Source organism: Oncorhynchus gorbuscha, linkage group LG09 (assembly GCF_021184085.1).
Source record: "Oncorhynchus gorbuscha isolate QuinsamMale2020 ecotype Even-year linkage group LG09, OgorEven_v1.0, whole genome shotgun sequence".
Classification (NCBI taxonomy): domain Eukaryota; kingdom Metazoa; phylum Chordata; class Actinopteri; order Salmoniformes; family Salmonidae; genus Oncorhynchus; species Oncorhynchus gorbuscha.
The window spans coordinates 24,829,896-24,974,074 of NC_060181.1; the positions used below are offsets into that span (position 1 = coordinate 24,829,896).

The 144,179-nt window shown below is 44.0% G+C and overlaps 2 protein-coding genes across 4 annotated transcripts; both read left to right on the forward strand.

Moving 5' to 3' along the window:
• The first annotated feature begins 8,735 nt into the window (after positions 1–8,735).
• On the forward strand, positions 8,736–99,602 carry LOC124043314 (zinc finger protein 40-like). 3 transcript variants are annotated; one of them, XM_046361796.1, is made up of 9 exons: positions 8,736–8,810; positions 12,127–12,255; positions 72,938–72,994; positions 86,130–91,942; positions 92,100–92,227; positions 92,367–92,542; positions 95,243–95,341; positions 96,955–97,499; positions 97,851–99,602. In XM_046361796.1, the coding sequence occupies exons 2-9, from the start codon at positions 12,216–12,218 to the stop codon at positions 99,069–99,071; spliced, it is 8,079 nt and encodes a 2,692-aa protein (XP_046217752.1). In that variant the 5' UTR covers positions 8,736–8,810; positions 12,127–12,215; the 3' UTR covers positions 99,072–99,602. The 3 variants fall into 3 exon arrangements, with proteins under 3 accessions (XP_046217752.1, XP_046217754.1, XP_046217753.1); XM_046361797.1 differs by lacking the exon at positions 8,736–8,810 and adding an exon at positions 8,984–9,225; XM_046361798.1 differs by lacking the exon at positions 72,938–72,994.
• A 10,756-nt stretch (positions 99,603–110,358) lies between these two features.
• edn1 (endothelin 1) lies at positions 110,359–114,050 on the forward strand. Its single transcript, XM_046360840.1, has 5 exons — positions 110,359–110,722; positions 111,024–111,183; positions 111,293–111,442; positions 111,810–111,926; positions 112,877–114,050. The coding sequence occupies exons 1-5, from the start codon at positions 110,662–110,664 to the stop codon at positions 112,995–112,997; spliced, it is 609 nt and encodes a 202-aa protein (XP_046216796.1). The 5' UTR covers positions 110,359–110,661; the 3' UTR covers positions 112,998–114,050.
• The last annotated feature ends 30,129 nt before the right edge of the window (positions 114,051–144,179 follow it).

Below are 144,179 nucleotides of genomic sequence, written 5' to 3' on the forward strand. Positions count from 1 at the left end.
CCTGTGTGGGAGTCTTTATGAGGAAGGTAATGAGAGATACCGGAAAGTGGTTTTGGCAAAGAGTATGCTGCAGCACAGGCGTGCTGAAGAGCACCTTCTCAACCTGGCACCATCTGTGCCAACTCTATGCACCAAGTCTCTATGCCTTCACAGCCTAGTCGTCCTGTGCCTGCTCCCCGCACTCGCCGTGCGAAGTGTGTCATCGTTCCGGTACAATTTGTGCCGGCTCTACGCACCAGGTCTCCAGTGCGCCTCCACAGCCCAGTACGTCCTGTGCTAGCTCCCCACACTCACCGTGCGGAGTGTGTCATCGTTCCGGTACAATTTGTGCAGCCTCTAAGCACCAGGTCTCCAGTGGCCTCCACAGCCCAGTACGTCCTGTGCTTGGTCCTCGCACTTGCCCTGAAGTGTGTGTCACCAGTCCGGTACCACCTGTGCCGGCTCCATGCACTGGGCCTCCAGTGCGCCTTCCCAGTACGGTACGTCCTGTGTCTCCTCCTCGCACTTGCCCTGAAGTGCGTGTTACCAGTCCGGTGTCACCTGTGCCGGCTCCACGCACCAGACTTCCGACGACGGCCCCCAGTCCAGATATTCCGGCGATGGTCCACAGTCTGGAACCTCTGCGACGGTCCACAGTCCAGAACGTCCTGCGACGGTCCACAGTACGGAACCTCCTGCGACGGTCCACAGTACGGAACCTCCTGCGACGGTCCACAGTCCGGAACCTCCTGCGACAGTCCACAGTATGGAACCTCCTGCGACGGTCCACAGTCCAGAACCTCCTGCGATGGTCCACAGTCCGGAACCTCCTGCAACGGTCCACGGTCCAGAACATCCAGCTCCAGGGCAGGAGTCTCCCTCTGCGCCGGTGCCCAGTCCAGGCACCATGTCCAGTCCCGCTCCAAGGCCGGAGCCTTCCTCGGCACCGAGGTCCAGTCCAAGCACGGCGTCCAAACCAGCTCCATGGCCGGGGCCCTCTTCTGTGCCGATGCTTAGTCCGGGCACAGCGTTCTACCCGGCTCCAAAGGCCCCGCACCGGAGCCGCAAGTGACACTAGTCCTCCCCCTAACCTCTCCAGTTGGTTTCAGGTTTTGCAGCCGGAGTCCGCACCTTTGAGGGGGACTATTTTGTCTTGTTCAAAGTTCCACTTCAATAAATATGTGGAACCCAGATCACGCTGTGCTTTGGTTCGAGTATGCTTCCAATGACGATCGTGACAACGGTTCCGTATTTCACTGAAAAAATAAACGTTTTGTTTTTGAAATGATAGTTTCCGGATTTGACCATATTAATGACCAACGGCTCGTATTTCTGTTTATTATATTAGAATTAGGTATATGATTTGATCGAGCAGTCTGACTGAGCGGTGGTAGGCGGCAACAGGCTCGTAAGCATTCATTCAAACTTTACTGCATTTGCCAGCAGCTTTTAGCATTGCTTGCTTCACAGCACTGTTTATGACTTCAAGTCTATCAACTCCTGAGATTAGGCTGGCAATACTAAAGTGCCTATTAGAACATCAAATAGTCAAAGGTATATGAAATACAAAGGGTATAGAGAGAAATAGTAGACGCATCATAATTCCTATAATAACTACAACCTAAAACTTCTTACCTGGGAATATTGAAGAACTGGGAATATTCAACCACCAGCTTTCATATGTTCTCATGTTCTGAGCAAGGAATTTAAACGTTAGCTTTTTTACACGGCACATATTGCTCTTTTACTTTATTCTCCAACACTGTGTTTTTGCATTATTTAAACCAATTTGAGCATGTTTCATTCAGTATTTTTGTAATTGTCATTAGAACAAATATGGAGTGTGGAGTGAGTAGGGCTCTGTGCCAGGTTTCTGCTCGATGGTATATGGTTGTTGTAAGCTGTGTGTAGATCTCTGATCTCTGACTTGCTAGTTCCTGCAAACATGTGATTGACCACATTGTCTGGGATTAACAGTCACATCGGCACCAGTGTCTACTTTGAATTTCACATTTCTGTCCATCACCTGAATGTCAATCATCGATGGGTCACCTCCTGCTGTTATTGTTCCTAGGATAATGCTATCATCCTCTTCTTGAACCTCATTTATAGCTCTTGATGACATACACACATGTTGATAATGTCCTTTTTTCCAACAGGTGCGACACACTACTTCATTAGCTGCACACTGTGCTCTTGGATGTGTAGGGATTTTGCCACAGTTTCAACACTTTGACTGCTTTTTGTCATTAGCATTTTCATGGCTAGCTTTCTCATGCTGGACTTTCTGTTTCTAGTGGCTGCCTTTCTCCATAACTCTATCCACTGAGCATGCCTATTTGTTGTTACTGTGTCACCTCGCAATCAATTTAGCTGCTTTTTCACTTCAGTTTGCCTTACCATCTCAATGACTCTCTCTAGCATGAGATCTTTATGTAGCTTGATAGTTTCTGACAGACGCATGTCTGCTAACCAAAAGACTAGCCTGTCTCTAATTAGTTGTCCACAGTGCTCTGGAAACCCACAACCTTCTGGCCCGCAGCCCTGTGTGCAAATGTATGCTTGATACGAAAATGTGGTTGGGGGTGCCGTATGGATAGTGTGACGCAATTGCAAAGCCTCTGGAGGCATGCTGAGCTCTGTAATTGAGCTCTGTACCGCATCACCTTGCGCCTTTCAACATTTTTAACAATGCGGAGGTCTCTGTATAGCTCCGCATTGACATGATTGGTTGACAGTAGGTGAGGGCGGGAGTTCCTGTATAAACACAAAATGTATTCCTTGACAACTTCCTTCACAATAGCTCTTTGCCTCTCTGCGAAGCTCAAGAAGTATAAATGCTCTGACTTCTGCAGAGGTCATATCACCATAAACGCCGCATGGCCAATGCAGATGTCGGATTGACCGGGCAGAGACTTTAAAAAGGCACTGCATGGTCAATCCGACATCTGAAGTGGCCATACAACATTTACTTTGATGCAGCCTCTGGGCTTTCATACTTCTTGTGCTTAGCGGAGCAGAGCAATTGTTAAGGAAGTTGTCAAGCAAGTGAGTGTGTGTTTATACAGGACGTACTGCCCCCACTTACATTTTAGAGGTGGACGGCGATTCAGTAAGGAGCTTGATTTGGCCTCTGCATGCCTCCGGAGGATCCGCAATTACTTCACATCTTCCAGATGAAGCCTCTGTCTGACCACATATTCAGATCAAGCATAAATTGGCTTTAAGGCTGTGGTCTGTCCAAGAAGTGAGGGTAAACGGAAGACATGTTCTCTGCTATCCACTTTGTTTTAATTATTATTTTGGTTATAGGGAAGGGTCACTTGTTTTTTTTTTCAAGCGTTCAGGGAGGGTTTAGATCAAATATTTTTTTGTTGAAGGGAAGTCCATCCATTTTCATTTCAGAAAAATCAGATATTCTCCATGTAACCCTTATTATAAATAATGTTAATTCCCTTACCTGTCTGAATGGAAGAAAATCAGTTACATAAAATATTTCATATCACACCCTCATGTGCTCTCTTTCTCTGCAATAATAAAACATCTAGCTCTGTGGGTGGGAAGACACTGGTGAATGCAAATGAGGTTATGTCTCTTCGAGAAAATGAGACAGATGTGTGGGAGAGTGCCCTTTAGATCATATCTGTGCTGCATTATCGTCTTCTGTAGGCTTTATGTAACTGAACTTCTAAAAAGCAAACACTTTTTAATATTAGAGAGAGAGATCAGTCCCTTATTTTTTCCCTAATTATAAAAAATATTATGCATTTGCTCAAGGTCAAGGAAACACAACATATATACTGAATAAATGTACCTATGTGAATATATTCACTCAAATAAACTGACCTACACCAACATAAACTTGATATATTTAGCAAAACTTCTTCTTTGTCAAAATGTACTAATATCACATACTGTATTACATAGGCTATGTTCTGTGTGGTACTGTAGGATGCAGTTGAAAAAGGTTAGTCACAATGGGTGAGTGGGCTATTAGTTCAACTCTACAGGTAGCCTGAGATGTGATGGTGGGCAGCTTTCACAAGACCACCTTTCAATGGACCTTTCCATGGAAGATTGACCACAGTCTGTGACTAATGTCACCGGTGTAGTGTCAGAAAGTGTACCAGTGCATTGAATGTAGAAGGAGCATGTGCTTTCTTACTTCTTTCTGTACCCTTTGACAGAAAACACTAATTGGCCACCATTATGGACATGACATTTAATTGTAATTTTAAATGGGATTAATTTGTAAATCTTAACTGCCTTGTTGAGTTTTCTAAGACCAGTCCTTCTGACTTCAGAGTCTGGAATGGCTCTTTGATGTTGTCGACACAATGCGTTGATGATGAAGGGACTGTGGTTTTACTGGTTGGCACTCTGTGTCCTTCTCAAACACCCACAGCCACACAGCCCCTGAGTGCCGCCCCCTTCTATTACAACGGTTGGATTTTCAAATCAGAACAACGAGAGGTCTCAACATTTGAGAGGACCAATCAAACGTGTCACACAATTTCTGAGCGACTATTGCATTAACTAACACCCTCTTGTCCAGAGCAGTGTGGTCACAGCCTATTAAGTGCCACATAAAGTAACAGCGTTGACCATAACAGCTTTGAGATTTAATAGGAAATCAGCCATAAATGGGCAGCAGGTAGCCTAGCGGTTAAGAGCTTTGGGCCAGTAGACTAATAGTCGCTGGTTTAAATCCCCAAACTGAATAGGTGATAGATCTGCTGATGTGAACTTGAGAAAGGTACTTAACCCTAATTGCTACAGGGTTGCCATCAATAATGTCTGATCCCTGACTATGACCCCAGTCTCAGAGGGTGTCTCAGAGGGAGTGTGATATGCAAAAAAATCATTTCCAATCCACACATGTATAATAAACACAAATAAGACAAATGTAAGCACCCACCTAATTATACATCTATTATTATTATACATCTATTTGTGGCAGGGGAAATGGAAGCTTGTTATGTGCAACAGGAAGGGGCATCTGAATTTACGCTTCACAATTGTTTTTGTAATTGTTGAAACATTTCTAGCCTGTCTATCTATGGGTACCAGGGTTGACGTGTTGTGCTCGACCCACTCAGTTTTCCACCAGAAAACACCAGACATTTTCCAAAAAGAGTAGGACCAGCTCACCTGATTTTACATTATAATTTGACAATTAGATGTTCAATGTTTCTTTTGAAAATAATATTAAAAAGGAATAGTTTCACCATTTTAAAACTAGTCCAGTTCATCTAACATAGTTGACCTTAATTATTATTTTTTTTTACGTTAAAATTCATCACAAATCACTTGAAAGAAATAATAATCTGCAGGAATGACTTGGTCAAAAAAACAAAATAACTTGGGCTTTACAATGATGGTGAAAAATGTTGGGGTTAAGTGAAGACATGTCAAAATGCTGCATTTTGGCACTTTAGCAAGTCGTTATTCATAATAAAACCGTATTCATTGAATTCTCCATGTGGTCTATATTAAAGGGCACTTCGTTGAATATTACAGGCATTTGGTGAACAATTTCTACTTAAAATATTGAAGGGACGCAAAAGTCCCTCATTTCGTGGAACAACCCAGCAGATATTCACACAGTTAACATATTATATAAATGAATACATTTCGCAATGACTGAAGATGGAATTAGGTTTAGTACAGAAAACATTTATCACAGTGGCTATTTCCTCCAGCAAAAATAGCTTGGCCTGGCAATACGCTCCTAAAAATAGTACATTCACGTGATGCTATTTTGTTTCCATTCGTTATCTCCGTCCCTCAAATATACATGTTAGTACACATACGGTTGAAGTCGGAAGTTTACATATACTTAGGTTGGAATCATTAAAACTTGTTTTTCAACCACTCCACAAATTTCTTGTTAACAAACTATAGTTTTGGCAAGTTGGTTAGGACATCTACTTTGTGCATGACACAAGTACTTTTTCCAACAATTGTTTACAGACAGATTATTTCACGTATAATTCACTGTATCACAATTCCAGTGGGTCAGAAGTTTACATACACTAAGTTGACTGTGGCTTTAAACAGCTTGGAAAATTACAGAAAATGATGTCATGCCTTGAGAAGCTTCTGATAGGCTAATAGGCTAATTGACATAATTTCAGTCAACTGGTGGTGTACCTGTGGATGTATTTCAAGGCCTATCTTCAAACTCAGTGCCTCTTTGCTTGACATCATGGGAAAATCAAAACAAATCAGCCAAGACCTCAGGAAAAAATGGTAGACCTCCACAAGTCTGGTTCATCCCTGGGAGCAATTTCCAAATGCCTGAAGGTACCACGTTCATATGTAAAAACAATAATACGCAAGTATAAACACCATGTGACCACACAGCCATCATACCGCTCAGGAAGGAGACACGTCCTAGAGATGAATGTACTTTGGTGCGAGAAGTGCAAATCAATCCCAGTACAACAGCAAAGGACCTTGTGAAGATGCTGGAGGAAACAGGTACAAAAGTATCTATATCCACAGTAAGACAAGTCCTATATCGACATAACCTGAAAGGCCGCTCAGCAAGGAAGAAGCAATTGCTCCAAAACCACCATAAAAAATCCAGACTAATGTTTGCAGCTGCACATGGGGACAAAGATCGTACTTTTTGGAGAAATGTCCTCTGGTCTGATGAAACAAAGCCAGAACTGTTTGGCCATAATGACCAACGTTATGTTTGGAGAAAAAAGGGGGAGGCTTGCAAGCCGAAAAACACCATCCCAACCATCAAGCATGGGGGTGGCAGCATCATGTTGTGGGGGTTCTTTAATGCAGGAGGGCCTGATGCACTTCACAAAATAGATGGCAACACGAGGAAGGAAAATTATCTGGATATATTGAAGCATCAGTCGGGGAGTTACAGCTTGGTCGTAAATGGGTCTTCCAAATGGACAATGACCCCAAGCATACTTCCAAAGTTGTGGCAAAATGGCTTAAGGACAACAAAGTTAAGGTATTGGAGTGGCCATCACAAAGCTCTGACCTCAAACCCATTGCACATTTGTCTGCAGAACTGAAAAAGCATGCGTGAGCAAGGAGGCCTACAAACCTGACTCAGGTACAACAGCTCTGCCAGGAGGAACGGGCCAAAATTCACCCAACTTATTGTGGGAAGCTTGTGGAAGGCTACCCGAAACATTTGACCCAAGTTAAACTATTTAAAGGTAATGGTATCAAATACTAATTGAGTGTATGTAAACTTCTGACCCACTGGGAATGTGATGAAAGAAATAAAAGCTGAAATAAATCAATCATTCTCTCTACTATTATTCTGACATTTCACATTCTTAAAATAAAGTGGTGAACCTAACTGACCTAAGACAGGTCATTTTTGCTTGGATTAAATGTCAGGAATTGTGAAAAACATAGTTTAAATGTATTCGGCTAAAGTGTATGTAAACTTTTGACTTCAACTGTAGTTTGCATCCCAAATGGCACCCCATTCCCTACATAGTGCATTACTTTTGATCAGGTTGTTGACCATTGTGTGGGGAATCTGTTCCACATAGAAAAACTGCCACTTCTGCCACACATGTTCATTAGTGAGGTATTTCTGTTCACAATGACAAAAATATACCTTGACCTTTTTCATTAGGTGATGTGTCATAGCTGAACACAGTGGTAGCCATCATGATTTGAGGCGCACAGGCATGGGTTAAAAATAACCCACACGCAGCATCATCTGAATTCACATGTATCTTCTCTTAGCAGACAATGGGGTGCTGTGACTCAATTTATTGCAGTAGCAAGAATTCCAACTACTGTACAGTATGTTGAGTATATCTCCATTAGATAAAACTCCCATAGATACAATTCCCATAGTAGCTTATCTAACTTAAACTGATGTGAACCTGAAATAGCCAAACACATTTAAAAAAAAAATTGAAACATGTAGTATTTAGAAATGTAGGAACCTGGAAACTGGAAAATAATAAGGAAGTAGAAGGCAGACTCTATCCAAAGTCAAGATTTACAGGATACAATTCCATTGGGAATAGTGCTTTCTTAGTTCGCATAAATGCAATTCAGTAACAGTCAAATATGGAGTATTCTGCAGGGTGCATCTTATACAATTTATTATAGAAGACCAGTATGCAATTTCATGTTTCATTTCATTAAAATGAAAACAAGTTAAATTAAATTGGATTTATACTCTATGGATGGGGAAAAAAACAATAATGCAGGCTATGCAAAACATGACTGCAATCACCCTAGTGTAGCTTTGAACTATGCTATATAATCTTCGATTTTCAAACTCATCCTGCCTCAATACCCCAGGCAAGTTCAAAGTCTGTTTGGCTTGAAAATAAATGGTTTAGTAATTGCAATGGGAGATCTGCATGGGAAAGCCCAGTCGGCAGTGGATGGGCGCAACGTGACCTGACAACAAGGAACCTCCGGGAAAACTGTCAGTCCCAAACTATGTGCAAAGGAAAGATCTTTAGGGGGTGCACGACAAACGACGCTTAAAATAAATACTATTTTAGACACAGTTTCAGTTGTAAATATGGTCTAAACTTACTTAATATACGTTTGAAATATATTTTAATAAATATGGTAAAAAATAAGGCCCTGGTGATGTTGTTTTTAGTAATTTATTTGGTCGTCGTTTGATCGTCGCATACCTCCCGGAGATGACATCCTGTGGTTGGGAGGCGGAGACGGGACCCCCGTTGACGTCAGTTGGCCTGTCTGTTTCCTGCAATAGAAAGTGAGAGAGGGAGAAGCGACAAAAACAGACCTTTACCCTTAAGGTGTGTTACACCAGAAATCCCTGACAACTATTAAGACCTCACTTGTAACTTGTAAGTATATATATATATATATATATATATATATATATATATATATAAAATGTATGAATTTAGTTTGGATATTTATATTTCGTAAATGTGGTTGAAACTTTGGGCTGCATGCATGTGGAAGTGTTCTGGGGTAGTACTCTCACTGGGCGATCGTGTATGCTACAACGCCTGACGCCTGTCGGGGACGTTCTTGCTGGTTCGGCTAGTTATTTGTATTCAATGTATTCACCGTTGTGTTTCTTTTAGCTCACGCCTGTGATTTTGGGATCAAACAAGTTAAGCTTTCAGAACCGTCGTTGCTTACCATAGAATCGTTGTTTTTGTGTAACGTTATACGTCTGCAGCATTCGAATGTGGCGTGTGTAATGTTGCTGTCTTGCTTGCTACTGAATGTGCCTGTCTTTTGCGCCAATAGGTAAGCCTGATCTATTGTAATGTATCTAATACATTAGCCATTTTTCTGATAAATAGATATTGCGCAACAGATGAGAAAGTGTTCAAAAATACTGTCGCATATTTGTTGAATTAGGGAAGTGCCGCCGTAGTGTTGCAGAGAGCGAGGGGTTTTCCCTGACTCCTCCCTCAGTTAAAGCGCGTTCATGTGTTGCTTGTGCTACAGACATAAAATACGCTATAACCCAGTCATTGTTTTTTTTACATTCCCTCACAATAAGATGCGACTGTTGTGATGTAACATGTATTCTATAAAGACATTGATGCATGGCTACAATGAAACAATGTTGTTCACCTGTCTATTGGTTGGATAGATAGAGGCATTTGATTATGTCACAGGGGTTTGGCTATTCAGTGTTCATATTTCACAATGAAGGACATCATGTCCAATTGTTTTTTTTTACATGTTACAATGCTGCTGTAAATGTTGTTACAATGTTTCTGTAAAATGCTGCAAGGTGACTGGAAGGAATCCTCCTCGGTGTGTGTTGAATGAGGCGTAAGTCTGTCGTCAGGGATTTAGAGAGAACATTCTTTTCGGACAGCTATAGGACTAGGCCTACTGCAACATTTACTCCACCGCTTATTGTGGCATCCTCATCAAGCTGTCAGTTTCGGGGTGTTTCCTCAAAAAATTCTCAGCTGACACGCGCGCCGCACACGCACGTCTCGCTCTTCTCCAAATCACCAGCATCGTCTGAACTTAAGGTATTCGACCTGTCCTTCGTTCTCCCTGGGAGGCAGGTGGGAGCTTATGAACATGTTTGATTGTATGACTTTCATTGTCGTTCTTTCTGGGCTCTGTGACCTGGTGCATGCGCTGTGTACATTACTGCCGATATATTTTGCGAACTCAATGATGTCATTGCTGTAGCAGCGCACGTGTACCAGTATATGGTAAAACAAAATCCTACGGCTGTAGTAACGGACTGTTGTGTAACATTGGCAAACGGAACAGACTGGATGTTGGAACAAAATGTACAGTGGAAGGGATTGATCTAGGAAGATCATGTAGGGAATTATCTATAAAAATAATACAGTATATACTATCTAAAATGTTTAGTTATTTTCAATACATGTATTGTTATGTATAGATAATGTATAGACTAGAGCAATGTATGTGAAATTCTATAGATCATGTCTATAGAAATGTATCGGGAGGGACTGAGGGAGCTCTGCTGATCATTCATTCTGCTTGTTCTTTTCTTTGCCTTGGGTTTTTGAAAGGTCAAGATTTGATATAATTTAGCTTCTACATACTGCTGATGGTGTCTGCTGATGTTTTTTTTGCAGAGCTCAGATTTGCAGGAAGTCTAAAATTAGTCCCTTTTCATCCACTGTAAAAAGGGTATCATTAGCAGCAATACAATAATATTAAACAGATACTATACAGCTATGAGATCAAGATGCCCTTTCAGTGTTTGCTTATGTCTGATGGTGATGCAATGATCTAATGCATGTTCACTTTTATAAGAAGATCCGTCTGAGTGTAGCCCGCTAACCGCGTAAGCACCCTGGAGCGCTGACAACCGCCAGACACAAGGCCTTATTGTTTGCGTTTTTCGTCATCTGAAACGTGTGTGTCATCAAAGCGAAGGGCAGGGCAGTATATCTGACATCAACTTGTCAATCAGTTGTGTACCAAAAAACAGCCATCTCCTCTTGGTTTAGATCAGATTATAGATAGCCACTCCAGGTTTATATTTATATGGAGAGAGATGCATTCACATCTCAGAGTTGGTCCAGAACTCACCTGATATCGGTAGAGGAGCACCCCGTCAGTGGTGCTGTATTGGATATTATGCCATGCCATCAAACTTAGCAGGAGCCTCCCTATGGGCAACATATGTTGACAAGACGTTGATAACCATCTTTTCAACGTATTGTGCTCACTGGGCTTTGTTTTGTGTACGTTTGGACTGGAACAAGAATGTAAGTCTTGTACGTTTGGACTGGAACAAGAATGTAAGTCTTGTACGTTTGGACTGGAACAAGAATGTAAGTCTTGTACGTTTGGACTGGAACAAGAATGTAAGCCTTGTACGTTTGGACTGGAACAAGAATGTAAGTCTTGTACGTTTGGACTGGAACAAGAATGTAAGTCTTGTACGTTTGGACTGGAACAAGAATGTAAGCCTTGTACGTTTGGACTGGAACAAGAATGTAAGTCTTGTACGTTTGGACTGGAACAAGAATGTAAGCCTTGTACGTTTGGACTGGAACAAGAATGTAATTCTTGTACGTTTGGACTGGAACAAGAATGTAATTCTTGTACGTTTGGACTGGAACAAGAATGTAAGCCTTGTACGTTTGGACTGGAACAAGAATGTAATCCTTGTACGTTTGGACTGGAACAAGAATGTAATCCTTGTACGTTTGGACTGGAACAAGAATGTAAGCCTTGTACGTTTGGACTGGAACAAGAATGTAAGTCTTGTACGTTTGGACTGGAACAAGAATGTAAGCCTTGTACGTTTGGACTGGAACAAGAATGTAAGCCTTGTACGTTTGGACTGGAATTATAATTTATACTGTGTACGTTTGGATTGCAATAAGAATGTAAGTCTTGTACATTTGAACTGGAATGAGAATTTATACTGTGTATGTTTGGACTGGAATAAGAATTTATACCATGTACGTTTTGACTGGAATTAGAATTTAGACAGGGACAACTGTTAAACTGACAGACGCAACAACAGCAGTGTCCTTTCTGATTCTTGCCAAGTGAGAGGACGGGAGACTGCACACAGACAGCCATAGACACACACTCACACACACTTAGTAAGAAGATAAGGGCTGCTTAGTGTTTATTGATCTATGGTGTGTTGAGCTGACACTGACCCTCTCTATGTGTGCTTTGTAGATGAACCCAGAGAGTGTTCGTGGTCCACCTGCAATAGAGAATTGACAACCTTTCAGAAGATGTGTCAGTGAAACAACCAACAAGAAAAGATGCCGCGAACCAAGCAGAACAACCCGAAGAACCTTAAAGGTAAGTTGCCAACCTGAATTGCTGCGTTTTAAACCTGAATTGCTGCGTTTTAAATGTCTGTGTGTGGAGGCCTATGTCATGTCATACTACAGTGTGCTGTGTTGTTACATTTTTGGAGGGCATGTAATGTGTATGTTTTTATTGATTTGATCAAACTCAGGACTCCCTGTAAATTGTTACTAAGTGTACTATCCTGGGTAAACAAATGAAAGGTCTTTAAAAAAACAAAGGTCATCTTAGTTCAGACTTTAATTTAATATTCAAAGGCGAGAGATGGAGGGAGAAATAGATAGAAGGGATCACTGAGCCATCTGTCCTCCCACAGTCCCCTAGTCCCTTAGACTGCTGTCCACACTTGCCCCCTACCCACTTCTCTGTCCACACGTCTATAGAATCTGCTGAGCTGTGGTTGTCCACTTTCCTTTTGTGATTTTTTTCGTTTTGTTACGCAATTGTCTTCACTATTAGTGCTTAGTTTTCCAATCTGTGTGTGCTGTGAAACCTATAGGAAACACCTAGAATCAATTGTGTCGTTCTATGGTGGAAGCTCCCTTTATGTCGTTGGGGTCCATATGTTAGTGTGTAGGCTGTAACGGCTTATGTTTACAAGTGCATGACTGTTAATCAAGAACAGAGCTTTTCTTCGACTTTATCATTTGCCTTTGATAGGCTAATTATCGAACAATTATGCGTTATCGCAGAGGCGAAGTGTCTGTCAGAAACTAAGGCATGTACACTACTAATGGATTTATTTAGATGTTTGTGTGTGTTTCTATTTGTGTTGCATGCAAAGTCCATAAGAATAAAATTAGAAAGAAACATACTTTGCCAATGTCGGCAAGCAGCGACCAGTATTTGAATGTTTATTTATTATAACACCCCCACCCACAAATTTAATGCTTTGAGCTTACTTGGCCAAACAACGTAAATAATTTAGTTTTATAACAGCAGATTGCCCAAAGGAGGAGTGTGGGATAGTACATTTCCCCAGCCACATTAGGCCAGTTACTGTTTTAGAGAGAGTGGAAACGCCCAGTTTTATTAGTAGCAGGGCTAGGCAGAGGTAATGTAAATGTCATGTAATGTGAGTAAATCCATGCCAACTGTCCATATGTGGTCTAAAGGGTGGGGTTGGGGCAACATCATTTTTATGAGCTGTTAGAAAGTTAGGATCAATCAATGTGAATGAGCAAATTCAAAAGGTCACCTAAAGGCAGGACCAAATGTAACGGTTCTCTTTCGGTGAAGTAGAGTCAGACCAAAATGCGGCGTGGCTATTGCAATCCATGTTTAATGAAACAAAGTAAACACGAATCAAATACAAAAACAATAAACGTACCACCAAAAACCAAACCAGCCTAATACTGCAAAGTAACACAGAGACAGTAACAAGGACAATCACCCACAAAACCCAACACCAAACAGGCTACCTAAATATGGTTCCCAATCAGAGACAATGACGAACACCTGCCTCTGATTGAGAACCATATCAGGCCAAACATAGAACTAGACAAACTAGACATGTAACATAGAATGCCCACCCAGCTCACACTCTGACCAACCAAAACATAGAAACATACAAAGCAAACTATGGTCAGGGTGTGACACCTAATTAATTAAGGAATGGAAGGAAGATTGATATTTCCTCCATTGTTTCCTCTGGCAAAGTATGGATTTTGTTTTGTTACACATGCAAATACTGCAGTGAACAAGGATGTCCTGTCCCGTTCTCTCTGATGCATTCCTCTATTCCTCTTACCCCATAGTCCCCTCTCATACAGAGTAGGACCTGAATTTGATCACCCCGTTGCAGGAGAAATTTCCACTTTGAAATTTCCGACTTGATTTTCCCTTACAAAAATAGTTTCAACCCCTACAAAAATACCCATGAATTTTAATCCATATAATAATCCACATTTCCTGATGCTGCAGGATTATTTTCCTGCTGTACAAAACTGGCTCAAATTTAGATCCAACTTCTGTAGTCTCGCTCTCTTTTGCCATCTGAAGTTACTCAGTGTAGTTTCAATAGGAGCTCAAGGAAATGAGATGATAAGATATATTAAAAATAATAGTTATTACTTGGTGCCTGTAAATCCACCATTACAAATAGTATAAGAGTATTTTACAGCTTCTGGTACTTTATATTGAATAGACATGGGGTCGTTTACAGCTTCTGTATTGTGGCTTTTGACCTTTGACCTGTTTCATCACCTCTCCCCCTCTGTGCTCAGGGGTTAATTAGTCAGACAGGAAATGCTATGCTGCTTAGTGCGTGGCGTGGCATGCTATCACAGGCAAACTCACATTCTGCTGAAGTGAGAGTCATACCACTTAGATCCTTGTCACGTTCTTCTTGGGAACCCCACACACCCTCCTCCCATTCCATTTAAAAAAATTGTGTGTGATTATGAAGGCATAAGTTTCAAGTTTTAATGTCACATGCACCAACCAGTACAGTGAAATGCCTTTTTTGCAAGCTCTAACCCCAACGATGCAGTAATCAATATCAATGTAATACTGAAAATAACAAAGTAGAACCAAAACACAAAATATATCAAAATAAGAAGAACACAATAAAATAAGTAAGCGTGCTATATACAGGGTCAGTTCCAGCACCATATTTACAATGTGCAGGCATACTGGATCGATAGACGTAGCTATGTATAAGGGTAAGGTGACTAGGCATCAGAATATATGAAGAATATATATGTGTGTGAGCAAATGATGGAGTGAGTTTTTGTATGTATGTTGGAGTATCAGTGTGCATATTGTGTAGGGCCCTGTGAGTGTGCATAGAGAGACTGTATTTTATTGTTATTTTTGCACTCAGATAATCCGTGTAGCCATTTTCTTAGCTATTTAGCAGTCTTATGCCATGGGGATAGAAGCTGTTCAGGAGCCTGTTGGTATCAGACTTGCACTAGTACAGCTTGCCGTGCGAAAGCAGAGAGAACAGTCTATCGTTTGAGTGGTTTGAGACTCACGATTTTCCAGGCCTTCCTTTCACACAGCCTGATATAAAGGTCCTGGATGGCAGGGAGCTCGGCCCCAGTGATATACTGGGCTGTCCACACCACCCTCTGTAGCACCATGCGATTGGGGGCAGTGTTATTGCCATACCAAGCAGTGATGCAGCCAGTCAAGATGCTCTCAATGGTACAGCTGTAAAACATTTTGAGGATTTGAGGGCCCATGCCAAACCTTTTCAACCTCCTGAGGGGGAAGAGGCACTGTTGTGCCTTCTTCACAATTGTGCGGTGTGTGTGGACCATTTAGTGATTTGGACACAGGAACTTGAAGCTCTCGACCCGCTCCACTGTTGAGGGAGATCTATGGATCTGTTGGGGCGGATATTGACCTGATTAAAGACTTTACTCACATCGGCCTCGGTGAGTGAGATCACCCAATCTTCTGGGTCGGTGACAACCCTCACACCTTGCACAATGTTGTTATTGTCAAAGCATGCATAAAATGCATTGAGTTCATCTGGTAGAGAGGCATTTTTTGGCAGATCGAGGCTGGGTTTTCCTTTGTATCCCGTAATGGACTGTAGCCCCTGCCACACGCGCCAGGTGTCGAAGCCTGTGTAATATCATTCCACATTATTCCTATATTGTCCTTTTGCTCGTTTGATGACTCTGCGGTGGTCATTTCAGAATTTCTTGTACTTTTTCTATTCTCAGCCGTAGCCTCGGTTGTCTGCGATAGCCCTATCTAACCTCAGTGTTAATCTATGGCTTTTGATTGGGGAAGTGTCGCGGAAGCATTTCCTTATGAAGCCGGTGATGGAGGTGGTTAGCTCGTCAATGTTATCGGCAGAATCTCAAAACATATTCCAATCAGCACTAGAAAAGCAGTCCTGTAGCATAATCTCTGATTCTGGAGACCATTTCTCAACGGAGTGAGTCACGGGTCATTTGTGTTTCAGCTTCTGCTTGTAAACAGGAAGCAGGAATACGGAGTCATGATCTGATTTTACGAATGGCAAACGAGGGAGAGCCTGGTATACTTGCTTGTGGGTTAAACAGTGGTCTAGGACATTTTTTCCCCATGTGGCGAGGGAGATTCGGTCAGAATTACAGAAAGAGCCCAGGGCAGATAATCCGGAATTGAGGGAAGTAAGTAGTTCTATCCTAGGGATGTAGTGTACTTGCCTATTAATGTTATGTAATATGTAATGTTTTGTGTGGACCCCAGGAAGAGTCTTTAGCAGTAGCTAATGGGGATCCTAATAAAGTACTAAAATACTCCCCAAACTGACTCTTGCCATCACATGATAATGCTCAGACCTCAAGGCAACGTTACTGTATGTAGCCTGACATATTTTTTTTTTTAAATTGAACCTTTATTTAACTAGGCAAGTCAGTTAAGAACAAATTCTTATTTTCAATGAGGGCCTCGGAACTGTGGGTTAACTGCCTGTTCAGGGGCAGAACGACAGATTTGTACCTTGTCAGCTTGGGGATTTGAACTTGCAACCTTTCGGTTACAATGACGGACTACCAAAAGGCAAAAGGCCTACTGCGGGGAAGGGGTTGGGATGAAAAATAAATGAAGTAGAAACGCACGTCACGAAAGAGAGACAACACTACATAAAGAGAAACCTAAGACAACAACATAGCATGGCAGCAACACATGACAACACAGCATGGTAGCAACACAACATCAAATCAAAATCAAATGTATTTATATAGCCCTTCGTACATCAAATCAAATGTATTTATATAGCCCTTCGTACATCAGCTGATATCTCAAAGTGCTGTACAGAAACCCAGCCTAAAACCCCAAACAGCAAACAATACAGGTGTAAAAGCACGGTGGCTAGGAAAAACTCCCTAGAAAGGCCAAAACCTAGGAAGAAACCTAGAGAGGAACCGGGCTATGTGGGGTGGCCATTCCTCTTCTGGCTTTGCCGGGTAGAGATTATAACAGAACATGACCAAGATGTTCAAATGTTCATAAATGACCAGCATGGTCAAATAATAATAAGGCAGAACAGTTGAAACTGGAGCAGCAGCACAGTCAGGTGGACTGGGGACAGCAAGGAGCCATCATGTCAGGTAGTCCTGGGGCACGGTCCTAGGGCTCAGGTCCTCCGAGAGAGAGAAAGAAAGAGAGAATTAGAGAGAGCATATGTGGGGTGGCCAGTCCTCTTCTGGCTGTGCCGGGTGGAGATTATAACAGAACGTGGCCAAGATGTTCAAATGTTCATAAATGACCAGCATGGTTGAATAATAGTAAGGCAGAACAGTTGAAACTGGAGCAGGAGCATGGCCAGGTGGACTGGGGACAGCAAGGAGTCCTCATGTCAGGTAGTCCTGGGACATGGTCCTAGGGCCCAGGCCAGTTGAAACTGGAGCAGCAGCATGGCCAGGTGGACTGGGGACAGCAAGGAGTCATCATGTCAGGTAGTCCTGGGACATGGTCCTAGGGCCCAGGCCAGTTGAAACTGGAGCAGCAGCATGGCCAGGTGGACTGGGGACAGCAAGGAGTCATCATGTCAGGTAGTCCTGGGGCATGGTCCTAGGGCTCAGGTCCTCCGAGAGAGAGAAAGAAAGAGAGAAGGAGAGAATTAGAGAACACACACTTAGATTCACACAGGACACCGAATAGGACAGGAGAAGTACTCCAGATAAACAAACTGACCCTAGCCCCCCGACACATAAACTACTGCAGCATAAATACTGGAGGCTGAGACAGGAGGGGTCAGGAGACACTGTGGCCCCATCCGAGGACACCCCCGGACAGGGCCAAACAGGAAGGATATAACCCCACCCACTTTGCCAAAGCACAGCCCCCACACCACTAGAGGGAAATCTTCAACCACCAACTTACCATCCTGAGACAAGGCCGAGTATAGCCCACAAAGATCTCCGACACGGTACAACCCAAGGGGGGACCCAGACAGGCCGACCACAACAGTGAATCAACCCACCCAGGTGACGCACCCCCCCCCAGGGACGGCACGAGAGAGCCCCAGCAAGCCAGTGACTCAGCCCCGTAACAGGGTTAGAGGCAGAGAATCCCAGTGGAAAGAGGGGAACCGGCCAGGCAGAGACAGCAAGGGCGGTTCGTTGCTCCAGAGCCTTTCCGTTCACCTTCCCACTCCTGGGCCAGACTACACCCTAATCATATGACCCACTGAAGAGATGAGTCTTCAGTAAAGACTTAAAGGTTGAGACCGAGTTTGCGTCTCTGACATGGGTAGGCAGACCGTTCCATAAAAATGGAGCTCTATAGGAGAAAGCCCTGCCTCCAGCTGTTTGCTTAGAAATTCTAGGGATAATTAGGAGGCCTGCGTCTTGTGACCGTAGCGTACGTGTAGGTATGTACGGCAGGACCAAATCAGAGAGGTAGGTAGGAGCAATCCCATGTAATGCTTTGTAGGTTAGCAGTAAAACCTTGAAATCAGCCCTTGCTTTGACAGGAAGCCAGTGTAGAGAGGCTAGCACTGGAGTAATATGATCAAATTTTTTGGTTCTAGTCAGGATTCTAGCAGCCGTATTTAGCACTAACTGAAGTTTATTTAGTGCTTTATCCGGGTAGCCGGAAAATAGAGCATTGCAGTAGTCTAACCTAGAAGTGACAAAAGCATGGATTACTTTTTCTGCATCATTTTTGGACAGAAAGTTTCTGATTTTTGCAATGTTACGTAGATGGAAAAAAGCTGTCCTCGAAATGGTCTTGATATGTTCTTCAAAAGAGAGATCAGGGTCCAGAGTAACGCCGAGGTCCTTCACAGTTTTATTTGAGACGACTGTACAACCATTAAGATTAATTGTCAGATTCAACAGAAGATCTCTTTGTTTCTTGGGACCTAGAACAAGCATCTCTGACATCAGCTGATATCTCAAAGTGCTGTACAGAAACCCAGCCTAAAACCCCAAACAGCAAGCAATGCAGGTGTAGAAGCACGGTGGCTAGGAAAAACTCCCTAGAAAGGCCAAAACCTAGGAAGAAACCTAGAGAGGAACCAGGCTATGTGGGGTGGCCAGTCCTCTTCTGGCTGTGCTGGGTGGAGACTATAACAGAACATGGCCAAGATGTTCAAATGTTCATAAATGACCAGCATGGTCAAATAATAATAAGGCAGAACAGTTGAAACTGGAGCAGCATCACGGCCAGGTGGACTGGGGACAGCAAGGAGTCATCATGTCAGGTAGTCCTGAGGCATGGTCCTAGGGCTCAGGTCCTCTGAGAGAGAGAAAGAAAGAGAAAATTAGAGAGAGCACACTTAAATTCACACAGGACACATAATAGGACAGGAGAAGTACTCCAGATATAACAAACTGACCCTAGCCCCCCGACACATAAACTACTGCAGCATAAATACTGGAGGCTGAGACATGACAACAACATGGTAGAAATACAACATGGCAGCAGCACAACATGGTAGCAGCACAACGTGGTAGCAGCACAAAACAGGGTACAAACATTATCGGTCACAGACAACAGCACAAAGGGCAAGAAGGTAGAGACAACAATACATCACGCAAAGCACCCACAACTGTCAGTAAGAGTGTCCATGATTGAGTCTTTGAATGAAGAAATTGAGAAAACTGTCCAGTTTGAGTGTTTATTGCCGCTCGTTCCAGTCGCTAGCTGCAGCGAACTGAAAAGACGAGCGACCCAGGGATGTGTGTGCTTTGGGAACCTTTAACAGAATGTGACTGGCAGAACAGGTGTTATATGTGGAGGATGAGGGCTGCAGTAGATATCTCAGATGGGGGGAGTGAGGCCTAAGAGGGTTTTATAAATAAGCGTCAACTAGTGGGTCTTGCGATGGGTATAAAGAGATTACCAATTTACAGAAGAGCATAGAGTGCAGTGATGAGCACCCTTAACTGCCGATCTATAAATTATGTCTCCGCAATCTAGCATGGGTAAGATTGTCATCTGAATCAGGGTTAGTTTGGCAGCTGGGGTGAAAGAGGAGCAATTTACGATATATCTAGACTTGGTTTCCTCTAACTTTACCTTGCATCTTTGATATGTGCTGCGGGAAGGACAGTGTACCGTCTAGCCATACTCCCAAGTACGTGTACGTGGTGACTACCTCAAGCTCTAAAACCTCAGAGGTAGTAATCACACCTGTGGGGAGAGGGGCATTCTTCTTATCAAACCACATTACCTTTGTTTTGGAGGTGTTCAGAACAAGGTTAAGGGCAGAGAAAGCTTATTGGACACCAAGAAAGTTTAGTTTTGGAGCTTTTAACACAAAATCTGAGGAGGGGCCAGCTGAGTATAAGATTGTATCATATAAATATACATGGATGAGAGAGTTTCCCACTGCTTGAGCTATGTTGTTGATGTAAATTGAGAAGAGCGTGGGGCCTAGGATCGAGCCCTTGGGGTACACCCTTGGTGACAGGCAGTGGCTGAGACAGCAGATGTTCTGACTTTATACACTGCACACTGTGAGAAAGGTAGTTAGCAAATCAGGCCAAAGACCCCTCAGAGACACCAATACTCCTTACCTGGCCCACAAGAATGGAATGGTCTACCATATCTAACGCTTTGGCCAAGTCAATAAAATAGCAGCACGGCATTGCTTAGAATCCAGGGCAATGGTGACATCATTGAGGACCTTTAAGTTTGCAGTGACACATCCATAACCTGAGCGGAAACCAGATTGCATACCAGAGAGAATACTATAGACATCAAGAAAGACAGTCAGTTGATTATTGACAAGTTTTTCCAACACTTTTGATAAACAGGGCAAAATAAAAAATAGGCCTATAGCAGTTAGGATCAGTATGATCTCCCCCTTTAAATAAAGGACAAAGCATGGCTGCCTTCCAAGCAATGGGAACCTCCCCAGAGAGGAGAGCCAGGTTAAAAAGGTCAGAGATGGTCTTGGTGATTATAGGGGTAGCAACCTTAAAGAAAACCCAGAGACGTTTAAGGAGCTCCTTTAGCACCTCGGACTCAGTGACCGCCTGCAGGGAGAAACTTTGTAGCGGGGCAGGGGAAAAAGAGAGAGGAGCATTGGAGATAGGGGATTTAGAAGGGGTGGGAGATGAGGAAATGTTGGATGGGCAACGAGACATGGCTGAGTCAAATAGGAATCCTGACTTAATGAAGTGGTGATTTTTAAAGAGCTTTAAAGAGCTCAGCCATCAGTAATAACCACATCGTCAACTTTAAGGGACATGGGCAGCTGTGAGGAGGAGGGGTTATTCTCCAGGTCTTGAACTGTTTTCCAGAACGTCTTGGGGTTAGACCAACAGAGAGAGAACTGCTCCTTAAAGTAACTAACTTTGGCCTTCCGGTGTATGTGTGTACCGAGCCGGTCGCCAAATGCAATTCTTTAGGTGTAGTAACTCACAGTCGAACCAGAGACTGAACCTGTTTTTAATTGTAATTTTCATTATGGGGGCATGTTTGTTAACAATATCACTTGAAATATCAAAAACAAAGGTCCAAGCATCTTCGACAGAGGGGGGGGGGGGGATCAAGCTGATTCTATACCAATATACAGAGGCCAGGTCATGAAGGAAGGCTTGCTCATTGAAGTCTTTTAGCAAGCGTCTATGACAAATCAGGACAGGTCATTTCCTTAAACAGCCATTACGAACACAGGCTGATAAACAGTCATCTTTATGGTCATAACAGAAAACACCAGACTGATACCTATCAGGATTATTTGTGAGGATAACATTGAGGAGAGTGGTCTTTTCTGGGTGTTTGGAGTCATACCTTGAGGGATTGGTAATAATCTGAGAAAGATTTAGGGAGTCCCATTGCTTTAGGACTTGGTCAGGAAGTTTAAGCATGTCCCAGTTTAGGTCACCTAGCAGGAGAAATTCAGACTTAGTGTAATGGGCCAGGAGAGAGCTTTTGGCAGGTAGGGTACAGGCCGGTGCTGATGGAGGACGATAACACCCAGCAACAGTCAACAAAGAGCTATTTGAAAGTTTAATGCTTAAAACCAGAAAATCAAATTGCTTTGATAAGATGGCTAGTAAAGTTATTTTTAGTCTAATACAATTAGTTAAATAAATGTGAGAAAAAAATATCGAACTCCAGGGAAAAAAAACAGTGGCTTTGCCATCTTGGCCATTGTGGAGAGGTTAGAGTCTGTTTGATTGAGTGTGTGGACAGGTGTCTTTTATACAGGTAACGAGTGGAGAACAGGAGGGCTTCTTAAAGAAAAACTAACAGGTCTGTGAGAGCCGGAATTCTTACTGGTTGGTAGGTGATCAAATACTTATGTCATGCAATAAAATGCAAATTAATTACTTACAAATCATACAACGTGATTTTCTGGATTTTTGTTTTAGATTCCGTCTCTCACAGTTGAAGTGTACCTGATAAAAATGACAGGCCTCTACATGCTTTGTAAGTAGGAAACACAGCCGATTTAGCAGGTTATCAAATACTTGTTCTCCCCACTGTACTCAGTGCCTCTTTGCTTGACATCATGGGAAAATCGAAAGAAATCATCCAAGACCTCAGAAAAAAATATAGACCTCCACAAGTCTGGTTCATCCTTGGGAGCAATACCCAAACACCAGCAGGTACCCCGTTCACCTGTACAAACAATAGTACGCAACTATAAACACCATGGGACCACGCAGCCGTCATACCGCTCAGGAAGGAGATGTGTTCTGTCTCCTAGAGATGAACGTACTTTGGTGCGAGAAGTGCAAATCAATACTAGAACAACAGCAAAGGACCTTGTGAAGATGATGGAGGAAACGGGTACAAAAGTATTTATATCCACAGTAAAACGAGTTCTATATAGACAGAAAGGCCGCTCAGCAAGGAAGAAGCCACTGCTCCAAAACCGCCATGAAAAATCCAGACTACGGATTGCAACTGCACATGGGGACAAAGATCGTACTTTTTGGAGAAATCTCCTCTGGTCTGATGAAACAAAAATAGAACTGTTTGGCCATAACGTTATGTTTGCAGGAAAAAGGGGGAGGCTTACAAGCCGAAGATCACCATCCCAACCGTGAAGTACGGGGGTGGCAGCATCATGTTGTGGGGGTAATATGCTGCAGGAGGGACTGGTGCACTTCACAAAATAGATGGCATCATGAGGATGGAAGATTATGTGAACATATTGAATCAACATCTCAAAACGTCAGTCAGGAAGTTAATGCTTGGTCGCAAATGGGTCATCCAAATGGACAATGAACCCAAGCATACTTCCAAGTTGTGGCAAAACATCTTTAGGACAACAAAGTCAAGGTATTGGAGTGGCCATTACAAAGCCCTGACCTCAATTCTATAGAAAATTTGTTGGCAGAACTGAAAAAGCATGTGCGAGCAAGGAGGCCTTATAAACCTGCCTCAATTACACCAGCTCTGTCAGGAGGATTGGGCCAACATTTACCCAACTTATTGTGGGACGCTTGTGGAAGGCTACCTGAAACGTTTGACCCAAGTGAAACAATTTAAAGGCAATGCTACAAAATACTAATTGAGTGTATGTAAACTTCTGACCCACTGGGAATGTGATGAAAGAAATACAAGCTGAAAGAAATACAAGCTGAAATAAATAATTCTCTCTACTATTATTCTGACCTTTCACATTCTTCAAATATAGTGGTGATTCTAACTGACCTAAGACGGGGAATTTCTTCCAAGATTAAATGTCAGGAATTGTGAAATACTGAGTTTAAATGTATTTGGCTACGGTGTATGTAAACTTCCGACTTCAACTGTAAATACTTTGAAAATATAAAAAATCAGTGTTTAAGGCCAAAGTTCCCTCCATTTTATTTTTGGCTTGAAGCTCTGTACTGATACCATGATTACCAACAATCATGTCAGTGAAGGAACCACCCATGTGTGTATTTGTCTGTGTGTCACCATGTATTCTCTTTAGGTTCTCACATTGGTCCTGTCAAGAGATACACAAGATTCTTTGTTTTATTGACTCTCAACCCAGCTGTGTGGGCAGGGTGCAAACAGGTGAAGTTAAAACAGGGTGAAGCTCGTGTGTGTGTGTGTGTGTGTGTGTGTGTGTGTGTGTGTGTGTGTGTGTGTGTGTGTGTGTGTGTGTGTGTGTGTGTGTGATGTCAACATGACAGGAATGCTGTGACGCAGTTTGCGGGTAGCAAAGCAGGAAGTCAGGAACTCCGGACCCCCATCCAGGTCTTCTGTTTATTTCAAACAGCTGGTTTCCAACAGCTTTGGCTTGGCAGGCGCCAGGTCACAACAGTAGTTCCCCTTGGTCTAGCCTGCCACTTCCCCCGTCACTGACTGACAGATTCACACTCTGTGTCCGTCATACACACATTCACCATTGACACACATCTCCTTGGGATCGGCTTTTTTTTCTTGATTAAAAATGCAAAATATTTTCTGAAAATGTAATTATTCTCCTTACCAAGTGTCCATGATCTTGGATTTTTTCTTATGTTGGATTATTTATGTCAGTAGTCTTGTAAACTTTATGCTGTGTAGACTGGTACTGTTCAGTTTATGTTGTGTTTGGTCGGTGTTGACTTGCAGTAGCATAGCACCTCAGCTCACCCCCTAGCTACCCTCACCTCATATTCCTTTTTATTGTGCCCCTGAAAATGCCCAGTCTTGTAAACCACACCAGTTTTTATTATAGCACCGAGCTTGCATTCCTCCTGTCTTATAAAAGGTTTAATCTCACCAAGACTCAGTATGTCTGGACCCCTGCTTTAGCAAACAAAACACTGTCTGCAAAATGGTGAACAATTGCTATGCAGGGGTCCACACTTTTAACAAGGTTTTACATTTGACCCCTTTAGAGGGAAAATACATTCAATCTCTGCAAACTGTATAGGCTATTGCATTAACTGGGTAATAGCTTAGGTTGATATAGTGTGTGCTCTGTGTGTGTATAACGGCTCTGTTAGCCAGTTGAATATTTCACAAATACGGTAGTTTCTGACCATACCAACATCACTCTGACTGTGTCCCAATAAGCACCCTATTCCCTATATATTACTTTACCCTATGGGCCCTGGTTGAAAGTAGTGCACTACATAGTATAGAGAATAGGATGCCATTCGGGATATAATCTGTTAATAATCAACCCATGGATCTGCAATCAATGACTTCATTGCTGCCAGTGGTTACTGGTTAGGTATTTTGGGATCAGAGTCCCTGGTCTAACTCACACAGTAAACTAGAGATATGGGAGACACACTCATTCTCACTTGTTTGTGGTTTCAAGACTACAATAATGTGTTTTTTTACTTCCTACTTGGTGCGTGTATTTACTGTATTTATTTAGGCTATTCACTTGTCTTTTTATGGTTTCAAGACTACAATAATGTGTTTTTTTTAACTTCCTGCTTGGTACGTGTATTTACTGTATTTATTTAGGCTATTCACTTGTCTTTTTATGGTTTCAAGGACACAGCTTTTGTTCTTTCTGTAATGCATTTGCTGTAGTTAAGCCTATTTATTTATTTACAGGATTTTATTTCGTTAAACAAAACTAACACACTCAGAAGGGGGAAGGGTAACACAATATCTTGTCTCGATTCAGTCAAGAGGTTAAAGAGCGACTGCCTTTAAAAAGCAATGAATCCCTTTGAAAACGTCCTATGTGGTATTGATGTGTCAGAAACAGCTATTCTAGTGTCAAAATTTAGTACGAAGTGTAAATACGATAATTTTGGTCATAAAGTCAGTCTTGTCGAAAACGGGTAAATGTCACATCCATGTGTCACAACGGGTTTTGATTTGACTGTTCATTTACCCACTAACACGGGGTGGACAGCTGCGGTGATTGCTCTCTATTCAATAGCAGTCTGTTTACATAAGACAACCCGTCACACATATTTTTACTTGAGAAATGCTGCACCACACACCTTAATTGCAAAATTGCACAACTAATGCGTCTTGAGTTATCTTAGACTAATTCTGGGGATTTCTCAGGAAGTGAAATAGGCTTCTGCGTCTACAGAGTCTCATGGGGGACAAACATCATTAACCAAACGCGGAATCGGTCAGGAAACACCTCCAAGACTGTTTTTCAAGTCTAGTTTTTCTAATGAGCAACAGAAAACACATGTGCCAATCGGTGTGTTCAGTGGCTCTTTAAGAGTGCTCTGTGCTGCTGGTCTGGCTCCTCTCCTCTGTTAGCCCTACCATGCCTCTGCTGACTGCTCCCCTGCCCTGTCCTGAAGCCCAGTGAACCCCTCTGAATTCCCAGCTCAGGGCCACCGGAGGGTCAGGGTCTGAAAAGTCACTATGGGCCCAGGTCAAAAGTAGTGCACTATAAAGGGAATAGGGTGCCATTTGTGACGCGGTCTGGGAGATTCCCTTTCCCTCCAAACTTAGGTCCTCCTCTCAGGAGAGGACCCCCATCCTGTAAGCAGTTAGGTCAGCTTAGTAAGCACTTTACCCAGGGCTGGATTGGACCCTGGATTGGACCCTATATGTTTGACACCAGATTCTTAATATCCTAAGTAAATAGCCCAACAAGAATGCTCTATATTACTGGCCAGGTCTCTCTTGTAAAATAGGTCTCATGACCTCAATGAGACATCCTGGATAAATAAAAGTGAAATCAATCAAACGATATGTTGTATAGCATAGTGTCTGTCTGTCTACTGTACTTTGAGTTTAGCTCAGCTAGAGTCAATGGTGCGTTGAAAGAGCTAACACCCTGACTCCTGGCATGGATTTTTACACGTTGTGTCATGCTTAGGAAGCCAAACCAGTCCCTCTGTACTGTACCTCCTCCTTCAAATGAATGTGTTAGAAACCAGCAAGATTCACACTAAGGGAACTTCTGCCCCAGAGGCAGGAAGGACCCGGGTTTTAGCAACAGTAACTAGTACAACAGACAGGCTGGGACGGGTTCACGGACGTCTGTTTAACTTAGTGTTGACCGCTGAGAACGGGAGAAGCCTTTCACTTTGAGAGGAAAGAGGAAGGGAGGGAGGTGAGAAAGACAGGGAGGGGACAAGGGAGACAAAATATAATTTTTATTGTCATATTTTGTGTGAATGAAATTGAATATGTTGAAAAAACACCGGCTGTTCACTCTGTCATCTGTAATATGGGTTCAATTCTAAGCCACCTCCTTTACAAGAGGGAAAAGGCAGTGTGTTTTACTGCTCACTGTGTTTTCACTTCAACTGGAAGCCACCAAAGAGACCATAGCCAATGTGATAGATTTATATTCAACAATGGAAAAGTAGACCTATGATTTCCAATATGTACTTTAGTTGTAACTCTTGACAACATTAGAATACCTTTTTTCCCCCACCATTTGGTAGGGATTCAAACCATCAGGGGTGTCTCTCCCGTCTCCAAGAGCAGCTTGGGGGGTGTTTTTTCTCTAAAGAGGTGGGAGTTCACTGACAAATCACCTAGCCTAGAGGAGAGGGCAGGGCAGGTCTGCTCTGATGACCTCTCCATTACCGGCAAACATATGTTCTTGAGGAAGCACTTAACCAATGGCCAATTTCCAACAATCTCAGATGGCAGCAGTCCATTCAGGTAATTAGATCTTTTTGGATGTGAATTTCCAATGAAATAGGCCAGAACTCGTTGATAGTTACTTGGATAGGAACCCAACCCACGACTTGACTCTCAGGCCCTCGAGCTACGGTTGAGTTAACTTCGTACTAGTTCATTTTTTAAGCTGTGGGATTGGAACGCTTGTGTTGTTTTCTTGTTCTCAGTTTTATATTTTCTCTCTCTCTCTCTCTCACTGTTTGAGGCCTGCTTTCTTTTATTCCTCCCACCTCCTCTCAAACCATGCGCTCTTTTCAGACAGTTTCGGTTAGATTGTCTGTCAAAAACACTGCCTGTTTATCAGCCACTATATGGTGACTAATACCAGTGCTCACACCACCCACATGTCTGCGCAGAGAAGGCCCTGTGTGTGTGTTGCCTGTGTCCTACTGTGAAGGCAGTGAAACATTTTATTTCTGTTCAGTCCTTCCAGTACTTCTCAGAATGTGCCATACCCTTTAAAATGGAACTCAAGACAGTTTATTAATTGATTGTCAACTGTATAATTTACTTGTCAGAGTTGAGATATCCTGTTTTGATGTTAAATCCATTTGAACTCGATCACCTTTTGACAGCACCTTTTTGGATTTGAACGAAACCTTCCATACATACTAGTGTTATGCAGGTGAATGAGGACCCAAAAGCGACTTGGCGAAAACAGAGTCTTTAATCCAGTAAAGTAAATATTCAATACTCCTAGACAAATCGGAGCGGTAAATAAAGCATAAAGAACAATTCCACTCGTAATGACGAGAACAGACTGGAGACTCGATCATAAACTGCAGGTTGCCTCGGGAAGGCACTTGACCGTAGCAGACTCAGACACCTGCTCACCACGCAGCATCTGAGGGAAACACGACACGACAGGGCGATACAAAGACACAGTACGGTGAACAATATACAAGGATCCGACAGGACAGAAACGGAAAACAAGGGGAGAAATAGGGACTCTAATCAGGGGAAAAGATAGGGAACAGGTGTGGGAAGACTAAATGATTGATTAGGGGAATAGGAACAGCACGATAGAGAGAAGAGAGAGAGAGAGGGAGAGAGAAAAAGGGGAACGAACCTAAAAAGACCAGCAGGGGGAAAACGAACAGAAGGAAAAGCAAAATGACAAGACAATATAAGACAAAACATGACAGTACCCCCCCACTCACCGAGCGCCTCCTGGCGCACTCGAGGAGGAATCCTGGCGGCAACGGAGGAAATCATCAATCAGTGAACGGTCCAGCACGTCCCGAGACGGGACCCAACTCCTCTCCTCAGGACCGTAACCCTCCCAATCCACTAAGTATTGGTGACCCCGTCCCCGAGAACGCATGTCCATGATCCTACGTGCCTTGTAAATAGGTGCGCTCTCGACAAGGACGGGAGGGGGGGAGGGAAGACGAACGGGGGTGCGAAGAAAGGGCTTGACACAGGAGACATGGAAGACAGGATGGACGCGACGAAGATGTCGCGGAAGAAGCAGTCGCACAGCGACAGGATTGACGACCTGGGAGACACGGAACGGACCAATGAACCGCGGAGTCAACTTACGAGAAGCTGTCGTAAGAGGAAGGTTGCGAGTGGAAAGCCACACTCTCTGGCCGCAACAATACCTTGGACTCTTAATCCTACGTTTATTGGCGGCTCTCACAGTCTGTGCCCTGTAACGGCAAAGTGCAGACCTCACCCTCCTCCAGGTGCGCTCACAACGTTGGACAAACGCTTGAGCGGAGGGAACGCTGGACTCGGCAAGCTGGGATGAGAACAGAGGAGGCTGGTAACCCAGACTACTCTGAAATGGAGATAACCCGGTAGCAGACGAAGGAAGCGAGTTGTGAGCGTATTCTGCCCAGGGGAGCTGTTCTGCCCAAGACGCAGGGTTTCTGAAAGAAAGGCTGCGTAGTATGCGACCAATCGTCTGATTGGCCCTCTCTGCTTGACCGCTAGACTGGGGATGAAACCCGGAAGAGAGACTGACGGACGCACCAATCAAACGACAGAACTCCCTCCAAAACTGTGACGTGAATTGCGGACCTCTGTCTGAAACGGCGTCTAACGGGAGGCCATGAATTCTGAACACATTCTCGATGATGATTTGTGCCGTCTCCTTAGCGGAAGGAAGTTTAGCGAGAGGAATGAAATGTGCCGCCTTAGAGAACCTATCGACAACCGTAAGAATCACATTCTTCCCCGCAGACAAAGGCAGACCGGTAATGAAGTCTAGGGCGATGTGAGACCATGGTCGAGAAGGAATGGGGAGCGGTCTGAGACGACCGGCAGGAGGAGAGTTACCTGACTTAGTCTGCGCGCACAACAAGCAGCCACGAAACAGCGTGTGTCACGCTCCTGAGTCGGCCACCAAAAGCGCTGGCGAATAGAAGCAAGAGTGCCTCGAACACCGGGATGACCAGCTAACTTGGCAGAGTGAGCCCACTGAAGAACAGCCAGACGAGTGGAAACAGGAACGAAAAGAAGGTTACTAGGACAAGCGCGCGGCGATGCAGTGTGCGTGAGTGCTTGCTTAACCTGTCTTTCAATTCCCCAGACTGTCAACCCGACAACACGCCCATAAGGAAGAATCCCCTCGGGATCAGTAGAAGCCACAGAAGAACTAAAAAGACGGGATAAGGCATCAGGCTTGGTGTTCTTGCTACCCGGACGGTAAGAAATCACAAACTCGAAACGAGCGAAAAACAACGCCCAACGAGCTTGACGAGCATTAAGTCGTTTGGCAGAACGGATGTACTCAAGGTTCTTATGGTCTGTCCAAACGACAAAAGGAACGGTCGCCCCCTCCAACCACTGTCGCCATTCGCCTAGGGCTAAGCGGATGGCGAGCAGTTCGCGGTTACCCACATCATAGTTGCGTTCAGATGGCGACAGGCGATGAGAAAAATAAGCGCAAGGATGAACCTTATCGTCAGACTGGAAGCGCTGGGATAGAATGGCTCCCACGCCTACCTCTGAAGCGTCAACCTCGACAATGAATTGTCTAGTGACGTCAGGAGTAACGAGGATAGGAGCGGACGTAAAACGTTCTTTTAGAAGATCAAAAGCTCCCTGGGCGGAACCGGACCACTTAAAACACGTCTTGACAGAAGTAAGAGCTGTGAGAGGGGCAGCAACTTGACCGAAATTACAAATGAAACGCCGATAGAAATTAGCGAAACCTAGAAAGCGCTGCAACTCGACACGTGACCTTGGAACGGGCCACTCACTGACAGCTTGGACCTTAGCGGAATCCATCTGAATGCCTTCAGCGGAAATAACGGACCCGAGAAAAGTAACGGAGGAGACATGAAAAGAGCACTTCTCAGCCTTCACGTAGAGACAATTCTCTAAAAGGCGCTGGAGAACACGTCGAACGTGCTGAACATGAATCTCGAGTGACGGTGAAAAAATCAGGATATCGTCAAGGTAGACAAAAACAAAGATGTTCAGCATGTCTCTCAGAACATCATTAACTAATGCCTGAAAAACAGCTGGCGCATTGGCGAGACCAAACGGCAGAACCCGGTACTCAAAATGCCCTAACGGAGTGTTAAACGTCGTTTTCCACTCGTCCCCCTCTCTGATGAGCACGAGATGGTAAGCGTTACGAAGGTCCAACTTAGTAAAGCACCTGGCTCCCTGCAGAATCTCGATGGCTGATGACATAAGGGGAAGCGGATAACGATTCTTAACCGTTATGTCATTCAGCCCTCGATAATCCACGCAGGGGCGCAGAGTACCGTCCTTTTTCTTAACAAAAAAAAACCCCGCCCCGGCCGGAGAGGAAGAAGGCACTATGGTACCGGCGTCAAGAGACACAGACAAATAATCCTCGAGAGCCTTACGTTCGGGAGCCGACAGAGAGTATAGTATAGTCTACCCCGAGGAGGAGTGGTCCCCGGAAGGAGATCAATACTACAATCATACGACCGGTGAGGAGGAAGGGAGTTGGCTCGGGACCGACTGAAGACCATGCGCAGATCATGATATTCCTCCGGCACTCCTGTCAAATCGCCAGGTTCCTCCTGAGAAGTGGGGACAGAAGAAATGGGAGGGATGGCAGACATTAAACACTTCACATGACAAGAAACGTTCCAGGATAGGATAGAATTACTAGACCAATTAATAGAAGGATTATGACATACTAGCCAGGGATGACCCAAAACAACAGGTGTAAAAGGTGAACGAAAAATCAAAAAAGAAATAGTCTCACTGTGGTTACCAGATACTGTGAGGGTTAAAGGTAGTGTCTCAAATCTGATACTGGGAAGATGACTACCATCTAAGGCGAACATGGGCGTAGGCTTGTCTAACTGTCTGAAAGGAATGTCATGTTTCCGAGCCCATGCTTCATCCATGAAACAACCCTCAGCCCCAGAGTCTATCAAGGCACTGCATGTAGCACCCGAACCGGTCCAGCGTAGATGGACCGACATAGTAGTACAGGATCTAGATGGAGAGACCTGAGTAGTAGCGCTCACCAGTAGCCCTCCGCTTACTGATGAGCTCTGGCTTTACTGGACATGAATTGACAAAATGTCCATCAAGTCCGCAATAGAGGCACAGGCGGTTGGTGATCCTCCGTTCCCTCTCCTTAGTCGAGATGCGAATACCTCCCAGCTGCATGGGCTCAGCCTCTGAGCCAGAGGAGGGAGATGGTTGCGATGCGGAGCAGGGAAACACAGCTGACGCGAGCTCTCTTCCACGAGCTTGGTGACGAAGATCTACCCGTCGTTCTATGCGGATGGCGAGAGCAATCAAGGAGTCCACACTGGAAGGAACCTCCCGGGAGAGAATCTCATCTTTAACCACTGCGTGGAGTCCCTCCAGAAAACGAGCGAGCAGCGCCGGCTCGTTCCAGTCACTAGAGGCAGCAAGAGTGCGAAACTCTATAGAGTAATCCGTTATGGATCGATCACCTTGGCATAGGGAAGCCAGGGCCCTAGAAGCCTCCCTACCAAAAACTGAACGGTCAAAAACCCGAATCATCTCCTCTTTAAAGTTCTGGTAATTGTTAGAACAATCAGCCCTTGCCTCCCAGATAGCTGTGCCCCACTCTCGAGCCCGGCCAGTAAGGAGTGAAATGACGTAAGCAACCCGAGCTCTCTCTCTAGAGTATGTGTTGGGTTGGAGAGAGAACACAATATCACACTGGGTGAGAAAGGAGCGGCACTCCGTGGGCTGCCCGGAGTAGCAAGGTGGGTTATTAACCCTAGGTTCCGGAGGCTCGGCAGACCAGGAAGTAACAGGTGGCACGAGACGAAGACTCTGGAACTGTCCAGAGAGGTCGGAAACCTGAGCGGCCAGGTTCTCCACGGCATGACGAGCAGCAGACAATTCTTGCTCGTGTCTGCCGAGCATGGCTCCTTGGATCTCGACGGCAGTGTTACGAGCGTCTGTAGTCGCTGGGTCCATTCTTTGGTCGGATCCTTCTGTTATGCAGGTGAATGAGGACCCAAAAGCGACTTGGCGAAAACAGAGTCTTTAATCCAGTAAAGTAAATATTCAATACTCCTAGACAAATCGGAGCGGTAAATAAAGCATAAAGAACAATTCCACTCGTAATGACGAGAACAGACTGGAGACTCGATCATAAACTGCAGGTTGCCTCGGGAAGGCACTTGACCGTAGCAGACTCAGACACCTGCTCACCACGCAGCATCTGAGGGAAACACGACACGACAGGGCGATACAAAGACACAGTACGGTGAACAATATACAAGGATCCGACAGGACAGAAACGGAAAACAAGGGGAGAAATAGGGACTCTAATCAGGGGAAAAGATAGGGAACAGGTGTGGGAAGACTAAATGATTGATTAGGGGAATAGGAACAGCTGGGAGCAGGAACGGAACGATAGAGAGAAGAGAGAGAGAGAGGGAGAGAGAAAAAAGGGGAACGAACCTAAAAAGACCAGCTGGGGGAAAACGAACAGAAGGAAAAGCAAAATGACAAGACAATATAAGACAAAACATGACAACTAGTGATGCATCAATATGTCATTTTTGGCCGATACCTGATATTTTCCTTGCCAAAAAAAATGATACCGATAACCGATGTACATTTTTTTTGCAGCTTTTTAAGCATTCTAGTACAGTTAAATAGTTAACACACACACATGAATTCAGCAGTCTAAGGCACTGCATCTCATTGCAAGAGGTGTCACTACAGTCTGTATCACATCCAGCCGTGATTGGGAGTCCCATACGGCGGCGCACAATTGGCCCAGCGTCGTCCGGGCCGTCATTGTAAATAAGAACGTGTTCTTAACTGACTTGACTAGTTATATAAAGGTTATACACACACACACACACACACACACACACACACACACACACACACACACACACACACACACACACACACACACACACACACACACACACACACACACACACACACACACACACACACACACACACACACCAAACATGTATTTTGTTGGCATTTACGTATGTCCCCATAATCAAAACCTATTTCTTTCACTTACTTGCTGTGCTGTTTCGTTGTTCATTTGTTCAGTTGTTTCATTCTCAACCAGGGTTTTTATGGAACGCCGTTTGGGTCTTTGCATGTCAAAAAAGATACACGTCAAACACTATTTTGACGTATCAAATAACCTTGTTGACCAATCAGGACATGAATATGACTGCACATCACATAATTAAACGTGTTCATACATTTTTTACGTAGTTATTACACACTGATTACACTCACTCGTATCTCATATGTCACAACGATTCATCGCCACATGATGCTGGTAAAGTTGACTCGCGCACCTACAGTGCTGGTCATGAAATAAAGCTAGCTAGCTCATGGATGCAAACAGTGTTCTTCCCCAAAAACATAGCAAAACGACAATCTGTTTCAGTACCTCCAGTTAGCTAGCTAGGTGTCATCATCTAAAATAACCCTAATTTATAAGACAGTTTTTATTGAATTAAATGGTGGTCGGACTCATCTATGTGAAGCTAGCCACAATAAGGTTTAGCCACAATAGTGGACTTCGCGGTTAGCCGTCAAAATAAAAGTATGGCATAATTCTACTATTTGTATTAATTTGCATCACTGTCAATGACGTGCTTTTACTTTGAATGCAAACCGCAAATTCCACGATTGTGCCTAATCCTTATTGTGGCTAGTTTCACAACACAAACCCGGTCCTGTTTGAGCCTTACTAATTCAAATCAAATTTATTTGTCTCATACACATGGTTAGCAGATGTTAATGCGAGTGTAGCGAAATGCTTGTGCTTCTAGTTCCGACAATGCAGTAATAACCAACAAGTAATCTAACCTAACAATTCCAAAACTACTACCTTATACACACAAGTGTAAAGGGATAAAGAATATGTACATAAAGATATATGAATGAGTGATGGTACATAACGGCATAGGCAAGATGCAGTAGATGGTATCAAGTACAATATATACATATGAGATGAGTAATGTAGGGTATGTAAACATTATATTAACTAGCATTGTTTAAAGTGGCTAGTGATATATTTTACATCAATTTCAATCAATTCCCATTATTAAAGTGGCTGGAGTTGAGTCAGTGTGTTGGCAACAGCCACTCAATGTTAGTGGTGGCTGTTTAACAGTCTGATGGCCTTGAGATAGAAGCTGTTTTTCAGTCTCTGCACTTCTGCACCTGTACTGACCTGCACTGACCTCACCTTCTGGATAATAGCGGGGTGAACAGGCAGTGGCTCGGGTGGTTGTTGTCCTTGATGATCTTTATGACCTTCCTGTGACATTGGGTGGTGTAGGTGTCCTGGAGGGCAGTTTGGTAGTTTGCCCCCAGTGATGCGTTGTGCAGACCTCACTACCCTCTGGGGAGCCTTACGGTTGTGGGCGGAGCAGTTGCCGTACCAGGCGGTGATACAGCCCGACAGGATGCTCTCGATTGTGCATCTGTATACGTTTGTGAGTGCTTTTGCTGACAAGCCGAATTTCTTCAGCCTCCTGAGGTTGAAGAGGCGCTGCTGCGCCTTCTTCACTACGCTGTCTGTGTGGGTGGACCAATTCAGTTTGTCCGCGATGTGTACGCAGAGGAACTTCAAATTTACTACCCTCTCCACTACTGTCCCATCAATGTGGATAGGTGGGTGCTCCCTCTGCTGTTTCCTGAAGTCCACAATCACCTCCTTTGTTTTGTTGACGTTGAGTGTGAGGTTATTTTCCTGACACTACACTCCGAGGGCCCTCACCTCCTCCCTGTAGGCCGTCTCGTCGTTGTTGGTAATCAAGCCTACCACTGTAGTGTCGTCCGCAAACTTGATGATTGAGTTGGAGGCGTGCATGGCTACGCAGTCGTGGGTGAACAGGGAGTACAGGAGAGGGCTCAGAACCTACCCTTGTGGGGCCCCAGTGTTGAGGATCAGCAAGGTGGAGATGTTACCTACCCTCACCACCTGGGGGCGGCCCGTCAGGAAGTCCAGTACCCAGTTGCACAGGGCGGGGTCGAGCCCCAGGGTCTCGAGCTTGATGACGAGTTTGGAGGGTACTATGGTGTTAAATGCTTTGCTGTAGTCGATGAACATCATTCTCACATAGGTATTCCTCTTGTCCAGATGGGTTAGGGCAGTATGCACTGTGGTTGAGATTGCGTCGTCTGTGGACCTATTGGGGCGGTAAGCAAATTGGAGTGGGTCTAGGGTGTCAGGTAGGGTGGAGGTGATATGGTCCTTGACTAGTCTCTCAAAGCGCTTCATGATGACGGAAGTGAGTGCTACGGGGCGGTAGTCGTTTAGCTCAGTTACCTTAGCTTTCTTGGGAACAGGGACAATGGTGGCCCTCTTGAAGCATGTGGGAACAGCAGACTGGAATAAGGATTGATTGAATATGTCTGTAAACACACCAGCCAGCTGGTTTGCGCATGCTCTGAGGACGCGGCTGGGGATGCAGTCTGGACCTGCAGCCCTGCAAGGGTTAACACGTTTAAATGTTTTACTCACGTCGGCTGCGGTGAAGGATAGTCCACAGGTTTTGGTAGTGGGCCGTGTCAGTGGCACTGTATTGTCCTCAAAGCGGGTAAAACAGTTATTTAGTCTGCCTGGGAGTAAGACATCCTGGTCCGTGACGGGGCTGGTTTTCTTTTTGTAATCCGTGATTGACTGTAGACCCTGCCACATACCTCTTGTGTCTGAGCCGTTGAATTATGACTATATTTTGTCTCTATACTCTAATAGCTACACTGTTTGTATTCGGTCATGTTTCCGGTCACCTTGCCCTGGTTAAAAGCAGTGGTTCACGTTTTCAGTTTCACACGAATGCTGCCATCAATCCACGGTTTCTGGTTTGGGAATGTTTTAATCGTTGCTATGGGAAGGACATCGCCAATGCACTTTCTAATGAACTCGCTCACCGAATCAGCGTATTTGTCAATGTTGTTGTTGGAAGCAATGCGGAACATATCCCAATCCACGTGATCGAAGCAGTTTTGAAGCGTGGAATCAGATTGGTCGGACCATCGTTGAACAGACCTGAGCGCGGGAGCTTCTTGTTTTAGTTTCTGTCTGTAGGCAGGGAGCAACAAAATGGAGCCGTGGTCAGCTTTTCCGAAAGGAGGGTGGGGGAGGGCCTTATATGCGTCGCGGAAGTTAAAATAGCAATGATCCAAGGTTTTACCAGCCCTGGTAGCACAATCGATATGCTGATAGAATTTTGTGAGTCTTGTTTTCAGATTAGCCTTATTAAAGTCCCCAGTTACAATGAATGCAGCCTCAGGATATGTGGTTTCCAGTTTGCAAAGAGTCAAATAAAGTGTGTTCAGGGCCATCGATGTGTCTGCTTGGGGGGGAATATATACGGCTGTGATTGTATTCGAAGAGAATTCCCTTGGTAGATAATGCGGTCAACATTTGATTGTGAGGAATTCTAAGACAGGTGAACAGAAGGACTTGAAGCTATCTCTGTCGGCGCCGGAAGTATTAGCCAGATGAAGCTAACTGGCTGCTAAAAACATTAGCTTTTGGCAACAGGGTCAAGTTGCTGGCTAGCTAAAAAGGACATGTTTTAACCATTAATGTCAATACTGTCAGTCCTCCATAGGAAACCAGTTGTAATCATAGAAATATATATAATATAATAGACACCAGAGTTATTGCCAGATAATGTATTGCTCATTTCTCTACCATAAGACGCCTCCAACACCGTTTTGGAGAATTTGGCAGTATGTCCAACTGACCTCACAACCGCACACCACGTACGTGTATGGCGTCGTGTGGGTGAGCGGTTTGCTGATGTCAATGTTGTGAACAGAGTTCCCCATGGTGGTGTTGGGGTTATGGTATGGGCAGGCTTAAGCTATGCACAATGAACAGAATTACATTTTATCAAAGGCAATTTGAATGCACAGAGATACGAGATCCTGAAGGCCCATTGTCGTGCCATTCATCTGGCGCCATCACCTCATGTTTTAGCATGATAATGCACGGCCACCTGTCACAAGGACCTGTACATAATTTCTGGAAGCTGAAAATGTTTGGGATGCTCTGGGTTGACACGTACACAGCGTGTTCAGTTCCCGCTTATATACAGCAACTTCGCACAGCCATTGAAGAGGAGTGAGACAACATTCCACAGCCCACAATCAACAGCGTGATCGACTCTATGCAAAGGAGATGTGTCGCGCTGTATGAGGCAAATAGTGGTCACCAGATACTGCCTGGTTTTCTGATCCATGCACCTACCTTTTCTTAATGGTATCTGTGACCAACATTCCCAGTCATGTGAAATCCATATCCTAATGAATTCATTTCAATTGACTGATTCCCATATATGAACTGTAACTCAATAAAATCTTTGTTATTGTTGCATGTTGCGTTTATATTTTTGGTGGACTGGTGGCCATCTTTGTGGTATTTAATTAGAAATGACAATTTAGGTTAAATTTCAAATTCAATGTTGCACCAGATAAATTGTAGTTGTCTGAAGGGATATGCCCATTCTTTGAGTTGTATTTCTATGATTGAAATGACACCCACCCATTTTTCAAGAGCATGTTGTGTCTCAACTAATGGTGGGCACAACACCATAACCTCAGATTATGTAAAATAGGGTCTAACCTATAACATATGTGAATATGCAAGACGCTTTTTCGTAGATATTAAGTAGTAGATCCCCAAATTCCCAATAAAAATACAATATAGTCATTAAGCTGGAATTGTGTAGTAATGCGAATAGGAAATGTATGTTCACCAGTAGGCATGTCCCAAAACCTTGCTCATCACTACTCAAATGACATTATCAGTACTGACCTATCATTCATGTATGTAGTAAAACAAGGTATTATTGAGTAGAACTTGTAAGGTAGTGATGAATAGTAAATAAAAAATTAAAAAATCATAAGGTTGTGGCAATATACTGCCACCTGGTGGTGACTACAAACAATTGCATAATAGGAACTATTACCAATTTATGGTCCTCCAAAATAAATATTAGTGCTTCAAAAAGTACTTATAAGTCCTTGAATTTGCCACTGTCTGTATGAATCCTGTTAATAATAATAATAATAATAATAATATATGCCATTTAGCAGACGCTTTTAAGACTCACAGCTGTAGTCGCTGCCAAATATGATTCTAATGTATTGACTCAGGGGTGTAAATTATATATTTCTGTATTTCATTTTCAATAAATTGGAAATTATTTTAATATTTTTTTTCACTTTGCCATTATGGGGTATTGTTTGTAAAAAAAAAAACGTTTTCATCCATTTTGAATTGGGGCTGTAACACAACAAAATCTGGAATAAGTGAATGGGTATGAATACTTTCTGAAGGCTCTGTATGAATAAGTGAAAGGGTATGAATACTTTCTGATGGTACTGTATGAATAAGTGAAAGGGTATGAATACTTTCTGAAGGCTCTGTATGAATAAGTGAAAGGGTATGAATACTTTCTGATGGTACTGTATGAATAAGTGATGGGGGTATGAATACTTTCTGAAGGCACTGTATGAATACTTTCTGAAGGCACTGTAGGAATACTTTCTGAAGGCACTGTAGGAATAATTTCTGAAGGCACTGTAGGAATACTTTCTGAAGGCACTGTAGGAATACTCTCTGAAGGCACTGTAGGAATACTTTCTGAAGGCACTGTAGGAATACTTTCTGAAGGCACTGTAGGAATACTTTCTGAAGGCACTGTAGGAATACTTTCTGAAGGCACTGTAGGAATACTTTCTGAAGGCACTGTAGGAATACTTTCTGAAGGCACTGTAGGAATACTTTCTGAAGGCACTGTAGGAAGGCACAGTACTTTCTGAAGGCTGAAGGCACTGTAGGAATACTTTCTGAAGGCACTGTATGAATACTTTCTGAAGGCACTGTAGGAATACTCTCTGAAGGCACTGTAGGAATACTCTCTGAAGGCACTGTAGGAATACTTTTGAAGGCACTGTATGAATAAGTGATGGGGGTATGAATACTTTCTGAAGGCACTGTAGTACTTTCTGAAGGCACTATGAATACTTTCTGAAGGCACTGTAGGAATACTTTCTGAAGGCACAGTAGGAATACTTTCTGAAGGCACAGTAGGAATACTTTCTGAAGGCACTGTAGGAATACTTTCTGAAGGCACTGTAGGAATACTTTCTGAAGGCACTGTAGGAATACTTTCTGAAGGCACTGTAGGAATACTCTCCGAAGGCACTGTAGGAATACTTTTTGAAGGCACTGTATGAATAAGTGATGGGGGTATGAATACTTTCTGAAGGCACTGTAGGAATACTTTCTGAAGGCACTGTAGGAATACTCTCTGAAGGCACTGTAGGAATACTTTCTGATGGTACTGTATGAATAAGTGATGGGGGTATGAATACTTTCTGAAGGCACTGTATGAATACTTTCTGAAGGCACAGTAGGAATACTTTCTGAAGGCACAGTAGGAATACTTTCTGAAGGCACTGTAGGAATACTTTCTGAAGGCACTGTAGGAATACTTTCTGAAGGCACTGTAGGAATACTCTCCGAAGGCACTGTAGGAATACTTTTTGAAGGCACTGTATGAATAAGTGATGGGGTATGAATACTCTCTGAAGGCACTGTAGGAATACTTTCTTAAGGCACTGTATGAATAAGTGAATGGGTATGAATACTCTCTGAAGGCACTGTAGGAATACTTTCTGAAGGCACTGTAGGAATACTTTCTGAAGGCACTGTAGGAATACTTTCTGAAGGCACTGTAGGAATACTTTCTGAAGGCACTGTAGGAATACTTTCTGAAGGCACTGTAGGAATACTCTCTGAAGGCACTGTAGGAATACTCTCTGAAGGCACTGTAGGAATACTCTCTGAAGGCACTGTAGGAATACTTTTTGAAGGCACTGTATGCGTCTCTCACCTCAACCAACCACTATTTAGAACACTACTCCCTGATGCCAGTAGGTCTGACCTCCTGACTGGCCCTCCCTATAGTGTGTGTGTGTGTGTTTATGTGCCTTCTCTATCCGTGTGGGTTAGTAATGGTGACTATTTCTCAATCCGTTGGACTGAATCATTGATTGTTGACACGTTTTAAACTGAAGTTCAAGTGAAGAGCTGGCGAACAGAGGCCTCCCCACTACACCCCCCGATCGCACATAAGTACGTAGACACACACACACACACACACGTTCCATAGGTGAGCTCAACAGCCAGGGGCTCCATTCCAACACCACTTCCTGGAACCTTGGTATAGCGGCATTGATCTTGCTTAGAAAGGGACATGTTTGCATTTTGACTGACCCGGACTGAGGGGAAAAACCGCATGGGAGCGGTCGAGCCCCCTTACAATTGCATCCGTCCTCGTCAGCACTATAAATCTGGAACCGTGGGAGAAGTCCCCTGCGGTCATGAAATGGTCCAATGATTGGACCTAGTGTGGTTTTGACACCCGTTCAGGAATCACGACACAGCGGGGGAAGTAAAGTAGATCTTCCCTCTATCTGATCTGCTTTAGAGAATGTGTCATTCTCAGAGAAATGCCTCTTGAACAAAACACTACACCTCTGTGTGGAGTTCACACACTGCGTTCTGTTTTCCCTCAGGCTCCTTTTATGATTGGGGAAAATGTGAGTTAATTCACTTCAGTTCAAATAAAAAAGGATTTGGAAAAACAGCTTTGGGTGAAAAAGAGAGGCAGTAGAACTGACGTATGCCAGCCGGAAACCCTTAATAGGTGGTTGCGTGGGGGTGTATTTGTGTGTCTTTGTGTGTGAGTGCAGTGTGCTGGCAATGCCTAATGGTTTGCACAAGCGAATCCTGATGTAGCAGTTGCCAGGGCAACGGATCAGCATGAGTCTTAGTGTGCAGGTGCTGTTCCTTGTGTCCTACTCCTGGAGCCTCCTACGATGAGAGGGAGGAAGGGAGGGAGGACAGGGAGCACTGGGCAGCTCAGGTAAGACTGATAAAATGGGTTTGATAGAAGTAGTGAAGTACATAAATTAGGGAGAGAGTAATTTTAAGAAAGCCTAGTTACAACACTAACAGGGGATGAAATAAAGGTGGAAAAATAACAGAGGAAGAAAAAGGGGTAGGGGGTAAGAAGAAGAATTTCACACAAAAGGACTCCAGGGTCTTTGAGGACAGTCCTGGTCCTCAACTAACGCTCGGTAGGGGCCCGTAAGAAAAATCATACTCCTGCAAAGAGCAAGGATGACTGAGGGAGAGAATGAGAAGTAGAGAATGGGAGAGAAGAGTAGTTAACAGAGTAGGAGCAACAATGCAATAAACTCAGCAAGCCAGAGTGACTGGCAGAATAATAGAGGTGTGGAGATCGGGAGGGGGGGCTTATGGCTATTGGGAGGGTTGGCACAGTGACAAGACAGAGTGTGTGGACGCACGTCAGCTTAGATCTACCGGCCAGAGAGGACAGCCATGCAGTGTTACCCCCCCTAAAGTCTCTTTTCGCTTTCTGCTCCACAGTGACATACTGAAGGAAAAATAATAACAGCCAGCCTGGCAACAATGATATGCTCTCTGAGTCCCTGAGTCTCTGGGCTGGGGTTTGAATCACCACTGTTCTCATAATGTTTCCCTCTTTTCCTCCCTTTTCCATTCACCATCTCTAGTCCAATAATGGAACCCCTCAAATCATCAAATAGCATTTATTCCTTGGCCTGTAAGTGTACCATGTGACTTTTTGGTTATAGGGCTCTGGTCAAAAGTAGTGCACTACGTAGGGAATAGGGTGCCATTTGAGATGCAATCCATGTCAACAACCTATTGGCAGCGGTGGTCATTACTATTAATGACATACAGTTTGTTGCCTGAACTTAATAGCTAAGCAGATCATTAATTCAACGTCAACATTTATATTCTGCATTCATACAGTGGACACACATTAGACCGTACACCATCTGACGCACACACATTAAAGAGCCGTTACATACTTAGGATGACACACACAGTCTCACACACACACACACACACACACACACACACACACACACACACACACACACACACACACACACACACACACACACACACACACACACACACACACACACACACACACACACACACACACACACACACACACACACACACACACACACACACACACACACACACACGGGGCTATATGATACTAGCACAAATGACTCCCGTCTCTCTTTTTCACGCACGCATGTACACACACCCTTTCTCTAGCCTTGCTATACGATGTTGTCTTTGACTACAGGTGACAAACAGGCTGTGGCCGGTGATGTGTGTTTGACAGTAGGTGGTCTCGACCTACCAGATGTTGGGGCTAACACATGGGTTGAGAGGGGCAGGTGGGCGGACAGAAGGGAAGTTAGGTGGAATTTGTGTGGTGGTTGGGTTAAGGTCATGCTAAAGGCTTAAAGTTGTATCTCTAGCGGCACGGCTGTACCGATGCATCAAGTCTGTAACCAACAGGACCCTGAACAGCTTCTACCTCCAAGCCATAAGACTGCTAAATAGTTTGTCCATGTAGCTATTGTTTACCTATTTTACGATCTGCGTTGACCCTTTTTTGACTCGTGACATACACTGCTGCTACTGTTTTTTTAATCTATCCTGTTGCCTAGTCACTTTATCCCTACCTATATTTACATAACTACCTCAGTTACCTCGTACCCCTGCACATCGACTCGGTACTGGTACCCCGCGTATATAGCCAAGTTATCATTACTCATTGTGTATTTATTCCTCGTGTAAAAAAATATACACTGCTCAAAACAATAAAGGGAACACTAAAATAACACATCCTAGATCTGAATGAATGAAATATTCTTATTAAATACTTTTTTCTTTACATAGTTGAATGTGCTGACAACAAAATCACACAAAAATTATCAATGGAAATAAAATGTATCAACCCATGGATGTCTGGATTTGGAGTCACACTCAAAATTAAAGTGGAAAACCACACTACAGGCTGATCCAACTTTGATGTAATGTCCTTAAAACAAGTCAAAATGAGGCTCAGTAGTGTGTGTGGCCTCCATGTGCCTGTATGACCTCCCTACAATGCCAATCTTGGTGTTCTCTGGCAAATGCCAAACTTCCTGCACGGTGTTGGTCTGTAAGCACAACCCCCACCTGTGGATGTCGGGCCCTCATACCACCCTCATGGAGTCTGTTTCTGACGGTTTGAGCAGACACATGCACATTTGTGGCCTGCTGGAGGTCATTTTGCAGGGCTCTGGCAGTGCTCCTCCTGCTCCTCCTTGCACAAAGGCGGAGGTAGCGGTCCTGCTGCTGGGTTGTTGCCCTCCTACGGCCTCCTCCATATCTCCTGATGTACTGGCCTGTCTCCTCGTAGCGTCTCCATGCTCTGGACACTACGCTGACAGACACAGCAAACCTTCTTGCCACAGCTCGCATTGATGTGCCATCCTGGATGAGCTGCACTACCTGAGCCACTTGTGTGGGTTGTAGACGCTGTCTCATGCGACCACTAGAGTGAAAGCACCGCCAGCATTCAAAAGTGACCAAAACATCAGCCAGGAAGCATAGGAACTGAGAAGTGGTCCGTTGTCACCACCTGCAGAACCACTCCTTTATTGAGGGTGTCTTGCTAATTGCCTATAATTTCCACTTGTTGTCTATTCCATTTGCACAACAGCATGTGAAATGTATTGTCAATCAGTGTTGCTTCCTAAGTGGACAGTTTGATTTCACAGAAGTGTGATTAACTTGGAGTTACATTGTGTTGTTTAAGTGTTCCCTTTATTTTTTTGAGCAGTGTATATATATATATATATATATATATATCTGCATTTTTGGGAAGTAAGCATTTGTTTATGAAGCATGTGACATTTATGTGTTAAGGGATTGGTTTTGCATGGGCTGTCTGTCACCACAACACTGTGGACTGTAAGCTCTCCTATCCTCAGCACACCTGTGTGTGTGTGGCTCTCAGGTTGCTCTGAAATTATACCCTATTCCCTATGTACAGTAGTGCACTACTCCTATTCCCTATTTACTGCACTACTGTTGACCAGAGCCCATTACTTTTGACTAGAGCTTTGACCAGAGCCCTGGTCAAAAGTAGTGAACATTTAGGGATTAAGGTGCGATTTGTGACACAGCCTCCGTGGTGTGTTGAGGGGCAGGACATTCTGAGGTGAATTGTCTTCAAGGTCCAGTAGAATGATGCTGAAGGTTCTCTGTAATAAGCAACACAACAGGCCATCAATCTGACATTATTGGGAAGATTTATTCTACACAGGTTTTGTTTTGTTAACTGCTGCTGTGTATGCTGCGTTGAAATATACTGTTCAAGGTCCAGTTGAAGGATGGTCTGAAATGAACAGCACAACAAGCAATCTAATGCCATTCTCTGTAGGGAATTGCTCCACAATGCTTATGTAATGTTAACTGGTGCTTTGTGTGTTTGCTGGTGTAACCTGACAGATATTCCTGCCTGGTTTTGTAAGGATTAGTGCTGAGCGATTTTGTGCTTTTTGAGGTTGTTTCGGTTCGATTATTTAAAAAAATATCACGGTTTCGGTTTCAATATTATTTTTGTAAACATTTAATGCATAATGAAATAATGACATGACAATTATTATTATTTTCAATTGAAATTCCAAAGCTCAAAATAGTGAACATTCAATTGCCAAAACATTGAAAATATTCCATTGTCTCTGACAGGTCCACATTGGGTAGACATTAATAGAAAAATAAGAAATTACTATGAAATAATAAAATATTTCAGTTGTGTATATTACTTTAGTTTTTATTTGATTACTATTAATTTTTTATTCCTTAGTCATCATCTCATCTTTACTCAGACAGTTGCAGTCAGCCAGCCAGACCATCTTATCTATGTGCTCCCAATACTGTGCTATTTAACTAGCCTGCCTAAGTATGCTGCAGAGCTGTCTGACTAAATTATCTTACTAGTTCCTCAAAGTAGATAAGACATACTTTCACAAACTGTCTCTGTCCCTCTCGTCGTTATGTACATTCCTCAATTAGTTGTTTTAATAATTTAACCCCCCTCAGTACCGGTAATGATGGTCTTGTGTGGGTGCGTGGGTGTGTATGGATTTGTAGGAAGGGAGAGGAGGTGGAGGAGGAATTGAGTGTATAGGCCTATGGTCTAAAGTGTGTGCTGGTGTCAGCATGGCCCTGTCCTTGGTTGTGTGGACCTGATGGATTCTAGCGGGTGGTTCGATGTTGATATATTGAAAGACCCCCACTGTGGGTGTGTGAGTCATCAGGAACATGAATGTGGGGTCAGCAGGGTCAGTCAGGTCAATATTATACACACACACACACTCACTAACTTACTCCTGAGGGATCGGGTTCAGACGGTTCCTGACCTTTCACCTCTCAGACAGTGTACAGGCAGCAGAGCCCGTACTGACAGGTGGCAGTCAGGTGTAAGGGGTTGATGTATTGTCTGGACTCTGGAGGATCTGGTTTACGATGGGAAACTCATGCTCCACTCCTCCTTACAGGTCAAGCTCTGGCATCAAGCCTCCATCAGCTATCGAGTGCTTCCCAAATGGCACCCCATTCCCTATTTAGTGCCCTACTTTTGACCATAGTCCTGGTCAAAAGTAGTACACTAACTAGAGAATGGATGCCATTTGAGATACAGCACTTCAGTTTGTTGACCAGACTCACTGTGGAAACAGCCTTTTCTAATGGAAAAGCCAGTCAGCCATGACACCAGTGTTTCTTTCCAAGCTGCCTCCCAAATGGCATCCTATACCTAGTAAACAGTGCACTATGTAGGGAATAGGATGCCATTTGGGACTCCAAAATAAAATGTGAAAAATGTTGACCAAGGCCCTGGATATTGAGGGTGTGAAAGAGAGCAAGTAGGAGATGAGGTGTTGGAGAAAGAAAGAGAGAGGGGGGGGGTCTACTGTAAAAAGAGTTGAAGGGGCATATGCCAACAGAGCTGACTGAGGTCCATTTGTGTTGCTCAACATAGTTCTACGTACATTTGTGCGGCTGTGTCTGCTCCGTTTGCGTAGCCTTTGTTGAGCTCTTAAGGAGGCAATGGAAATAGCTGTATGAGTAAGGGGGATGAAGGGGGGATGGAGGAGGGGGTTGACTGCCTGCTGGTTGTGTAACATGTGGGCCGTCTTCCTTTAGCAGCTGTTGCCATGGGGAAAAATGGTGAAGGGAGGTGTTTTCTGAGCACACTACGCCTCACTCGCATACTCAGGAGAGAGAGACTCTGACTGTCTGGGGATTTCTAAGCTCCCTGCGACTGTCCCCAACCGACTTGTGCTGTCTGTCTGTCTGTCTGTCTGTCTGTCTGTCTGTCTGTCTGTCTGTCTGTCTGTCTGTCTGTCTGTCTGTCTGTCTGTCTGTCTGTCTGTCTGTCTGTCTGTCTGTCTGTCTGTCTGTCTGTCTGTCTGTCTGTCTGTCTGTCTGTCTGTCTGTCTGTCTGTGTCTGTCTGTCTGTCTGTCTGTCTGTCTGTCTGTCTGTCTGTCTGTCTGTCTGTCTGTCTGTCTGTCTGTCTGTCTGTCTGTCTGTCTGTCTGTCTGTCTGTCTGTCTGTCTGTCTGTCTGTCTGTCTGTCTGTCTGTCTGTCTGTCTGTCTGTCTGTCTGTCTGTCTGTCTGTCTGTCTGTCTGTCTGTCTGTCTGTCTGTCTGTCTGTCTGTCTGTCTGTCTGTCGAGGGTGAGAGAAGGTGCTTAAATTGTATGATTGTTTTTTCGAGATACTGTAGATCCCACTGAAACTGGATTGTGTTTCTAAACAAAGCATAAATTCTGTTTTAGGGGCCCTATCATTTGCCTGGATATTATCATGAACTAGACTATACTTTATTTTATAGAGCATAGGGGGCGTGTGCTCTCACATGGTGTGTGTGTTTATGACTACAAATCCTGCAATGAAACTGCTGGGCTGGGACTCAATGCTCCCTCAGGTGTTCCTTATAAATATATATAAATAAATATATATATATAAGAGCTATAAAAAATAAAACTGTGTCTCTCCCAGTTTTTCTGTGTGTGTGAGTGCGTTTGCACGTGTGTGGGTGCGCCAATGACTAACTGGGGTGTGTCTCAGGAGTGTGTTGGTGGAGTCACTCTGTAACCAGGTGACTGACAGACAGACACAGAGAGAGGGCTGCTGTAGCACCAGCTTGCAGAGAGAAGAACACAGCTGAGACCAAGCAGCAAGTACACAGCACACAATGTGCAGCACTCCCTCTGCTGAGACTTCCTGGTGTGTGTTTCTGTGAGAGAGCGGGAGATTCTGTGTGTGTGTGTTCGTGTGTGTGAGAGAGAGAGTGAGAGAGAAATAGGGAGAGTGTGTGTGTGTACTGTGTGTGAGAGAGCGAGAGGGAGAGAGCGTGTGTGTGTGCACTTTTCCCTGTTTCTCTTTTTATGTGTGAGTGTGTATGTGTGTGTCTGTTTCTATGTAGGAATGTGTGTTTGTGTGTGTCTGTTTCTCTGTCTTTCTCTTTCTCTCTGTGTGTGTGTGTGTGTGTGTGTGTGTGTGTGTGTGTGTGTGTGTGTGTGTGTGTGTGTGTGTGTGTGTGTGTGTGTGTGTGTGTGTGTGTGTGTGTGTGTGTGTGTGTGTGTGTGTGTGTGTGTGTGTGAGAGAGTGTGTGTATACTGTGCATATGTTTATCTTTTTATGTGTGTGTGTGTGTGTGTGTCTGTTTCTATGTGAGAATGTGTGTTTGTGTGTGTCTGTTTCTCTGTGTCTATTTCTGTCCTGATATGTGTGTATGTGTGTGTTAACTTCACTCATTAGTCCATGTTTGTGTATTAGCTACGGATGTCCTCCTCGGCAGGAGCGAAGCGAGAACTCATGGTCCAGCAGCAGATAGGATCAATGCACAGGACAGATCGATGTGTAGTCAAAGCTGATGTGGGGCCAATGGATGTTGTTGCGCACCACAAGTGGGTTAGCGGCTAATCTGCTCTTCTGTTGAGCAGTGTGTGTGCAGAGACATCTTGCCCATAGGGGGCACAAGGGTACACCCCCTCAGATTTGTCAAGTTTTGATTTAAAAAAAAAATGTTTACGACGTTAATTTAATAACTACACATAATTTCTAAGCCCATGTTTTATCATGATTATTCATAATCATATCTGTCAGCTGATCTTCGAGGAGTGACTGGAACCCCCCCCCCCCCAGTGACTGGAATCACCCCCCCCTTATTCTCCTTAGTAAGGTGCACCACGGAGAAAAGACACACGTTGTTTGATTTGACTTTAGCTGCCGGTGATGGGCAGGACTCGCAGGAGGTATGTTTGTAATTTCATTTGCTCAAGATATGTAGCCTGTTGATTCCTTCTCGATTAATATAATGAACATGTTTTGTTGTTTCTCTGAAACACTAGCAACAGCCATTTTAGGAAGTTGGCTTTAGCTAGCCAGCTAGATAGGTTCCCTGTCTCCCAACCAATAACTAGGTACCAAGCCAATTCAGGCTATCAATGGAGTTCGAGTCGCTTGTCTAACTATCTTAGCTTGCATGCCTGCTGGCAAGGTTGCTAGACTTTAGAAAAGCAAGCAATTACTGAATGTACTGATTAAGACATCTTTTTCCCCCTAGATTTGACTAGAGACACAGAGAAGGATATTTAGTTTCTTTAAAAAAGAAGGATACAGACAGGTCAAGAGGTATGCTTAGATATACAGAACATACTTGATTTAAATGTAATCTGGCGTTTTATGATAATATCATGATATTTGTGTATTAATTATGATGCCATGATATGTGCCTGTATTGATGATGTGTGTTAATTTTTTTTTTTTCACCTTTATTTAACCAGGTAGGCCAGTTCAGAACATGTTCTCATTTACAACTGTGACCTGGCCAAGATAAAGCAAAGCAGTGCGACACATATGGAATAAACAAAAGTACAGTCAATAACACAATAGAAAAATATATATACAGTGTGTGCAAATGAGGTAAGATTAGGGAGGTAAGGCAATAAAGAGTCATATTGGCAAAATAATGACAATTTATCAATTAAAACACTGGAGTGATAGATGTGCAGAAGATGAATGTGCAAGTGGAGATACTGGAGTGCAAAGGAGCAAAACAATAAATAACAATATGGGGATGAGGTATTTACAGATGAACTATGTACAGGTGCAATGATCTGTAAGCTGCTCTGACAGCTGATGCTTAAAGTTAGTGAGGGTGATATGTGTCTCCAGGTTCAGTGATTTTTGCAATTTGTTCCAGTCATTGGCAGCAGAGAACTGGAAGGAAAGGCGGCCAATGAGGAATTGGCTTTGGGGGTGATCAGTGAAGTACCTGCTGGAGCACGTGCTACGAGTGGGTGCTGCTATGGTGACCAGTGAGCTGAGATAAGGCGGGGCTTTACCTAGCAAAGACTTATAGATGACCTGGAGCCAGTGGGTTTGGCGACGAATATGAAGTGAGGGCCAGCCAACGAGAGCATACAGGTTGCAGTGGTGGGTAGTATATGGGGCTTTGGTGACAAAACGGATGGCACTGTGATCGACTGTATCCAATTTGCTGAGTAGAGTGTTGGGGGCTATTTTGTAAATGACATCGCCAAAGTCAAGGATCGGTAGGATTGTCAGTTTTACAAGGGTATGTTTGGCAGCATGAGTGAAGGATGCTTTGTTGCGAAATAGGAAGTCGATTCTAGATTTAATTTTGGATTGGAGATGCTTAATGTGAGTCTGGAAGGAGAGTTTACAGTCTAACCAACTATTCAAAGTGAGAAACGTCCAGAGTAGTGATGCTCGATGGGCGGGCAGGTGCGGGCAGCGATCAGTTGAAGAGCATGCATTTAGTTTTACTTGCATTTAAGAGCAGTTGGAGGCCACGGAAGGAGAGTTGTATGGCATTGAAGCTCGTCTGGAGATTTGTTAACACAGTGTCCAAAGAAGGGCCTGAAGAATTCAGAATGGTGTCGTCTGTATAGAGGTGGATCAGAGAATCACCAGCAGCAAGAGCGACATCATTGATGTATACAGAGAAGAGAGTCGGCCCGAGAATTGAACCCTGTGGCACCCCCATAGAGACTGCCAGAGGTCCGGACAACAGGCCCTCCGATTTGACACACTGAACTATATCTGAGAAGTAGTTGGTGAAGCAGGCGAGGCAGTCATTTGAAAAACCAAGGCTGTTAAGTCTGCCGATAAGAATGCGATGATTGACAGAGTCGAAAGACTTGGCCAGGTCGATGACTACGGCTGCACAGTAATGTCTTTTATTGATGGCAGTTGTGATGTTGTTTAGGACCTTGAGCGTGGCTGAGGTGTACCCATGACCAGCTCGGAAACCAGATTGCATAGCGGAGAAGGTACGGTGGGATTCGAAATGGTCGGTGGTCTGTTTGTTAACTTGGCTTTCGAAGACCTTAGAAAGGCAGGGTAGGGTAGATATAGATCTAAAAGTTTGGGTCTAGAGTGTCTCCACCTTTGAAGAGGGGGATGACCGCGGCAGCTTTACAATCTATGGGGATTATGATCCCATGTACTGTGTTGTAATGTGGATGTAATATCCTAGGCATGTTAGTGCAGTCTGTTGTGTGATAACAACAGTCAGTCTAACACCCTCAATAAAATTACAATTGAACATAATGACTATGGCTCAGGATTGCAGGAAAAAAGCTGTTTATGGTGTTTGAAAAATGGTAAATTCTCCAATTTCCACCCCCCCCTCCAAACTCACATACTTCATGCCCCCTCTAAAATAATGGGTGCATTACGCCTCTGTGTGTCTGTATTTGTGTGAAGCGGAATTAGGCACCAGATCTTTTTTTTTTGCTCCTGCATCCTGCTTTGGTTAGATTGTTTTGAGAGAGATATAGCCACGTTAATCTGTATTTCTTACTTATTTTATTATTACGTGTTTTATTTTCAATTATTCTTTTTTTCTCTCTCTGAGTTGTTGGGAAGGGGCCCGTAAATAAGCATTTAGTCTACACCTGTTGTTTTACGAAGCATGTGACAAATACGATTTGATTTGAGTGAGCGAGCGAGCGAGCTGACGCTTTGGTAGGGGAAGTCGGCACAATGGCAGCCAGGGCTTTCCCTGATTTAGAGCTGGGATTAAAAAAACTGGAGGAGAGAGGGACGAAAAAAAGGAAAGGCAAGGCAGAAAGAGAGAGAAGGAAGGGAAGCTTGGCTGCATGCAAGCTGCCGCTCCAGCAAAAGGGGAGGCAGGCAGAAGTGTAAAGAGAAAGCTCAGACTCTTGTCTCACTCAGTGGACTTTTGAGTGAGTGAGTTCTCAGACAGACAGACGGTGACCAGACGGAGGCTCTCTGCCTTCCTTTCTGCTCTGCTGTGGCATTTCAGGAGTTGAGGAGGGGGCAAGAAGGAATGTCAGCCGGTTATTGTTCTGGGGGAGCATGTCTGACTGACCGACTGTGTGGGGAATGTTAGGTCAGGTGTTCCCCTGTAAGCTACATGTCGTCTGACTCGAAGGAAAGACGAGAAGAGAAGACAGAGACTTCAGACTACACAACAGAACAGAGTTCTCTGCCTCTTGCACAGGTATTGTGATGTGTTTGTGCGTGCGTTGATTTATGGCTGCGTGTTATTGAAACAGCCTTATACTCATATAGAGCTTGTTGAGTTTCAGTTCTCCTCTACTGTATCCATGTTTTTCCATTGATCCCCTCTTTCTTTACCTCCTACTGTATCAATGGTTTTCATTTGGAGATATAGATATTTTAGGGCCGATATCGATTTTTGGGGGTCAAGGAGGTCGATGTCTGATATTTTAGGCCGATATTCAAAAGCATTATATTTGTACATTTTTATGACAAATATTCCCAGAGATTAATATATACATTTTAAAAAATATATTTTATATCTATCTATCTATCTATCTATCTATCTATCATTTTTTACTAAATTAACTACAAAGCAACATAATTGTAATACTTATTTGAATGGTAAATCTTTTGATAAACTGTGAATTAAGATGGCATAGGCCTACTCACAAAACAGGTGAATGTGGAGTCAGTAAGGGTGTGTGCATGCATTGACTTTTTGACTTTGTGCTCCTTCCATTTGGGACTTACACAGAGTGGACAAAACATTAAGAACACCTTCCTAATATTGGGTTTGATTAAAAATCCTTCTTTAACCTGTCTCCTCCCCTTCATCGTCACTGATTTGAAGTGGATTTAACAAGTGACTCAAATGGCTAGTTCAGCTATCTGTCAAGAAATGGGCGTATTGTAACCTGATCCTACTGTTACATATCTCCCCATCGCTCATATCACTTGCTGCTGTTTACTGTTACTATGAGAACTAGCTCAATGACATTTGCAACCAATCCATACATGTGAATAATATTTAACAAGGAGACTGAGGGTAGGAAAAAAAGCTGAAAAGGCTATGCACGTTCTGTCCGTGACTCAAGTCTGTCCATAGTTTGTGAAGTGAGAATGCACACTCGCTCGCGCTGATCTACAGCTTTCTTGGCCCCTAAACCTGCAGGAATATTCTTAGGTTGCTAAACCTATTTCCAACCTTTATTTAGGCCGCTTAAAACACTTCCCACTTTCCCTATTACAACAATCATCTAATCTGACTGTGAACTGTCAATTTACGGATACGATTGTGGCTGGTCAGATCATCACACCAGTAAATAGCTAACCTTACACCAAGTCAGATGGCTCGTTGCCAAAAATGGTGCATGTTCAAAAGGATAAGGATAACCAGCTAATGTTGGATAGCTACGTTGGCTATTATCTCCTGATATCTTAGCAGGGGTGTTTATCTACAGTAGATAGCATAGTAGCTAATCTAGCTAATACCACAGATGAAAGGGTTAGTTATCATAATCTTTACTAACAGGGCACATAGCTATCTGCTTAGCTAGCTAGCTTGTTTATTGCATGCATGTCCGGGAATGCCGACACAAACTTTATTATTAATGAATTAACTAAATGAATATTTCCAGTCACAGCTAGCTTGCTGCTGATTTTCCTAGCTAGACATTCCTCTGCATTCTGCAGGGCTCGTGGCTCAGGCAGTGAGTGTCGGCTGGCATACAGTACCAACAGTTTTGCAAAGCCAACAGAGAAGGGCTAATAGAATAGAAAAGGCCAATATTGGCCCGATATATCGGCTGATTATCGGTCCTTCACTATCCTCATTGATCCCCCTCTTTATTTACCTCCTCTACTGTAGCCATGGTTCTGATTGACTCCTCTCGTCACCTTCTTTCGTAATCTCTCTCTCCTTTCATCTAACTTCTTAGACCATTAAGAGTGCTGCTGCTACTTTGTGGTGTTTTTGTGTGGCACTGTGAACTGTTTGTCATATCCTGTCCAGGCGGAGTTGGGATTGAGGCCTCCCTTTTCCCTGATCCTTTTTGAATTTGTTTTACCTTTACTGTAAAATAATATGTATCAAGTTTGGAGGGTGGTATGTTATGGATGATGTGTAACATCTTAAAAGAGTGCCTGTGTCTTTAAGAGTGTATAATAAGGAAAATAGCCTAGTGGGGATATGTTTTTTGTTCATTATATGTGCCCAACCAGATGATGCAGGTAGCCTAGTAGTTAGAGCGTTTGGCCAGTTACCGATAGGTTGCTGGATCGAATCCCCGAGCTGACAAGGTAAAAATCAGCCGTTCTGCCTCTGAACAAGGCAGTTAACCCACTGTTCCCCAGTAGGCCTTCATTGTAAGCAAGCATTTGTTTTTAACTGACTTGCCTATTTAAATAAAGGTTCCGTTTGAAAAATGTAAATGCAGGCTACTCTCTGTCTGTTGGCATTAACATTGACAGGATGGTTGAAGTTGGTCAGGGGCTAACAAGGCTAAATGCTAACTCCACTCCCACTAACTCCTCAGTCAGTCCAATCAGTGAGTGAGTCCTTAAGCAGGGCTTGCTTACTGCACATGTTTGTGGTGTGTTTCTTCATGGGCAGAGTGACGTAGGACCAAGGAGGACGAGGTGAACCCAGCAGGATGAGCTGCTGGATGGGGGGGTGGTTACATAACAGACAGCCAAGTCCCACAGATAAGAGCTGCGTGTGTGTGTGTGTGTGTGTGTGAGGAGGTGGTCTTGACTGACTCTTCCACCCACCATGAGCTCATCAGCTCACTTAGCTCATTCAGACACAATCCATGCTATGCATGGTTTAATATTAGCTAGTCCCTATCACAGCAATAGGGTGATGTGTGTTTGTGCATGTGTGTCTGTGTGTGGTGCATGCGCACAGTCATGTTTGTGTTTATGTGTGGAAGGTACATTATGTGTGTGGGTGTGAGAGAGAGACTCTCCCTCAGTGTTTTGTTCCACATAGCCATGGTCTCCCTGCTTTATTTCATCAAGGTATTTTAATGACAATCATCCTACTACCTCTGCTAGAGGTACAAGGACACCTTCATCTCAAATGTCACCCTATTCCCTTTATAGTGCACTACTTTTGACCAGGCCCCAACATTCACCATGATGAAATTAAAGGGTGGAAAAAACTAGCTTACGGGATTGTTACGATCTCTTTACCATCTGGATGCAATAATACTCTGTAACAGTGGTCTGATACGACATTAACCTGATGTTCAGTGGATGTCTTTGTTTTGTTATGCTGTTATACGGGTGCAAAAGAGATGGAGGGGAAAAGGGAGAGAGAGTGGGAAGAGAGATGGAAAGAGTGAGGAGTGGGAGAGATGGAGAGCGTGGGGGGAGGGTAGAGAGAAGGCTCTCCTCTGTCAGCGGTCTTCCACTGGGTGTGATTATGTAACGTTACCTCCTGCCTGCCTGTCGGTGATTGGCACCGAGTAACAACGTGAGGCAGAGGCATGGCAGCAGCAACAACATCAAGGTAGCTAGCAAGCAGTGCCTCTCTCTCCTCTCAGCCTACTGAGACCCTCCTTTCCTTCTGTGGACTGGTGTAAGACTCCACTGATTTTATGCCATTTTGCAACAGTAACACAAGCTTAATAGTGCACATTTTTGACACTCCTCGTGTCTTCCTTATCTTTCATATTTTGCTATAATAAGTGAAGAACATTTTATTTTTTGTGCACTGTTGTTCAAAAGACAGGCTGACATTATCTTTGATAAAGGTCTTGGCCGGGCAGTTAATTTCAGATGCATAAAGGAGCATTTGAACGTGGCCTTTCTGTCCCATTCCTGCAGTTCTGATCGCAACCATATTTGACACAAACACTATGCTGCGGTCTAGAGAAAAGACTGATAGAAAAGCCTCTCATAGGGAATGTTATTAAAGAAGAGGCAGGCTTCTTCAATACAGTTGTTGTTCATCTGCTGCTTTGTCACTCTGGATTGGAGGCAGGGGGGTTGATCGAAGCAATTGCTTTAAATCAGAGGAATTCTTGTAATTTCATGTTTGTGTGTGTGACTGTGTGAATTGTAAAATATAACCCTATGAATATTACACACACACACACACACACACACACACACACACACACACACACACACAACTCAGATGTTCGTATCCTGCTGTGAAACTTCCATTAATACACACACAGAAACACTCTTTATCGTCCATTAACACACACACAATACCAGTGAGAAATTTGGACACCCCTACTCATTCCAGGGTTTCTTTATTTTTACAATTTTTTACATTGTAGAATATTATTGAAGACATCAACTATGAGGAATCATGTAGTAACCAAAAAAGTGTTAAATCAAAATATATTTTATATTTGAGATTCTTCAAAGTAGCCACCCCTTGATAGTTTTGCACACTCTTGGCATTCTCTCAACCAGCTTCATGAGTCAGTCACATGGAATGCATTCCAATTAACATGTGTGCCTTGGTAAAAGATCCTTTGTGGAATTGCTTTCCTTAATGCTATTGAGCCAATCAGTTGTGTTGTGACAAGGTAGGGGTGGTATACAGAAGAAAGCCCTATATAGTAAAATACCAAGTCCATATTTGGGCAAGAACAGCTCAAATAAGCAAAGAGAAACGACAGTCCATCATTATCTTAGGACATGAAGGTCAGTCAATTCGGAAAATGTAAAGAACTTTGAAAGTTTCTTCAAATGCCGTCACAAAAACCATCAAGCGCCATGATGAAACTGGCTCTCATGAGGACTGCCACAGGAAAGGAAGACCCAGAGTTTCAATCAAATTTGAATACAACAGATGTGGGTGGGCCAATGTGTTCCAATGGCAAGTTGTGTTAGCTAATCCAAGTTTATCATTTTAAAAAGGCTAATTAATCATTAGAAAACCCCTTTTGCAAATACAGAATGTTAGCACAACTGAAAACTGTTGTTCTGATTTAAAGAAGCAACAAAACTGGCCTTTAGACTAGTTGAGTATCTGGAGCATCAGCATTTGTGGGTTCGATTACAGGCTCAAAATGGCCAGAAACAAAGCACTTCTTCGGAAACTCGTCAGTCTATTCTATTTCTGAGAAATGAAGGCTATTCCATGCAAGAAATTGCCAAGAAACTGATGATCTGGTACAACACTGTGCTACTCCCTTCACAGAACAGCGTGAACTGGCTCTAACCAGAATAGAAAGAGGAGTGGAAGGCCCCGGTGCACCACTAAGCAAGAGGACAAGTACATTAAAGTGTCTAGTTTGAGAAACAGATGCCTCACAAGTCCTCAACCTGCAGCTTTGTTAAGCAGTACCCGCAAAACAACAGTCTCAACGTCAACAGTGAAGAGGCGACTCCGGGATGCTGGCCTTCTAAGCAGAGTTCCTCTGTCCAGTGTCTGTGTTCTTTTGCCCATCTTAATATTTTTTTTATTGGTCAGTCTGAAATGTGGCTTTTTCTTTGCAACTCTGCCTAGAAGGGCAGAATCCCGGAGTCGCCTCTTCACTGTTGACGTTGAGACTGGTGTTTTGGGGGTAGAAGCTGTTAAGAAGTATTTTCGACTTAGACTTGGTGCTTCAGTACCACTTGCCATGCGGTAGTAGAGAGAACAGTCTATGACTAGGGTGGCTGGAGTCTGACCATTTTTAGGGCCTTCCTCTGACACCGGTATAGAGGTCCTGGATGGCAGGAACCTTGGCCCCAGTGACGTGCTGGGCCATACGCACTACCCTCTGTAGTGCCTTGTGGTCGGAGCCTGAGCAGGTATCATACCAGGCAGTGATGCAACCAGTAAGGATGCTCTCGATGGTGCAGCTGTATAACTTTGAGGTTCTGAGCACCTCTGCTGCCGAGGATAAGTTCATTCGAGTTAACTGCACCTCAGATTGCGGCCCAAATAAATGCTACAGAGTTCAAGTAACAGACATCAACATCAACTGTTCAGAGGAGACTGCGTGGAATCAGGCCTTCTTGGTCGAATTGCTGCAAAGAAACCACTACTAAAGGATACCAATAATAAGAAGAGTCTTGCTAGGGCTATACAACACGGGCAATGGACATTAGAGCCTTGGAAATCTGTCCTTAGGTCTGATGAGTCAAAATTTGAGATTTTTGGTTCCAACCGCTGTGTCTTTGTGAGACACAGAGTTAGAGAACAGATCTCTGCATGTGTGGTTCCCACCGAGAAGCATGGGGGAGGAGGTGTGATGGTGCTTTGCTGGTGACACCAGCATGGCTACCACAGCATTCTGCAGTGTTACACCATCCCATCTGGTTTGCGCTTAGTGGGACTATCATTTATTTTTCAACTGGACAATGACCCAACACACCTCCAGGCTGTGTAAGGGCTATTTGACCTGGCAGAGTGATGCATCAGATGACCTGGCCTCCACAATCACCTGACCTCAACCCAATTCAGATGGTATGGGATGAGTTGGACCACAGAGTGAAGGGAAAGCAGCCAACAAGTGCTCAGCATATGTGAGTACTCCTTCAAGACTGCTGGAAAAGCATTCCAGGTGAATCTGGTTGAGAGAATGCCAAGAGTGTGCAAAGCTGTCATCAAGGTGGCTAGTTTGAAGAATCTCAAATATTTTCTTGAACACTTTTTTTGGTTACTACATGATTTCATATGTGTAATTTCATAGTTTTGATTCACTATTATTCTACAATGTCAAATATAAATAAAATGGAAAAACCCTTAAATGAGTAGGTTTGTCCAAACTTTTGACTCGTACTGTAGTTCTTTGTTGTTTACAGGCAGTGACCCTTATTCCTGTCTAAAATTACCACAGTACACTACTGCCAAATTATCCCAGTGTCTCCCTAATTAGTGTTGGGTTTGTTTTCACTGTTTGGGTTTTGTTTTGCAACGATTTACCAGAACACATAAATGCCTATTTATTTACCACCACTTCACAGTGACATTGCAAAAAATAGTGTGGTCACTCACTAGGGTAGTGTCCCAAATGGCAACTTATTCCTATGTACAGATGTGCACTTCTTTTGATCAGGGCCCATACGACTCTGGTAAAAGTAGTGCACTGTATAGGGAATAGGGTGCCATTTGGGAAACAGCCTGTGTTTGTCCCTGGCCTTGGTAAATATTTATCTGATTGGGTGAAGCCACTTGTTTAGGTTGGCTGGTTATTTTAGCCTTCAGGACTTCCCCTAATAGCCATATCCAAAACTGAAACCCAGGGAAGTTCCCTCTTTATATACCCAGGCCCAAATAATCAGGCCAAACCTCCATTCAGGTTTCTAACTGCTCTAACACTAAAAGGGCATTATAATAATTTTCACAGTATTATTCCAAACTCAGTGGGGAAATATACAGGTATATTGGAAACACTTGAGAAATGAGGGCTACAGTGTCTATTGAACGCAGGTGGTCACACATAGGTGTGGTTCCTGATTTAATTAATAACTTAACATCCAATCATGCTTAGTCATCATGCTTAGGGTCATGTATAAAAATGCTGGACAGGCCAATATTTTGCCCATTATTTTGGCTACCAAAATAATGACAATGCTAGGGCACGAGTTGTCACTGATTGGTTTGATGAGCAAGAAAACGACGTAAACCATATGCAATGGCCGTCTCAGTCACCGGATCTCGACTCAACTGAACACTTGTGAGATTCTGGGGAGTTTTCCACCACAGTCAACAAAACTACAAATGGAATTTCTCGTGGGAGAATGGTGTTGCATTCCTCCAATAGAGTTCCAGACATATAAAACATGGGAAAATCACGTTTTTGGCTATACAGGGCCTTTAAGTTGTTTAAGTGTAGATGAAGTTTTAGTTGAACAATGAATTGAGTGATTCATTTTGAAAGATGGCTTTAAGAAGATGCCACATTAATTGTGTATCCCCAGTTTTGCTATAGGCCTACGATCTGTTAATTTTCTCTCTAAATAAGGCCTACCCAATTAATGTTTTTGCGCATATAGTAAGTTAACACCACAGCTGCTTAGACAAAGAACAGAGTTTGAGTTGTTTACCAGGTCTGAGAGAGGAGAAAATAATTAACTGGCTCACTCAACACCTGTATCTCCTCCTTGTTGGGTTAGTCAATCACCACCTTCCGGAGACACCTGAAACCCCACCTCTTTAAGGAATACCTAGGATAGGATAAGTAATCCCTCTCACCCCCCCCCTTTAAGATTTAGATGCACTATTGTAAAGTGACTGTTCCACTGGATGTCATAAGGTGAATGCACCAATTTGTAAGTCGCTCTGGATAAGAGCGTCTGCTAAATGACTTAAATGTAATGTAAATGTAGAAGTTGGGCAGAAGGCAGTGCCTACCACCCCAACTCCCATCCTCCCCCCTCCGCTCCTCCCTTCCCTTTCCTTCCACCATTGCCTCTGGCACTTCAGACGAACGCTCTTGCTCCAAAAAGAGAGCAAGAAAAAGAGCTGAGAGAGAGAAAAAAGAACGAGAGAGCTGAGAGCCGGAACCCCTGGAGGGTACCAGAGCTTCTTCTAGTGACGTCACCATACTCAATCACTGTGTTTGGGCTGGCCCAGCTCCCCTCCTTCCTCTTCTCCGTCCCTCCCATCTCCTCCTTCCCTCTCTTCTGCCCTGACAGGAATTCCCCTCCTTGTCGCCAAGTTACTGTGGCTACCGCTGCAGCTCCACAGCTGTTTGGCCAAAAATGATGACTTATGACTGTGTTGACGGATGGATGAGTATGTAAGCTATACAAAAGACTTGTTGTTTGTGTTTCAGGACAAAGGCCAGTCATCAAGTGTTTGTTGAATGTGAGATCCGACTAGCTAGCTTCTATATAGTATCTGGATGGAGAGATACATACTTTACAGTAGTCAGTAGGTAGGCTAGCGGTTAGAGCATTGGGCCAGTAACCGAAAGGTCACTAGTTTGAATACCCGACAAGGTGAATAATCTGTCTGTGCCTTTGAGCAAGGCACTTGAATTGCTCCAGGATCACTGTTGATAATGGCAGACCCTGCTGGCCCAGCTCCCCTCCACTCTCTGAGGGTCTCGGAGTGGGAATTAAAAAAATATCTCCATTTCACACACGGGAAATAGGAGAAATATAAGCACCCACTAATGCTATTATATATACCCCCCGTGACTTATACAGTGTGTGTGAGCTGAATGGGTGGACTGCTCCCCAGGGGTTGAGGGAGCGTTCAGGGTTGAGTGCCGCTAACTGCCACCGTCCACAGCAACGTGTTTGATGAGAGCAGAGGTGACAGGGAGCAGCTCTGCTGCTGTCACTCATAGAGCAACTGTAACAACAATGGCAACCAATTTAATATGGACATTCATATGGTAAGGGGACAGGGATGAGGGAACCGACATGTTAGGAATGAAATAGAGTTCATGTAGCCTTCAGTTTTTGCCTCAGAACACTACTGCTGTCTGTTTTAAAGTTTATCCACAGGAGACCCATCTGAAGCAAATGTTAAATGAACATGCAAGGTGTAGGTTTTAGATAGAACAGCTTGTTAGTGTAACTGGTGTGAAATGGCTAGCTAGTTAGCGGGGTGAGCGCTAATAGCATTTCTTAGGCGTAGTTGTTTTTCAGGGTAGCCTAATATTAATGTACCTCACACCCGTGCTGAATTTCTCCACACCTACGTCTGGAGTTGTGACTGAGGCCGTGTCCGAGATGACACCCTATTCCCCATATCCCACCCCTAAGGGCTCTGGTCAAAAGGTAGGGCACTATATACTGTAGGGAATAGGGTGCTCTTTGGGACTCAGACCTGCAGTGAGTGAGTGGCAGAGGCTTCTCCAAATGACCTGCTTCAGCTAATGACTGTGTTGATGTAGCATTTAGCTTTAGCCAAGTGTGCAGAAGACATGGCAACTTCGGGCTAAAGTAATTAGATACTATTAATTAGATATAATTAATGTGATTACGGAATGCATTAAAAAAAGTAATCTTAGTCTCAGCCATGCGACAATCACCCAGCCCTCAGCTTACCTCGGCTGGTCCGAAGGGCTTGTGTGAGGTTTGTTGTGCGTGTGTATGTGTGTGACTGCATGTGAAGGTTGTTTTTACACTGAATCTAATGGAACATGCTTCCTACCCCGCGCCGTCCCGGTCGCCTTTGCTGGCTGTCTGTCCGTGGAGTCAGTTGAGTGGAACCGCAGTCTGGATGTTCGTTCTGTCACACACACACACACACACACACACACACACACACACACACACACACACACACACACACACACACACACACACACACACACACACACACACACACACACACACACACACACACACACACTAGCTCTGGTTCACGGCCCCTAGAAGAACCAACCAATTGGGAACTTGAGATTTTGATCCAATCAACTTTGACGTGTGGCTTGTTTTGTTTCCCGTTTTGGGGTTTTATGCAGAGAAAGGAAAGAGTGTGTGTGTGTGTGTGTGTGTGTGTATTTGGGCTGGCTGTAACATTTCAATTATAATTTCTCTCCCCTGTCTTAATCAATCAGGAAGTGATACCAATCACATGGACTGATTTCCTATTTTCTTTTCCCTAATTTCTTTACTAAATTTGCGTTTTGTTTAATTTGTTTTGTTTTATTTGATCTATTTCAATTAGATCAATCTTTACCCATTCCACTGATAGAACATATTTTCTGACATTTTACATTCCGTGAGTGATTTGTAAGACACATTGAATTACATACCTGTTTGATGTGTTCCTGATTGTTTGTTAAATGTAAATATCAACCAGCAATGTCATTTAGTTCTGTTTTCTAGAGCCAGTCTGAATCATTGGGTCTATTTCAGCACCATAATCACACCTTCCATGATTGGCAACTGAGAAAGAAACAAATCATAATTTAGCTCTGCTTGGCCATGTGTTTTGGTTTGGCAGTCTGTCTCTTTATTTACACAGGACAGATTTTTGTCTAATAGCGATGGAAGTTTCAGAATTTACATTTGTCACCACCCGCGCCATTACGCAAACACACACCCACACAAACCCCCCAACCAACACATCTCAATCTGACCACTGTAGTTTTATATGCAGTACCAGTCAAATGTTGACACACCTACTCATTAAAAGGTTCTCTTACTTTTGACTATTTATCTACATTGTAGAATAAATAGAAGACATCAAAACTATGAAATTACACATGGAATTACAGTATGTAGTAAACAAAAAGTGCTAAACAAATCTAAATATATTTGAGATTCTTCAAAGTATCCACCCTTTTCCTTGATGACAGCTTTGCACACTCTTGGCAATCTCCCAACCAGATTCACCTGGAATGCTTTTCCAACCGTCTTTAAGGAGTTCCCACATATGCTGAGCACTTGTCGGTTGCTTATTCTACAATGTAGAAAATAGTAAAAATGATGAAAAACCCTTGAATAAGTCGGTGTGTCCAAAATTTTGACTGATACTGTTCAAGGAAGATTCCCACCAATCAATGGACGCCTGTTTGCTGCCTGCCGGTCTACTGCCTGCCTGCCTACCTACTTCCCACTGTTTCCTGTGGGGCCAGCCGCACTGTAAAGAACCCACACCAAAACTTGTGTGTGTGTGTGTACATGTTCAAAACCGAACTTGTAAGTTGTGACTGGGTGTCTGACTCAGTTTGTGCATAATGCATGTTTTGTCCATTCACTATCTTGCCTATACACACCACACCACAACCATCTCCCTCCCAGTCTATCCCAATGGAACGAGACGCGCCCAGCCCCAACAGGAAATGCTGCACCATTACCATCCTCCCACGCTGCCTCCCCTCCTGTCCTCGCAGAGTGCTTAGTAGTCAGAAGCTGATCCCGTAACTACAGAGACAGAGAGACGGAGTGAGATTCGCCTGAATTATTTGTTTGTCATGCTGCACGGCTTTTGAGAAGCGAAACTCTCAGACGTGCAGTCAGCACTGAAGTCTGCGTGGTTCCCTTTTTATTTTAATTTCTCCTCGTTCTCTGCCCCCCTCTCACTCTCTCCATCCCTCCCTCCTTGTCCACTATGATTGACGGAGAGAGTCGGAGCACTCAGCACAGCACTGCAGTTTCTTTCTCATCCTCACACACTCTCTCCATACCTCCTGGTCTATTAAGGCTGATGGAGCCAGTCGCTCCAGTGAGTGTCTGTGGGAGTGGGGAAGGTCAAAGCAGTGTGCACTAGCCTGTAAGTCTGCTGATGATGATAGACTGTTGGGTAATAGGACACTAGTCACTGGGCTTCCTCATCTCATCTACCACAGTGTGTGTGTCACCCACTGACCGTAACCAGGAGCTTACTGTACTTCCTAGAATAGGGTGTAGGTTCTTCTTTTTTTAATATCTTTTCTTGTCTGTGATTGGTTGTTTTCCCCAGACCCATAGGCATCTCTAATGGTTTCTTGTAAGGGTGACCCAAACATGTGTCAGACAGACCATACTGTACAGTAGGTCCCTGCTGAGAGCTGCAGAAAAAGCAATATCTTATTTTCAGACGACAGGAAGAGTGCCCGAGGAGGAGGTAGCTCTTTGAGTTACACAATCTTCATCTCTCTCCCTTGCTGTGACAGAGAAGTGGGGGATGGCTGTCTGTTCCTGTCTCATCTGCAGCAGCATCAGTCTCACTTTTCCCCTCTCTCAATTCAGTGGGGCTTTATTGGCATTGGAAACATTTTATATTGTCTAAGCAAGTGAAATAAACAAACACAAGTGAGAGGACAACCGCATCAACAAAAAAATATTAGAAATATTAGAAATTAGTTTCCTCATTTTGTGGACAGTGTGTACATAGCCCGTCTTTTCTCGAGGGCCAGATCTGCCTACAACAGCCTCTCTCAATAGCAAGGATATGCTTACTGAGTCTGGACATAGTCAAAGATTTTCTTATTTTAGGGTCAGTTAGAGGTCAGGTATTCTGCCACTGTGTTCTCTCTGTTTATTGCCAGATACATAGTGCCCTATTGGCCCTGGTCAAAAGTAGTGCATTATATAGGGGATGGGGTATATTTTGGAATGCAGCCAATAATAAAGCCATCCACCATACTGTTTGCTCTGCAGCCCACCAGGCATTGTGCTCCATTGTTGAACTGAACACACATATGCCAATCACAGATTCACTTAGTTGTTTGGCATAGTGGGCATGGCTAGGCCCAGGCACCAGAAGGGCAGAGCAGGCTGTTGAGCGTAGCTAAGTGTGTTACTGCCTGGCAGGGGGAGGTGGGCAGGCAGGACACGAGGAGCCTGGTGGTTTTCTAGTAGCAGGCCGAGACAGGTAGCAGGTAGTGGGTGCTGCCTGTCACGAGGAGAGCCTCAGTCCGAGCCAGGTGTTTGCTGCAGAGGTGCCCTGAACCTCATGGGCACACTCCTCCAATTGTATTAATTTGGGCCTAATGCTGACAGGGGCCCTGTTTCATTGAAGAGTTAAGAGCAAGCAATGCTCCTCCTCCTCCTTGCTGTGGCTTGGTGTTTCGGGAATTCACTAACATGTGGGCGTTGTAGCCAAGTCAATTATGTTTCACATGTGGTGGTTGTGATTTGTCATTTTTGGTCCATGGGGACCAGTTTAATCACATTCCACCTCACACTGAAGTGAGCAAAGAGGGGGTAGTGTGTGTGCGTGTGTGGGGGCAGCCTGCAATGAGGATAGGATTCCTGGTTGTCATGGTAGCGCCAACGATGACTCGTTTTAGGCCCACGGCTCTGCAGCTTAATTGACATGCATCCTGCCCACACAAGCCACTTCCACCACCAATCTGATCCCCAGATATAATCACGTTGCCTGGATCGAAGTTTGACATGAGGGTCTTTATACCGGGAGACTTTTCTGCATCCCAAATGGTACCAAAAAGTAGTGCACCAAATAAGGAATAGGGTGCCATTTTGGATGCTGCCTCTATTAATGGGCTGCTGACTGGGCTCATCATAGAGATTTGAGAGTGAGGGAGAGGTAAAACAGAGTGAGAGATAATGTAAAGGGAGTAAAATATGGAGAGAGAGGGGTTAAAGGGAGACTCCATGTTACACAATAAATGTTAGTTTTGTTCGATAAAGTCCCTCTTATATATATATATATATATATATATATATATATATATATATGCCATTTATCAGACGCTTTTTTTTTTTTTTCTGATGTCCAAAACCGTTTTGTTGGCACGTTTTGTTCAGTAATCTATTGGCTCAAAGGCGATCACAGCAGGCAGACGAAAAAATCAAAATAGTACCAGTGAAGATCGTATAAACATGTCAAACGATGTTTATAATCAATCCTCAGGTTGTTTTTTTGTCTAAATAATCAATAATATTTCAACCGGACAATAGCGTCGTCAATATAAAAGAAAAATGAAAGGTTGTTGCGCGCAACAAACAGCTCTGGGACTTTCCACTGTCCACTCATTGAAAGTGGTCATTCTCCCTCATTTTTCAGAATAAAAGTCTGAAACAATCTCTAAAGACTGTTCACAGCTAGTTGTCATGTTTTGTCATTTATTATCTTGTCTTGTCCCTGTGCTTCCCATTCTATTCGTTTCCCTCTGCTGGTCTTATTAGGTTCTTTCCCTCTTTCTATCCCTCTCTCTCCCCCTCCCTCTCTCACTCTCTCGCTCTCTCTTCTCTCTATCGTTCCGTTCCTGCTCCCAGCTGTTCCTATTCCCCTAATCAATCATTTAGTCTTCCCACACCTGTTCCCGATCCTTTCCCCTGATTAGAGTCCCTATTTCTTCCTTTGTGTTCCGTTCCTGTCCTGTCGGTTCCTTGTCTAGAATTCACCGTGCTGTGTTTGTGTATCGCCCTGTCGTGTCGTGTTTTCCTCAGATGCTGCGTGGTGAGCAGGTGTCTGAGTCTGTCTGGTTCAAGTGCCTTCCCGAGGCAACCTGCTGTTCACCTGCTGTTCAAGATCGAGTCTCCAGTTTGTCCTCGTCATTTCGAGTGAAAGTTGTGTTTTTTGTTTGTATTTACTTTACTGGATTAAAGACTCTGTTTTCGCCAAGTCGCTTTTGGGTCCTCTTTCACCTGCATGACACTAGTGGAAGCTATAGGGAATGCAATCTGGGTCATATCCCTTTATATAGTGGATAGGCTTTCAATTACCTCAGGTTTTAGCCTGCCATATCAATTCTGTAATACTCAGACATTATTTTAACAGTTTTGGAAACGTTAGTGTTTTTTCTATTCAAACCTACAAACTATATGCATATCCTAGCTTCTGGGCCTAAGTAACAGGCAGTTTACTTTGGGCACACTTCTCATCAGGAGGTGACAATACTACCCCCTTCCCCAAACAGGTTTTAAGAAATTATTATTCACAATGACAGCCTAGGAACAGTGGGTTACCTGCCTTGTTCGGGGGCAGAACGACAGATTTTTACCTTGTCAGCTCGGGGATTCAATCTGGCAACCTTTTGGTTACTGGCCCAATGCTCTAACCACTAGGCTACCTGCCACCCCCCAAAGAATTTAGGCTGTTCTGGAGGCAAAGGGGGCCTGACCCTGTACTAGATGGGTGTACCTAATAAACTGGTCATTGAGTGTACACATAAAATGTCGTTATATACATGCAATTGTCAGGTCCAACTCTTAAAATGAATGATCAAGGAAAACAAAATCACAAAAATGTTGTTCAATATGGGGAAAATAATCTCTGAATGCATTAGTTGAACCCTCAAGTTGAGCATAAAGCTTTAAAAAATAACAAACAAATTAAATGGTTGGTGGAAACATAATTGGCTATTCTAGCACTAAGGTTAAGAGTATATGAACATTGTTTCCAGATAAAAGTTACTGTATCTGACCTGGAAGATTCAATGAAACATTCATGTTCTATGACAGAGTGAAATTTATTTTTTTCATTGCACTGAATGAAATGCTATTTTCTGTCACTCAAACTGAAATTCTAATTCTACATCCTGTGGGGTGTGGACAATTCAATTTGAATTTCAACTCATGAGTTGAATGGGAATCAATTCTGAATTTATCACAATCTGGACATATTACACTGGGTGTTATGTTCCAGTTTTGCTGCTTGAATACAGGGTGAAAGCAGCTGTCTAAGTTGTAATAATTAACTCATTAAAATCAAGGAATTCATCTATGAAAGTGTAACCAAAGTGTTGTATAACCTACTTGTACTACCACAGACTCTGCCTAGGTCGGTGGAGTGCCTTGTGTCAAATGGAAAACAGCTGCATTGAACTGATTTATAGTCTCTGCTTTCTTGTATGAAAGCATCTTATGAACTTCAGATTTTTCTGTTTTCCTTAAACCTGCACTCGACAGCAGTCCAGTCACTGGCAACCATAACATAGCTTCATGAGTTCAATACCCTAAAACAAATGTTGACCCTCCCTCCGTTTAAATTCCAGTTAGATATGTGTCCCAAATGGCACTCTATTCCCTATATAGTGCACTAGTCTTAGAGGGCTCTGTTCAAAAGCAGTGCACTATATAGGGAATAGGGTGCCATTTGGGACACAACCCGTTTTTTGTGCTCTGTTCAACGTTATATTTGATTAATCATGTAAAAATTGCGTGATTAACATCTCTCCATTTTCTCCCTCTCGTGAAACGCGTAGCTGTCTGGCTGTCATCCCAACCATGTCCAACATCACATCATAAAAGGCTCTTCTGAAAGCTTGCCTTTAATAACAGGGTTACTGGAATAACACACACAGTAATAACAGTAGCTAGGAATCTTAATGAGGGGAATAGGAACAACACTAATCATTCCCCACGGTCTTAACTCCTAGCATTCTGATTAAGTGTGTTATCTTCATCCCAAATCACACCCTATTTCCCTTATAGTGCACTACTTTTGGAGTCCCTGACATTTGGACCCTGGTCATGGGCCTTGTTCAAAAGTAGTGCACTATAAAGGAAATAGGGTTCCATTTGGTATGCAGCCAGTGCCTCCCTTTCTCCCTCCTTCACTGTTTCATACTGTAACTGTGTTGTTCACTAAGGTTCAGAGGCGGTGTGCACTCAGTACTGGGCATAGTGGCTTATACTTAATAGGTGTGTCATCAATCATTTGGTGTGTGTATTCTGATCTATGGTGAATGCTGTCCCTGGTCTTATACCCCATATTACCCCTCAGATTGTTCTGTTGTAGTAGTAATCAGTGAAGATTAGATTGCCAGTGTGGTCTAATGCAATACATGTACAAACAATAAAGCATAATAGTAAAAGTCTACCCTCAAATCCCCTGACCAATGAAAATGAGTATTTATTATTATTTTAAATGAGTTTGCAATAATGCTTTAGGGAGCTTTGGGGGGATAGTTCTAGTAGGCAATGTGGTTCTATGAACTGAAGCTGAGGAAAGTGTGTGTGTGTCGGAGGGACTCTGTTACTCTGTGGTTACTGATTCTGTCACTGGAGGCATACCAACCAGGCCTCAGTGCCAAGAACATGCTATCAGTCTGTGTCCCCTGTCAGAGGGCTATCTCAGTTCACACACACACACACACACACACACACACACACACACACACACACACACACACACACACACACACACACACACACACGCTCCCAAATAAGTAAATACACACACGTGCGCAAACTAAACTGTGGCTGGTTAAGATTGCTAGGGGTGGTGGTGGGGGGGAATGTCACAATTTCATCAGACGATGATTGTCAAGCAAATGACTGTTGGTCTCACGGTAATTGACAGTTAATTAACAAACACATAATCTCCTGGCTACCACACACAGCCTACAAGCCACTGATGCAGACCTTTGGAACGTCTACATTTTCAAAAGTCTAATAAATCCATGTAATATAGCCTATACCTTCACAATAAATCCATTAGTCTATTTCAAATGGCTGTGGGCTACACTAGTTCATTTAGCAGACAAGATTTGCTTAGAATTCCGTGGCATTATTTTATAGTATGAAAAATACAATTGAACAAAGCTGAATAAAATAGAAAGGATATTTTCACCAAGCGATTTGAGGGAGTGAGCACATTAGTCTATTCTGTGTTGTGCTGTTAACAAAGAAATAGTTATTCCTATATGCTTAATTTAGAGTTATTAATGTAACTTTCGCAGACTTCAATTTGACAAGAACTTGATAATGCCTCCAATTTCCCTGCAGCATCCCCTTTGTGTGGCCGTAATGCATTCTAAAAAATCCATGCCTTTTACAGGCTACAAGTGAAGACAGACACATCCAGGACGCAACTGCTCGCGTCCTAATTCAATTCCGAGGTGCATATTGAAGATATTGTAAGAGCTACATTTACTTTTCGGCAGCCAACAAGATGAGTAGGTCTAACGAACAGCAAAAGCACAAGCCTATGTCAATCTAATATCCCCCATTGTACAAAGTCGACCTATTCTGTGCGAGAAATAAATATTCCTAACGTGATCTGGGACAGTTGTGGGATGCGATCATTTCCAAATTAATACAACCAGTAGAATTTAACACTTTACCCACTGTGGCTGACACAACAGATCAGAATGTTTAGCTTAAAATGTTGATAGCCTAATCGTTTATTTCTTCACATTATAAGCGCAGCAATGCTTATATATATAATGAAAACATTCACGCTTATATATATATATGAATGTTTCAAAAGTCTATATACAGTGTGTGCAAATGTAGTAAGATTAGGGCGGCAAGGCAATGAATCGGCCATAGTAGCGAAATAATTACAATTTAGCAATTAAGAATTTAGCTACCAAATGGCACCATATTCCCTTTATAGTGCCTTCATGTCACAATCGTTATAATGAGTGGACAAAGATGCAGCGTGGTATGGTTCCATTCTCTTTATTAGGAAGTGAAACTCAAAGAAAACAATCAATCGCAAAATGAAACGTGAAGCAACAATCGTGTTCACAGGCAACTATATGTAGTCAAGATCCCACAAAGCATAATGGGGATAATATTTAGGCAGCCATTTCCCCTATCAGAGACCACGATAAACAGCTGCCTCTGATTGGGAACCATACCAGGCCAACATAGAAATATAATTACCTAGATGACCCAACCTAGTCACACCCGACCTAACCAACAGAGAATAAAAAGCGCTCTATGGTCAGGGCATGACACTTCAGAAAGTATTCATACCCCTTATTTCACATGTTGTGGTACAGCCTGAATTCAAAATGGGTTAAATAGGTTTTTGTTATCACCCATCTACACTCAATACCAGATAATGAAAAAGTGAAAACATGCATGTTTTTGTTTATTTTTGAAAATGTATTGACAATGAAATACAGAAATATATCATTTACATAAGTATTCACACACCCGAGTCAATACATGTGAGAAACACCTTTGGCAGCGATTACAGCTGTCAGTCTTTTTGTGTAAGCAACTCCAGTGTAGATGTGGCCTTGCGTTTTAGGTATTTGTCCTGCTGAAAGGTGAATTAATCTCCCAGTGTCTGGTGGAAAGCAAACTGAACCACGTTTTCCTCTAGGATTGGCGTCATGGTGGAATCCCTGAGCGGTTTCCTTCCTCTCCGGAAACTGAGTTAGGAAGGACGCCTGTATCTTTCTAGTGACTGGTTGAATTGATACACCATTCAAAGTGTAATTAATAACTACATCATGCTCAAAAGGGATATTATTTGTCTGCTTTTTTTCCCACCCATCTACCAATAAGTGCCCTTCTTTGCGAGGCATTTGAAAATCTCCCTGTTCTTTCTATTTAAATCTGTGTTTGAAATTCACTGCTAGACTGAAGGACCTTACAGATAATTGTATGTGTGGGTTACAGAGATGAAGTAGTCATTCAGAAATCATGTTAAACGCTATTATTGCACACAGTGGGTCCGTGCAACTTGTGACTTGTTATGCAAATGTTCACTCCTGAACTTTAGGCTTTCATAAATAAGGGATTGAATATTTATTGACTAGATTTTCATTTTTTAAATAAATGTGTACAATTTGTGATAGACATAATTCTGCTTTGTCATTACGAAGCATTGTGTGTAGGCCAGTCAATTTAATCCATTTTAAATTTTGTCTAACAACAAAATGCGGAAAAGGTCAAGGGTGTGAATACATTTGGGACAAAGACACACAATAAAAGGTCTAATCGAGGTGGAAATAACACAGCCATGTGAGTTGTGTTGTGATGTCGCCTAGGTTGTGCTTGATCTTATCCATAAATTGATCCTCATGGAATCCCTTCAGTTTCTTAAAGGTAATTAGAATTACATTATCACTGCGTTCATTTCTTTAGCTCATTTCCGCTAACATGTATATGCTGTGGCATTGAGGCATTTTAAGAGCTCTCAACATTGTGTTCCAATTCATACCTTATTCCCTATAGTGCACTAAATTTGGAAAAGGGTGCCATTTGGGACATTACCTATGTGTGTACTAGCCCTAAGAGCTGTTCTCATAATGATGGTTTTTGTAGTACTCTGGTGTTCTCCCTCCCCTAAGAAGGTCTGGTTCTTATTATAATAAAAAACCTCTCCATATCACAACACCAGTGTAGGAAGCATCCCTAGGATCATTAGTTATTTTCTACATTGCCTATAGTGTGGATAATAATCAGCCTCTTACTTCTGGTTTGTTTCTGTGTGCTGAAAACCAACAGGTATCCTTCCTTTCTTGTGTTGCAGATAAAATCGAAGAAGCACAGAATGAACTGAAAGATACCAAAGCCGGCGCACAGAAAGGTATCATTTCTAATCGCTGAGTAACGATCAAAGGGAATTCATGGAATGCTTTCACTTTCAACATATGCTAGTTAACTAAGTGTATGCTGTGAGGGAAATGTATTTTCCTGTCCATACTTACAGTAAAGCAGTGATTTGTAAAGAACGTACTGTGCCATTTTACGTACTGCTGCAACTGCTGGTGTTCTGTGGCAAATGTTGGGAGTGTCTTTGAGCTCATCGTAGGAAAAAGTATTGGTACTTTGTGCGCTGTGTTAGTGGAGTTCAGTCATTACATTATGGAGATTACATTTTTAACGCAGGAAAAACTGCCTGGATATTTTCCGTCTGCGTTTCCTCAGGCAGTCATTGGTTGCTTCAGAAATGGCACCCTATTCTCTATGTATTACACTTCTTTTGACTAGAACCATATTGGTCCTAGTTAAATTTAGTGCACCACAGAGGGAATAGGATGCAATTTCTGACAGTCAGTGTATTGAAAAAGCTTTGCCTGGTTGCTACACAATACATTTTGTCCTCTGATGTTAATGATAACTTGTAACGGTTTTCTAGGTGTGGTGAAGGAGAGTCGGACCAAAACGCAGCGTGTAGATTACGATTCATGTTTAATGAAAAAACACACGTAAACACGAATCAATACAAAAAACAATAAAAGTAACGAAAACCGAAACAGCCTAAACTGGTGCAAACTAACAGTAGATAGTTACAAGGACACTAAATACAATCACCCACAAAACAACCAAAGAATATGGCTGCCTAAATATGGTTCCCAATCAGAGACAACGATAAACACCTGACTCTGATTGAGAACCACTCCAGACAGCCATAGACTCTGCTAGATCACCCCACTAGCTACAATCCCACTATATACCAAAACCCCAAGACAAAACACACCACAATACAAAAACCCCATGCCACACCCTGGCCTGACCCAATACATGAAGATACACACAAAATACTTCGACCAGGGCGTGACATAACTTGAGGTAGCCTGTGTCAACCCTATGATAATACTGATGTAAACAGCACATCATTCAATGTACCCTAAAGTCAGTCAACTCAAAATGTTCTTGTTTTTTGTACGATACATGCAAGGAACATTTTAATTGGTCAATCACAGAAGCTCACGAGGTGGAATACGGCGAAGGCTTTGTTTTTGAAAAGGGGTTATGCTAACTGTAAAAAAAATATATATAAAAAATAAGTGTTTTCTAAAGCTAACCAGCTTCAGTTAGCTTGACATTCCAGCTCAGGGCATTCAGAAAGTATTCGGACCCCTTGACTTTTTTTCACATTTTGTTACGTTACAGCCTTATTCTAAAATTGATTAAATTGTCCCCCCCATGCTACACACAATACCCAATAACAACAAAGCAAAACCAGTTTTTTTTTAGAAATGTATGACGAATGAACAGAAATACCTTATTTACATAAGCATTCAGACCCTTTGCTATGAGACTTGAAATTGAGCTCAGGTGCTTCCTGTTTCCATTGATCATCCTTGAGATGTTTCTGCAACTTGATTGGAGTCCACCTGTGGTAAATTTTAATTATTGGACATGATTTGGAAAGGCACACACACCTGTCTATATAAGGTCCCATAGTTGACAGTGCATTTCAGAACCAAAACCAAGCCATGAGGTCAAAATAATTGTCCGTAGAGCTCCGAGACAGGATTGTGTCAGCACAGATGTGGGGATTGAAGGTCCCCAATAACACAGTGGCCTCCATCATTCTTAAATGGAAGAAGTTTGGAGCCACAAAGATGCTTCCTACAACTGGCCGCTGGCCAAACTGCGCAATCGGAGGAGAAGGGCCTTGGTCAAGGAGGTGACCAAGAACCCGATGGTCACTCTGACAGAGCTCCAGAGTTCCTCTGTGAAAATGGTAGAACCTTCCAGAAGGACAACCATCTCTGCAGCACTCCACCAATCAGGCCAGACGGAACCACTCCTCAGTAAAATGCACATGACAGACCGCTTGGCACCTAAAAGACTCTCAGACCATTAGAAACAAGATTCTCTGGTCTGATGAAACCAAGGTTGAACTCTTTGGCCTGAATGCCAAACGTCACATCTGGAGGGAACCTGGCACCATCCCTACAGTGAAGCATGGTGGCAGCATCATGCTGTGGCAATGTTTTTCAGTGGCAGGGACTGGGAGACTAGTCAGGGTCGAGGGAAAGATGAACTGAGCAAAGTAAAGAGAGGTCCTTGATGAAAACCTGCTCCAGAGCCTCACGCTGTGGCAAAGGTTCACCTTCCAACAAGACAACAACCCTAAACTCACAGCCAGGAAATGCAGGAGTGGCTTCGGGGCAAGTCTCTGAATGGCCTTGAGTGGCCCAGCCAGAGCCCGGACTTGAACCCGATCAAACATCTCTGGAGAGACCGGAAAAATAGCTGTGCAGCAACGCTGCCCATCCAACCTGACAGAGCTTGAGAGGATCTGTAGAGAAGAATGGAAGAAACTTCCCAAATACAGCTGTGCAAAGCTTCTAGCGTCATACCCAAGAAGACTCGAGTGTAATCACTGCCAAAGGTGCTTCAACAAAGTACTCAGTAAAGGCTCTGAATACTGATGTAATATTTAAGTTTATTTCTAATACATTTTTCCAAAATGTCTATACCTGTTTTTGCCATGTCATTATAGGGTGTTGTGTGTAGATTTGAGGAAAATCATCTATATACTCTATTTTAGAACGTAATGTAACAAAATTTGGAAAAGGTTAAGGGGTCTGAATACTTTCCGAATGCACTGCATGTCTATGGTTGGTTCAAATAACATTTTGTCACATACACATTTTGTCACATACACATGGTTAGCAGATGTTAATGCAAGTGTAGCGAAATGCTTGTGCTTCTAGTTCCAACAATGCAGTAATAACCAACGAGAAATCTAACCTAACAATTCCACAACAACTACCTTACACTTGTGTGTATAAAGGGATGAAGAATATGTACATAAAAAAATATATGAATGAGTGATGGTACAGAACGGCATAGGCAAGATGCAGTAGATGGTATAGAGTACAGTATATACGGTATGTAGGGTATGTAAACATAAGTGGCATTGTTTAAAGTGGATAGTGATATACATTTGTACATCAATTTTTCCATTATTAAAGTGTTTGCAGTTGAGTCAGTATGTTGGTAGCAGATACTCAATGTTAGTGGTGGCTGTTTAACAGTCCGATGGCCTTGAGATAGAAGCTGTTTTTCAGTCTCTCGGTCCCTGCTTTCATGCACCTGTACTGACCTCGCCTTCTGGATGATAGCAGGGTGAACAGGCAGTGGCTCGGGTGATTGTTGTCCTTGATGATCTTTATGTCCTTCCTGTGACATCGGGTGGTGTAGGTGTCCTGGAGGGCAGGTAGTTTGCCCCCGGTGATGCGTTGTGCAGACCTCACTACCCTCTGGAGAGCCTTACTGTTGTGGGCGGAGCAGTTGCCGTACAAGGCAGTGATACAGCCCGACAGGATGCTCTCGATTGTGCGTTTGTAAGTGCTTTTGGTGACAAGCCACATTTCTTCAGCCTCCTGAGGTTGAAGAGGCGCTACTGTGCCTTCTTCACCACGCTGTCTGTGTGGGTGGACCAATTAAGTTTGTCCGTCATGTGTACACTGAGGAACTTAAAACTTACTACTTCTCCACTACTGTCCCCTCAATGTGGATAGGGGGGTGCTCCCTCTGCTGTTTCCTGAAGTCCACGATCATCTCCTTTGTTTTGTTGACGTTGAGTGTGAGGTTATTTTCCTGACACCACACTCCGAGGGCCCTCACCTCCTCCCTGTAGGCAGTCTCTTCATTGTTGGTAATCAAGCCTACCACTGGAGTGTCGTCCGCAAACTTGATGATTGAGTTGGAGGCGTGCATGGCCACTCAGTCGTGGGTGAACAGGGAGTACAGGAGAGGGCTCAGAACACACCAGTGTTGAGGATCAGCGGGGTGGAGATGTTGTTACCTACCCTCACCACCTGGGGGCGGTCCGTCAGAAAGTCCAGTACCCAGTTGCACAGGGCGGGGTCGAGACCCGAGGTCTCGAGCTTGATGACGAGTTTGGATGGTACTATGGTGTTAAATTCTGAGCTGTAGTCAGCATTCTCACATAGGTATTCATCTTGTCCAGATGGGTTAGGGCAGTGTGCAGTGTGGTTGCTACGTCTGTGGACCTTTTGGGGCGGTAAGCAAATTGGAGTGGGTCTAGGGTGTCGGGTAGGGGGGAGGTGATCTGGTCCTTGACTAGTCTCTCAAAGCACTTCATGATGACAGAAGTGAGTTCTACGGGGCGGTAGTCATTTAGCTCAGTTACCTTAGCTTTCTTGGGAACAGGAACAATAGTGGCCCTCTTGAAGCATGTGGTAACAGCAGACTGGGATAAGGATTGATTGAATATGTCCGTAAACACACCAGCCAGCTGGTCTGCGCATGCTCTGAGGACGCGGCTGGGGATGCCGTCTGGGCCTGCAGCCTTGCGAGTGTTTTTACGCACGTCGGCTGCAGTGAAGGATAGTCCACAGGTTTTGGTAGTGGGCCGTGTCAGTGGCACTGTATTGTCCTCAAAGTGAGCAAAGAAGTTGTTTAGTCCGTCTGGGATGCAAGATCCTGGTCCGCGACGTGGCTGGTTTTCTTTTTGTAATCCGTGATTGACTGTAGACCCTGCCACATACCTCTTGTGTCTGAGCCGTTGAATTGCGACTCTACTTTATCTCTATACTAGAGGTTGACCGATTAATCGGAATGGCAGATTAATTAGGGCCAATTTCAAGTTTTCATAACAATTGGAAATCTGTATTTTTGGACACCGATATGGCAGTTTTTTATTTTAATTCTTTTTTTTACACCTTTTAATCTTTATTTAACTAGGCAACTCAGTTAAGAACACATTCTTATTTTCAATGACGGCCTAGGAACGGTGGGTTAACTGCCTCTTTCAGGGGCAGAACGACAGATTTTCACCTTGTCAGCTCGGGGGTTCAATCTTGCAACCTTAGTGAACTACTCCAACACTAACTACCTGCCTCTCATTGCACTCCACGAGGAGACTGCCTGTTACGCAAATGCAGTAAGCCAAGGTAAGTTGCTAGCTAGCGTTAAAGAAATCTATCAATCATAATCACTAGTTAAACTAGTAATATCAACCATGTGTAGTTATCTAGCGTGTCCTGCGTTGCATATAGTCGATGCAGTGCATATCGTTGCTCCAATGTGTACCTAACCATGAACATCAATGCCTTTCTTAAAATCAATACACAGAAGTATATATTTTTAAACCTGCATATTTAGCTAAAAGAAATCCAGGTTAGCAGGCAATATTAACCAGGTGAAATTGTGTCACTTCTCTTGCGTTCATTGCACGCAGAGTCAGTATACTGCATACATATTACCTCGACTACCTCGTACCCCGGCACATTGACTCGGTACTGGTACCCCTTGTATATATCCTTGTTATTTACATTTACATTACATTTAAGTCATTTAGCAGACGCTCTTATCCAGAGTGACTTACAAATTGGTGCATTCACCTTATGACATCCAGTGGGACAGTCACTTAACAATAGTGCATCTAAAACTTAGGGGGGGTGGGGTGAGAGGGAAATTTTATTGTGGTACTATTTTTCCTTCAGTTTCTTCAGCAATTTTGTAGTTTTTTAGTCTGCATTGTTTGTTAAGGGCTCCTAAGTAAGCATTTCACTGGATGGTCTGCACCGGTTGTATTTGGCGCCTGTGACCAAAAAGAAAAGTGATTTAATTTGAAATGGAGTTAGTCTTGAGTTAACCTGCCTCGTAGCAGGTTAGTTCTGAATAATTCCTTGCCATTTGTAGGATACAGAGTTTATCGTGGAGAAAGGATGCATCCCAATTGACACCCTATTCCCTATGTAGTGCAATATTTTTGAGTAGTGCATTATACAGGGCAGTAGTTTTCAAACTGTGTTTTCCTAATATTGCTACTTTTTTTGAACACTCAATTATAAATGTAACCTGTGGAATGAATATGATTATGTGATTTGGGTGCACCAGTCCCACTAGAAAGAATATCACTCAGATAATACATTGAATGGCACAAATGGTTACATCTGTATAGATTATTTGTAGTATGTACCAGGTGAGGTGGAGGTCATCACCACTAAAGAAGTTCAAAGGGACATTTGGGGAATTTTAGGTGTGGAATTTTTATCCCATCAGTGTGCCACGGTTGGGAACCACTGATATAGAGAATAGGGTACTATTTGGGACCTAGATATAAATATTTACTCATGCCTTGAACGCTGTTAAGGCTATGTTCCTTAGCTAGGAAGATTAGTGTTAGTATGCCAAAGAGATTACTACATCAGGAAGGTTCCGGTATTTCCTCTATCCCATTAGATCCCCCTGCTCTCTGAACAGGCCCTACATAGAATCCATCCTAAATGGCACCCTTATCCCTTTATAGTGCAGTACTTTCAACCAGGGCCCAAAAGTAGTGCGCTAAATAGGGAATAGGGTTCCCTTTGAGACACAGCCTCAGTCTCCTTTTGAATGAGGTTGGGTGGGGTTATGTGTTGAAGCGAGAGGATTCGGAACTAACAATGTATTGATCGTCTAAATCCCCTCTCCAAATACACCACCGGTGATGTCACCAGGCCTGTAAATCACAGGTTAATCCCCATGGAAAGGCACTATCAATAGGTGCTACTAGGACACCATTTCAATGGCTTCTCATTTTCCTTGTCTTTCAGTCATTTTTCTCCCTTGCGTTCTAACTCATGGCCATTCCCTGCAATGTACTATGTAATCCAGAATAGTAATCTAAGATAAAACATGGCTGGTGAAAAACTGCATTTCATTGCAAGTGCAAATAATTGATTTAGACCTATTAATTTATAAGACCACCAAGCATAACTTAGTGTATTTTTTAGAAAGTATTTACACCCCTTGACTTATTCCACATGTTGTGTTACAGCCTGAATTTAGCATGTATTACCTTGAGATTTCGTGTCACTGTCCTACACACAATACCCCACAATGTCAAAGTAGAACGTTTTTTTCTCAATGTTTACAACGTAATAAAAATGAAAAGCTGAAATGTCTTTTGTTATGGCAAGGCTAAATAAATGCAGGAGTAAACATTTGCATAACAAGTCACATAATAAGTTGCATCACATACAATTATCGGTAAGGTCCCTCAGTAGAGCAGATTTAACCACGACCAGGGAGATTTTCCAATGCCTCGCAAAGAAGGGCACATAGGAAAGGGGGATCTAGAAAGAGAAAGGGGGATACCTAGTCAGTTGTACAACTGAATGCATTCAACTGAAATGTGTCTTCCGCATTTAACCCAACGCTCTGAATCAGAGGGGTGTGGGGAGGCTGCCTTAATCGACATTCACGTCTTCGGCGCCCGGGGAACAGTGAGTTAACTACCTTGCTCGGGGGCAGAAGGACAGATTTTACTGTTTATTTTACCTTTATTTAACTAGGCAAGTCAGTTAAGAACAAATTCTTAATTACAATGACGGCCTACTCCGGCCAAACCCGGACGACACTGGGCCAATTGTGCGCCGCCCTATGGGACTCCCAATCACAGCCGGATGTGATACAGCCTGGATACGAACCAGGTACTATAGTGATGTGTCTTGCACTGAGATGCAGTGTCTTAGACCGCTGCACCACTCAGGAGCCCAGTGAAGTTAGCATTGTGAAGTTATTAATTACACTTTGGATGGTGTTACAATACACCCAGTCACTACAGAGATACAGGTGTCCTTCCTAACTTAGTTGCCGGAGAGGAAGGAAACCACCCACGGATTTGACCATGAGGCCAATGGTGACCTTAAGTGTTTAATGGCTATGATAGGAGACAACTGAGGATGGATCAATATTTTAATTATTCCACAATACTAACCTAATTGAGAGTGAAAAGGAAGCCTGTATATAATAAACCTTTTCCAAAACATGCATCCTGTTTGCAACAAGGCACTAAAGTAGCACTGCAAAACAATTGGCAAAGCAACTAACTTTTTCTGCCGAGTACAGTGTTATGTTTGGGTCAAATTCAATACAACACATTACTGAGTACCACTCCCCATAGTTTCAAGCATAGTGGTGGCTGTATCATGTTATGAGTATGCTTTTATCGTTAAGGAATGGGGAGGTTTTCAGGATAAAAAAATAAATGGAATGGAGTTAGGCAAAATCCTACAGGAAAACGTTGTTCGGTCTACTTTCCATCAGACACTGGGTGAAGTATCCCCCTTTCAGCAGGACAATAACCTAAAACACAAGGCCAAATCTACACTGGAGTTGCTTACCAAGAACACAGTGAATGTTCCTGAGTAGCCGAGTTACAGTTCTGACTTAAATTTACTTGAAAATCTATTGCAAGACCTGAAAATGGTTGTCCAGCAATGATCAACAACCAATTTGGCAGAGCTTGAATAATTGTGAAAATAATAATGGGCAAATGTAGCTCAATCCAGGTGTGGAAAGCTCTTAGAAACATACCCAGAAAGACTCACTGCTGTAATCGCTGCCAAAGATGATTATACAAAGTATTGACTCAGGGGTGTGAGAACTTATTTAAATCCGATATTTCTAAAAACATTTTTTCACTTTTCCTTCTGGGGTGTTGTGTGTAGATGGGTGAGAAGAAAATATATTTAATCAATTTTGAATTCAGGCAGGAACACAGAAAAATGTAGAATACTTTCTGAAGGCATTGTAGGACCAATATCTATCTATGTCAGGGACTAATAGGAATCCTGACATCATTTTATGGGTAATGTGAGGGGGAAGATGTAAAAGCCAGGAAATCATGACAGGCCTATAGGCCCTGGTCAAAAGTAACATAATATATAGGAAATCGGATGCAATTTGGGATGCACACAGGGTACAGCTAACCTTATGTAATGGGTCACTAAAACCATACTATTTACCCTTTTGATGCGTATGATCACATATTTGTGATCATTGTTGAGTGGTCCCTGCAGCGTACCATTGCAGATACAGTTGAAGTTAGACGTTTACATACACTTAGGTTGGAGTCATCAACCACTCCACAAATTTCTTTTTAACGAACTATAGTTTTGACAAGTCGGTTAGGACATCTACTTTGTGCATGACACAAGTAATTTTTCTAACAATTGTTTAGACAGATTTATAATTCACTGTATCACAATTCCAGTGGGTCAGATGTTTACATACACTAAGTTGACTGTACCTTTATACAGCTTGGAAAATTCCAGAAAATTATGTCATGGCTTTAGAAGCTTCTGATAGGCAAATTGACATAATTTGAGTCAATTGGAAGTGTACCTGTGGATGCATTTCAAGGCCTACCTTCAAACTCAATGCCTCTGATTGACATCATGGGAAAATCAAAATAAATCAGATAAGACCTCAGAAAATAAATGGTAGACCTCCACAAGTCTGGTTCATCCTTGATAGCAATTTCCAAACACTTGAAGGTACCACGTTCATCTGTACAAACAATAGCACGCAAGTATAAACACCATGGGACTACGCAGCCGTCATACCGCTCAGGAAGGAAACGTGTTCTGTCTCCTAGAGATGAACGCACTTTGGTGCGAAAAGTGCAAATCAATCCCAGAACAACAGCAAAGGACCTTGTGAAGATGCTAGAGGAAACCGGTACAAAAAGTATCTATATCCACAGTAAAACGAGTCCTATATCGACATAACCCGAAAGGCCTCTCAGCAAGGAAGAAACCACTGCTCCAAAACCGCCATAAAAAAAATAGAGACTATGGTTTGCAACGGCATATTGGAAGAAAGATCGTACTTTTTGGAGAAATGTCCTCTGGTCTGATGAAACAAAAATATAACTGTTTGGCCAGAATGACCATTGTTATGTTTGGAGGACAAAGGGGGAGGCTTGCAAGCCGAAGAACAACATCCCAACCGTGAAGCTTGGGGGAGGCAGCATCATGTTGTGAGGGTGCTTTGATGCAGGAGGGACTGGTGCACTTCACAAAATAGATGGCATCGTGCGGATGGAAAACTACGTGGATATATTGAAGCAACATCTCAAGACCTCAGTTAAAGCTTGGTCACAAATGGGTCCTCCAAATGGACATTGACCCCAGCATTCTTCCAAAATTGTGGCAAAATGGCTTAAGGACAACAAAGTCAAGGTATTGGAGTGGCCATCACAAAGCCCTGACCTCAATCCCATAGAAAATTTGTTGGCAGAACTGAAAGGGTGTGTGAGCAAAGAGGCCTTCAAACCTGACTCAGTTATACCAGTTCTGTCAGGAGGAATGGGCCAAAATTCACTCAACCCAACTTATTGTGGGAAGCTTGTGGAAAGCTACCCGAAACGTTTGACCCACGTTAAACAATTTAAAGGCAATGCTACCAAATACTAAGTGAGTGTATGTAAACTTGTGACCCACTAATGCCATGGACATTGCACACAATATAGCTGATTACACACAGTCACCATTTAATCTGACCATCCGAACAAACTATCTCACTTTGTTGATTACGTGACCCTGTTCTCACTCTCCTCCGCTCTGACCAGGCTAAAACTTATCCAAGCCATAATACTTACTGCATTTGATGACGCGAAATATCTTCATCGCTTGGCGACCAGGCAGGCGTCTTTAGGCTAAATGCCCAGTGGTGATAATACGTTGACAGGATGTAGGCACCGCTGTAGCCTAGTTTTTCCTGGGTAGAAGAAATGACATGCATTTTTAAAAATGAACAAAAAGTATTTATGATGCCAGTATTTCCCTTAGCCATGGCCTGCATATGTAATATATGCTCATACCCCGCTATCACTTTGGTTTTTTCAACACTATTGTATCAAACACACCGGATTTAACACCTCAAGTTTCCCGCCTGTCACGTGTTTGCCCTCTCTGGCCTCTAGCTCAACAGGCTGCTCGTTATGGTGCACACCTGTCACCGTCGTTACGCGCACCTGCACGTCATCAGACTTACTTGGACTCCACTTCCCTGATTACCTTCCCTATATATGTCACTCCCTTTGGTTCCTTCCCCAGACGTCATTGTTTCTGTGTCAGTTTTATGTCTGTGCGTTGTTCGTGTTTCTGGTTTTGTATTATGCTGCATTTATTTATAACACTCACTCTCTGAACTTGCTTCCCGACCCTCAGTGCACATCGTTACACCGTCTCACATGCGCAGACCCTCAGACAGGCTAATACCACAGCCTCTTTGATATATTAATTTAATATAGATCATAATAATTATTATTTAATTATAAATATTACTATAGATATTTGCTGCTACTGCTATAAGCAGAAAGGATAAGAGATTGAGTGGTTAAACATAGTTTTATAAAGCCTCATATGAAGCAGAAAATGTGATCTTGATGCAATGAGGGGTGCAAAGAATAGTGGCAAAATGCAACAATCAAATTCTAGAACAGCAGCATAGAATTCTGGTACCGTGTGCAAAAATAACTCGCACTGTAAGGCGTTATTAATACTTAGATCTTAAGCGTCAAAAGGTTATTTCACTGTGTTTAAATGTCACTATTCTTCAACTTCATATTCATCATCTCCAGCACCACCCCAACATCAACATATGTGAAAATGGAGTGTTTTATAGTAAAAAAGATAGACAATAAGTGAATGCAATGACACAATCAACCAATTAGTAAGTATTAGGCAATGCCTACTCATAGTTGGTTAAAATCACACAATGCACACGATGATGTCATTGGAAGCACTTGTTGTTTTTCCCGCAAAACATAGACGTGCCATTTTTCCATATGTTGATGTTTGGGTGGTGCTGGAGATGATGAATATGAAGTTGAAAAATAGTGACATTTTAATGAACATTTCTTTCAAGGCCAGGTTTAGGTGTTATGGGGACAGCCCTCTATTGGTCTATCTGGTTTAAACAGTAAAAGCTGTATTTGGTTGGGTAACTGACTGCACACCCACAGGATAAAAGCTGCAATTGCACTTAATTGTGTGGTAAGGTAGTAATGAAATACACCTGTTGTTTCCCATTACTGTATTTGGTGTTATGTAATTATCTGGCACAATAATAATTAGCGCTGGTTCTCTCCAGGATTAAGTGCAATCAGGGATTGACTTCGTTACTCAACATGTTTCCATATACTCTAATACACATGCACTACCAATTTAATGTATGCATATGCAATGTATATACAATAACATTGCATTAGGGTACACATTTATAGGGAAGATGTTTGCTTTATAGGTTTGCTTTTTATTAATCTATCCTCAACATCATTATAAAAGGGAAAATGTTAAGGGATGGTTTGAAAAGAAGTGGGAATGAGGAAGAGAGCGAGGGAGAGAGTGGGTTTTATTCATACTGTAATGATGCGTGGGCCTCAGTGGCTTCAGACGCACAGCTAGTGCTGCGGAGGAGAACTTCCAGAGCCCAAAATAAGAAGCCTCATCCATGAGAAGGAGCGGTCAGAGACAAAAGGCAGTGAGCGGTAAAGGTTGGCTGGTGTTGGTGTTGAGGATGGAGGTTTTACAGAACAAACGACAGACATAGACAAGTGATTTGCTGCTACTGTTAAAGATCTTCATGCACAGGTAGAGTACAGCCTTTTATCTTTGGTAGAAAGACCGATGGTTAATGCGACTGGTGATGCGTTTTATTTAGTAAAATACCCTAATTGATTATCATGCTCTGAATATTTTGTGCAAGATCAAAAATAAACTAGGAATGTGCCTGCGTACAGAATTGTTTGGATGAAATTGACAGAAAAATTTCAGAGGAATTTGTTCATTGAGGAGTATTGCATAACAAACTTCACTTCCAATTAATCAACAAAACAGAGGCTTGGCAGCACAGTTTGCAGGGTGGTTTCTTCTAACACAGGCCAAACCATATTTCTTATCTGGTTGGTGAATTCTTGGTGAATCATATCTATTCTTCTCAGTGAAGATCCTCATAGCATATTGGATCATTTTTATTTTGCATAAACTGCAGCTCAGGCTGTAAAGCATGGCGCTTGCAACTCCAAAGGGTCATGCGTTTGACCACCCATACGTAAAATGAATGCACGCATGACTCTAAGTCGCTTTGGATAAAAATGTCTGCTAGCATGTTGTTATTGTATATTATATAATATTATTTCAATATGCATGCCAATTTCTCTTTTGTTTGCTTTACAGGGATCAATGAGGGTGGTCGGAGAAGTGCAGATAACATAAAGGGACTGAAGAGGAAAAAGGTTGTGGCAGAAAACCTGCTGAAGAAAATACCCAAATCTCCCGTAAAGAAGTCCTTGCAGTCCAAGACCTCCGTGGCAACACTCCAAGCTGCCTCGTCCAAGGAAGCCGCACCCTCTTGCTCCTACCCCAACAGCCCTTCTCAAAACCCTGCCAGCTCACCAAGCCAGAACCGAGATGCGGAGTATGTCCAGCCTAATGCTGAATCCTCTGAGGGAGTGACATCCTCCATTGACAATGATAGGCTAAAGCAGAGGGATACGTCCTTCTCAAAGCCACAGTCTCTCGATCCCATCAGTGGTAAAGAGGAATCTGTCTCTGGTGTTGGGGAGTCTCAGCAGCTCAAGGACAGTAAGAGTGGCGAAACAAGCTGTGAAGGTGACTCTCTTTACCATGCTAGCGCTCCCCTTGAAGTCTTGCTCAAGGCTATGGAATCAGACTTCAGCTCCTTGTCAGAAAAAACAAAATCCTTTCCAGTCACAGCCGTTGAAAAACCTGGCCGAACTCTTTCTGCTCAGTCTAATAGTGAAGTAAATGCTATGCCAGCTATACATTTTGGACTCCAAATTCAGCCTGCGCATATGCAGAATGACTTTGTAAATAAACAAGAGACCTACACAATGCACTCCTCTACCCAGGCTGTTCCCTTGCAGACTTTGCAGCATGCTACACAGCATTTCACCAACTGTGGGGAAAAGCCTGGCTTGCAGATGAGATTCAGTACTGGCTCCTCCGATACCCTAACTCATTCACCTGTTCCCTCAGGCTCCAATTCCTTGCCACGGAGCCAGCCGCCGGTGGTGCACACATGCCAGTCCCTATCGGCTAGTGTCCCTAGCACCATTCAAGTCCCTGTTACACCTGGTTACAACCCAGCCCAGATGGCCACGGTTGTGAACTTTGGGCTTGAACAGATGTGTAGCATCTCAGCAAAGGACCAGAAGCCTAAGAAGCAGGGGAAGTATGTGTGTGAATACTGCAGTCGGGCATGTGCAAAGCCCAGTGTGTTACTCAAGCACATCAGGTCTCACACAGGAGAGCGGCCCTACCCATGTGTTACTTGTGGCTTCTCATTCAAAACTAAGAGCAATTTGTACAAGCATAAGAAATCCCATGCTCACGCAATAAAACTGGGGCTTGTGGCGCGTTCCGACTCTGGAAGTGGGTCCCTCTCCGTGGAGTCTGACAAAGCACTTGGAACACATTCAGATGTGGAGGAAAGTGGGGACAGCGATGAGGAAAGTAGCACAGCAGACCTAGACCCTGACTCATCACAAAGCAGTGTTGCAGCGTTCTCTGAGAGCAGTTTGCTGAGTGCAGGCACAACACAAGGCAATCATGGGGATGCAGGGGATCCATCAGCTGTTTTCCCTCTGAGTCAGAGGGGTTATGAGTCCAAAGGGACAGCTAGCCTACCAAAAGTGGTCGTCTATCCTGTCAATGTCTCCCCTCAGCGGGCGGACAGTCCAAGAGTCACAGACTCCAGCCCTGAGCAGGCTACTGCCCAGCGGCAAAAGGACTTCCAAACGGCACATCTGAGATCCAGCATCACCGTCCTGTCGTCCTTGAAAGAGGTGGATTGCACAAGCCCCTTACAGGATGCAGGAAGTGAAGATGAAGATCAGCAGTGCAGGACTCCACCAGGAGGCGGACATGGTCAGCTTCAGAGGCAGCAAGCCACAGACTTTTCTCAGCAGCAGCAGGGCAAGTGTCTGCTTAGTCCCCGCAGTTTAGGCAGCACAGACTCTGGTTACTTCTCACGTTCTGAAAGTGCAGACCAGGCCATGAGTCCCCCGAGTCCCTTTGTCAAAATAACCCCACCAACAGACATGGATGTCACCAAAAATGTACTTCCTAATCTCCCTGCAGTGGTTGCCACTGCAATGCATGTGGCCTCTGTGGAGAAGCCACGTGTTGTGCAAGGACAAATGCGTCCTCCGTTAGAAACAAAAGCACTCTCTCTCGAGGAACGAATCTCGAAGTTAATATCGGACAATGAGGCAGTGGTTGACGACAAACAACTGGACAGTGTCAAACCAAGAAGGACTTCTCTTTCTAGGAGAGGTAGCATAGACTCCCCCAAGTCGTATATATTTAAAGACTCTTTTCAATTTGACCTTAAACCAATGGCGAGAAGGTCGAGTTCCAGCTCAGACATACCCAAGTCCCCCTTCACCCCCACAGACAAATCTAAGCCAGTATTTCTTCTATCTGTACCCAATCAGTATACACCGATGGACTGTTTACCAATAACAAGAAGTAATTCTATGCCCACAACTCCAGGGCACTCTGGTCTCCCACCAAACATTGTCCAGCAACCCCACCCACTACGGATCTGTCAGTCTTTTGATGACAAAATGAGTTCCTTAAACGATGATGTGTTTTCATCTGCCCCCTCTACCCCAAATCCAGCAATACATTCTCGTACTCTTGTACGACAAGTAGCAGTGGAGGATTTCTCCACAAGTGAGGGCCTTACCTCAGTCCGTTCCATGGACGAAGGTTACCATGGGTCTAGCATCTCCACTGAGTTAATGCAAAGAAGCAGGTCTTTTGAGCATGCACAAGACCGAAACCGAAAGCCTCTGCAGAGCAAAGGCACAATGTATGAATGTGAGACCTGTCGCAATAGGTACCGAAAACTAGAAAACTTTGAAAATCACAAGAAATTCTATTGTTCAGAGCTCCATGGTCCGAAAAACAAGCCAGTATCTGTCAGAGAGACTGAGCAGGATGTTTTTCAACATGTCATGCAGCAGCCGTTAGTCCCCAGAACAGTTATTTCAGGTATAATGGACCAACAGCAATCATTTAGAAAAAGAAGGAAAATGAAGAGTGTTGGTGACGATGATGACCAATCACCAACTGACACCAATCCCCCATGCTCTGTCAGTTTTGATTCTTGCCAACTATCAACAGCCAGTTCAGGTCGTCCATTTTCTCAGCACTCTATCATGGTTGATCTACAGCCTAAAAGCAACCCACCGCAAATAACTCAAAATCAGCTAGTAGCAAGAGGTACAGAGGCATCAGAATCGAGACTGTCACCGATCAGAGAAACCCAGGTTAACACCTCTGGTAAAGAGAGAGGCGACCTACAGAGGCAAGGCAGCGGTACATCAGTTATCAGACACACCAACTCTTTAAGCAAGCCCAATTCCTTTGAGACCTCTGAATCTATTGACAGGGCCTCTCCTGTTGATTTCATGTACAAAGATGGCCATAGAACAGGAAAAACTAAGACTGATGCTACTGCCAATCTTTCATTAGAGAGCTACCATGAAAAGATGTCCATTCCTAAATGTGCCGACCAGGGGAAACAAGGGATGGAAAACCGTGTCGACAGCACTTTAGCAGCAGTGGCTGAGAGCTGTGCTGCTGTCCAGCAGTCTCGTCTGGTTCGCCAAAATAACATTCCTGAAATCCTGGTCACAGAGGAACCCGATCGGGAGCATGACGGTCAAAGCACTGAGCAAGGGGAAAAGGTTGCAGATACATTCAACTGGCCCCAGAGGAGCGAGAGCCTGTCCAAACTACCGACAGAAAAGCTTCCACCCAAGAAAAAGAGAATTCGTCTGGCTCAGATGGAACAATCCTCTGGAGAATCAAGCTTCGAGTCCTCACTGTCTCGTAGCCTCAGCAGAGACAGTAGCCTCTCAAGATGCTCCAGTATCTCAGCTTCCTTCGACCGGGATGAGCCATCCAGGTCAGAAAGCCCCTCCAGAGGAGAATTTGTGAACAAAATATCTGAGCATCAAGGGCTACCAATAGCCTTCAACACCCTGGGGGTCCCTGGCATGATAAGACGTGCTGCCTCAGAACAGATCAGTTGCACTCAACCCTCAGTGGAGATCTTGTGCGACTATCGCAGCAAGTCCTTTGACTTTGGCAGTGTCTCCCCCTGCAGGTCTCTGCCACCCAACAGGTCAATGTCACCAATGGAACTGCCAACGAGTGCTCAAGCCTTCCCGTCTGTACAGGTACCTCTCATTGAAAGGCGAAGGGGGCCCTTGGTACGCCAGATGTCTTTAAAGATTGGGCCAGAGAGTCAGCAACATGTCGGGAGGCATGCCATACCTCTCCAGTGGCTCCCCACTGTATTCTCTACATCTCAGCAGAGGCCTCAACAGACTACCAACAAGCCTCCCCTTGCCCAACCCTTTATTGTGCATTCTGGAGAAACTCTCCCTCAGAAGAATGAAAGAATGGTGCAAAGCATTAACTTGGGCAGCCAAGGTCAACTGCCTCAAATTCATGGCCTTCCACACCCTTGGCACCTAACGTCGAGGGTTCAGACATGCCAAAATATACAGCAATCTGTGGTTCATGTCGTGGTCGGCCAAGAAGATGCCCAGAACAATTCCGCTGACTCTCAAGACAAAAGCTTTGTGCCCAAATACCAACTGCAGTGTCCTGCTCTGAGACCAAGCCAAACATACTCTCTCTCTACCACACAAGGTACTCAGACAACTTTGCCAGTCTTAACAATACCTATTGCCAATCAGATGCAAAGTATTTTGAAGTCTTCAGATGTTCTCCACAACGTCTGTGTGGCACAACCGTGTTTTCAGATTGTAAGCAATAAGACACAATCAATAGTCTTGCCTGTAAGCCTACAAAATGACCCACCTTCTCAAAACCTACCAGGTGCTCTCCAATTGCCACAGATACTGATAACTCATGAGCAGATGCACCCTTCCCTCTCTGTGACCAGTAACCTGTATGTTGTAGATACTGACACAAAGACTGTACCAGAAACGAACAAGGACAGGCCTCCAGCATCTACTAGCCTTCAAGTAAAACACGGTTTAGTTTCCAATACCCAGGACCATATTGGTGAAATTCAAAGAGCTCCCTCCCTGGGGTCCTTACACTGCACCCAGAAAATGGCAGCTGTGACCCTTTGCCCACAACAAGAGCCCATTGCCTCAAGCAAGAGAATGCTCTCCCCTGCCAACAGCTTGGATATCGCCATGGAAAAACATCAGAAGCGAGCAAAGGATGAACATGGTGCTGCATGCCTCACTGATGGCAGGTCAGTCAACTACCTGAACTCCAAGATGGCGGAGGTAACTAGGCAACGGAAGCTGATGCTAGTCAGGCAGGTGTGCACCACTGAACCAGTGGACAGTCCCATTGAAACTGAGGCCCCTCCACTGCAACCCGAGAAGCCAGTAGGTGAAAAGGACACCCAGACTCCTAAGAACTGCAAGACTATGACACCTGAAAGCACCGGAAAGGATGAACCATCTTCTGTAGTTCCCCAGGAACAACCACGCTCTGCATTAAACACCGCTCCAGGGAGTCGTGTCTCCTCCTCTGTGCCAGCTAACGCCTCCCTGAAGCCTCAAGACAAAAGCGAGGAAGATAGATGGTCTCCCGCCAAGTCTCCCATTAGGCCCTCGACTTTCCATGGACAGGTGAAATTGGCCTCATCTGTATCTGTCGTCAACACACGAGACAGCCATCGCCTGTCTTTCCCCAGCCTGAAAACTGCCACCACCTTTACTTGGTGTTACCTGATGAAGAGGAGGCCTCTGCATGTTCCCCAGACGGACCAGAAGGTCTCGGCCTACTCCACCTGGGCGGTGAGCCCCAACAACCCCAACCCACTGGGCCTGCCCACCAAAGTGGTGATGTCTCTCTTTGACTCCAAGCAGAACTCGAAAAAAATACACTACACAGAGGCCATAACGACAAGTATGAAATCCGACATCTTGGCCTATTCAAGCAAGCTAAAAGACGTCATGCCGAAGGTATTTGTAGAATTATCTGTGTTTCATTTTCCATAATTTAATCCCTTAATCCATTTAAATATATCCATAATTTAATGATAGAAATTTGTGAAGGGCATGTCACATTATCTTTTCTGTCTTGTACTTAGTTAATTTCTCAAATCAACTTACTCCCTAGGTCCTAAAGCCTCAGAAAACTGAGAATAACAGCAAAGTGCAACCTGAGAGTCAGGTGAGCAGCGAGTCAGACAAGGATTCTTCCTCATCCAAAATAGAGCCACGGAGGGTCAAAATATTTGATGGAGGGTAGGTGTCTTAACCGTAATATAAATATTTTCATTGTCGCTTCAATTTGATTAGTTATTGGATTCAGTTATTGCATTAAGGATTCAGTCATGTTGGGTGTATGCACTTATTGTTTGTCACCTTCTTGTGAACCCTGCAGATTCAAATCTAACGAGGACTATGTCTATGTGCGTGGGCGTGGTCGTGGTAAATACATCTGTGAGGAGTGTGGGATCCGCTGCAAGAAGCCCAGCATGCTGCGTAAACACATCCGCACCCACTCTGACGTACGGCCCTACCACTGCACCCACTGCAACTTCTCCTTCAAGACTAAAGGTCAGAGCTTACCGCAGCAGTAGCGTGGTTTGGTTTCTAATAAATGAATCAATAGCTGTTATATCTGTAAACTGCTTATAAACCCTTTATAAATACAAGTTATATTATAACGTAATGTATATATTACATTGTAAACTGGGAGGTTTGTGCCCGGAATTCTGATTGGCTGAAAGCCATGGTATAACAGACCGTATACCACGGGTATGACAAAACATTGTATTTTTACTGCTCTAATGACATTGGTAACCAGTTTATAAACTGAGCAAAAACAGAAACGTGCTCACTGTCAATTGCGTTTATTTTTCAGCAAACTTAAAATGTGTAAATATTTGTATGAATATAACAACATTCATAAACTGAACAAGTTCCACAGACATGTGACTAACAGAAATTGAATGGCCAATGCACCACGGCTAAGATCTGTGTCCAGGCACGCCGAGTTGGCTCGTACTTAAAAACAGCCCTTAGCTGTGGTATATTGGCCATATACCACACCCCCACAGGCCTTATTGCTTAGTTATACCAGTAGCATGGTTTGGTTTATAATAAATTAATCAACGTGTTATTGCTGTTTATTAAATTATCTATAAGCATTTAATAAATTATAATCCTAACAATTAATAATAATAATAACTGTAAACTCATCCTTTTTTTTTACAATTTGTATTATTTATAAACCATTTACAATGTGTAACATTATGTAAAGTGTTACCATTATTTTTAACTCAAGATGTTAAATTTTTATTTGATCATCAAAAATAATTCAGAACCCACTTACACCTGCTATACATAAAACCATTTTAATCTTAAAATGTAAGGTACACCTTATATACCTTTGGTTTACAATAAATTAACCAATGGGTTACAAGTGTTTATTACAGATTTATAAATCAGTAATATCTTAAAACGAATGATTATAAGGTACGTATAATATATATCTTAAAGTGTTAACATTATTTGTAACTCAAGATAGCTATTGGGATTCAACTTCTGGGATCAATTCAAATTGAAGGCAGTCAGTAATTTAATATTCAAAAATTGAAAAACTTTTCCAATAAATATCTTATACTCCTCAGTTTATTGAGAAGTCATTGATGCTGTTTTTCATTTTGTATTTTTGTATTAAAAGTGACACTACCGGTCAAACATTTTCAGACACCTACTCATTCAAGGGTTTTTCTTTATTTTTACTATTTTCTACATTGTAGAATAATAGTGAAGACATCAAAACTATGAAATAACACTTATGGAATCATGTAGTAACTAAAAAGTGTTAAACAAATCAAAATATATTATATTTATTATTTATTCTTGGCATTCTCTCAACCAGCTTCATGAGGTAATCACCTGGAATTCACTCCAGGCTGTGTAAGGGCTATTTTACCAAGAAGGAGAGTGGTGGAGTGCTGCATCAGATGACCTTGCCTCCACAATCACACAACCTCAACCAAATTGAGATGGTTTGGGATGAGTCGGACCGCAGAGTGAAGGAAAAGCAGCCAACAAGTGCTCAGCATATGTAGGAACTCAAAGACTGTTGGAAAAGCATTCCAGGTGAATCTGGTTGAGAGAATGCCAAGAGAGCATTCTGTCATCAAGGCAAAGGGTGGCTATTTGAAGAAACTCAAATATATCAAATGTATTTTGATTTGTTTAACACAGTTTTGGTTACTACATGATTCCATATTTGTTATTTTATGGTTTTGATGACTTCACTATTATTCTACAATGTAGAAAATAGTACAAATAAAGAAAACACGTTGCATGAGTAGTACTTCTAAATCTTTGGACCCGTAGTGTACTTCCTGAATTGACTGCCTTCAATCTGAATTAACTCCAGCCCTGTAGATAAGCAAATAGCTATCTTGAGTTACAAATAATGCCTAGCAGTAGCTGCTGGCTGTGACGGGCTTTGGTGTCATAAGGGATGTGCACAGAAAACAGTCATATTGTCATATTTCTTTGGGCAAGAAAACAAGAATTGTGAGGCCAATAACGTAATGTTCAATCAAATGACAGGATAAAAAATCTTAAATGACATGTGTGGGCAGACATGAATTGCCTGCCAGATATTGCACTTAATTCCTTTTGTTTCTACTTTTTAAGGCCCTTTTTACTTTCAATAGCACATAACTGAGTTTCGCTCTAATCTTTTTCCTGTTAGAAGCCTTGATGGTTTTGAAGACTTTGTCTCTCTCTCTGTCTTCTAAAAGAGGCAGGATGATTCACCATTCTTGAACCTGTCTACCCACGCGGCACTGCAGAACAGTACTCGGTGTCAGAGCATCATCCCACGTTCCTTTAAAAACATTTATTTATCAATTACTCACCCATTACATGCAGCCTGCCTAGAGATGGTGGCGCAATCTCAAATGGCACCCTATTCCCTATGTAGTGCACCAGTTTTGACCAGACCCTATCGGCCCTAGTTAAAAGTGGTGCACTATGTAGGGAATAGGCTGTCATTTTGGGCTCAGTCAGTGCTCTCAGACTTACGTAAGCTCCTCCTGTGGTGCGTAAGCTTGTCCCACCTTAACGAACTCGTGGCCTTCTTTCTCAAAAAAAGAAATGATGTGGTTATGATGTGATGTTTGGTTTCTATTTCAGAATGGTCCTCCACTTGTAAAGAGCATCTCATTTTTATATTGCTGCTATGCATGCATTGATGTTTCCATTTAAAACTTAAATCTCTTCTTACAGGGAATCTGACCAAGCATATGAAGTCCAAGGCTCACAGTAAGAAGTGCATGGAGATGGGTGTGTCTGCAGGCCTCGAGGACCATGATACAGAGGACTCGGGTACTTCACATTGTGCTGGCTATTTTAAAAATGAATTCACTACAGATCTGTAATACACACAGGCAATGATGGGCAACAATGTTAAAATATATTTACAAAATACCCTAAATATTAATGTATCCAAATAAACTACATCGTACTTGAATTAAAATACATGTATTTTGCATTTTAAAATACAGAAATACATTTGCAATTAGGCGGCCCGAACATCAACAACATTCGCTGTAACAGTTACAGAACTGTTTTACTTGCTATGACTGTGATATGTTGTTGTTCATCTACCTTAGTTGAATGGACTGACTATAAGTCACTCTGGATAAGAGTGTCTGCTAAATGACCAAAATGTACATGTGAAAATGAACATACAAAAATGAACTGCAAAGCACACTGGGTATTATTATTGGCCTTGTTTTGGGGCAGAGCTCATTAGAATAATACATTTTTACATATACATTTATATTTAGTTCATTTAGCAGACGCTCTTATCACGCCATAGTGTCATCAGACTTCTGATAACAATGCAGGGTGAAAGGGGGTCACAATATGGTGAACCGCTATAAAAAATAGTATAGAAAAGTATTTTGTATTTAGAAAATACAAATTACAGCTCCCAAATGATCTTGTTACAAATTAAGTGTAGTTCAGCCCATTGTAATATAAATGACAAAATACTCAATAGTAATTTAAATATATATTTCAAATACATGTAACAGAAATTCTACCCATCTCTGCACACAGGTGTACTGACGTATGTGATAGGAGAGCTGTTATAAAGTCAGTTCATCACAGGTTTGAAAGAGCATAAACCAACAGGAATTAACGTATTCCTCTTAGTTCAAAGGGATATTACAGATTTGTAGTAATATTTGTGTTTTTTCACTTACAGTATCAGAACTCTTAATCCACACAGATCCCATAGCTAAACTGGGGTGCACTAGCATTCAGATTTAAGCCTGTGTTTATAACACAAAATGTGAATTTGATTTGGAAGGTTTACACCAATCTCATATGGATTCTAACAACAGAATCACCCTGTCCTTTAGTTCCCGAAAATGACTTCACACAGCTATGAAATGCCGATTCCCTGTCTGCGTAGTGTAGCCATGCCAATCAATAGCCATGATGCCACTGCTAGGTTTCTAATTAGACATTCTAAATGTAGCTTCTTTATCAGTTAACTGGGAGTACACGTGGGCGGCGTGCACAGGCAGTGTTTAGAAGGGAAATTGCTGCGTCTAATTTTAGAAAGAGAGAGGGAGAGAGGCAGAGGCTAAAAGGCTTTCTATGGTCCCAGGCCGATAGGATATTTGTTTTTCTCCTTCTGCCTCCTTCAATGCTAGGTTGCATCCCAAATGGCACCCTATTCCCTATATAGTGCTCTACTTTTAACCAGGGACCTATACCCTTTCGGATGCACTCATTGTGCACTCATTGTGTACTCAATCTTAATGCTATTCATTGCCAAGTTTTCTTACTTTAGGAGTGGGATATAGAAGCAGTGCCAGATATAGGATTTCCAAGGCCCCCATATGACTGTGTCAATGTTGGTTAATAGTTGAACATATTGACACTGCTGTCTCGTATACTAAGTGCCCTTTATCTCTCTACCCCAGGAGACCGTAGCCAGGTGGGCAGTACAGACCGCCCAGATTCAGACGGAGAGGACTCGGAGGGCGCTGACGATGACAACGATGATGACAACGAAGAAGAGGAAGAGGACAGCCAGGCTGAGTCGGGCCTGTCCACCAACCCCTCGGTCTCGGCCAGCCCCCAGCACATACCCTCCTCCCTCCAGGCTGAGCTCCCTCCCAGCTCCCTCCTGGCTCAGATGTCCATCCACCACCACCACCCAGCTCCCCTGTCCCACCCCCAGCTCCCCGCATCCGACTCCCACACCCACCACACCCACGGCGCCTCAGACACAGAGTCCGTGCCCATGCTGAGCCCCGTCTCCCTGGTCAAGCAGATGTCAATCTCCGGAGGGTGCTCAAGCCCTGGCCCCCTACCCTACTCCCCACCCCCCCACACCTCCGACACTGAGTCGGTGCACATGATGAGCCCTGTCTCGCCGTGCAGGCAGATGTCCATCGACTACCCCGATGTTGACGTGCCCCCTAGTCCCCCCGTACCAGGCAAGGGCTGCTCCAAGCTCGGCCAGGTGAGACCCACCATGTTTTCCTCATCCCATCCTCTCTCTCTCCATCCCTCCCTCCATCCCTCTGTCCCTGTCTCTCTGCACTTTCATACCCAAACTCTTTTCCTTGAATCCCGCATGTGAGACACTTCAGCAAAGTTGCTCTGAATGCTTGAAAAGGTGAATACATTTCTGATGGGCAGCTTGTTAGAAGGCTTGTTTTCTAGTAACAGATGATCTTATGTCTTCACTGAGTTTTTCCTGTGAAAATATATGGGGAGTATGTTCAAGTGTTTGTCCTGTTTCCAGTGATAAGACATGTAGAGTATGTAAAGGTCATAATTACTCATTTTATAAATGTTTGCTGTTTCCCAGGATGGCTCTTTGGCTCCTCCCACCCTACCAACGAGTGAGCCAGGTGTCCCTTTCGGGACAGACGTCAGCACTCAGACCGCCTCTTTCATCCCCCAGACTTCCTCCTACAGCCCCTGGCACTTTCCCTCCCAGGGCCCGACCCAAGGATCAGGGGCCACACAGGGGACACACACGCACCTCTTCAGTCACCTGCCTCTGCACTCCCAGCAGCCCTCTTGCTCCTCCTACAGCATGGTCCCCGTGGGGGGCATCCAGCTGGTGCCAGCTGGCCTGCCAGCCTACTCCACCTTCGTGCCCATCCAGGCTGGCACTGTCCAGCTCACCATCCCTGCAGTGAGTGTCATCCACCGGAATACCAGTCCACTCCCGTTCCCCAAATCCTCTAACTCCCCCCAGCCTGAGGGCTCTGCCTTGACCCCCACCAACCAGCCCCTGGTGGTTCAGGAGCCCATCAGCAGTATCATGCCCTGCTTCCCCCTGGGGCAGGTCACCGGACTTCAGGCCCTTGGGGCCTCCCAGCAGACGCTGCAGTCCATGGGTCTGGAGACCCTCAACGTGATGGGACTGACCAGCTCAGGAGGCCTGACCTCCACTCAGCTGCTGTCCCAGCACGGCCTGACGCTCAACGCCACCCTGGGCCTGCAGGCCCTGACTGCCAGCCCCAGCTCCCAGAGCAGCACGGGCCCCCACCATCACCACACCCACCACACACCCATCCCCGGCCTGCAGATCCTCAACATTGCCCTGCCCGCACTCATCCCCTCGCTCAGCCCTCTCTCCGCCCTCAGTCCCCTCCCTGGACCCTCTGAGAGGCAGGGCAGCCCTGAGGCCCAAGGGGCCACCCGACTCTCCTCTCAGACTGAACTAGGACCCTTGGTCAGCTTTCCATGTGCTGCATCATCCCTTCCCACTGCCACCATGAGAGGAAGTCCCGTCCAGGAAATGACATCATCGGGCAGCAGACCCAGCAGCTCTGGGCACAGGAACTCCGGAGGCTCTGATCACATGCAGACTCCAGGGAAGGAAGGGAGGGTTACAACATCTCTACCACAACCCTCCCCGGCTCCAGCTGCTGAGGCGGTTGTTGAGCGGGCAGGGGGAGCCAGTGAGCCTGTCATGCCTCGGAGGCAGTCGATACTGTCACGGCAGCAGGTGACGGAAGACTTTATCGATGACTCAGCATCAAGCGATGACGAGGACCGACTGGTCATCGCCACCTGAAACCCCCAGTCGAATAGCCTGGTCAAATCAAACCGAATGCTGAGCTTACAATGGTGATCGCAGCATTCAATCTGGGTTACCAGGCTACCTATCGAAAAGCTCTTTCTTTGTTCTCTATTTGTAATGCTTGTCACTTTCTAAGACTGAAAACACTTCAGGGTGGGTTTGTTACTCTGCAAATTACCTTTCAAAGCACAGTTTCTGACATTCATATTGTATGTGCAATCATAAATGATAATTATTATTATGATGATGATGATAATGATGACCAATCGTTTTTCTTTTTTTAAAATGTGTCAGCTCCAGACAATTTTTTTTTGTACATGTTGTATAGACAATTGTGCCTTTTTGGAGTTACTTGTTTTAGGAACCTGTAAATAATCCCTTAAAAATTCAGCAGTTGCTTGTGTTTATTTCGATGACATGGAAGTGAAAATAGAGGATAACAATTTTATTTTGGAAGGTTTTATGTCAATTGTAATTTTCTGGAAAAATAAACGTGTTGTACTGGTATATGTACATTTCTATGGATTTGGGGCATTGTTTCTGTGTACAGATGTTGTGTTCAACTATTTATTATATTCCATTTAGTGCCCATGATTATTCATAAATCCATAGGTATGTGTAATATGGTAGCTTTACATTGCGGTATCAATATTATTATCAACTGTATCAGTAAAACCTTGTTTACAAATGTACAAATGGTATTCATGGTTTTTGTCCCAGATGCACCTAAGTTTTCACATTTAATAAAACGTCATACTGTTTAGAAGATGGACTAGAGTTCTGGACCACATATGACAAAAGCCTTTTTCTTGATCTTATGTACAACATTTGATCTTATGTACAACATGCAGCAAAAGTTCACGGATTAAAAACAAAAACATGAGCTTTTTCAACGCCACGGTTCCCCAATGCTCTACATCATTTCACAATCAGCCTTCTAGTGGATTTCATATTCCGTGGGAAAGAGCCATTTTCATCAGGAATGCTCTCGGAGGGCACTGACCAAACATATGCAATCAGACCTCTATCACACTAGACCAGAGAGAGAGTGAACATCAGTGAGGAAGAGAACGTATTGCTCATCTCAAGAGTTTTTACAGTAAGACTCCTCATTACTCTAGTGAAACTGTGTATGCGTCCCAAATGGCACCCTATTCCCTACATAGTGCACTACTTTTGACCAGAGCCCTATTGGCCCGATATAGAGAATCGGGTGCCGTTTGGGATGCAGATGGTGACTTATCTGCCTATCAGGGTTTGAGAGAGAGAGAGAGAGTCTGCCTCTGTTATTCAGTTAGTTAGTAGTTGTTGGGGCCTGAGGTGGATCCTGGGATGAGGCAACAGAGACGCCTAGAGGGCAATAGCCCTTCCTGTTAGAGCCGTGAGTGTAGTGGAGCGGGTGGGAAGAATGTTGCCAAGTTAAAATACCCACCAAATCAGAGACTTGGAGAGAGTGAGGGTTATCCGTAGCCTTTTTACTTTCAGAGCCTACCTTGTTTGTGCAACCCCAAAGCAGCTTCATGGTCTGTTATGCTAGGTCTACTCCAAAGCCCTTTGAGATGGCGCCTATAATAAGGCTGAAAGAAGCTGCTTTATAGGGCTCTTATGAATAGGAAACTGAGGCTCTGCTCCCTGCATCATAGGCTGATGTCCTGACTGGAAAGGAGCCAGACAGGCTGTCCTGTCCTGTAGCCATTAGCACAAGCTGTTCCTTGGCCAATGGAAACTGTCTAACACCAGGCCCTTGATTAGGCCCGTCAGAACTGTTTGACTCAGAATGTTTTACTTTTACGTTTTTCCACATTGCACCGCTTTGTACCCCTGTCACTTTCCATCATTAGTAAATGTGTAGCTCGATCCCCCATCAAATAGTTTACAACAGTCAAATTTGCTACCAAAGCCTTCCATAGGCCTGTTCAGATTGGGATTAAACGTATCTCAGGTGGTAGAGCATGGCTCTTGCAATGCAAGGATAGTGGGTTCAATTCCCAGTTCCCAATTCCCGCATGACTAAGTTGCTTTGCATAATTGCACCGACAAAATGGCTTGGAAAAACCGGTGATGATGATGAAACCTGCAAATATCTTATTGCTAACCTTTATAAATGTATGCAAAGTAGGCCTACAATCAGACCGGACAAGGATCAATGAAAGCATGATAAAGTGTACAGGAGTGTCACGAAGCACTTTCCACGAACACTGTTTTCCACAATGGCAGTATAGCCAGAATAAAGTGATGGCAGAGCACATCCCCGGCTGTGGCGGGGCCTCTCTCTACCTTTTCACACCATCTTTAGTTTGGCAGAGGGAAAATATACTTGGTGCCATTTTGGCCAAACCATGTATCAGAGGTAACTTTTGTGACATTATGTTGTGTGTAATGCATGCGTAATACTGTATTTCAAATACATAGCGTCAAGTTGGCTCATTATTTATATTACATTCTCCTTGCAGTTTTGGGTCGTTATATGCAGAAGGCAAGCTACTTTGGTTCGAAATATTAGTATAGATTAAATATGTCTACAGAAATCCCTGATGGACTGGGGCTTAGACCCAATTTACTCTCTAAGCAAGTGGGTTATATATCTTAAGGCTTTCCTACGTGTATATTCAAAAAACAAGTGGATTATATATTTTCAGGCCTTCCTACGTGTATATTCAAAAAACAAGTGGATTATATATTTTAAGGCCTTCCTATGTGTATATTCAACAAACAAGTGGATTATATATCTTAAGGCCTTCCTACGTGTATATTCAAAAAACAAGGGGATTATATATTTTAAGTCCTTCCTACGTGTATATTCAAAAAACAATTATAGATCTAACTTCATTGGAATATACCTACAACTTTTTAAACATTTTTTTTAATTAATCAATTTACCACAAAATGGTTTTGTTAAAGTATCTACAAAAGTTGTGATGACACACAGGACATTTTTGTTGAGCAAGAGCAAGACAGGGAAAGTGCTACACAATACTTCCACACAGAATCTTTCCAGATCCTTGATATCCTTCATCTGCTCTTATGGACTGCCCTTTTCAATTCAAACCACATGGTTTCAATAGGGTTCAAGTCCGGAGATAGAGATGGTCATTGCAAAAAAAGTATTTTGAGGTGAATTAAGCATTTCTTTGTGGATTTTGATTAGGCCTTGTGCCTGGGTTATTGTCTCACTGGAAGTCAGATTTTGATTAGGCCTTGTGCCTGGGTTATTGTCTCACTGGAAGTCAGATTTTGATTAGGCCTTGTGCCTGGGTTATTGTCTCACTGGAAGTCAGATTTTGATTAGGCCTTGTGCCTGGGTTATTGTCTCACTGGAAGTCAGATTTTGATTAGGCCTTGTGCCTGGGTTATTGTCTCACTGGAAGTCAGATTTTGATTAGGCCTTGTGCCTGGGTTATTGTCTCACTGGAAGTCAGATTTTGATTAGGCCTTGTGCCTGGGTTATTGTCTCACTGGAAGTCAGATTTTGATTAGGCCTTGTGCCTGGGTTATTGTCTCACTGGAAGTCAGATTTTGATTAGGCCTTGTGCCTGGGTTATTGTCTCACTGGAAGTCAGATATTGATTAGGCCTTGTGCCTGAGTTATTGTCTCACTGGAAGTGAGATTTTGATTAGGCCTTGTGCCTGGGTTATTGTCTCACTGGAAGTCAGATTTTGATTAGGCCTTGTGCCTGGGTTATTGTCTCACTGGAAGTCAGATTTTGATTAGGCCTTGTGCCTGGGTTATTGTCTCACTGGAAGTCAGATTTTGATTAGGCCTTGTGCCTGGGTTATTGTCTCACTGGAAGTCAGATTTTGATTAGGCCTTGTGCCTGGGTTATTGTCTCACTGGAAGTCAGATTTTGATTAGGCCTTGTGCCTGGGTTATTGTCTCACTGGAAGTCAGATTTTGATTAGGCCTTGTGCCTGGGTTATTGTCTCACTGGAAGTCAGATTTTGATTAGGCCTTGTGCCTGGGTTATTGTCTCACTGGAAGTCAGATTTTGATTAGGCCTTGTGCCTGGGTTATTGTCTCACTGGAAGTCAGATTTTGATTAGGCCTTGTGCCTGAGTTATTGTCTCACTGGAAGTCAGATTTTGATTAGGCCTTGTGCCTGGGTTATTGTCTCACTGGAAGTCAGATTTTGATTAGGCCTTGTGCCTGAGTTATTGTCTCACTGGAAGTCAGATTTTGATTAGGCCTTGTGCCTGAGTTATTGTCTCACTGGAAGTCAGATTTTGATTAGGCCTTGTGCCTGGGTTATTGTCTCACTGGAAGTCAGATTTTGATTAGGCCTTGTGCCTGGGTTATTGTCTCACTGGAAGTCAGATTTTGATTAGGCCTTGTGCCTGGGTTATTGTCTCACTGGAAGTCAGATTTTGATTAGGCCTTGTGCCTGGGTTATTGTCTCACTGGAAGTCAGATTTTGATTAGGCCTTGTGCCTGGGTTATTGTCTCACTGGAAGTCAGATTTTGATTAGGCCTTGTGCCTGGGTTATTGTCTCACTGGAAGTCAGATTTTGATTAGGCCTTGTGCCTGGGTTATTGTCTCACTGGAAGTCAGATTTTGATTAGGCCTTGTGCCTGGGTTATTGTCTCACTGGAAGTCAGATTTTGATTAGGCCTTGTGCCTGGGTTATTGTCTCACTGGAAGTGAGATTTTGATTAGGCCTTGTGCCTGGGTTATTGTCTCACTGGAAGTGAGATTTTGATTAGGCCTTGTGCCTGGGTTATTGTCTCACTGGAAGTCAGATTTTGATTAGGCCTTGTGCCTGGGTTATTGTCTCACTGGAAGTCAGATTTTGATTAGGCCTTGTGCCTGAGTTATTGTCTCACTGGAAGTCAGATTTTGATTAGGCCGTGTGCCTGGGTTATTGTCTCACTGGAAGTCAGATTTTGATTAGGCCTTGTACCTGGGTTATTGTCTCACTGGAAGTCAGATTTTGATTAGGCCTTGTGCCTGGGTTATTGTCTCACTGGAAGTCAGATTTTGATTAGGCCTTGTGCCTGGGTTATTGTCTCACTGGAAGTCAGATTTTGATTAGGCCTTGTGCCTGGGTTATTGTCTCACTGGAAGTCAGATTTTGATTAGGCCTTGTGCCTGGGTTATTGTCTCACTGGAAGTCAGATTTTGATTAGGCCTTGTGCCTGGGTTATTGTCTCACTGGAAGTCAGATTTTGATTAGGCCTTGTGCCTGGGTTATTGTCTCACTGGAAGTCAGATTTTGATTAGGCCTTGTGCCTGGGTTATTGTCTCACTGGAAGTCAGATTTTGATTAGGCCTTGTGCCTGAGTTATTGTCTCACTGGAAGTCAGATTTTGATTAGGCCTTGTGCCTGGGTTATTGTCTCACTGGAAGTCAGATTTTGATTAGGCCTTGTGCCTGGGTTATTGTCTCACTGGAAGTCAGAGTTTGATTAGGCCTTGTGCCTGGGTTATTGTCTCACTGGAAGTGAGATTTTGATTAGGCCTTGTGCCTGGGTTATTGTCTCACTGGAAGTGAGATTTTGATTAGGCCTTGTGCCTGGGTTATTGTCTCACTGGAAGTCAGATTTTGATTAGGCCTTGTGCCTGGGTTATTGTCTCACTGGAAGTCAGATTTTGATTAGGCCTTGTGCCTGAGTTATTGTCTCACTGGAAGTCAGATTTTGATTAGGCCGTGTGCCTGGGTTATTGTCTCACTGGAAGTCAGATTTTGATTAGGCCTTGTACCTGGGTTATTGTCTCAATGGAAGTCAGATTTTGATTAGGCCTTGTGCCTGGGTTATTGTCTCACTGGAAGTCAGATTTTGATTAGGCCTTGTGCCTGGGTTATTGTCTCACTGGAAGTCAGATTTTGATTAGGCCTTGTGCCTGGGTTATTGTCTCACTGGAAGTCAGATTTTGATTAGGCCTTGTGCCTGGGTTATTGTCTCACTGGAAGTCAGATTTTGATTAGGCCTTGTGCCTGGGTTATTGTCTCACTGGAAGTCAGATTTTGATTAGGCCTTGTGCCTGAGTTATTGTCTCACTGGAAGTCAGATTTTGATTAGGCCTTGTGCCTGGGTTATTGTCTCACTGGAAGTCAGATTTTGATTAGGCCTTGTGCCTGAGTTATTGTCTCACTGGAAGTCAGATTTTGATTAGGCCTTGTGCCTGAGTTATTGTCTCACTGGAAGTCAGATTTTGATTAGGCCTTGTGCCTGGGTTATTGTCTCACTGGAAGTCAGATTTTGATTAGGCCTTGTGCCTGGGTTATTGTCTCACTGGAAGTCAGACTTTGATTAGGCCTTGTGCCTGGGTTATTGTCTCACTGGAAGTGAGATTTTGATTAGGCCTTGTGCCTGGGTTATTGTCTCACTGGAAGTGAGATTTTGATTAGGCCTTGTGCCTGGGTTATTGTCTCACTGGAAGTCAGATTTTGATTAGGCCTTGTGCCTGGGTTATTGTCTCACTGGAAGTCAGATTTTGATTAGGCCTTGTGCCTGAGTTATTGTCTCACTGGAAGTCAGATTTTGATTAGGCCGTGTGCCTGGGTTATTGTCTCACTGGAAGTCAGATTTTGATTAGGCCTTGTACCTGGGTTATTGTCTCACTGGAAGTCAGATTTTGATTAGGCCTTGTGCCTGGGTTATTGTCTCACTGGAAGTCAGATTTTGATTAGGCCTTGTGCCTGGGTTATTGTCTCACTGGAAGTCAGATTTTGATTAGGCCTTGTGCCTGGGTTATTGTCTCACTGGAAGTCAGATTTTGATTAGGCCTTGTGCCTGGGTTATTGTCTCACTGGAAGTCAGATTTTGATTAGGCCTTGTGCCTGGGTTATTGTCTCACTGGAAGTCAGATTTTGATTAGGCCTTGTGCCTGAGTTATTGTCTCACTGGAAGTCAGATTTTGATTAGGCCTTGTGCCTGGGTTATTGTCTCACTGGAAGTCAGATTTTGATTAGGCCTTGTGCCTGAGTTATTGTCTCACTGGAAGTCAGATTTTGATTAGGCCTTGTGCCTGAGTTATTGTCTCACTGGAAGTCAGATTTTGATTAGGCCTTGTGCCTGGGTTATTGTCTCACTGGCAGTGAGATTTTGATTAGGCCTTGTGCCTGGGTTATTGTCTCACTGGAAGTCAGATTTTGATTAGGCCTTGTGCCTGGGTTATTGTCTCACTGGAAGTCAGATTTTGATTAGGCCTTGTGCCTGGGTTATTGTCTCACTGGAAGTCAGATTTTGATTAGGCCTTGTGCCTGAGTTATTGTCTCACTGGAAGTCAGATTTTGATTAGGCCTTGTGCCTGGGTTATTGTCTCACTGGAAGTCAGATTTTGATTAGGCCTTGTGCCTGAGTTATTGTCTCACTGGAAGTCAGATTTTGATTAGGCCTTGTGCCTGAGTTATTGTCTCACTGGAAGTCAGATTTTGATTAGGCCTTGTGCCTGGGTTATTGTCTCACTGGAAGTCAGATTTTGATTAGGCCTTGTGCCTGGGTTATTGTCTCACTGGAAGTCAGATTTTGATTAGGCCTTGTGCCTGGGTTATTGTCTCACTGGAAGTCAGATTTTGATTTGGCCTTGTGCCTGGGTTATTGTCTCACTGGAAGTCAGATTTTGATTAGGCCTTGTGCCTGGGTTATTGTCTCACTGGAAGTCAGATTTTGATTAGGCCTTGTGCCTGGGTTATTGTCTCACTGGAAGTCAGATTTTGATTAGGCCTTGTGCCTGGGTTATTGTCTCACTGGAAGTCAGATTTTGATTAGGCCTTGTGCCTGGGTTATTGTCTCACTGGAAGTCAGATTTTGATTAGGCCTTGTGCCTGGGTTATTGTCTCACTGGAAGTCAGATTTTGATTAGGCCTTGTGCCTGGGTTATTGTCTCACTGGAAGTCAGATTTTGATTAGGCCTTGTGCCTGGGTTATTGTCTCACTGGAAGTCAGATTTTGATTAGGCCTTGTGCCTGGGTTATTGTCTCACTGGAAGTCAGATTTTGATTAGGCCTTGTGCCTGGGTTATTGTCTCACTGGAAGTCAGATTTTGATTAGGCCTTGTGCCTGGGTTATTGTCTCACTGGAAGTCAGATTTTGATTAGGCCTTGTGCCTGGGTTATTGTCTCACTGGAAGTCAGATTTTGATTAGGCCTTGTGCCTGGGTTATTGTCTCACTGGAAGTCAGATTTTGATTAGGCCTTGTGCCTGGGTTATTGTCTCACTGGAAGTCAGATTTTGATTAGGCCTTGTGCCTGGGTTATTGTCTCACTGGAAGTCAGATTTTGATTAGGCCTTGTGCCTGGGTTATTGTCTCACTGGAAGTCAGATTTTGATTAGGCCTTGTGCCTGAGTTATTGTCTCACTGGAAGTCAGATTTTGATTAGGCCTTGTGCCTGGGTTATTGTCTCACTGGAAGTCAGATTTTGATTAGGCCTTGTGCCTGAGTTATTGTCTCACTGGAAGTCAGATTTTGATTAGGCCTTGTGCCTGAGTTATTGTCTCACTGGCAGTGAGATTTTGATTAGGCCTTGTGCCTGGGTTATTGTCTCACTGGAAGTCAGATTTTGATTAGGCCTTGTGCCTGAGTTATTGTCTCACTGGAAGTGAGATTTTGATTAGGCCTTGTGCCTGGGTTATTGTCTCACTGGAAGTCAGATTTTGATTAGGCCTTGTGCCTGGGTTATTGTCTCACTGGAAGTCAGATTTTGATTAGGCCTTGTGCCTGGGTTATTGTCTCACTGGAAGTCAGATTTTGATTAGGCCTTGTGCCTGGGTTATTGTCTCACTGGAAGTCATATTTTGATTAGGCCTTGTGCCTGGGTTATTGTCTCACTGGAAGTCAGATTTTGATTAGGCCTTGTGCCTGGGTTATTGTCTCACTGGAAGTCAGATTTTGATTAGGCCTTGTGCCTGGGTTATTGTCTCACTGGAAGTCAGATTTTGATTAGGCCTTGTGCCTGAGTTATTGTCTCACTGGAAGTCAGATTTTGATTAGGCCTTGTGCCTGGGTTATTGTCTCACTGGAAGTCAGATTTTGATTAGGCCTTGTGCCTGGGTTATTGTCTCACTGGAAGTCAGACTTTGATTAGGCCTTGTGCCTGGGTTATTGTCTCACTGGAAGTCAGATTTTGATTAGGCCTTGTGCCTGGGTTATTGTCTCACTGGAAGTCAGATTTTGATTAGGCCTTGTGCCTGGGTTATTGTCTCACTGGAAGTCAGATTTTGATTAGGCCTTGTGCCTGGGTTATTGTCTCACTGGAAGTGAGATTTTGATTAGGCCTTGTGCCTGGGTTATTGTCTCACTGGAAGTGAGATTTTGATTAGGCCTTGTGCCTGAGTTATTGTCTCACTGGCAGTGAGATTTTGATTAGGCCTTGTGCCTGGGTTATTGTCTCACTGGAAGTCAGATTTTGATTAGGCCTTGTGCCTGAGTTATTGTCTCACTGGAAGTGAGATTTTGATTAGGCCTTGTGCCTGGGTTATTGTCTCACTGGAAGTCAGATTTTGATTAGGCCTTGTGCCTGGGTTATTGTCTCACTGGAAGTCAGATTTTGATTAGGCCTTGTGCCTGGGTTATTGTCTCACTGGAAGTCAGATTTTGATTAGGCCTTGTGCCTGGGTTATTGTCTCACTGGAAGTCAGATTTTGATTAGGCCTTGTGCCTGGGTTATTGTCTCACTGGAAGTGAGATTTTGATTAGGCCTTGTGCCTGGGTTATTGTCTCACTGGAAGTCAGATTTTGATTAGGCCTTGTGCCTGGGTTATTGTCTCACTGGAAGTCAGATTTTGATTAGGCCTTGTGCCTGGGTTATTGTCTCACTGGAAGTCAGATTTTGATTAGGCCTTGTGCCTGGGTTATTGTCTCACTGGAAGTCAGATTTTGATTAGGCCTTGTGCCTGGGTTATTGTCTCACTGGAAGTCAGATTTTGATTAGGCCTTGTGCCTGGGTTATTGTCTCACTGGAAGTCAGATTTTGATTAGGCCTTGTGCCTGGGTTATTGTCTCACTGGAAGTAAGATTTTGATTAGGCCTTGTGCCTGAGTTATGGTCTCACTGGAAGTCAGATTTTGATTAGGCCTTGTGCCTGGGTTATTGTCTCACTGGAAGTCAGATTTTGATTAGGCCTTGTGCCTGGGTTATTGTCTCACTGGAAGTCAGATTTTGATTAGGCCTTGTGCCTGGGTTATTGTCTCACTGGAAGTCAGATTTTGATTAGGCCTTGTGCCTGGGTTATTGTCTCACTGGAAGTCAGATTTTGATTAGGCCTTGTGCCTGGGTTATTGTCTCACTGGAAGTCAGATTTTGATTAGGCCTTGTGCCTGGGTTATTGTCTCACTGGAAGTCAGATTTTGATTAGGCCTTGTGCCTGGGTTATTGTCTCACTGGAAGTCAGATTTTGATTAGGCCTTGTGCCTGGGTTATTGTCTCACTGGAAGTCAGATTTTGATTAGGCCTTGTGCCTGGGTTATTGTCTCACTGGAAGTCTGATGTTCAAAGTCAAACTCACCACATGTGTTCATGGCTGAAGATATCTATTTTAATGTAATCTGCCCATTGCACCGCTTGGAGTTTGATATTACGGAATCGGCACTTGGATTGGAACCGGTGCTGTCGTCAGATGACATGAACATAGAGCTCTTTGGTCACACACAGCAGTAGTGGGTTTGGCGTTGAAAAACAAAAGCATATTCAGAAAAGTAGGCCTACCTCATACCTAAGGTAAAATATGGTGGTGGATGTTTGATGTTATGGGGCTATTTCACTTCCATTGGTCCTGGGGCCCTTGTTAACTTTACCATTTTAGCCAAAAACCTGGTTGACTCTGCCATGAGGCTAACACATTTCCACAAGTGGATCTTCCAGCAAGACAATAACTTGAAGCACTACTCAAAATCAACACACACACACACACACACACACAAATGTTATTTTACAACTAAATTAACATTTTGCAATGTCCATCTCAGTCACCGAACTTGAACCCCAATTCAAAACCTGTGGTTTGAATTGAAGAGGTCAGTCCAGTTCTCCAATCAAGCCTGTGTAGTTATCCTGGCAAGGGGAGAGTATTGAAGAGCTAGAGTATTGAAAACAGGGGCCCCCATTTTTATCAAGGGTGCCAAAAATGATGGACCTGACTGTACATTCTATGGAAATTAAAACGTTTTAGAGAGCTGATGCGATTGTAAAGCTAATACATTGATACTTGGTCGCCATCTACTGTAAAATGTGAGCATTTACGTCTTCAGAACTTCCTTGGTCAAAACTTGGCTCGCGTCGCCGCCTGCCTCCCGGCGTCTCCATCCACAGTTCTTATCTTGGGCTGCACGTTGCTTGTCGGTGATTATTAACAAACAGCATTGTCTACGAATAAGTCAAAGGACAAAACTGTTTACACGCGACTGCAGGGGGAGGGAGGAGGTGGTAAGTGCTTAGTATATAAAGGGCAGAAGGTGCACATGTGGAGGCACTGACAGAACCGTGCAAGTGGAATGCTTTTGCACTCCTTTGTGAACGTACCTTGTATGCGAACCTACGCAGTTGGCACCCGTGTCGCTTTTTGCTTGCTTTTTGGAGCCTTTTCATTAAAAAGGGAATATTCCATTTTGTGAACAAGATTATTTTAACTGTACTAAAGAAATATAAAAAATGGATTTGAGAATACTTTGCTCCATGTTGTCAATGATGTACTCTGGAATTTTACATGCGGGTAAGACATTCCAAAACGAGCCTCATGTTTTAGCAACTATTGAATATCTTGTGTTTTCAGTATTATTTGATTCACTTTTTTTAACATGAATGGCCACAATAGGCTAGGTAACAATACATATATTTTACACTCTTTAATCCTGAAGCAGCATAATGAATCCAACACAATAACTGCGCAATCGTAGTCGATAAATTACAATTACAAAGCCTATGAAATAGCATCTTATGTTATAATTTCTGGCATAGGTTTTTCAATATAATAGTATTCAATTTAGGTAATTAACATACTTTCTCCCTCACAGTCTCATCCGCTCCTATGGAAGAGGATACAGCGGCTTCCACAACAGCCACCCCGGTGCCAGTGCGCCACATCAGGAACAAGCGATGCTCCTGCGCGACGTTCCTGGACAAGGAGTGCGTTTACTTCTGTCACCTGGACATCATATGGGTCAACACGCCTGAGTAAGTCACTTTTCTGACCGACAATTGATTATGTGTCTTCTATTCTATTGTTGCATGTAATGTAACTGGCTTGGTTACAGTGGGCTAATAATTTCGTTAATTTCTTTAGGCGCGTGGTTTCCTACGGTCTGGGCAACGCTTCCAGAAAGAAGCGCGCCATCAAGGATCCCGCCCTCTTCAAGCAGGACCCTCGCTGCAAGTGCGTCCATGAAGATGACAGCACATGTACAAACTTCTGTCAGCTTGAAATTTACCTGAGGTACAACATGTTATATACTATTAGCCCAATAACTTTAGTTAAAACATGTCAAAAACGTATTAGCCTAATATTTGGGGTAATTACGCGCGTTCCACTCTGCTACTTCTATGTGGATGTTGCAACATTGTAGTTTATGATCAATAAATCACCCGTGCTTGGTATTTCAAAACGCCTTTTATATTTATCTTGGCAATCTATTCAATTCGATTCTCATTTGAGCTGTCAACAATGCAAATCATCGTAACCTGTGTGAACAGGTTTACACCTCGTCTTGTTATTCCCCCCCTTAAATGTTTCGAAACGATATGATTAATGGAAACCCGAATGACTCTATGTTCATGTCTTGTGTACTTTCGCTCTTCTTCAGATATGCTGCAGCAGCAGTAACGCCAGACACAGCGATCCAGCCCGCCGTGGGCGCTGACTGTGCTGAGAGGCATCAGTGCAAACACAAGTTTGCAGCCAAGACGAGTAGGATTAAAAGGTAAGAAGAGAATACCACAGGTCTAATTGCAAAATAAATGGACATTGTAATTATAACCTCACGAAAGATAGACGTAATCTAGCAGAGTGCATACTTTCTCCGTGGGTAAAACTGTAGAAGCATCTGTGCCGCTGTGAAGCTCAGGCGGCACGCATTGTATAGTCAATGGGGGATATAAAGTCGTAATTTGAGAGAGTGCTGGCCCTCAAGCATAGTATATTATATTATGACAGAGAGTCTCACTGAAATATGAAATGTAAGAATGTGAAAGTTTAGAAACAACAAAGAAACAGTTTTCTTTCTCTAATTTATTTATGTGATGGAATTTCCCCACTCAGACTATGATGGCATGTATCACTTTCCCTTGCATAAATGTCATAGTGATCCCTGTAATGGAGCCTTCACCTGGCACAGCTCTTCTCATGTGGCATCAGGGTTGGAAACCTACCCCCGCTCAGTCAGGCGCCAGTGTCTGCTCACATTCATAAAATGGAAACATATATGGCAAATTGCTGAGCATTTAGGTTTGATGTGTCAAAAGAAACCTGCAGGCGAGACATGTGTAGGATCTTAATTTGAGCCAGTTTGTTACAGCAGGAAAATAATCCTGCAACTCGATGAAATGTGAATTACTCTATGTGGATTATAGTAAATATACATTTTTCGTGAAGGGAAAACACAGTTTGAAATTTCAAAGTGGACTTTTAAACCTCAAATACACTACAAGTTTACATTTATTGCATTTCAAGACAGTTCTCCTGCAAAGGGGTGACCAAATTAAGATCCTACATCTGATTGACAGGCCAGGCCAACCTTGTGGTTTTAGTATGCAAATAAACATCACCTGAATTCAACAGTCTTTATAGCCCTTCAGGGGATAAATACAGTTGTATTGAATTGAGTTAAGTCTAATCATTGGTGTCTAATGGGTCTCCCCTATTTCTCTCCAGGGTGAAATACAGAGACCAAAAAGCGTTGGGCCCATCAGCTCTTCAGGCCACAGTCAAAGCTCGCTTGCTGCTGGAGAAATTGATGGTGGGACAACAACACAGGGCACGAGAAGAGAGATGAGAAGGGAGATGTCCACATACTCTGTCTCACACACAGAGAGGGCAGAGATTCATCTATCTCTCTCTATCCACCTGTCATTGGGGACTCATATGCTTTGGTCCCTCGAGATGCATTGGATACTCCACAGGAAGCCAGCTACTGGACCCCATGTTGGCTCATTCACGGTGTGGGTCATTAAAGGGGGTGAATGGCAGTGATGGTGGGTGCAGTGTCAGAGAGATGCAGATGGTTGAAGACACATGCAGGAGAAATGCAATGAACTTGAGTCAACTATATTGACATCACATCCTAAAGACAAAGACGGACACTCGATGGTCCTCCTGTGTACTGTTGACACACCTTTGGACTTCAGCAGCAACCCTCAAACAGAACTTCAGATCATAGCTAATAAATTGAATGGCTGAAACTGTACTCTATGCATGCCTCTGATTATCACTGGATTTGAGGGACAGCTACTCAACAGCATCAGAAGCACTGTTGCTGCTACAGTGTATCCTGTCCAAGGTTCTTGTGTCTGCTCTCTCAAGAAAACATTGGATTCATAGAAGATCACAATCTCATAGACTTATTGAATTGACTCTATGACCTGGCATAAGAAACACAGCTGATTAAGTTCAGTCGTTATCACAGTTTGACTAAGTTTCACTACTTTTGATAACAGACCATTCTAAATGATCTTATGGTTATCCATTAGAACTTTAGCGTTTTCTGATTATATTTGGTTCTATTTATTGCTTTCTGAGATTTCTCTATACATATTGTATAATAATTAATGCACATTGTTCTGTCCCTATGTTTTATTTATTCCATTTATTTATAGCCATATTGGCCCCATCCATGTGATAATTGTATGTCATTTCTGTGAAATGCTTTTGTCGCCAAAATACATTTGGCAAAACTTAGGGAAATAAATTGTCACACTTATTTAAAATCACTAAATCTCTCCTGGTATTCCTTCTGTTTGTCACGCCCTGGTCGAAGTATTTTGTGTTTATCTTTATGTATTGGGTCAGGCCAGGGTGTGGCATGGGGTTTTTGTATTGTGGTGTGTTTTGTCTTGGGGTTTTGGTATGTATATATTGGGATTTGTAGCTAGTGGGGTGTTCTAGCAAAGTCTATGGCTGTCTGGAGTGGTTCTCAATCAGAGGCAGGTGTTTATTGTTGTCTCTGATTGGGAACCATATTTAGGCAGCCATATTCTTTGAGTTTGTCGTGGGTGATTGTCCTTAGTGTCCTGATGTCCTTGTTCTGTGTTAGTTGACACAAGTATAGGCTGTTTTCGTTACGTTTATTGTTTTTGTAGTGTTTTGTATTGATTCGTGTTTACGTGTGCTTTTTCCATTAAACATGGATCGCAATCTACACGCTGCATTTTGGTCCGACTCTCCTTCACCACACCTAGAAAACCCTTACAGAATCACCCACCACAAACGGACCAAGAAGCGTGTCAACAGGCAGGAGCAGCCCAAAGAGGAGATGCGTAAGAAGGATTTCTGGACATGGGAGGAAATCCTTGACGGGAGAGGACCCTGGGCTAAACCAGGGGAGTGTAGCTGCCCAAAGGTGCAGCAGGAGAAGAGGAAACAGGAGCAGCCCAAAGAGGAGTACAGTATGGACTATACTTCTTGGGAGGAGATAGACAGGTGGGCGGTCGACCCAGGGAGAGTGCCGGAGCCCGCCTGGGATTCGATGGAGCAGTGCGCGGAAGGTTACAGGAGAATGAGGTTGGCGAAGCAAGCACGACGGCGCGGACGGAAGGCCGAGAGTCAGCCCCCAAAATTTATTGGGTGGGGGCTCACAGGGAGTAGGGCTATGCCAGGTAGGAGACCTACGCAAACTCCTTGTGCTTACCGGGGGGCTAGAGAGACCGGGCAGGCACCGTGTTATGCAGTGGTGTGCACGGTGTCCCCAGTGCGGGTGCATAGCCCGGTGCAGTATATTCCTACTCCTCGTATCGGCCGGGCTAGAGTGGGCATTGAGCCAGGTAAGGTTGGGCAGGCTCGGTGCTCAAGAGCTCCAGTGCGCCTGCACGGTCCGGTCTATCCAGTACCACCACCACACCCCAGCCCTCCGGTAGCAGCTCCCCGCAGCAGGCTTCCTGTGCGTGTACTCGGCCCAGTACCACCAGTGCCAGCACCACGCATCAGGCCTACAGTGCGCCTCGCCTCTCCTGCGCTGCCGGAGCCTCCCGCCTGTTCAGCGCTATCAGAGCCTTTCTCCTCTCCTGCGCTACCGGAGTCTCCCGCCTGTTCAGCGCAGCTAGAGCCTTCTTCCTCTACAGCGCTGCTGGAGTCTCCTGTCTGTTCAGCGCAGCCAGAGCTGTCAGCCTGCATGGAGCAGTCAGAGCTGTCAGCCTTCATAGAGCAGCCACAGCTGCCAGTCTACATGGAGCAGCCAGAGCTGTCAGTCTGCAGGAAGCAGCCAGAGCTGTCAGTCTGCAAGGAGCTGCCAGTCTGCAAGGAGCTGCCAGTCTGCAAGGAGCTGCCAGTCTGCAAGTAGCTGCCAGTCTGCAAGGAGCTGCCAGTCTGCAAGGAGCTGCCAGTCTGCAAGGAGCTGTCAGTCTGTAAGAAGCCGCCAGAGCTGTCAGCTCACATGGAGCAGCCAGAGCCGCCAGTCAACGTGGAGCAGCCAGAGCCGCCAGTCAGCGTGGAGCAGCCAGAGCCGACAGTCAGCATGGAGCAGCCAGATCTTTCAGTCTGCCCAGCGCCGCCAGATCTTTCAGTCTGCCCAGCGCCGCCAGTCTGCCCAGCGCCGCCAGTCTGCCCAGCGCCGCCAGTCTGCCCAGCGCCACCAGTCTGCCCAGCGCCGCCAGTGCCCCCAGTCTGCCCAGTGCCGCCAGTGGCGCCAGTCTGCCCAGTGCCGCCAGAACTGCCAGTCGGCCAGGATACGCCAGTCGGCCAGGATACGCCAGTCGGCCAGGATCCGCCAGTCGGCCAGGATCCGCCAGTCGGCCAGGATCCGCCAGTCAGCCAGGATCCGCCAGAACTGCCAGTCGGCCAGGATCCGCCAGTCAGCCAGGATCCGCCAGTCTGCCAGGATCCGCCAGGATCCGCCAGAACTGCTAGTCGGCCAGGATCCGCCAGTCGGCCAGGATCCGCCAGAACTGCCAGTCAGCCAGGATCCGCCAGTCGGCCAGGATCCGCCAGTCAGCCAGGATCCGCCAGTCAGCCAGGATCCGCCAGTCAGCCAGGATCCGCCAGTCAGCCAGGATCCGCCAGTCAGCCAGGATCCGCCAGTCAGCCAGGATCTGCCAGATCCGCTAGTCAGCCAGGATCTGCCAGTCAGCCAGGCTCCGCCAGTCAGCCAGGATCTGCCGGAACCACCAGCCAGCCAGGATCCGGTTAGATCCATCAACCTGCCTGAGCTTCCTCTCACTCCTGAGCTTCCTCTCACTCCTGAGCTTCCTCTCACTCCTGAGCTTCCTCTCACTCCTGAGCTTTCTCTCACTCCCGAGCTTTCTCTCACTCCCGAGCTTTCTCTCACTCCCGAGCTGCCTCAGTCCCGAGCTGCCCTTCAGTCCCGATCTGCTCCTCAGTCCAGTGGGGTTCTGGGTGAGGACTACTTGGCCATGGTCAGCGGCGAGGGTGGACAATCCAGGGACGCGAGGAGAAGGGACTGAGACATTGACTGAGTGGGGTCCATGTCCCGCGCCGGAGCCGCCACCATGGACAGACGCCCACCCGGACCCTCCCTATTGTTTTGAGGTGCGTTCGGGAGTCCGCACCTTAGGGGGGGGGGTTTGTCACGCCCTGGTCGAACTATTTTGTGTTTATCTTTATGTATTGGGTCAGGCCAGGGTGTGGCATGGGGTTTTTGTATTGTGGTGTGTTTTTTCTTGGGGTTTTGGTATGTATATATTGGGATTTGTAGCTAGTGGGGTGTTCTAGCAAAGTCTATGGCTGTCTGGAGTGGTTCTCAATCAGAGGCAGGTGTTTATCGTTGTCTCTGATTGGGAACCATATTTAGGCAGCCATATTCTTTGAGTTTGTCGTGGGTGATTGTCCTTAGTGTCCTGATGTCCTTGTTCTGTGTTAGTTGACACAAGTATAGGCTGTTTTCGGTTTTCGTTACGTTTATTGTTTTTGTAGTGTTTTGTATTGATTCGTGTTTACGTGTGTTTTTTCCATTAAACATGGATCGCAATCTACACACTGCATTTTGGTCCGACTCTCCTTCACCACACCTAGAAAACCCTTACACTGTTACACTCACATCACGTTTGGATTCTCAAACTGCAAATGAGATGGTTCAATTCAAGTAGTTATAGAGATGCATCAAAGTGGTTAGTGATTTAAAAAAAGGTGATAAAATCAGATTTATGAATAATCCTTAGAACGATTGAGTTCAGATCAGTGACCTTTCACCGAGTCTGAGCTCTTGCCTCTTTGTTTATCATCTGAATTACAGAGCAGCAGAGAAACCACAGCAATGGGAATGGGATCTGTACTCACAAAGCTGTTTTTACATGCAATCCACTTCACTGCTACACACAGCCAGGTAATACCAACCACAGGCAGCCTCTGAAAACTGGGGTCTGAATCCCAAATGGTTTCCCATTCTCTACGTAGTGCACTACTTTTGATGGGGCTCTGGTCAAAAGCAGTGCACTATATAAGAAACAGGGTGCCATTTGGGATGCATGTTAGCATTGAGTCAACAGTGAATAATGAGATCCATAAAGAACAGGAATAAACAGATGTCCTTTGAGCCCCAGGGTGCATCCCAAATGGTACCCTACTCCCTAAATAGTTCACTACTTTTGACCAGCATCAAGTAGTGCACTCTTAAGGAAATACTGTGTCATTTGTGATGCACTCTGAGACTGTTGGGAGACCTGGGATAATGAGAGAGAAAGTGTTAAATAAAATGATTATATGGAAGCTTACCAAAGCGTGATATGAAAAATAAGGCTAACCTCAACCTTTAATCAGTGTGCTAAACCAATGCAAGCTTTACAATTTGTCAAACAACTGCAAGGGAGGATCTCTTGTGTGAATACCAGGACAAAAGTTACATGCATTGCTTAGCTTACTGCATAATTGTAGCTAGTCAGAGGTGCTTTTCATCTCCATTTCAATCATTTAAGTCATTTAGCAGACGCTCTTATCCAGAGCGACTTACAAATTGGTGCATTCACCTTATGACATCCAGTGGAACAGCCACTTTACAATAGTGCATCTAAATATTTTAAGGGGGGGGGTGAGAAGGATTACTTTATCCTATCCTAGGTATTCCTTAAAGAGGTGGGGTTTCAGGTGTCTCCGGAAGGTGGTGATTGACTCCGCTGTCCTGGCATCGTGAGGGAGTTTGTTCCACCATTGGGGGGCCAGAGCAGCGAACAGTTTTGACTGGGCTGAGCGGGAACTGTACTTCCTCAGTGGTAGGGAGGCGAGCAGGCCAGAGGTGGATGAACGCAGTGCCCTTGTTTGGGTGTAGGGCCTGATCAGAGCCTGGAGGTACTGAGGTGCCGTTCCCCTCACAGCTCCGTAGGCAAGCACCATGGTCTTGTAGCTGATGCGAGCTTCAACTGGAAGCCAGTGGAGAGAGCGGAGGAGCGGGGTGACGTGAGAGAACTTGGGAAGGTTGAACACCAGACGGGCTGCGGCGTTCTGGATGAGTTGTAGGGGTTTAATGGCACAGGCAGGGAGCCCAGCCAACAGCGAGTTGCAGTAATCCAGACGGGAGATGACAAGTGCCTGGATTAGGACCTGCGCCGCTTCCTGTGTGAGGCAGGGTCGTACTCTGCGGATGTTGTAGAGCATGAACCTACAGGAACGGGCCACCGCCTTGATGTTAGTTGAGAACGACAGGGTGTTGTCCAGGATCACGCCATGGTTCTTAGCGCTCTGGGAGGAGGACACAATGGAGTTGTCAACCGTGATGGCGAGATCATGGAACGGGCAGTCCTTCCCCAGGAGGAAGAGCAGCTCCGTCTTGCCGAGGTTCAGCTTGAGGTGGTGATCCGTCATCCACACTGATATGTCTGCCAGACATGCAGAGATGCGATTCGCCACCTGGTCATCAGAAGGGGGAAAGGAGAAGATTAATTGTGTGTCGTCTGCATAGCAATGATAGGAGAGACCATGTGAGGTTATGACAGAGCCAAGTGACTTGGTGTATAGCGAGAATAGGAGAGGGCCTAGAACAGAGCCCTGGGGGACACCAGTGGTGAGAGCGCGTGGTGAGGAGACAGATTCTCGCCACGCCACCTGGTAGGAGCGACCTGTCAGGTAGGACGCAATCCAAGCGTGGGCCGTGCCGGAGATGCCCAACTCGGAGAGGGTGGAGAGGAGGATCTGATGGTTCACAGTATCGAAGGCAGCCGATAGGTCTAGAAGGATGAGAGCAGAGGAGAGAGAGTTAGCTTTAGCAGTGCGGAGCGCCTCCGTGATACAGAGAAGAGCAGTCTCAGTTGAATGACTAGTCTTGAAACCTGACTGATTTGGATCAAGAAGGTCATTCTGAGAGAGATAGCGGGAGAGCTGGCCAAGGACGGCACGTTCAAGAGTTTTGGAGAGAAAAGAAAGAAGGGATACTGGTCTGTAGTTGTTGACATCGGAGGGATCGAGTGTAGGTTTTTTCAGAAGGGGTGCAACTCTCGCTCTCTTGCAGACGGAAGGGACGTAGCCAGCGGTGAGCGAGATGAGCGAGGTGAGGTAAGGGAGAAGGTCTCCGGAAATGGTCTCGAGAAAAGAGGAGGGGATAGGGTCAAGCGGGCAGGTTGTTGGGCGGCCGGCCATCACAAGACGCGAGATTTCATCTGGAGAGAGAGGGGAGAAAGAGGTCAGAGCACAGGGTAGGGCAGTGTGAGCAGAACCAGCGGTGTCGTTTGACTTAGCAAACGAGGATCGGATGTCGTCGACCTTCTTTTCAAAATGGTTGACGAAGTCATCTGCAGAGAGGGAGGAGGGGGGGAGGGGGAGGAGGATTCAGGAGGGAGGAGAAGGTGGCAAAGAGCTTCCTAGGGTTAGAGGCAGATGCTTGGAATTTAGAGTGGTAGAAAGTGGCTTTAGCAGCAGAGACAGAGGAGGAAAATGTAGAGAGGAGGGAGTGAAAGGATGCCAGGTCCGCAGGGAGGCGAGTTTTCCTTCATTTCCGCTCGGCTGCCCGGAGCCCTGTTCTGTGAGCTCGCAATGAGTCGTCAAGCCACGGAGCGGGAGGGGAAGACCGAGCCGGCCTGGAGGATAGGGGACATAGAGAGTCAAAGGATGCAGAAAGGGAGGAGAGGTGGGTTGAGGAGGCAGAATCAGGAGATAGGTTGGAGAAGGTTTGAGCAGAGGGAAGAGATGATAGGATGGAAGAGGAGAGAGTAGCGGGGGAGAGAGAGCGAAGGTTGGGATGGCGCGATACCATCCGAGTAGGGGCAGTGTGGGAAGTGTTGGATGAGAGCGAGAGGGAAAAGGATACAAGGTAGTGGTCGGAGACTTGGAGGGGAGTTGCAATGAGGTTAGTCGAAGAACAGCATCTAGTAAAGATGAGGTCGAGCGTATTGCCTGCCTTGTGAGTAGGGGGGGAAGGTGAGAGGGTGAGGTCAAAAGAGGAGAGGAGTGGAAAGAAGGAGGCAGAGAGGAATGAGTCAAAGGTAGACGTGGGGAGGTTAAAGTCGCCCAGAACTGTGAGAGGTGAGCCGTCCTCAGGAAAGGAGCTTATCAAGGCATCAAGCTCATTGATGAACTCTCCGAGGGAACCTGGAGGGCGATAAATGATAAGGATGTTAAGCTTGAAAGGGCTGGTAACTGTGACAGCATGGAATTCAAAGGAGGCGATAGACAGATGGGTAAGGGGAGAAGGAGAGAATGACCACTTGGGAGAGATGAGGATCCCGGTGCCACCACCCCGCTGACCAAAAGCTCTCGGGGTGTGCGAGAACACGTGGGCGGACGAAGAGAGAGCAGTAGGAGTAGCAGTGTTGTCTGTGGTGATCCATGTTTCCATCAGTGCTAAGAAGTCGAGGGACTGGAGGGAGGCATAGGCTGAGATGAACTCTGCCTTGTTGGCCGCAGATCGGCAGTTCCAGAGGCTACCGGAGACCTGGAACTCCATGTGGGTCGTGCGCGCTGGGACCACCAGATTAGGGTGGCCGCGGCCATGCGGTGTGGAGCGTTTGTATGGTCTGTGCAGAGAGGAGAGAACAGGGATAGACAGACACATAGTTGACAGGCTACAGAAGAGGCTACGCTAATGCAAAGGAGATTGGAATGACAAGTGGACTACACGTCTCGAATGTTCAGAAAGTTAAGCTTACGTAGCAAGAAAATTATTGACTAAAATGATTAAAATGATACAGTACTGCTGAAGTAGGCTAGCTGGCAGTGGCTGCGTTGTTGACACTACACTAATCAAGTCGTTCCGTTGAGTGTAATAGTTTCTACAGTGCTGCTATTCGGGGGCTAGCTGGCTAGCTAGCAGTGTTGATTACGTTACGTTGCGTTAAAAGAACGACAATAGCTGGCTAGCTAACCTAGAAAGTCACTCTAGACTACACAATTATCTTTGATACAAAGACGGCTATGTAGCTAGCTATGTAGCTAGCTACGATCAAACAAATCAAACCGTTGTACTGTGATGAAATTAAATGAAAATGTGATACTACCTGTGGAGCGAAGCGGAATGCGACCAGGTTGTTGAGTGCGGAGGTTCTATTCGGTAGACGTTGGCTAGCTGTTGGCTAGCTAGCAGTGTCTCCTACGTTAAGGACGACAAATAGCTGGCTAGCTAACCTCGGTGAATTAAGATAATCACTCTAAGACTACACACTCTAAACTACACAATTATCTTGGATACGAAGACAGCAAAGACAACTATGTAGCTAGCTAACACTACACTAATCAAGTCGTTCAGTTGAGTGTAATAGTTTCTACAGTGCTGCTATTCGGTAGACGGTTGACGTTTGCTAGCTGGCTAGCTGCTGGGCAGATAGCAGTGTAGACTACGTTAGGTCGACAAAATATGATAATTACGCAATTATCTTTGATACAAAGACGGCTATGTAGCTAGCTAAGAAGAAATTGCTAAGATTAGACAAATCAAACCGTTGTACTATAATGAAATGTAATGAAATGTAATGAAAAGTTATACAACCTGCGGACCGAAGTGCGGATGCGACCGCTCGCTCCAACCCGGAAGTACTTAAAACAAGAATCAAGAAATATGTCAATTTTAAGACAATTAACTGTACATTGTAGTCCGTCTTATGAATGTTCAAGTGTTGCTTTCATTTTACAGATACTCCTATCCAGATTGATTTACAGGAGTAATTAGGGTTAAGTGCATATCTACAGATCTTTTCACCTAGCCAGCCTGGGGATTCAAACCAGCAACATTTTAGTTACTGGCCCAATTGCTATTAATCTTTAGGCTATCTGACACCCATTTTCTGAGACAAGTGAGTTGTGACACAGCAAAATGTACACATAAACAGCTTAATAAAGCCTTTGAAGCCATTCTCTAACACCAGCCCTGGCCTTAGAGACCCACCTTCCTCCAGTCTCTCTGTTGAGACATAAAAGCCATCATTTACAGCTGGCATCTCTTTAATCAGCCTTTACCAAGCCCAAAGGGCCTTAGTGTCCTTGTTCCTCCTCCACAATATACCCCAAACTCCTGACACCACAGCAGATACCCCTTGCATTCCTTTTCTTTTCATTCTAATCAGCCCTTGCTATTATCCCCTCCACTGACTGCCCTGTCCTAAATGGCACCTTATTCCCTATATAGTGTAATACTTTTGACCAGAGCCCTATCGGCATTATGTGGGGAAATGGGTGCCATATGTGACGCAGATTCACTACAGGCCCATAGAACTCAATAAGAGCAGTGATTGGGGCCAGTGTGTGTGTGTGTGTGTGTGTGTGTGTGTGTGTGTGTGTGTGGGTTATATGTAAGTTACTAAACTAGAACATAATATGTGACATTTGACCAGTGGCCTACAGTGTACAAAATATTATGAACACCTGCTCTCTTTGTGATATGGACTGACCAGGTGAATCCAGGTGAAGGCTTTGATCTCTTATTGAGGCAACTTGTCAAATGCATTTCAATCAGTGTAGATGGAGGGGAGGGGACAGGTTAAAGAAGGATGTTAAAGCCTTGAGACAATTGAGACATTGAGTGTTTATGTGTGCCATCTAGTTTCCCGTGTGTATCAAGAATGGTCCACCGCCCAAAGGACATCCAGCCAACTTGACACAACTGTGGGAAGCATTGGAGAACATGGGCCAACATTCCTGTGGAACGCTTTTGATACCTTGTAGAGTCCATGCCCCAACAAATTGAGGCTGTTCTGAGTGCAAAAGTTTTGTACACTCAGTGTATGTTCTGTATTGAGTGGTATACTCTGGTGGATTATCTCAGGGTCCAACTTCAACAGACCCTGTAGAAGTCTATTGGCATGTCAAAACATCTTAGCTAATCGGGCAATACTATGCTCGTTACACTGTGAAATTCTCACTACATGACTCCTCACTGCATGGCAGAGATCACTTACTGTGGTTTTCAGGCCATTAGGAACTGAAGAGGTTATGCCACATGCCAGCCTATAATAGCCTAGAGCCTGGAGAGTAGAACTGGATAACTCTTTGATGTCATTTTCAGCACCTCGGGCACTTTCTGCATCTTTTGCAAAGCCGAGATCACTGTGGTGAAATTGCTTTGCTTCAAACTGTCAGCTTTCCCCCTTTTAAATCTCAGCCTTGCAGTCGATGCATGTTACACAACATGTGTTTGTGGTGAGTTACAAAAAATAGACGTTTTATGTTTTAACAAAATCTTCAGCATTTCTCCTTTACTTCCAAACTATTCGATGCCTCCTCTCTAGTTTGTATCTGTCAATCAACAACAGGTGCCAGAGACACTCCAAGCAAATAGAAGAAGAAAAGTCTACATTTCCTTACCAGCTTATTTAGCCAAATAACAAATCAACAGCAAACATTGTGCCTCTGGCCTGTTCTGAAGAACTGTCTCTACTTTGATGGTGTTTTTACCGGATTTCCTGTTGACTACAGGGGAAAGATTTATCAGAGATCAATCTGTTGATATTTACACTCTCTTGGGGAACACAAATGAACTTGATATAGATTAACTGATCAGATGTTTGATAACTGTTATGTTTATTGCGCCAGTGGTCAGTAGTGATGATAATGACAACAGTAATGATGGTGGTGGTGCCCTTTATAATTGCATTATCACCATTTAAACTCTCCAAAAGCCCTCCAGCCCCTAAACCCTGATAACTCATTTCAAAAGACTCACTGGGTCTTTGTACTTTTCCATTCAGGTTCCAAACTGTGGATCTGTTCACCCAAGACAGAGAAGATGACCTTTCATGACATCAGTATGCAGAGGTTATGTTAACCCCCTAATCCTTTCTCTAAAGTGTTGCTGTGTTGTGGTGGATAGAAGTTAGTTTATCAGTGTACCTGGATGCTTAGAAAAGGTTAACAACTCGTGGACAGGCCCCGAGCCCCTAGCAGCCCTTGCAACAATGGTCCTCACCTTCTGAGCTAGGCAGCCTCTCTGCACGGGACTCCCCGGAGACATTAGCTTTGGTGTAACTCATTAGGCTTTTGAATAGTTCCAGCTTCTAACATAATAGCCCATTACACCGCAAGGAATCTCCTCGACTCGACAGGAATTTGCGAGTCTATGAGGCAAACAATGGGACTGTGTGCTAGATACGTCAGGGAGGGGTGGCCAGAACATAGCCTCAGCCGCCCTGCCCACGCCGCTCGATACCTCTACACACCCTGTTATCCAACTCCCAGCCATGCCAGTGCCAATGGATCTCACGAAACCCTGCTCGACCACAGGGACTAACCTCACTGATCCTCTATGTGCCCTGGTGCACACTTCTCAGACGTGATTATGGGAATTTGCAGACAGCTATCATTCAGCACTCTGTCAGTCAGTCAGTCAGTATGTCTGAATGCTGCAGTAATTCTCTCTCTCTCTCTCTCTCTCTCTCTCTCTCTCTCTCTCTCTCTCTCTCTCTCTCTCTCTCTCTCTCTCTCTCTCTCTCTCTCTCTCTCAGTCAAGCCCAGTCACTCTCTAGCTGTTTCCAGTCATTTCAGCTAGGAGAACAACAACTGAGGAGCAGTCCTGTGGAATATCCCTAAAACATTTTCAGAATAGTTCATAAACAGCCACAGTACTCTAATGGTGGTTCTGTGAGATCAACAATAGGGCAATGCTATCTCGTTCAAGCATTCTATGTTTCAACATGCAATCTTATGAAATGTTTGAAATAGGCAACTTCATGTATAGTACTCTGTACCTTGAGCGGCGGTGTCCCGGCCACAGATAAAGCCTAGTCCTGGGCAAAAAAACTATTTTGGATGGAGATTCTTCATTGAGCTTGCTTAAACTGTGTCGCTGAATGTACATGATCTTTTTGCATTCTTTATGTACAGGTTTTACATAGGCCATACATAACGACAGGCATTACTCATGAAAGGTTACAGATGTAATTATTTATCATCTTTAAAGTTAATCAACGTCAGACAAGAGAAGGCCTCAAGGCCTGTTATCCAGAGAGAGCAACGCCTGCCTGCCTGCCCTACCTGCCTGTCTTCTCACAACAAAAGCCCCAACCAGAGGAATTAGCTGCAGGTAGTCGTATTTTTGGATCAGGAGCGTCACGCCATAATGTTAATACCGTGTAGAGCAGGAATACCTTTGCCAAAACCACAGGTGAAGTGTAGTTCCCGGTGCAGTTTAATGTTGGATTCTTTTCTGGATCATAAATTGCTCCCAGTGGCAATTGGGTCTGGCTGCAGCAGATACTGTACCTTCTCACACCACAGATGCTGTCAGACATGCGAGATGAGACAGGATGTGTAATGGTGCCAGAGAGGATGGTGCATTACCTCCACCAACAGCAGGTGTGGTGAAATTACTTTTAGAATTAGACACTACAAGCTAGCTAGTAGCACAGACGACAGGGGCTAGTTACCAGTATCTTTGCTAGCTAGTTAGCTAAACTACTAGCCAGTGTAGCAATTTTTTAAGGTGACAGGCAGTTAACGCACAAGCAACAGTGGTTGCTTGGTTGTTGTGATCTTTGGTATCAACATTATATAAAAACTATAAAAACAAAATTAATCCTGAACACATAGCTAGCTAGCTCTCCCACTTCATATGTAAAGTAATTGCTCTCCCAACGTCGACCACTACGATATTAACATACTAATATAACACAATGGATCAGAGCTAGTGCGCCGGCTGGTATGTGCGTAGCACCCCGAGACCTTGGATCACATCACGAGTTCAGGTTGCATGCGCACATACCGACCAGTACGCATCATCTGCACCCGGATGCTCCTCCCCCGTGGAGGTGTAATCTTGCTTTTCTCTCGCAACATTGAGTCTGATAAGCGTATTGGAATGAAGTGTGCATTTTGCTATCTACAGTAAATCACCCTTATATAATAGATAGATATAACTTCGGGATTACCTTTCCGAGAGTCATTTAGCACACATTGTAACACTTGTGATGCGTCCCAAATGATGGTAAAACTTGGTGGGAAAACCTACAGTGTTGCTGTTTGCTTTGCCATCCTTTGTGTACATTGCTATGCAGGTGCCGAACAAGCTCTCTCTCTCTCTCTCTCTCTCTCTCTCTCTCTCTCTCTCTCTCTCTCTCTCTCTCTCTCTCTCTCTCTCTCTCTCTCTCTCGGTAGCTCCACAGCAAATGTATTCAAAATGCTGTAATTACGGCAAGGGTTCAATCTGTATACTGAGAGCCAGGACAATTACTGGAACTAGATACTTGAAATACTAGATACACACCCTGCATTGACAGGAGCAACTATTGCCTGTGAAGTGTAATTAATACATTTTCTTTACTTTCGACTCCCGTGTGCTGCATTATTCATACTACAAGTATAGGTGGATAACCTCGTCCTCAGGCTCATTTGCGACTGAGAGAGAGAGACAGTAGTTGGCTCGTTGGACCAGATTAGTAGGTTGATGATGCATGCAGGAATGATATCAATATCAGGTTAATTACAAAGATGAATCACAATGCATGCCAAATCTGCTATGTCACCACCTGTTATGAAAGTCAGTAGCCTATTAATTAGGGCAAAGTTGAGCACCTGTTATAATACCAAATGGGGTGATCAACATGCTCTGTTATGACCTCACAAAGTACAGTCTCACCTAAAGAGCTGGTGACAATCAGGACTTCTTCATGCTTCTCCTCATTGATTTCTCACAGCTACCAATTGATAAATGTCCACAAAACAGCAGTAGTTAAACAATGCAGCAACAGCAATTGTGCCATCTGCGCCAAAGTACCAGGCCGGAGAGGATGCAATATTGATCCAAGACATACCTAGGATGCGTCCCAAACGGCACCCTATTCACTATATAGTGCACTACTTTTGACCAAAGCCCTATTGAGCCCTAGGAATAGGGTGCTGGGCTCCGTATCCAAGTAGTGACCTATTTACGAAATGGGGTGCCTTTGGAACACAGCCCTAGGCTTTTAATCAGGGCATGGACGGGGCACAAGCTCAGAGCCTCCTCGATCACGCTGCCAACGGCGGGCGGCCCGGGACAACAACACTAAGAACCATGGGTAGTTGTTATGACAGGACTACTGCCAAGTGATAAACTAGTGGGTTAGACTCATTGTGTACTCTGCTGCTCAGGGTTCGTTCTTTCTCTCCTCTGTGTTCTTTTGTGTTAGTGGACTTTCATTGTTTTGGTTTATGCCAAGGACTGTGTCACAAATTGCACCCTATTCCCTATATAGTGCCCCATGGGCCCTGGTCAATGTAGTGCACTATATAGGGAATATGGTGCCATTTGGAATACACATAAAGTGATTGTTAATGGTAGGGTTTGAATTCACAGTCCTGGCCAGGTGGTGTTGCCCTTCCATTGTCCCACAAACAAGTTGTGGTTTGATCTGACATTATTCATGATTTAGTAAGTGATAACAACTATTATGCTGTCGGTGCCTCACTAGAATTTCTATGTATACAGTCAGTAGTTCCTGGCAGCATTCAGGCAGTATTTTTGGTATCATGTTCATTTCGTGACTCATCTTTTGTGCCAACATTGTGAAAAAGAAACATGGTGAAACTGTAACATATTTTTACCATAAATCAAACAATCTTCACATTTTAGTCAACACTTATCCAGAGCAACTAGGGGTTAGTGCCCTGCTTAAGGGCTCCCTGCTGCCGTATTTGACATTTCATCTCAACCAATCAAATTACTTTGTCTGGAGATGCATTTAGGCCTGTATCAGTGGAATGCTGTATTAAAGAGGAATTTGCCACTGACTCTGAATAGACCCACTGAGAAATGTGTCAGTTCCTCTGATTATTTCAGATATTGGAGCAGAGATAGCTGTTCAATTTGGAGCAGAAAGGTAGAGAGACGTAGCAAGAGCAAGAGAATGTCAATGAGGTAATTCATTAGATAGATTTAAAATGAAGAGGGTAGGCCTAATAATAAGCTTGGTCCTGTAACACTTAATCAGATTGGGTTCAGAGGAAGGTCACAAGTTTGTGACACTCAGATCCAGAGGGAGCCAGGGAAAGGAAATATGGGAGTAACAACAATACGGGTGCTGGGTTGGAAATGCGATCTATAAATACTGGCTCCTTCCAGGAATGATGGGTGTGTTGACATCTCTGCACTGCTACAAAGAAGATGCACCCGGGATGTAAACATCAAACCGCTTTGATCTGATTTGTGCAGGCCTAGGTCAAATATGTAAGCTCTGCAGGCGTTCTACTACAGGTCTGTACAAAGTGCAAAGCCCAGAAAGAGTGTAGCTAGTTTTCTATGGATGAACATTTTGTTGATTACAGCTTATGAAGATTGTAGCCTTGGTGATGTTCTGTAGATGCTATGCTACTTACTGCCTCTGAAGCTCAAGGATCTTTGTATGGGAAACTGGTGTTTAGTTGCCTAAAGATTAACAATACGTTGACGACAGCCATGAAAAACATGCTTAACATTAGATTTTTTTCCATGGTGATGTTCTATTTATTTATTTATTTCTAAAACTTTCCAAGATGGCATAGCAGTTCAGACGTCTTTTGTCCTCGTCTTGTGTCCCGTATATATATATATATTTACAACTTCTTTCACATACATTTTATTTTTATTTTCCATCAACTCATCTTCAAAACACTCTCCTGCAACCCGTCTCACCAATTTATAGTTATAAAAAAGTATTATTTACCTCAAATCTGTAATCCTCCAAGAAGCTAGCCAGAAACTCCAAGAAGCTAGCCAGAAACTCCAAGAAGCTAGCCAGAAACTAGCCAGAAGCTAGCCAGGAGCTAGCCAGAAGCTAGCCCAGAAGCTAATCCAGAAGCTAATCAGAAGCTAGTTCAGAAGCTAGTTAGCTTCTTTACTGGCAAATCATTAGTATTCAGCTAACCACGGTTTGTGGTCATCAGCTATCCTTTAGCTCGAAAATCTATCGCCAGTTTTGTACGGCGCAGCACAGCGCGGCTCGGAACGGAACATACCGGAACAATTTTTCTCTCCATGTCCCTGGATTTCAACTGCTCTCTGGAAATTCATACCTGGATCTCACAGCTAGCTAGCTGCTATCCGTGTGACTATCGGCTTTCGTCGATTCTGGAGCAAACATCAATCATTCCGGAGCTAGCCAGCTCCATCAATCACTCCTGAGTTCCATCAATCACTCCTGGGCTGCAGTCACCTATCCGGACCCGTTTTACTGCCTACGCGGAGCCCCACCGGGACTTCACAACTGGACTGCCGACGTTATCTACCCGAAGGAGTTATCCGGCTGGCTCCTCCGTCGCGACGTTACCTGAACGCCTATCTGTGGCCTGCTAACCGTTAGCTGTCTTACCGGCTGCTATCTGAATAGACAATCGGACAATTTATTTATTTTTATTATTATTATGTTTTCTTCTTGGGCCTCTATAACTATATCTATTGTTTTTATTTTTGTTGTTGTTGTGTGATTTGGATTAATCCCCTCTACCACACGGAACCTCACTAATCTACTGACGGAACGCAAGAGGTGGCTAATAACAGACTTCCATCCTATGCTAGGTTGCTACCGATGGCCTGGCTAGCTGTCTAAATCGCCGTGACCACCAACCAACCTCTCACTCACTGGACCCTTTTGATCACTCGACTAAGCACGCTTCTCCTTAATGTCAATATGTCTTGTCCATTGCTGTTATGGTTAGTGTTTATTGGCTTATTTCACTGTAGAGCCTCTAGTCCTGCTCACTATACCTTATCCAACCTATTAGTTCCACCACACACACATGCAATGACATCTCCTGGTTTCAATGATGTTTCTAGAGACAATATCTCTCTCTTCAACACTCAATACCTAGGTTTACCTCCACTGTATTCACATCCTACCATACCTTTGTCTGTACATTATACCTTGATGCTATTTTATCGCCCTCAGAAAACTTTTACTCTCTGTTCCAAACATTCTAGACGACCAATTCTTATTGCTTTTAGCCGCACCCTTATTCTACCCCTCCTATGTTCCTCTGGCGATGTAGAGGTGAATCCAGGCCCTGCAGTGCCTAGCTCCACTCCTATTCCCCAGGCGCTCTCTTTTGATGACTTCTGTAACCGTAATAGCCTTGGTTTCATGCATGTTAACATTAGAAGCCCCCTCCCTAAGTGTGTTCTATTCACTGCTTTAGCACACTCTGCCAACCTGGATGTTCTAGCTGTGTCTGAATTCTGGCTTAGGAAGACCACCAAAAATTCAGAAATTTTAATTCCTAACTACAACATTTTCAGACAAGATAGAACTGCCAAAGGGGACGGTGTTGCAATCTACTGCAAAGATAGCCTGCAGAGTTCTGTCCTACTATCCAGGTCTGTACCCAAACAATTTGAACTTCTACTTTTAAAAATCCACCTCTCTAAAAACAAGTCTCTCACCGTTGCCGCCTGCTATAGACCACCCTCTGCCCCCAGCTGTGCTCTGGACACCATATGTGAACTGATTGCCCCCCATCTATCTTCAGAGCTCGTGCTGCTAGGCGACCTAAACTGGAACATGCTTAACACCCCAGCTATCCTACAATCTAAACTTGATGCCCTCAATCTCACACAAAATATCAATGAACCTACCAAGTACCTCCCCAAAGCCTTAAACACGGGTACCCTCATAGATATCATCCTAACCAACTTTCCCTCTAAATACACCTCTGCTGTCTTCAACCAAGATCTCAGCGATCACTGCCTCATTGCCTGCATCCGTAATGGGTCAAACGACCTCCACTCATCACTGTAAAACGCTCCCTGAAACACTTCAGCGAGCAGGCCTTTCTAATCGACCTGGCCGGGGTATCCTGGAAGGATATTGATCTCATCCCGTCAGTAGAGGATGCCTGGATATTTTTTTTAAATGCCTTCCTAACCATCTTAAATAAATGCCCCATTCAAGAAATTTAGAACCAGGAACAGATATAGCCCTTGGTTCTCACCAGACCTGACTGCCCTTAACCAACACAAAAACATCCTATGGCGTTCTGCATTAGCATCGAACAGCCCCCGTGATATGCAGCTGTTCAGGGAAGCTAGAAACCATTATACACAGGCAGTTAGAAAAGCCAAGGCTAGCTTTTTCAAGCAGAAATTTGCTTCCTGCAACACTAACTCAAAAAAGTTCTGAGACACCTCCTCCCAGCTGCCCACTGCACTGAAGATAGGAAACACTGTCACCACTGATAAATCCACCATAATTGAGAATTTCAATAAACATTTTTCTACGGCTGGCCATGCTTTCCACCTGACTACTCCTACCCCGGTCAACAGCACTGCACCCCCAACAGCAACTCGCCCATGCCTTCCCCATTTCTCCTTCTCCCAAATCCATTCAGCTGATGTTCTGAAAGAGCTGCAAAATCTGGACCCCTACAAATCAGCCGGGCTAGACAATCTGGACCCTTTCTTTCTAAAATGATCTGCCGAAATTGTTGCCACCCCTATTACTAGCCTGTTCAACCTCTCTTTTGTGTCGTCTGAGATTCCCAAAGATTGGAAAGCAGCTGCGGTCATCCCCCTCTTCAAAGGGGGGGACACTCTTGACCCAAACTGCTACAGACCTATATCTATCCTACCATGCCTTTCTAAGGTCTTCGAAAGCCAAGTCAACAAACAGATTACCGACCATTTCGAATCTCACCATACCTTCTCTGCTATGCAATCTGGTTTCAGAGCTGGTCATGGGTGCACCTCAGCCACGCTCAAGGTCCTAAACGATATCTTAACCGCCATCGATAAGAAACATTACTGTGCAGCCATATTCATTGATCTGGCCAAGGCTTTCGACTCTGTCAATCACCACATCCTCATCGGCAGACTCGACAGCCTTGGTTTCTCAAATGATTGCCTCGCCTGGTTCACCAACTCCTTCTCTGATAGAGTTCAGTGTGTCAAATCGGAGGGTCTGCTGTCCGGACCTCTGGCAGTCTCTATGGGGGTGCCACAGGGTTCAATTCTTGGCCCGACTCTCTTCTCTGTATACATCAATGAGGTCGCTCTTGCTGCAGGTGAGTCACCATTCTGTATACTTCTGGCCCTTCTTTAGACACTGTGTTAACAACCCTCCAGGCAAGCTTCAATGCCATACAACTCTCCTTCCGTGGCCCCCAATTGCTCTTAAATACAAGTAAAACTAAATGCATGCTCTTCTATCGATTGCTACCTGCACCTACCCGCCTGTCTAACATCACTACTCTGGACGGCTCTGACTTAGAATACGTGGACAACTACAAATACTTAGGTGTCTGGTAGACTGTAAACTCTCCTTCCAGACCCATATCAAACATCTCCAATCCAAAGTTAAATCTAGAATTTGCTTCCTATTTCGCAACAAAGCATCCTTCACTCATGCTGCCAAACATACCCTTGTAAAACTGACCATCCTACCAATCCTCGACTTTGGCGATGTAATTTACAAAATAGCTTCCAATACCCTACTCAACAAATTGGATGCAGTCTATCACAGTGCAATCCGTTTTGTCACCAAAGCCCCATATACTACCCACCATTGCGACCTGTACGCTCTTGTTGGCTGGCCCTCGCTTCATACTCATCGCCAAACCCACTGGCTCCATGTCATCTACAAGACCCTGGTAGGTAAAGTCCCCCCTTATCTCAGCTCGCTGGTCACCATAGCATCTCCCACCTGTAGCACACGCTCCAGCAGGTGTATCTCTCTAGTCACCCCCAAAACCAATTCTTTCTTTGGCCGCATCTCCTTCCAGTTCTCTGCTGCCAATGACTGGAACGAACTACAAAAATCTCTGAAACTGGAAACACTTCTCCCTCACTAGCTTTAAGCACCAACTGTCAGAGCAACTCACAGATTACTGCACCTGTACATAGCCCACCTATAATTTAGCCCAAACAACTACCTCTTTTCCAACTGTATTTAATTAATTAATTTATTTTGCTCCTTTGCACCCCATTATTTTTATTTCTACTTTGCACATTCTTCCATTGCAAAACTACCATTCCAGTGTTTTACTTGCTATATTGTATTTACTTTGCCACCATGGCCTTTTTTGCCTTTACCTCCCTTCTCACCTCATTTGCTCACATTGTATATAGACTTGTTTATACTGTATTATTGACTGTATGTTTGTTTTACTCCATGTGTAACTCTGTGTCGTTGTATCTGTCGAACTGCTTTGCTTCATCTTGGCCAGGTCGCAATTGTAAATGAGAACTTGTTCTCAACTTGCCTACCTGGTTAAATAAAGGTGAAATAAATAAATACATTTAGGTGTACTATTGATGTACTACTGCCTCCATGCTTCAAGCGTCCTTGAGTGGAAAACTAGAGTTCTGATCCTGTCAAGCAAAGAGAAGGCCCCTGGGCACTCCGGTGACCCTGTGTCTCAATGACAGGTGAAACACACGCACACACACGCACGCACGCGCACGCGCATGCACGCACACACACGCACACACCTACCTACTAATAAACACTGGAGTGATGCCAGTTGGCGTACTGAGTAAGTGATTAGAATTGGTGCCGCACACTTTTGGATGAACCTCTGGATGTTATTGTTGTGGAGCAGACCTACCTATCCCAGGAGGAATGCTCTAATCCTAATCCTTATTCTCTTTTCTTTTTTTCTTTTTTTTTGAATTTTACTCCTTTTTTTCTCCCCAATTTCGTGGTATCCAATTGTTGTAGTAGTCTCATCGCTACAACTCCCGTACGGGCTCGGGAGAGACGAAGGTTGAAAGTCATGCGTCCTCCAATACACAACCCAACCAGCCGTACTGCTTCGTACACCGTGCACCTGGCAACCTTGGTAAGTGCGCACTGCGCCCGGCCCGCCACAGGAGTTGCTGGTGCGCGATGAGACAAGGACATCCCTACCGACCAAGCCCTCCCTTAACCACTGCGCCACCCGGGAGGCCCCCCTAATCCTTATTCTCGTCCGACGAGTCACCCTTTATCCCTCAGAAATCGATTGGAAAACTCAAAGTGCATTAAACACTTTTTTTTTACATCACATTTTGAATCCATGCCTAGTATTCATAATTTCCATCAGAGCCGATTAAAGAAAGATTCTTTATACGGTAACAAAATAAATGTACATTCAGACAAACAAGCAGCATATCACACTGCAATACAATTGTCATAAGAGTTCAATATAGAGTACAAACAATAACTTGTACTCAAATATGATTTGAACCCAGGTATGTCAGGCAATAACAATACTAATGGGGGGTGACCCATCCAAAACAAATGGAAACTACACTTCAAACGTGGTAAAAAAAACTGTATGTCTCCAAACCTGGTAGGCACGGTTTCATATTAGGAAAATATCATGATGACATTAGAGGACATAGTGCCTACTCATTAGCTTTGCTGGGGTGGCTTTGGTACAGTCTCTCTCTCTCTCAAACACACACACACACACACACACTTTATCCTCCTCCCTCTCTCTGGGTGATACCTGAGAACGAGTAATGGTATTTTCCAAATGAGAGGTTACACATTCCTGGCTGTGTTTTTTTTTCAGGGCGGTGCAGCTTTTTCAAACCTAGCTGCCAGTCTCAACCTAAGGCCCCCGTTCCCCCACTTGACGCTGCATACCACGCTCAGACACACACAAAACAAAAACTGACGACATGTTTCATTTGGTTCTTCTGGGATTCACAGTTTCGCTCTCCTCTAACATGAATACCTCCAGTTTCAAATCCTTGTGTCATTTCATTTATTTGTACATTTTTCGTCAATGGTATGATTAATACGGTAAACATTTTATGCAACACAACTGTAATTCCTCCATGTACAGTAAAAGTCTATTACAGTTTTTTCCAACTGCTTACACACGTTTTCAAAACAGTCTCCTTTTTTTCAAAACTCTACACACAATTCCCCAAACTGCACACACAAAATGCAAAATGCCTCACATCTCCTTCAAAAGGGAACACTGCATTCAAAATGCCATAAACACATGTCAGAATGAAGCATTTGCATCAAATGGCAAACACTGCTTTCATAATAGTACATTTTTGGATATACCATGTAAACACTGTTGTTCTAAATCTAAAGCTCTTTGGTCTTTCATAGGCTTATATCTACATTTCAATACAATGTTCTACAGTGAAAGTAATCTGCTGAGAGGGGTAACAAGTACACTGTAAACACCAATGCAATGTGGAAACAGAAAATATTTATTAGGCCAAACATTACTGTTGTATACAGTAGCATACAACAAAACCATAAACATATGTAAACCAAAAGTATATTCTTTAGAATACAGTAAAGAACACAATTGTTTGGGGGGGGGGGGGGGCAGTCCAGGAATTGGTAGGGGGGGGCAGTCACCAGTGCTAAGCTACGCTTCATCTCTTCTCCGGCATGGGTCTGGCCACAATACTTCGTCCACATCACAAGATACGTTTTCTCTTGTCAAACATCGAGGGAAGTATCTCCTAGCATGGCGTATCCAACCTTGGACAGAGGCAACCTCTATGTCCCCACATGCGTCCTCCATTGCCTGGAGAAGCGGCATGCGGGCATAGGGTTGGCGATCATACACTTTCCAGCGCCAGGCTGAGAATAATTCCTCTTTGGGATTTAGAAAAGGTGAATATGGGGGTAGGTACAAAACTACAAATTGTGGATGGGTGGCAAACCACTTTTGGACCAGAACAGCCTGGTGAAAACTAGCATTGTCCCATAAAACCACAAATCTAGCAGGCTCCTGATCTGGATCAGGGACAAGCATTGTGTAAACTACATCCAGAAAAGTGAGCATATGGCCGGTGTTGTACGGACCCAGTGTGGCATTGTGATGGAGGACCCCGTTTTGAGTGATGGCAGCACACATGGTTATATTACCCCCACACTGTCCAGTGACATCGTTAATGGCCCTCTGTCCTATTACATTTCTTCCGCGGTGCCTGGTTTTGGTGAGGTTGAAGCCAACCTCATCCACATAAATAAATTCATGGCGAATTACATGGGCATCCAGCTCCAATACTCTCTGCAACAGACAAAAGGATATACAGATGAGTAAATATGGTATGTCTGAAGTACTGGAAGTAGTGTTGCATACATACCTCTACAAAGTCATGTCGCATATTCTTGACTCTGTCAGAGTTTCTCTCAAATGGCACCTTGTAAAGTTGTTTCATCGTCACTCGGTGCAGTTGGAGGATGCGTTGTGTGGTCGACAGGCTTACAGCATTGATGTTAAATATGGTGTCATTATTCAAGATATGCTCTCTTATCTCTCGAATCCTAATTGCATTGTTGGCCAAAACCATATTTATAATTGCAGTCTCTTGTACATCTGTAAACATGCGTCCTCGTCCTCCATGATGTCTTTGCCTTTCTACTCTGTACAGAATTCAAAAACAGTATGTATTCAGCATAGGAACTGTAAACAATGTACAAAAAAATGTAGTACAGCATGATAACCAACCTCATTCATTCAATGCAGTGCAGTAAATGGATGGCTTAGAGTTACAAATGTTTATGCAATACTATGCAGTCATATGTATTTTACAGTACATTACCGTAATGCTAAAATAGTCATTAGATAGTTGCATACCTGTTCTCATTTCTGAAGGTTTGAATTATGTAAATTGACTCAAGTTGGGCTGGACTCTCAGTCCAGCCTCTCTCATGGTCAAACTGTGGTTGATCACATGATCAACAAGTGTTGCCCTAATCTCACCAGATATGGCTCTCCTTCCTTCTCTTCTTTGTCCTCCTCCTCTTCTTCCTCTCCCTCTCCTCCCTCCTCCTCTTGCTCTCTGTCCATTGTTGGAATCCATTGTTCAAAACAGGTAATCTGACCTTTGACCTATTTATAGGCCTATACTACAGTAAAGCAGTGATTGGTTAGTGATCAGTTAAGCTATTAGTGTTTGCACATGTGAGGAGTGTGACCTGGTGAATAAGTGTAGCATTTTGATTGGTTGTGTTTTGAAAAGGAAATCAAGTCGCTCCCTGTTAGATTTTTGTGTTTTAGGTAGAGAATTGTGTGTAGTGTTTTGAAAAAAGTGTTTTATGCAATTGATAACTGAGTCAGAGGCTGAGAAATAGCTTATGGTTTTGGATATTTGGTGTGTAGTTTAGCACTTTGAGTGAAAGGTTTTAAAAATTGTGTGACATGAAAAGATTCTGTGTGTAAGCAGTTGGAAAAAAACTGTAAGAGAATCCCACTGTGTCTGCATGTATTGTAACAGGTACGTTTGAATCGCCCCACACTGGCTTCAGGGAAGCTATCTGGCTGCAGAACCAAAACAATATTGTCTGCACTTGCACTATGTAGTTGTACGTTGAATTAAAGTCCCAAAATGAAGAGCTCACTTTGTCAACAGCATATCGGTCAAATTATTCATAAGTCACTCTGTCTCAGTCACAGACTCACCCAAACAACTAACAGGAACACCATTTAACCCCAAAGGACTTGCAAATAAGTTAATTTGTGGTGTTGCATTATACAGAATCTCTATGTGTATGTCTGAATGTATAGGCGAGTACATCAGTGAGGGCATATTACTTCATTTGAGACTTTCTAACACTATATTTGGAGAGAGAGAGAGAGAGAGAGAGAGAGAGAGAGAGAGAGAGAGAGAGAGAGAGAGAGAGAGAGAGAGAGAGAGAGAGCTTAATCGGCACCTGCATAGCAATGTACACAAAGGATGGCAAAGCAAACAGCAGAGAGAGAGAAGGAACTGGAGGCTTTCCTTCCCTCTCTCCACCAGCCTGTTAGTGTTTGGCTGTGAAATTAAGCGGAAAACGACAGTATGGCCACCTGTTTTCTTTGTTCCGGGGGTCTGACTGATAGAAAGGAAGAATGCCTCCAAAGCATATACACACACAGGTCTCTCTCCCTCACCCCTCTCAATGCTGCTTTCAAGTGCAGGCCATGTACCTTCCTACCTGCTCCATTCAGGGGCCCTGAACAAGCCTTTTATGAGGGGGGCTATTTAGGATGCCATTCATGAAATTGTGACCTTCCTTCTGGGGGGAGGGGGGGGGTCCTTGGTTGTATCCAAAATGACACCCTATTGCTTATATAGTGCACTTCATAGGGGGTCCTGGTCAAATGTAGTGCACTATATAGGGAATAGGTTGCCACTTGGGACGCATTCCTCAGGGCTCAGAGGGAGACAGAAGGTAGGGACGGTGGCCGATGAGGTCATTCTTATCCTTCTCCCCCTTGTTTTGTGTCCGTATGGCCCAGCCTTCATATTTCACCCAATTTACTCGATTTACGATGTCACTAGAGTCCTTGATATAGGAAGGCCAGACCCAGTAACCTAACCCAGGGGTTCTCAAACCTCTCCTCGGGGATCCCCAGTCGTTCCATGTGTTTGATCTGTTCCAGAGCTAGCACATTTGTCAATTAATCATCAAATCCTTAATATGTTAGCATAGCATGGAATTGACTTGAGACATACTGACCATAATGTTTGGGTTTTTATGAAATATGTAAATAAACAAAATACGTACTGTGTGCACACTAACAGTAGCAGCATGACATAACAAACTGTATCAAAACATGTATTTCAATCCTTTTTTAAGGAGTATTTGTTATTCTCCAGCACCTTAAATGCTGAACACACTGCTCGCGTCTCGTTGCAAAATAAATGTACACACACATGTTGTTCAATCATTGCTCTTACAATGCTCGTACACGCCAGCGAGCGTGTGCGTAGCTGGGTGCTAAAATAGAACTTGGTTCTATTTGTGATGTTCATATCACTGCAAGTCCTATCTCTCAAATCTCCTCATTGGTGTTTAGGGGCATATACCCACGTGGGTGATTGAAAGATGAACTGAGGTCCACACTCCAGTCGGTTGTAGTAATGCTGGAAAGTTGGTCGCCAACCGCCATATAAGGTCCAAAGAAAAAAAAGAAGCCTGAAGGAAGGAGGAGAGATGACGAGAAACAAATTCGATTTACCTTTTTATCTGTGGATTGATTGTCAGGGTAGAGGATCTTGTGCATTTCAGGTAAAATAACAACCCAATGTTTATATCCCAGGACAAAATAGCTAGCAACAGCAAGCTAGCTAGCTTAATTGCCATAAATGTTTCATGCTTTTCGACCTGGCCCCAAAATAAAATAATTGGTTCAGAGTTTGTTTTGATATTTAAACCTGTGTGACCTGATCACATCTGGTGTGGGGGGGACAAAATCAACATGGGCGCGATGGCGCGATGGCGCATGCAGGTGTCAGGTGGTGTCAGGAAAATAACCTCACACTCAACGTCAACAAAACTAAGGAGATGATTGTGGACTTCAGGAAACAGCAGAGGGAACACCCCCCTATCCACATCGATGGAACAGTAGTGGAGAGGGTAGCTAGTTTTAAGTTCCTCGGCATACACATCACAGACAAACTGAATTGGTCCACTCACACTGACAGCGTCGTGAAGAAGGCGCAGAAGCGCCTATTCAACCTCAGGAGGCTGAAGAAATTCGGCTTGTCACCAAAAGCACTCACAAACTTCTACAGATGCACAATCGAGAGCATCCTGGCGGGCTGTATCACCGCCTGGTACGGCAACTGCTCCGCCCTCAACCGTAAGGCTCTCCAGAGGGTAGTGAGGACTGCACAACGCATCACCGGGGGCAAACTACCTGCCCTCCAGGACACCTACACCACCCGTTGTTACAGGAAGGCCATAAAGATCATCAAGGACATCAACCACCCGAACCACTGCCTGTTCACCCCGCTATCATCCAGAAGGCGAGGTCAGTACAGGTGCATCAAAGCTGGGACCGAGAGACTGAAAAACAGCTTCTATCTCAAGGCCATCAGACTGTTAAACAGCCACCACTAACATTGAGTGGCTGCTGCCAACACACTGTCATTGACACTGACCCAACTCCAGCCATTTTAATAATGGGAATTGATGGGAAATGATGTAAATATATCACTAGCCACTTTAAACAATGTTACCTTATATAATGTTACTTACCCGACATTATTCATCTCATATGCATATGTATATACTGTACTCTACATCATCGACTGCATCCTTATGTAACACATGTATCACTAGCCACTTTAACTATGCCACTTTGTTTACTTTGTCTACACACTCATCTCATATGTATATACTGTACTCGATACCATCTACTGTATGCTGCTCTGTACCATCACTCATTCATATATCCTTATGTACATGTTCCTTATCCCCTTACACTGTGTATAAGACAGTAGTTTTGGAATTGTTAGTTAGATTACTTGTTGGTTATCACTGCATTGTCGGAACTAGAAGCACAAGCATTTCGCTACACTCGCATTAATATCTGCTAACCATGTGTATGTGACAAATAAAATTTGATTTGATTTGATTTGATTTGATTTGAGCTGTACGCGTGTGTGCAGTCTGGTCAGAATTTTAGTGAGCAGCCAGTATCATCATTTTAAACCCTACTGGCGTGAAAACCTACCACTTCTCCCATCCCAAACAACATGTGGCAGCCTTATGTTCCACATAGGTAAGAAGAAGAAGAAGTAAGTAACAGATCAGATAAGGGCTATATTACCCTATTAATGGTTTCCCAGAAATATACTATAACTATGACATCAGTAATGCACCTATGTGTAGGCCTACACCACAACATTTTAGATTGCATCCCCAAAAATGTAATTCGCAACAATTAATATTTATACATGAACAATCTTGAATGATTTAGAAAATGTACAAATAAGATGTTAAAAGAATCCATAGAAGTAGATTAGTACCAACATGTTGCATGTTTTGCTTATTTGTTTTTTCTTCCAGTTTATGTGCTTGGACAAAGTGCTTGGACAAAGTGCACAGACAGAGGGTTTATTTAATGATAGTGCAGAGTCTCTGGTCCTCATCTTCCTGTCAGTCAGTCACTGTGTTCTGTTGCATTACATGTCGCTCAGAGGTGGCTGGTGGCATTTTAAATGGGGAGGATGGGCTCATCGTAATGGCTGGATGAATGATAATGAATTAATTCATTATTATGAGCCGTCCTCCCCCCTACCAGCCTCCTCTGGTGTAGCTATACAAGAATAGCTAATAAAGGTAGACTCAGTGATATGATGCAGAAAGTAAACAGCATATTTGACCAGAACCCTCGTGGCCCTGGTCAAAAATAGTGCACTGTATAGGAAATAGGGTGTCATTTGGGACACTATTTTAGGCTTAGAAACGTGGGTGGCAAGCTAGGACACGGTTCAATCAGGATAAGAGAAACTCTCACTTTAATTTTCAAAGGTGATCTCAAAACTAATCTCTCGTGGAAGGACTACGTAAATGAGCATTTTATTAAATTACGAGAGATTTTAGTTATGGGTTAACTGAGATTATCTCACAATAAACCAGAATGGAATCAGAATGGATTTTTCTTTATTTTCTAACAATTATTGTTTATGACCAGTGGTAACGTGGTATGCCAAGTGTCTTGTTTGAGATGTGATAAGGAGATCTTAGTTTTGAACCACCAAGACTCTTCCTAGAGCTGGCACCCCGGCCAAACTGAGCAATCGGAGGAGAACTGCCTGGGTCAGGAAGGTGACCAAGAACCCGATGGCCACTGTGACATAGCTCTAGAGTTCCTCTGTGGAGATGGGAGAACTTTCCAGAAGGACAACCATCTCTGCAGCACTCCACCAATCAGGACTTTATGGTAGAGTGGCCAGAAGGAAGCCACTCCTCAATAAAAGTCACATGACAGCCCACTTGGAGTTTGCCAAAAGGCACCTAAAGACTCTTAGACCATGAAAAACAAGATTCTCTGGTCTGATGAAACCAAAATGTAACACTTTGGCATGATTTTCAAGCGTCACATCTGAAGGAAACCTGGCACCATCCCTACAGTGAAGCATGGTGGTGGCAGCATCATGCTGTGAGGATGTTATTCAGTGGCAGGGACTGGGAGACTGGTCAAGATCGAGGCAAAATGAACGGAGCAAAGTAAGAGAGATCCTGAGCCTACCTGCCTGCCGTCCTGTGCCTCTGCCACTACTCTGCATTATTGACCCCTGCCTGCCTTGACCTGTCGTTTGCCTGCCCCGTTGCTGTAATACTTCAACACAATCTTCATTTGGGTCTTACCTGAAACGTGATCGTATGAACTGGCCCAAGACTGACCCAGCAGACTTGGACCAGCTCCGCAACACCATCTCCTCCCAAGGAGCCGTCTTTAGTAGACACGAGGAGTTGCTTCGCTGTCTGATGGAAGGGTTCAAGGACGTGGCTGAATGTCAAGACCTAGCATTGTTTGCATTGCAGGAACAATTCCATGGGTTCCATACCAGGCAGCCTACCATGATGGTAACCTCCCAGCCCCTCAGTAACCCAACTGGTAGCAGCGATATCACCCCGGTTTCCCAGGAACCCCGCTAACTACCCTCAGAGCGCTACGATGGAGATTCCAAATTCCGGGAGAGAGGCTGCCCGGAAGTTAGTCCAGCTTCGGCAGGACTCCCTCAGTGTGGAAGACTATGCAGTGGATTTCCTTACACTAGCAGTGGAGGGTGCCTGGAACCCGGAAGCGCTGTTCGACATGTTTCTGCACAGATTATTGGAGTAAGTAAAGGACGAGCTTGCAACCAGAAACTACCGAAAGGATCTAGACTCACTTATCTCTTTAACCATCTGGATCGATGGTCGGCTACGGGAACGTAGGAGGGAGGAGAGATCTAATTGCGGTCCCAATCGCTCACTCAAGGATCCCACCTTACATCTGATGAACTCCGGAAGTCCCAGAGAGGATTTGAGTTTACTCGGGTTCCTCCATGAGCCTCCGAAGATTGCCAATTTGCCTCTTCCAGAGCCGATGCAGCTCGGCAGGGCTAGGCTGTCTCCAGCCGAATGCATACGCAGATTTAACACCCAGAGTTGTCTGTATTGGAGTATTTCCGGTTATTAGGTGCCTACCTGTCCCTTCAAGTGACCTAGATCATTGGTAGGAATGAGTACTCTGCTGGGTCCTAAGGATAATTTTGCCTCTCCACCTACTCGCCCCCCTCTCCATGCACCCTGCGGCGGGGCGATCAGTCCAAGTCTCTTCAGATACTCATAGACTCGGGGGCCGATATGAGTCTTATGGACGCTACTCTGTCATCCGAGCTGGGCATCCCTACTCTACTCCACTCCATTTCCATGAATGTTAGAGCGCTGGACGGGCGCTCTGCTCTATAGGCCGGGTCATCCATCAACCTACGTGTGTCGGGAAACCACAGTGAGACGATCCAATTTCTGCTAATTGAGTGTCTGCAGGTCCCTATAATACATTTTTGAATAAGGCTGTAACAAAATTTAGATAAAGTCAAGTGGTCTGAATACTTCCGAATGCACTGCAGCAGACGCTCTTATCCAGAGCCACTTAGAGTTAGTGCATTCATCTTAAGATAGCTAGGTAGTACAACCAAATATCCCAGTCATAGTAAGTACATTTCGCTCAATAACCAATATCAGCAAAGTCAGTGCTAGTAGGGAGGGAGGTGTGAGTGTTAGTTTACAAAAAGTGTTTTGGGGTGAGGAGGGGGTGCGAGGGGAAGAGATAAGAGAAGGATACTGTCGATTCAAAAAGAACACAAAGTCCCAAGAGAACTAGACAGACAAGTATTTCTTTGTACTGCATAATGGGACTAGCTCACTTTGTCTTATTTGCCAGAAGGCAGTAAATCGCTTAAACAAACAAAGGACAGCTCAAAGGACAA

Excerpts from the sequence above, each read along its gene's own strand:
- LOC124043314 (XM_046361796.1), top strand. The coding sequence starts at position 12,216 with ATGCCGCGAACCAAGCAGAACAACCCGAAGAACCTTAAAG. Across the intron at positions 12,256-72,937 it reads CAACCCGAAGAACCTTAAAG|ATAAAATCGAAGAAGCACAG; the intron begins GTAAGTTGCCAA and ends CTTGTGTTGCAG. Across the intron at positions 95,342-96,954 it reads CCATGATACAGAGGACTCGG|GAGACCGTAGCCAGGTGGGC; the intron begins GTACTTCACATT and ends TCTCTACCCCAG.
- edn1 (XM_046360840.1), top strand. The coding sequence starts at position 110,662 with ATGGATTTGAGAATACTTTGCTCCATGTTGTCAATGATGTACTCTGGA. Across the intron at positions 110,723-111,023 it reads CTCTGGAATTTTACATGCGG|TCTCATCCGCTCCTATGGAA; the intron begins GTAAGACATTCC and ends TCTCCCTCACAG. Across the intron at positions 111,443-111,809 it reads CAGCTTGAAATTTACCTGAG|ATATGCTGCAGCAGCAGTAA; the intron begins GTACAACATGTT and ends GCTCTTCTTCAG.